Consider the following 144,179-nt stretch of genomic DNA (forward strand, 5'->3'; position numbering starts at 1 on the left):
TGTAATGCAAGAGAAAAAGTTCAGAACCTGGATGTAATGTTGCAGTATGAACTTGAATCAAAGCATCCTTGTTAGGATGATGATACCTTTTTTTTTTTCTGCTCTTGCCCATACCGTACCATCATAAAAAGAAAAGCTACAAAGAAATTCACCCCTCTTTTGCTGTCCTAGGAGCTAAGTTCATTCTGGCTCAACGTGTGCGTGGTCTCTGAAGCAGAATGTAAAATTTCCCGTGGTGTTACATTTTCCTCCACAAGAGGGAGATGTCCTTTGCTTGCTGAGCTCACGAAAAGGAGACCGAACATGATTTTGAGACATGTTCAGAGCAGCAGAATCAGAGCGGTGTGTGTATTCGTGCTCACAGCAACAGTCCTAAGAGGGACAGGCTTCGCTCCAGTGAAGAATGTCAGCCACACATTCTGAGTGATGCTGTATAACAGCCTGCTGCAAATTTAGATGAAGACAAGGTTAAAGTTCAAACATTCCCATCTCCTTATAGGGTGCTTTTGTGCTTGAATTAGAAGAAAGATTTTTTTCTAATACTATTTCCAGTATATAATACCATGTATAAATACCTAATTCAAAAGAATGATGAACACCGCTTTTGGAACTTCCACATTAAATATAATAAAGCTAATAATAGCTAATAAATTAACTCTTTTGTGGAAATGAAAAACATCGAGCTGTTTGAACATTAGAGCCATTATCTGACATCAGAGTTCCCCTTTTTCATTTTCTTTTTTTTTTTTTTTTCTCAAATAAAACCTGTGAAATCTCCTAGTCTCTCTACTGTTTGGTAGTAAAGACCTATTTAAAAAGACACTTCAGAAAATACAACACTTAGTTCAAATCAGTTGTCTGCAGACTTCTGCCAAAGTGATATCAGTACACAGTCAGCTAAGGCTTTTGTTCTACATATATAAATAAATATATATATATGATTTTTCCATATCATAGTTTGATAGATTTTGTTCCACCTACCTTCTAGAGTAATTCCGTAGCTCTACCCACTTAGTGGAATATCAAGCTATCCTTGCCTTTCACCTGAGCTGCTGACAAGTTTATCATATCCACCTGCTGCCAGTAGTTCTGTCATTACATTAAGGTGCTCTGAATTAGCTCCTGCCAGTAATGGTTACAAGAGTATACACAGAAGGGGCAAGAACTGCAAGCAGTTCCTAGCAAAAGGTAGCAAGTGGAGACGGATGTGGGTGGTTCATGTTCCTTTCTTCACTGTGCTTATTTTCCTCTAAGGCAGAGCAGCTGTATTAGCTGTAGTTTTGCTACAAATCTGGATGGTAGAGATGCCAACTGGCCTATTGACCTCACTCCGTATGTCTCAGCTATTCTTTCCCAGAAATGAGTAAGTAGTAGCAGACTTGACAGTCTTCCCACTTTCCATTCATGCCCTCGTTTGTCAGCTGCGTGGTTTCTGAACCCTGTTAGGTTGCTTGCTAGGCTTGGCTAACCGCATCGTAGCACTTGTGTTAGTTATGACAGAGTCATCTTACACCTTTCACTGCACAAACTTTGCCTCTTCCTTCTTCTGTGGGACCCACATTCAGGCATGGACTCACACTGATCTGAGGAGGAAGTTACTGGTGCTGCAACAATTCCAGCTGACCCAAAATATACATGGAAAATATCCTATAATTTACCTCATGGCTGAAGGTGAGAATGAATAGAGTAACAAGTCAAGAATTTGTTCTTGTTGCAGGTAAGAACCTGGACAACAAGCTTTCAGAGTGCAGAGTCTAACCAGCCTTAGATGTTGCTGTAAACCTTTTTCTGGCAGCTCAGGAGCAGCAGAGAATGAGAAGTAGGGAGATTAAATCTCTCTGGAGTTATAAGAATTAGAATATTAATTCTGTTCATCAGTCAGCAATTATTTTCCTCCACAATAAGATTCTACACCAAGAAAATCAACTGAGGACCTTGAACAAACAAGGCATAGGTTTATTCCCCCAACAGACAGGATGCTAGAAACCAGTTAAGACCAAACTGCCCAAGACAGCTTCAGGGAATCATAAGGAGAAACGTGACTGAGATTTATCCCCTCTCCTTTGTTAGGCAGACTTTTGCTCCTACAATTTATCAAGGCAACATAAGTAAACACTTTGACTTTGAATGCAGAAAACATTTACTTTTACAAATGGCTTCACAAGTAATCTAGCTGCTGCCTGTGGGACTAGTTGTGGAATAAATGGCTGCCAAAACAGGTTTAAACTGTGGGAATGTGGGACAAAGAAGAGGATCTAGGAAACAATTTATTTTGGCTTTACTTAGGGCATTTCAGAAGCTGACTACATGAAGTATCTGGTTTAGTAAGAAATATGCTGCCATACTGTTGGATGCAACCTGCAAAGAAACGCAGCACGGAGATTGTTAAAACTCACGCCAGCTTTACTGGAACTATTCCAGCCTTGTTCAGACAAACATACTCACAGTAACACTATTTTTAGCAGTGTTAAATGATTTTTATATATCAATATAGCAAGAATTAGTCTGACCATTTCACAATGGTTAAAAACTATTACAGTCAATGGAGATTTGTAATCAACATTTTTTAATTTTTTTTTAATGACCAGAAAAAAATGCATTTTTCCTAAGCCTTTCTCTTTTTATTATCTTTCTTTCCAATGGTCAGTAATGAAAGGAGTAAAAGCAGAAAATACTACGGAATGAAGAGTCAAGTTAGGATGTAACTAAAAACATGGAACAGTTTAAAGCTAGAAATAAACAGATTTTAATAATCACATTAATTATGAAAGTCAGAGAGGAAAGTCAGAGTGCAGCTGTGATCACCCTGCAGTTTCCAGGTCTGGCTAATGGCCACTTCTGGCCCTATCTTCTCATCACTGCCCTTCACCTCCTTCATTAAAGTCCTTCCAAATCTCACAATAGAAGCGCACAAAGAGCCAACAGTAAAGGAGCTGATGTGGAACCAGGGAAAAAATCAGCACTGGAGTGCAAGGACAATACCAACCTTTCTGCAGCAGCCATACTAGCAGAAAACATACAAAGATTTAAGGAAGTTGTAGTTTTTGTTTTTCATTTTTTCCCTTCATACACCAACGGTTTATTTATTTTTTTCAATTTCTTTTCTTTGTTATTTTTTCCTAATCTTTCTTTTTTACCTTTTCACTACCACAGTTAGACTCATTTGAGAGTTAATATACTTTACACAACTTTAAGGACAGCAATTTATTTTCATTGCCTCCTTCTTCCCCTCCTCCCCCTCACAATTGTTGTAATGACTTGCCCTAATTAAGTTTGAACAAATCCTTCATTATGTTCCTAGATTTTGTGTGGTGTGATCACTTAACCTGCAAATTATAATTGCAGGTTTGGTGTCCATGCAGACTGTTCATTATAATTGGTACCTACTAACTCCCTTTTAGTTTTTATTATAGCCTTACAATCAAGGAAGTTCAGACACTTCCATTTTAAGAATAAACAGGATACACTCTTAAAAGAAGAACCAAGTTTTCCTTCAAATTTCTTCTTCATATTGCTTTCATATGCTGTCTTTACCTTTTACACAGAGAACCTACTCAATTATAGCTGGGCGAGTGTGAAAAGTATTAGAACAGGGTCTGAAATCAAACCAGTACCTTTGAGCATATAAGAAATTGATCAAAAATCAAACCAATGTTTTTAGCGCCAAAATGTGTTATTCAAGCTGAAAATTTGACCAAGCATATTTTGAGGAGGCAGCTCCACCTCAGCACTTACAGCAGTAACTGTATTCCTCTGTGCTATAACATCTGACTTGTGGATGTTATAGGCCTCCTTGCAGTGATTTAACTTCCTTGCAGCTTTCCATATAATGAAGAGAGTGGTTTGAGACCTGAGCTAGTGAATCAGAAGGAACACCCCACAAGGCAGGGAAAAATCAAAAACAATTGATCTGACCTTCCCTGAGAAGGGAAGGATAAGGTGGGAGGTGAAAGAAGGCTCTAGAAAAGGCTCTAAAAGATACAAAATAGGCCCCAAAGGTTTGTGGGTTGTATTTAGCAAGGTGCATAAGACCTGGACATGTATGCAAGCTTCTTGCCCCTGCAAAGCACATTTACATGTGCCATTAGAAGCTGCCACTCCTTCTGCATAAATATCCTGTCACTGCGTAAAATTTCAAACACGAAAAATAAATCTAGTAATTTTCACATTGCTTAGAGCAAATTGGTGAGCAGTAGAGATTTTTATTATCATTTTCTGCAATTCACTCTGAACTCAGGTAAAAGGGTGGAAATGAAGTTACTGAGTTAGAAAATTGTTTGGAGCTGCGATATTTTTTAATTACCAGAACACCGCTGATGCTGGATAAAAATAGAACCACGTTCTCATCCTCTATAAATGGCAGAAGTTCATACAAATTGACACTGCTCTATTGCCACTTAATAGCCTGTATAACCTAGACACGAGGAAGTAATTTACAATATCTTTTACTTTTTATCTTTTGTTGCTTGTAGCATCTCTTGTGCATTTAGCTTTTCATTTCCAATAGCACCTAGAAACCTTCTGAAGGGTTTTAAAAGATTATTGAATTAGTTTCTGTACCTGTAGACCTTTATTGGTTATGTTAATTAAGCTTTAGTTGGTAGTCATTGTGCTCTGATTTAATTTCAATCTTTTTTTTCTTTATCATCAGACCTAGTCTGACAATTTTGCTCCGTATTCTCAGGCCCGAGAGGCGTTGGGAGAAAGAGAGACAGCAACTTGTAGGATCATAATCTTTGTGATTTCCTGCACAGGTAAGATGAAGGCAAGGTGAAAATTTAAGCTAGAACCATTAGTCACAGGCAAACCCTCTTAATAAAAATGCTTCAAAACAGATTTCAGCTGTGCCATCCTTTACAGTACAGCATGGAAGTTGCCCAGGAACTACAGAAGGAGATATATTTAGAGACTAGAGTAAAATAACTATTTAAGCAAAATCTGCTTTCAGATCTGCATAAACAACCGTCATGTGTGTATCATTAGCCAAATGGAACTGCATTTATGTGTAACTCCTTCCGGCTTCAAAAATTGAAGCATCACTGATATTTTTTTATAATAGAAACCGTGCATGGAGTCATTGAAAACAGGTAAAAAGGACTTCAATTAGACCCAAGGTGTTCATCTCCATGGCAGGATCAAACCTGCTCCTGACAGAGAACCTCATCTCCAAATCATCATGGAAGAGAGTCTGTCCTTCTCCTTAGCTATCAGGCAAAGAAAACTGACGTTTGCAATATTGTTGGATTTCGTTCACTAAAAGGACTCTACACTGCTTCCTTGCCCAGTGGTGAGGGGATTAGGAAGGACAGATGCAGCAGATGATTCCAGCAGTGGTGCTGGAATAAGTCTCTAGAACATTTCCACTTCTCTATGTGCTTTTCTGTCTGCACTATATTTACTTCTTACAGAAATTTGTATGAAATGCAGATTTGCCAGTGGAACTGAGTAGTGAAGGCCTCTGATAGCCCTCACCAACACATCTTTTCCACCAGCAGGCCTTCTTAGCTCTGAGCAGACTCCATTTGTTTGGGAGCTATTCCTGCACAGTTACTGAGGAAGGCAGCCAATTCTGATGGTAAAATAAATCTTGCTACCAGCACTAGCTTTGTCCTACAACCATTTTATACAGTGCATTCCCAGGCTGGCAGAGTTTTCTCAGTGCAGTTGTCACAGGAATATTCTGCAGCTCGTCCAGCAGAGTCTAGCAAAGCGGTGCTTTTCTCCTTCCCACATCGCCTTTTCTCTCCAGCTGTTCTCCTCCCTTGCTGTGGAGCTTGCAATGAAACTTATTTACCTGATTTTCCTGTGTCTTGCTCATTCCTCCTTGTTGCTGTCCTGATCGTGGCCAGCTATCACACAATTCTCCATCCTGCCATACTTCAGCCTTCCTCCTCCCTGTCTTCCATGTTACTATCTCCTATGTTAATAAACTCTCTGGGATCTGGAAATCTGTTCAGTGTTTGCACATCGTATTGCACTTGTGGTTACTAGTGATTGATGCAAAACTATTGTGTGTAACACTCACAGCCATCCTAAGCTATTTGTAAGTCCAAAAGTTCGCCATTTCCTTGTATATTGACAAACATTCAGCTAGAATGTGTCCTTGACTTGCTGTAACCTCGATTCCACACCATGGTACTAACAAATTGACCCAACTGAGTAATCTGTTTCCCACCAGTGAGTATGCTGCTTCAAAAATGTACAGAAACCCTGTTGCATCACAGAATATGTCTAGATACATTTGAAGCTGTAATCATACAGCTACTGCCAAGACTTTCACAATAGATAATGTGCAAAAACAATAAAAAATCAGATACTGGAGTGAGAGGTTTTCTGGAAAGTTTATTTCAGTTGTTGCCAGATCTTTGGAACAGAAAACTTTCAGCAGTTCTGTGGAGGAGCACTGGCACCAGCCCTGGCAGAGTGCTGCATATTCCCCTTGCAGCAAAGGGGGGTTCACTGCAGTTCAAGCTGGCAGACTGGAGAGAGATGGGCAGGGAAAGTCCAGCCACCAGGGGAGAAGATGACACTGGGCTAGAAAGGTCCCAGGATTGAACTACATGGCTCTTGATGGAAATTGAATGTGCTTACCCTCATCCAGGTGAGCACATTCAGAACGGATCTACACCCCAAATAGAACAATGCTACTTAAATTAATTAAAATAAATAAATAAATAAATAAATAAATAAATATAAGAAAAGTTAATGAAGCAAGACTTGTGCCAATAAATGGTAAAAAATAGCTAAAAGGCCTGATTCACACTCGTCTAGAATACTGCTTCCTTCAGGAAGAAGTAGGCTGTTAGGTCATGGAGTTCGGTTTACTGGTTGTATTGACACTGGCTTACTCAACTAATTAAAATCCTCATTAGTGATCTTCACTGAAAATCTGCTATTTTCAGGTCAGGTTTCTGCCAACGTTCATTTGTACAATTCTGGGTTTAAAGCACAGAGGCTCAGCAGCAGAAAATAGCTCTTCCCAGCTATCTCACCGTCTCCTGGTGTGTCCTTGACAAATGACTTACCTCTTTGACTTTCTTTGCCATGCTGTAATGCGCAGACAAGGACTTCCTACCTGTGAGACACACAAAATCTAATTTCCTGGTATCTGAAAAATAAGGTGATGGAGAAAACAGGATTAGTTTTATATATTCAGACATTGACATTAGTCTGAGCAGTCTGTGAGCATAAATAGGGCAACTGGTTAAGTAACCAGAAGAGTTTATGATGCAACAGATTTGAAGCTGTATGTGCACAAGCCATAAAAGCTCTCTGAAAGCCTGTGACTGGCATACCTAGCAGTAACACTGGTGTGTGCAATACAGACTTGCTTGATTAAGAAAGAAGTGTAGAGGACTTTCACATGGAGTTATATAGATCTGTACGTGAATGCTGCTAGAAGTCAAGCTCTGAGTCACCACTTTCCCCTAAAGCACACTGAACAAGTTTTCTTTGGCTTACTATGTCTCTACAGGTTTTACACCAGTGTTCTTTAGGTAATCAGTTCACAATACTGCGTTTCTGCAGTGCATGTTGGGATTTCTACTTTTAACGAGATTTTACCAAGCAATGGATGCTGAATTGGACTGTTAAGATTCACAGTGATTGAAATTGGTGAATCTCCATTAAATAAGCTGAATGTGCTTACTGAAAACAAAACAAAACAAAACAAAAAAGGTACATACATTAGCATTTAAGATGTTTGTCTCCTCCCCATTATATTATGAACAAAGTTCAAATTGGGTCTAAGAATGTTTGAAAATTTTCTTTCTGTAATGAAAACCTTACCTTGTTATCTTCTCACCAAGGATGTTTTGCAGTTTGTTTGCTCCAAATTCAACCCATACTTGAATATGTGTAGTCTACATCTGGAGACATGAAAAACCGTATAATGAAGAAACCTTCGCTTTTTTTAACCTTTTTTTTTGGAGAGGGGGGTAATTGCTATATGGCTATTTGTATGTCATCTCTTTAAACACTGTTGATTAATATTCCATTTTCTAATTAATTGTTATTACTAATTACCCCTTTTGTTAAAGGAAATACTAGTGTAACTCCCACTGAAATAAATAGCTTTTAGCTTTCGCTTTATTACAAAAGAATTGGACAGCACTCAGATAAGAATAAAACTATACATTCCATTACTGTTAAACATAGAACAAAAGCTCTTCTGTAAATTACAAATCCAAACACTTTATAGCACTATATGGGTCAACTGGAGGTTTTTGTTTGTTTGTTTGTTTGTTTAATACATGTATATCTCAGGTAGGAAATAATCACTCAAACGTATTCAGGAACACGATTTCTAGAGCCCAAAGGAAAATATAAATCAGGAAGAAGGAAAAAAAATCTTGTACAAGGTACAAGAACATGTACTTTGTCACTAAGCTAAATGATGCATTAAAAAAAAAATGGCAAAAGAACAAGATTATGATGTATTCGCCCAGTTAAATATTTGTATTTCTTTATATAATATTTCAACAGTCCTAAGTGGCAAAATTAAATGTAAGAAGCTGTATGGCAGCATTAAATATGCCAATATTCTCTTTTCTTTTCCCTACAATTTTCTACCTGTAAATCTCAGACAATAACCATCAATGCAGCTGCATCATCTGGAGCTGCGGAAGAGTTTGAACCCCTGACTGATGTACCTGCACCAGCTATTTTACTACGTCGGTGCAAGAAAAAGCCTCACCAGCGCAGCAGTGCTCTGGGGCCAGTGGCAATTGCATGTGACAGCTTGCTAGAGAAGATACTCCTGCACAGGCAGCCAAACTCTCAGCAGAAACAGCCCTGTGTTGTCCTGGGAAGGGCCATCGCAGAGCTTTTGGGCACAATGCTGGCAGACGGCCGGTGCAGGGCAGATGGACAAACCACAGCGGTTCTTCCCAGCAACTCCATGGGGCAGCTGCATGTCCCACGTGCTGAGCCCCATGTCCTCCAGAGAGCGCTGGGTGGGTTCAGGAGCTGTGTCCTGCATGGGATCTGGCTATGCCATATGGGAAATCCCACCTGGTCTGGGATATTTGGCAAGGCTGGCATCTGGCAATGCCTGCAGTGGGAGCCCAAGCCCTGAGCTCTGTTCTTTCAGAGGATAAAGAGGACCCTCAAAAGTCTCTGACACTGTTGGACTCTGTTGGGAGGGATTCTACAGCTATAAGCTCAGGGGCTGCTGATTTCCAGAGACTGTTTAGTCTTCCAAAAAGCATTATGAATTAGTGTCATGTTATATGCTGTATTAAATATACAGAATTATCTTTACAGATGGTTTACAAAAATGTATGTCTCAACTTGGAAAGAATGAAAAAACTCTGGACAGAGACAGATGGGAAATACAGAAAATGCTATGTGAAGCTTTGTGATGACACAAGCTGCGATTTCGGAAACAAACAAACAAACAAAAACCACCAAAAAATCTGCTCTGTATTTTGAAATCTGACTATAAAGCACATGTCGTAAGAGCTTTTATTCTTATATTAGTGTTCCCTAACTGCTGAGAATACTTGCACACTACAATACCATTGCTAAATTCCTCAGGCTCTTCTATATTTCTCACTTTAGTGTAGGATGGAGGAAAAAAAAAAAAAAAAAAAAAGGAAAGACATTTTGGAGAACATACTGCCCCTGTTCAAGATATGAAAATTCCAGAGCATGAGTTGATTTGGATGTGGCTAACTTCTGGTGAGAAGCAGAGAGTGATCCAGTTTCAAGGTCAGGAAGTATTACAGATTAAGAACTGCAACAATATCCCATGCTTCTTTACTATTACGATTCTCATATTATTTCCCTGTGAATAAGTTATTTCTTCATCTTCCCAAATCCATGGTCTGCCCTGTGACTTTGACCCTTTTTACCACTCTAAATTTTTAACCAATCTATCCTCAGAAAAAAGCGCTTCCCGAACTCAACCCCAAGCTGGAAGTTCTTGGGATCAGTAACCAGAGACTGCCAAGATCTTCTGTAGGACACAATGGGTTCGAGTTTCACTGTCATTTGCAAAAAAACTGATATCTCTTTTCTCTTGTGTTCCGTTATGGAATACTACAGCTTTGTAGAAGTTCTCTTATAAAATACAGTCATCCCCAAACATTGAAGAATTATGCCTCCAGTCAAGCCTCCAAAACCTGGACCTTAATTAGTGGCTTCAAAGGCTAAGATTTACAGTATTTTCCATTAGTTTTATTTTCCTGAGCCAATAGCTCATATTTGGAAGTTTTTTGCTTTTTTTTTTTTTTTCTTCAAACATTTTTATTTATCTAATATTCATAATAATATGTCTCTTAAAAAAAAAAAAAAAAAAAAAAAAAACACGACAATAAAATTTGAAGAAATGCAACAGTGCTTGCAGTATTCATAATTGTAAGGTTAACCATTCAATAATAACAGAAATGTTGAGCAATTCTACATTGGTGATCTCATTTTAAAGATAGACAAAATGAGAAAATAAAGTTAGTGGTTTTCAAAGTTATACCAGGAGTTACCACCCAGGGCAGAACTGGAGGGTTCATGACTTCCATTTTCCAGCCAGACCATTAAGCTGCAAGGGGAAGAATGAGCTGGGCAAGGAACGCTACACAATAAACGCAGTGCATGGAATTGGTGTGAAATATCCTATACAAAAATGGAGCATAACATGGAATTCAATATACAAAACAAGGAATGTGTAAGAGCTACAAAGGTGGGCTAGATGATCTCCAGAGATTCCTGCTGACATCAGTGATTCTGTGACTCTATGTGCACACACAGTTCTTCTATTCACTGCTGGCATGTGGATTGTTTGCAAAAACTACCAAAAAAAAATTGTTTTAGGGTTTCTTCTGTCATGCATTGACTGCTGTCAAGTCAAATCAACTAAATAATGTTCTCCATAATGTAATAAGCAACCTCAAAGGAGAGCAGGAAGAAGTTTTGAGATCACAAAAAACAAACAAAAAGTAACTATAGCATCACTTCAATAAATCTTCCATGGTTTAGTACTAGTATTTTTACAATTACTCAGTTTAATTCTGATGTTAAAAGCAACGCAAAGGTAAGCCACCCACCTTTACTATCTGTAAAATGAAACTCTAAAGACTTCCCTCTTTTGGATAATTTGATCCTGTAAGGGCAGGATACATATCTGGAGAATGAAAAATGAGAATTTAAGGAAAAAAATTTGGCTGAAACAGCAAGCAACATCATGGGACAGCTTAAGATAAACCAAAGATAATTGAGTTATAAATCATTATCCAAATCAACAATGAATTTATTGGAAAAAGCCAAAGTACTATGTACAATTCTCTGGTTATTTAGACACAGATTGGATTCCTTATGGTGAATAGGATAGTGTGGGCTGTTAACTTAAACGGTTCAGGCATTGTATTTCAACATTGACAGTAGTCACCAAGAATGTCCATAAGTAACAAGAAAAAACGTCAGATGTAGATGAGGTTAACCAATGTTAACAACAATCATACACTAATCATCGTGTTAGGATCATAACTAAACAGAAAGATTTAGGGAATAGGTTAAATGCAACAGGATTAGCAAATCCTCCCCCACAGAGTGATTCAATCCAGTTGCATAAATGTTGTTTTAACTGTAGTGCAATCAACATACTCAACGCATGATTACGCAGGCCTTACAAAAGCTAATGTTAGCATCATTTATTCTTTGTTCTCGCTGTTAGGGCCTGGTTTTTAAAAGGTAAGGACATATCCTTTTTGTTAGTATGTATTGATATATATAAGAAGAAAAACAAGACAAACTGTTGGGTACACGCAATGTTGAAAGAGTGTGGTGGGAGCAGAATATCATCAAACTCTTACGCATCCTTCTCACTTGCAATTCCATATACTGGAAATTACATGCAGACAATCACTGTAAGATTTATTAGATTGCAATCTGATTTTGAAATTCTGTTCGCCAGAACAACCCTTCTAAATACACAGGCCCCAACCTCACTTTCACATTATGAAAGGCAAGCTGCCTGTGGCCAAAACAAACTAAATGTATTTAGTCCCTTCCTGAGTACAAAATGTAACCAACATCTCTCCACTACCAGTACATTAAAAACCCCTTAACTCAGAACAATCACCAGCCCTTGATCCTATACCTGTACTTCTGGGGACATAAACATTTCATCAAATGTATCAAGCACTCTCAGCCACTCATGTGAAATAAAGCAACTACTGTGCACCAGAAAGAGCTAGCATTTACAAGCTGTAAAGTACAGATGCACACAGTTATCAAGGATGGAATTCTTCGAAGAAAATAGTCACTGCATTTTGTTTTGGGTGTCTTGGTCCTGCTCCTTAAGGAATACTACAACATTTCTTTCTAAAGAAAAAAAAAATGGGTGCTTTCACAAATCTGCTGGATAACAAACACTATGGACTCAGAGACAGAAATTTTGTTAGATTAAAATCTTCCTTCCCTTCCTGATGTATTTATTCCTCAGTCTCCTCTTCCTCTCTGTTTCTTCCTCCCTCTTTCTCTCAAAAACATCAGCTACTTTGTCTTTGAAATGGTCTGAGACACAGCTAATGTACTAGAAGACAATGATCTCAACCTGTACTTAGCTTTGAAGGCTGTTATTTCTGTTTCAGACGAGAGAAAGGACTCACATGCCAAAAAACTTGTTGAATTTTTCCTGTGATACAAGCTGATCTAATAAAAGATAATTCTTCCTCCACCAGAAAACTTTGTCTTGATTATGGTTTTAGCTGTCATAACAACAGCACCACCATCATTATTCTCCATGTGACACAGTCAATCAGTACATATTTTTTGTCTTTCTATAAGCGGTGCATAAATCTAAAATAAACCAAGAACTGTGGGCTTTTTTGCTTTAGATAAATGGCTCAGAGAGAGCAGGAGAGAGCACTCCAAATCGTACTCCAGCCAGCAGAGCCATAACTCAGACAGAAAATGGTAGAGGCAGTGAGTGGAGCAGGGGTGGGCGAATTGGTGGTTTCAAAAGACAAACAACTGTATTAAAAAATTAAATTCAGAACCAGGGTAAGGCAAGAGATATATTCAACCACTGGCACTAAAATGGCAAATAAACTCTTGAATTAAACTGGAATTACTTGTGAAAAAATTTTCAGTTAAATTGAATACCAAATTTAACCAGAGAGGATATACGGTTGAACACATTGTTGTCCAGGTTTCTTTTTACTTCTGCTTTCAAAGGTTGGCATCTGCCAGGAGTATCTTTATGAGGAGAAAACAGACAAGAAAGAAGACTAGTCTGTAACAAGAGAAGGAGATCATTTGCCAAACAAAGAAGGGGAGAACACAAGCATACTGTGAAAAAAGGACATGAGCAAAATAAGGCTGCCAAGAGAGGCTGCCTGTTGGGAGTGCTTGAATAAGTACACTGGGGGGGAAGGGAAAAGGAAGGAAATGAAAGGCATGCAAATATTTTGGCTAGAGGTACATGAATTAAAAAAAAAAAAAAAAGGAAAAGGTCTTAGAAACCCGATGTACATCAAAGTGATCTGGTGAAGGAGATGGAAGGAAATGCCTCGTGGCTTGGTCAGTGAGAGAGGTTTCTGGGGCAGCATTAGAACCTCCATCCAAGATCATACAGAAAATAATCAATAATAATAATAATAATAATAATAATAATAATAATAGCCTTACTAATTATGGATCAGGAACAGAAATATTTAAAAGTTTATTTTTAACCACTGTTTTCACATAATTTCTGTTATAAAATGTATAAATTTAATTTCACGTTTCAGCAGATCTTATAAACTTCAATTGCTTCTGGACCTGATGACTTTTTCACACATGCAGATTAGTTTCTTTTGTTAAATGCTTGATCTACTAAAGGTACAACAGACACTATCATGTCAAATTTCTTTCATTGATGTTTGCTAAAATACCTTTAATGAGTAATGGAGAACTGTTCCTCAAGTGTCTATTTCCTTGAATAAACTGCCTATTTAGAGAGGCATGTGGGGCCTATTTTAAGAGGTATGTGGGGGATGATCTTCACACATATTTTCAAACATCCATTTGAATCCATCAGGGTTTTATCCACACATTCATTCTTCACCCTTCTTTAAAGGACAGTCATAACAAGTAGACAACTGAATTCCCGCATAAATGCATAGCTGCTGTCACCTTCTGCATAGGTGTAGCTGTACTCAGCAGTGGAGAGAGAAGCAATTCATGGGCTTGTCAGTGGCATAAGGGAGGATTTGTCTAAAGGATCAAAAACACTTGTTTCAGTGCTACACTACAAAAAGGCAGGGAGCTTAAAACAAAAGCTTTTGAGATGTGCATTGCCTACTGTATTTGAAAGACTATTTCATTCTCTTTTTCAGGGTATTTAAGACATCAGCCCTGAGCTCCCCAACACAGTCTGAGTGGTCTTGAAAAAACAGAGAACTGGTCAGTAAGAAAGCTCACAATGTTTTTTGCATTAGTTTTCCTCCACAGAATAGTTCCCCTTAGTTTCCCTGTAGGGGTTACTTTTCTCTTCTTCAGGTACAGTAACCCTGTCATTAATCATGTTCCTCTTTACATAATACTTTGAACTGTAAGGAGCTCATTTTCATTTCCCATTTCTATTTCAAAGTTGTTTATAGTCTCCACCACACCCATGCTTGCTAAATCTCTAGCATCTCATTTATTGTTTCAGACTTTACGGTTCTCCTGAAAAAAAAACTACATTTAAAACATCCGATCCCGTGTTCTCTCCCAAATGGTTGCAAAGACCTACACACTGTTTATAAAAAAAAAAAAAAAAAAAAAAAAAAAAAAAAAAAAAGGAAAACAATAAAAACAATAATTTTAATGTTAACAAGGCCAGTTATACATCCCTGGGAGGGACAGAATCCTTAACTGGTTTGTTACCTGCCACAGGTCTAGGAGGGAACCAACTGGTGAATAATGGGACAATGTGGAGAGATGAGTTTTAGTGAAACCAATAGGAGTAGTACATCCAGTATTATCTTAGCTCAGAAATGGGGAGTTGGAAATGATTACAGTTCGCTGGCTTTTAGTTGAAAGGGATGTTCTTTTGGTTAGGATAGACTTAGACAGACGCCTCAAATCTTAAATATTTATAATTTAACCACCGCACTTTTCTTTCCCCTCTCCAATGTTCACACTGTCTACAAACAACTGGAATGCCTACCTCACCCAAAAAAACGTATACAGAGAGTTCCCCAGAATTTAACTTTGTGGATCTGAAACTTTGAACTACAGTTCTTTGTATAAAATTATGAACTTTAACCACAGTCTTGCCTCTTGTAGCCTCAATGGCTACTGAACCTATACTCTGTTCCCCCTTGGATAACCATCAGGAGAGGGCCTGTTGACCCCACCCCTCTGCACGTACAGCCATTCTTTCTGCACCTATTAGTAGCTCTCACATATTCTCACAGAGTACTGAGCTAACTGCACCAATGGGTTCGTGTAAACTACTCAGCATTTTCTCAAGAGGATCAAGAACTGCTAAAGTCATGAGCATGTTACAAGAAAAGCCTGATTTCTTAAAATAACACTGCTATTTCTTGCTTCGTTGCATATTTCCCTACTGATGCATATTTTGTGAATCACAGATTTCAGTCATTTATAAGTTACCTAAATAAGACCGGTTTTGAATGGTGCACTCTGTGAACATACATATCCAGAGGTCATTTACATGTCACTCTTAAAGCTGCACAATGGCATAAGAAAGCATGTACAAAACCATAGTCACCATGGAGTGTCCTCAGGGGTGCCGAAGCAAATAAGTGGCTCAGAGTAAAAAGAAGTCATTTGTGTGCTCCTGAAAACTCCATCCTAGATGTCTTCCCTATTAACAGAGAACAACCTGAGTGCTGTACATTTCTGAATCTTCCAAAGAAACTCAAGAAATGTCATCTTGAAACATTTTATGGTTCCTTAAACTTTAGAAAGCTAAAGCTTAAAAAATATCTATATTGCTTTTTTGCTTTTTTTTTTTTTTTAAATGCAGACATGCAGACTCCTACTTTAAACATCTATGGACTTGGTTTCAGTTTAGAAGGTGTCCTTTGGTAGCCCTTACTGGTGTCCCTTGGTAGAATGTGGTGGACAAAGTTACCACAGGCTTCAGCAGGTCCTCTACTGGACCAAGGAATCCAGCACCAAATCAGACAGGTAGAAGACATGACCTTGCTTTACCATATTTAAGAAAGCAGAGAAGTGAGAGCCACTTAAAAAAAAAAAAAAAAAAAAAAAAAGTATTTATTTTTAGCCAATGAATTGGCTAAAAGAGGGCACCAGATATGACCTCTAGAAAATTCAAACTTTTTTTTTTTTTTAAAAATTCCTGTTGGATTTTCTGCTTGTTTTTCATTCTCTGTTCATGTAATCATCTCAACAAATTATTTTGGTAACAGCTTTCCTTTTCAAGAATGAAGTGTCAGCTGAGTTCATTTGTAATCTGAAACATGCCCACTTAGCAACCAAACCTATAAAATAATGCATTAAAATTCCAAAATCTTGTACTCAAAATGACATCCAGAATGAACGAATCAAATCAACTCATTACAGTAGTGGAAAGTCTGCAAATGTAAAATTTCCATTCAAAACTATTTTGGTAAATTTTGTGTTAAAATTTATATAATTCTCAACAAAGATTTTATTATAGATGCTCTTAAAAAAGTAAGCTAACAAAATATCGATATTTTTGCTTTTTGGTATCTCAAAATTACATTCTTAATACTGAACATCCACAAGATGAACAGTCATTTAATACTTATAGAAATAAAATTAATTCATAATGTTATAATGTAATAAACTTTTACTGTGTAACATTTATTTTTATGACCATTTATATCTTTAAACTGTGATAAATAATCTAATTGGTTCAGGTCAGGCAACATGACAATTTATCTCTCCTTCATTAGCTAAGATCTGTTTATATACAAGCTCTCTTAAATGACATGCATTAAAACAATTAATGTACAAGATAATTTCTCCTTGCCCACTGCAATGCACTTATAATAACACAACTGTGCTGCTCTCTCTTATGTAACCAAGCCACAATAATGAGTTCCCTCTGGCTTTTGACAAAAAACAGATTAACATTTTTGCTTTTTTTGCAAGCAGAGGCTGTTCAGACTGTTGTGTCATAACATGGCACCTGATGACAGGAATGCTAAACCCGGTCTGAGACCTGGATGGAAACCTACTGCTGATACAATAAAGAGGGGGCCTGCAGTGGAATGTGGCCCCAATCTAAAAATTCATCATTTTTCTGTTTTATAATGAATTAGCAGTAATAATTGCAGAACAACCTTCTGTGTTACACCTTCTGCTACCTTAATTTTAATGAGTCTGTTGGTATCAACACAAATTTTACTGAAATAAGCCCAGTGGACTAAAAGCTGAAAACATTCGTACCCTAACAGCTTTAGCTATTGATATTTGTGCAGCTGCCATCTCATTCCTGCTTCTGGCCATGAGCAGATTGTGCAACGGTGCATCCATCAGTTAAATTATATTGCTTGTTTCAAATACAACTTATGATCAGGCTCTGTTGATGAATGCAGACAATTCATCGGTATCAGGTTCGTACCTGGCTGTGGGAAACTTTTTCATTACAGCAGTGTGGTGCTCCTGCAAGTAAGGTCTTCTGGAGGGCATTGCACAGACAGAGCACTTCACTTACATGGTTGCCCTGCTTTCAGACCAGACCAGACATAAAGTCTGGCCACCACAGACTATGAAGAGAGTAAAAATACACCAATTTCCAGCTGCTTGTCTGGATAGATAATTTTATTTTTCTGTAATGACAGAAGATGCCTTATGCCACACGCGTGCTTTCTTTCCAGGTATTTGGCAAAGCATTAAAATTGAGAATCAGTAAAGTAATATTACAGCAAATTCAACAAGAGCATCTCTTGCAAGCCTGATAAAGAGTAAGACTCAGAGGCTGCTCATACTGAGAATCCTTACAAAAATGAAGCTGCTTAGACCAACAAATCTGATCTGAACATAATTTTTATAGCACCCTTCAGTTCTACGCATAGAAGTGAAGTTCTGGCAGTATTTCTCACTTATCTTCAAGCAAAGGTGATTTTTATCACCTTAAGCACATATTTTGTATTGTATACACTTGCCATCTGATTTAATTAAGCAGATTAAGTTGTATCCTAATGATAATTGGTAGTTCTGTTATGAAACTGTAATTTACCACTCCATGTCTCAGCTGTATTTGCATATCAGATCTTCTACTGCCCTCTGCCCCCAGCTTGATACCTCTTCTCAGTGGATGATGTTTCAAGGAAACAATCAGACACCAAGTGTTTTTTACCAAACGAAGGTCTGGATTCAAGCTTTTAAAAAAATGTTTGCTTAACACCAGCTACTACCAACTGCAGATTTGGTGATTTAAGCTGGACTCAGCTGACTTGCATGAAACAACAAATTGACTGACTGGTAAGAAAGGCTTCTCACAGTGGCCTGCTCCCCAGCTGGCCAGCTTAGCAGCTCAGCTGGGGTCAAGGGTTGGCTTTGTTTCTTCAGAAGAAGGAGAGGGAAGGAAGAGGAGGAGTGTTTAGCAGTTCAGCACAAGCCTCCAAAGGGAAAACAAGGATTTGACAGACAGAGTGATCAGAGCAAGGCATAGCATGCTACTGTTATTTGTATGTTGTTACAGAGCTTACATCTGAACCTAATTTTAATAACAATGACTACATGTTGAAAACAAAAGTATATTGACTGACACTAGGGAGCTGAAGGACTTTCTTGTGTAACAAAACATACACAAAATACAGACGAGAGTGTATGTTCTGGAGCAGGACCTCCATTGCAAGCATGGTGCTTCAGTATGACCTGAGAAACTTGGAAATGAAATAGAAATCTCTGCTGCTTTAAAATAATCTATTAATTTTTGCAACTAGTATATTTTTTTTGGCTGAAGAGCCTAATGGAATGTATCATTTAGCAAGTATGGTAATTTGGTTTAAACAGCAAGTATCAGCAAGCATTGTCAATTTGACCAATATGTATTATTTTACTTTTTTCTTTCTCTACTAAACACCATTGTACTTATGAGGTGGGTGAGGACTTGTAGACCAGTCAGTTGAAAAGCCCTCTGATCACGAGACTATGAGATTTTCCAGTTATTTGAGTCATATTAATCACCACTCAGCTAATTAACAAATTTAAAACCCACTGGCAAATTTAAAAAAAAAAAAAAAAAAAATGTATCTCTATACAGAGAGAGATTGTTCTGTTTGGCTACAGTCTTGATAGTAATAAATAAAAGCATCTATTGTGTGAAAGCGGGGAAATGTCTCATCTGTAGAGATAGGGATTCGTTTTGGAATGACACAGTCGCAGCTTCTATTTTCTCGGTGTTTTGTGGGGTATGTTTGGTTTTCTGCTTATTGAGAGTGAAATCGAAGGTCAGAGGCTAAATGATGTCAAAATGCCATCTGATCATCTGATGTGACAAGGCAGCTGAGCTGTTCGGGGCTGAGTCCCAAACCCCAGGAATGGGTGGTGTATAAGGGAATATTTTTGGTGCACTTGCTGTTGCAGTCTGCAGCTCAGTTTTCAAAAATAAAATGACCAGTGAGGACATCTGTGAAAATATTGCCATATCCCTCTAAACAGGGAAATGCTGTTATTCTAGCACAAACAGATTGCCAAAGAAAAAGTGATTCAGGAGGTGTTGGCTTGATGCCTCATTGCCCCAAGCACTGTGATGGCTTTCATAGATGCTATGAAACATTTCACTTTGCCTTGGATTAGGACACTGGCAGTACGGGGCATGTGATCCCAGCCTCAGCAAAGCATTCTTTCTCTTTTCCTCATAGATTCGATGAATTTAGCCTGGGCATCTGCAGTACTATTTTTTTTTCCTCTCACATGATGGAAAGCTTTTAATCAGAACATTGCAGTGCTTACAATGCAAGCCAGTAACATGAGACCTACTGGTTTTCTCAAATCAAAAATAGAGAAAAAGGCCCCCTGAAAACTCTGAAGATCCTAAACACATGCAGCAGAGAATTCATATAGCTCAAAGAAAAAAAATAAGAGCCACATGCTCCAAAAAGAGATGTTCAGAAATTATTCTACAGGCAATCATACCAACTACTTTCTGGCATAATGCTATCCCAGTATCACAACTGAATACTTGTTAAAATAACTTCAGAACTGCTAGTCTGCAAATACCAGAAGTGCTATGAGCACAGCTCTCTGGCTTCCAGGGAGTGTGTATCAGGCACTGTGGACATAATAGAAAACCAAACTCTCAGCTCTTCAGTCTGTAAGCAATCCCAAGAAATTATGAAGTCAATAGATTTTATACATGGATGCCAGATATATAGATTATATCTCAGCAACTCCTGAGAGGAAGGTTATGGAAATATATTGTTTTTTTCTGTATGCAAACCTATGTTTTTTCCTCAAAAAGCTCTGTCATCATCTGCCACTATTTGTGACAAGACCATTCTGTCCTTGTGAACATAACCCATTGCCAACGTTGGTAATGCCACAGTAGAAGAGGCAACATTTTTGCTGGTGGATCTGCAAGGATTGTTTTTTAAACCTTGCAGGAAGAGTCTCATCAGAAATGGAGAGTCCTGTAGGTTTTCCTTGTAGCTGAAATGACGTGCACAATTACATTCTGCTAAGATAAAAGAAATAATTTCCTAACTTCACAAAGTTTTCTTATTCTCAACTGAAGTATTTCTAAATTGTATGTTAGATAAATCAGGATGAATAACAGCAAATAAAGGAAAGCACAAACAATAGTAAAAAGAATTTCTGCAGGAAAGAATTTAACAGAAAAATGTAATAAGTATTTAATAGAAGTGACCTGAACACAGCTTTTCACATGCTCACAGTCTAGGGGAAGAAGGGTCAGAGAAAGGGACTGGAGAGATGAGAAAAGGTTTAAAAGCAGAAAAGAGGGGGAGACAATACTTGACTTCTAAAATTAAAACAGTATCATAATTAGCTTCAAGAATTTAAACCAAAGTCTTGAACAGCTGAGAGTGAGTGGAAACTATTTATTTTTTAATAAAGAACATAGCTTAAGGGCAACAACAAATTAGATCAGATTAGATAAAGCACCTTTGAGGAAATAAATAAACAAATACCTATAATCAATCAACTAAACACAACAAAAAAGCTGCTTTTCATACTAAGAATTATCAAAATAAATAATTTTAATTGTAACTAGGGATTCAAGATCAGAAGAAAAAAAAATGAAACTAAAGAAAAAAAAAAGCTTATTTTTTTATTTTTTCCCTTCTCTAAGCCATGATTTATTTTACATCATATTTTAATTTACGAGCATGAGCTGTTCAGGAATCCACAATTGCTACAGTTGTAAACAAACAGCCTCTGTGCTCTTTATATTACAACGTGCTACAAGTCCTTTGCTCACTAAACCAATGCATGTGCTCCACAGAAAAGTGGCATGAGGCAACACTCAGTAAGAAAGATTTTTTCTTTTTTTAATTAAACCAGCTGATATAACTGCAGTAAGCAAACCAGCCATGGATCCAGCTCCATGGATGCACGTTCAGCCTAACTGAGTTCTGCAAGCAGCAGCTGGAAGTCATCCCTGAGTCCTGTCTCAGGTGGGCAACACCAGCTGCAGACCCTTGGACCTTCCTTACCCTGCCAGGCCAGTTCAAAATGAGCAAGCCTAAATCCTGCCTAAGAGTACCTAGAGTTTCAGAAAATTTCAAACAATCTCATCAGTTTCACCCGAATGCATGAAAGCAAACTTGAAATTTCTATATTGTATAGCTTTCCAAGGTGACGTTACCAATATTGACTAAAGCAATGTGCATTTCTGCCATTCCAGAAACAGTGTAGAAGCACCGGGGCTATATATTCATATCCTGCATCCCTGAGTAGTTCTGGTTTATATGTCCTGAAATGCTAAATACTTGCAATTGTTTTCTGTAATAAGCAAAGGCTAGTTGGCCAGCGTGTAGAACAGTTAAGCCTTTATTGTTACTAGACTTAACATTTTCAGCAAGGTTGAATAAAGCTATTATCAGCCTTTTGCCTGTTGTTTCAGTAATGTAACATGGGGCTTTTCAAGCAAATGCAGAGCCCTATACGTATTACTGAGCACTGATCCCCAAACAAAGTTGTACCAGAAAAACTAAGCCCCTTAAGAACAAGCCAAATTACAAGCCATGTCTGCTTTTGTGCCGATTACTCACGTTAACTTGTCCCAATAGATTTTCACACAATCCCAATGAGGAGCTGGATGATTTTATTTTCATCATGCATTCATCCAAATATATTATTTGAAGATGAAAATCAGTATGTCTGGTCACTAGCAAACTACATTTGACTACTGAGATAAATACAGTCTGGGGGATATGACAGCATCTGCTTTTATCTGGTACTGAACGCTGCTTATTCATTTAGAAAAGTATTATATATATGTCCTCATATTGTAGTATGCCCCAGGATTACAATCCAAATGAAGGTGTAGTGGTACTAGATGGTCTACAAAGGAAGAAGAAAACATGACCCCCTCCTTCAAAGCCTGCATAATTCAGTACTCAAGTGACAAGATGAAGGATGGAGTGATGAAGAGACTTCTGTAAGCACTGGGACAATACATAACATTTTATGTATTAACAATACATAAACCTTTTAGAAGCTTTATTATTAAATATCTATTACACTTGAATTCCCCATTTTTTTTCCAACAAAATGTTTCTTAGTTTTCCTTCAGACATAGCTGTTGAGGTGAAGCAAGCCTTACTGTTGGGTGGATTCATTTTGCCAGTTTTGATTTTTACATCTAATTTTACCCTCACTGTGTTACTCGTGCAGATTTAATGCAAAAATCATATAGTCCATTCAGGACAGGGTTTCTTATTTCTCTTCCACTTTTTTCAAAATGGTTTGCACTTCCATAGCTGAAGACTCTAAAGACAGAAAAACTACATAAATGAAAGCACAGATTTCAGTCATGAGTAGGAGGTGGCCAAATGTTTAATTTTGCTCTACAATCTGCCAACAAGAATCAAGATTTTCAGTGGTGAAACAGCTAATTTTGACAGACTGATGTCCTTATGTATTACTGACCTGAAAGTTTCTAAGGACCCGCTTTTTTTAAGCTTTCTGTCTGGGACTGATCACAGCTATTGCAGATGGCCTGGTGCCCTGGTCTGACTTCTGTTTCAAAAACATGTGAGCTGAGTGAACACTGTCTACTGAGTTTCCTTTGTCTTACTGATAATGTGGTTTAGGTGCATTCACCACTTCCCATGTCTGATATTGAATATGATAACAATATTGGGACAGGCAATTTGTTTGGTTTTAACAGGTTGTGTAATGCTGCTTTGAGATCTGAAGGATTTAGTGCAAATAAAAAAAAAAAAAAAAGATTAAAAATGCATCAGACATACTCGTGATTAAAAAAAAAAAAAAAAAAAAAGTAGGACTTCCCTGTGAGAAATTCTGATGGAACTTTATACTGTGTGCATCTAGGGAGGGAACCAGACTATATGGATCCAAATATTACTTTGTTACAGCTCCTTCTTTCTTGTGACAGCATGAAGAAAGTTGTGGCCCTGAGTAGTTCCCACCAAAAGATCCGTATTTACTCTCAAAATGTGTGCGTGAAGCCATAATACACTATGTCTTTTGTCTAAAGTGAGGTAAAGAGAAACAATTGTATTTGAATGCAGGAAATACAGCACGTCTTATACAAACTCCCATTCTATTTACAGTAACGAAACAACTGGAACAACAGCTTGTTCCACTGGAACAAGCTGCCCAGGGAGGTGGTGGAGTCACCATCCCTGGAAGTCTTCAAAAGACGTTTAGATGTAGAGCTTAGGGATATGGTTTAGTGGGGACTGTTAGTGTTAGGTTAGAGGTTGGACTCGATGATCTTGAGGTCTCTTCCAACCTAGAAATTCTGTGATTCTGTGATTCTGTGAACGAAAGAAGAATAATCACACACTCAGACAAATAATCCTTTACCCCACATGTAAGGAAGTCAAACAGAGTGAGAGAGAGAGCCAACGGGGTGAAAAAGAAAAAGAGAAAGGTAAACTGTACCTCAGTGGATTGTGGAATAATCCATTTATTCTTAGATAGGAAAACATATAGTCAGTACTTATTTATTTATGTGCTTTTAGCTACATGTTTTCTCAAATTGGTCCTTAAAAATGCCCATCTAGCACACTACATACTTTCTTTAGAAAAACAAACAAGCTACAAGTACAGCTATTACTGGCATCTGCTTCAAAAAATGTTGCCAAGTCACCTCTCAGGTCAGATCCCATTCTGTCTTTGAACACACGTAAAACTAAGTGCAAACTGCACACCATTCCTGTGGTGCAAGGCAGGACACAAAACAAAAGCCGGCATGACAAACAGAATTAAAAAAGTAATGTCCAGGAGTCTTATGGGAGGCCTGATAATAAACTTCGGACACAACAGAAACTCCTCTTGTCCTTCCTAAAGTTTCTGCAATACTTGTTCTTCGCTTTGATTTTTTTTTTACTGGATTTTGTCATTTTTAAAGCTCATACTTGCATAAATCACATGAACTCCCTTTTGGCTCTACCACCCATATATTCCACTGTTGCCTGGCCCTACCTTTAGTTTCACTATACAAACCCCAAAATTCTTGCGGTATTTTTTCTGTTACAGATATGAAGCAGTTAAGAGCTGTGACAATTAAAACAGTGTGACTTAATAGGGCACACTCATATACAACCGTAAAGTATGGTCAAAGTGTTGTTGCTAAGGGGGTGTAGCTATAATTGTATTGTCAGTGAGTACTGTGCTATTCTTAAATTTTAGAAATCTAACATTTAAAGGGATAAAACCTTTTGTATGGTTCTTTTTTTTGGGTTTTCTTTGATGCCAGAACGAAGGAAAGGCAGAAGGTTTGAAATAAATCTATGGCAGGTTTTAGGGAGGATGAAAAATGACTTCCGCTAATTTTCAGCAATTGCATTTCCCATTTGGTGACATAGCTGCAAGTCACTGAACAGAGTGAAAAAAAAAAATGCATTTGTCACTTTTAATTATTATCGGTTAGCTTCGGAAATGAGAGTGTCAGATTAAAAATAGAGACTGACATTATGATCATCTTGCAATGGAATCAAAAACGCACTGCCAGTCTCAGCTACACTAAAAGTGAGATTTACTGCCATGTAAGTGGTTATGAGGATTAGTGAAATGCTACATCAGCAGCCATTGTACTTCTCACCAAAATATTTTGATCATACAGTCTTTTTTTTTTTTTTTTCTTTTTCACATTCACACTGAATATGGTTTACAGAACAAGTCGAAAGGCCTAATCAGAACCAAGGCTCCAGGATGGTAGGAGCTGCCCAAACACACTGGCACGCATTGCTCTTGTAAGAATGCAGTCCGAAATAAAATGCTACAAATAGCTGTGGCAGATAACAGGAAAAACAGAAAAGAAAACCAACCATGACTCTGAGACCCTGTAAGTAATTACATTGCCCTGTTCAGTGACTGTAAATCTTATGCTTTCCTTTTCAACTAACTACCTTTGAGAGCTATTTCTGAATGCAAGATCTTTCAGGATTTGTCACCATTGTTTTGATGTTTCTCTCCCACTCTCCTTCACTTCCCGTTTGGGCAACACAAGAAAAGTGTGATTCAAAGAAAAGTGTGAAACGGCAAATGCATTAGGATGCTGATGACAGCTGCATTTGGAATAGATTAAAGGAGGAAGGAATACAGAAGTCACAGCAAAAAAAAATAGTTTGGAGGACTTTATGCTGCAGCCTATTGTAACTGAAGAATTTCAGCTGGGTTTTTGTCCTCATTTGAAAACCACTTGTAACTCCCTTTGTAATATCATCCAGATCCCTCTCAGTTTGATACATGTCAATGTTGACCAGTTTGCTTCTCTCACAATCTTTTCCTCGCCGTTGTAAAGCATAAGCACTACCCCAGGGATTTGCCACTGTTCCTGAGAGGTGCAACCTGACTTCCATAACAGGCAGGCTCAGGAGCAACTGGGAACAATCTGTTTCATAAAAGAAGAATGGAAAAACATTAAGTTCATGATGAATTCAACTGCAATTGTGATGTCTTTGCAAGCATGTTATTCTTTTTCCAACTCCCACCATGACAAACCTCAGTCCTCTACACAGTGTGCAGAGCTGACTCTGAGAAGGTGGCATGAAGCGTGCACAGGACACTGCCAGAAGCAAGCAGTACATTGTTGCCTTTATTGAAAATGCTCTTCACATCCTGGTGTCATGTCTAAGAGAAATTAAAGCAACACAATAGAGCTAGCCTGAAGTATTTAAGAAATTATGAGGAAGACCACAACTTACATGCAGCTGAAATTCATTTATATGTAAGGAGTTACATTTGACAGAGTTTTTGTGCATCAGATATATGATTGAATCGTATTTGTTTTCAGATTTTTTTTCAGGAAAGAGGATACAAAATAATTTGTCTCCAGGAGATAGGCTTTGATAAAACAACAAACACAGAGAAAGACCTAGTAGAACTGGTAGTAGAGAAGTTCTATTCTTTTAAAAAAAAAAAAAAAAAAAATTGATTTATAAATGAAAACCCATGTCCAAATTTTTATTTATTTATTTATTTATTTTTATAATAAAAGGTCTCAAGTAATAGGAAGCCTTTCCAATAAACAATTACAGAATTTCTTCCCTCAAAATGAATATGCATCTGGATAGATGATAGACAGGGACACATGATAGAAAGTAGCACTATTAGTTGTTGACGTTAATATTATCATTAAGCTTTGATGGGATTACAGAATAAGACTTTTGGGGAAAAAAAATAGAGAGAGAGAGAGAGAGAGAGAGAGAGATGAGAATTATTAAACTACTAGTTGTGTGAGGAATGTATATTTACTGGAATGCTGTCACAGGGTGGAAGCATGCTTGCACTTCATGCAGGCCAGGTACTGAGCAGTATCCTTCCCGGAGCCTACAGAGACCGGCAGGGCCTCACAGCAGGCACAGACATCACACCAGAATTACATCAGTGTGCTCTGGGAGGGTATTTTCCAATGCTGAGGGTCAAGTCTGTTAAATGTTCTGTTTTTTCATGGAGAATCCAGTTTTTACAGAATGGACATTCAGTATCACATTGCTCTTAGAGCAAAGTAAAACATACTGTGCACTATGACAGAGGTGAAGAGTAAATATCAAATATATATTCTCCATAATACCTATCTGAAGAACACTATTGCAAATGTATCAGTGGGATGATTACCACAAGAGAACTGCTTCACCTTGCTTCTGTGACCTAGAAGCGCCACAATTTTGGCATAGTTGCAAGCATATTTTAGAGATTGTTTGATAGCAAAATGATTAAAAGCAAGTCACTGGTCCAAGTTTTAAGTAACAGGAGTCCACAGTCACTTTCACTCTATTGTTTCTGAACCTGCTCATGCACTGCAGCATTTTGTATTTCAGATCAGCCACAGAATGTGTTTGAATAATTCATGTTTCTGTGCAGAATGTTTTGTCATTGCTATTTTTCCTTTTGTATTTATACAAAAATAACCTAAAATTGGAAGGGCAAATGTTCATCTGTGATCATAAACATTGAAATGACTCTTTTTTGTACTTACAAACAGAAAGCATACAGCAAGCATCTCATGCTTGTTACCAAAGATGATTAAAGTTACAGCTACATCTAGAAAAGACTCTGCTCTCTGACTGCTTGGACAGAAACAGTGTACTTGTATTAGTAGAATAATCCATATATTTAATATTTTCTATGAATGTTTTAGCCAGGTAGGCTTAATTTTATGTTAGAATTAATAAAAACATAGATTAAACATATCTAGGCACAACAACTCATATAATAAACACAGGGGACAAACAAAGCTGATAGTTGTAAGAACAAAGGTAGACTTGCATGAACTGGTAATTTATTACCAGATGCCACAGTATTCAACAAACTGACCATGTCTTTTGTAATCTAAAAATATAGCAATCTAAAATAACTTTCACATACTTTCAAAGTGAATTTTTTATAAATGTTTGTTACTTTTATACATGCAGATAGTGCTGAAGGATCCTTCACAGGTCACACTAGAGAACTGTAGAAGTACAAAAGGAAACAGAATTTCTAGATTAATTCTATTTCCAAAATACCATTGGCATATTTTATCTACAGTCTATTTATTATTATAATCAGAGAGGAGGCAGCAATTTTTCCCAGAAACAGAAAATTCTCTAAATATTCATATTCATTAAGGATTGTAGCTAATTAAATGCATGCATCCATTAAAGACGCAGCAAGACACAATTTTTACTTCCCAGGATACTTATTCATACTTGTATTACCTTACCATGGATAATTTGGTACACTAACACCAGAGCAGCTCACAAGCCCGTAGTGCAATACAACCTGTCTGAAAGGCTCACTTGTTCTACTGCTGAACCAGTTGCCTTAGGGCCTTAGGGATTAAATTGATCAAGTTTATGGAACAGGTCTAGAACATGCCATAACATCTGTCTTCACACGAATATGCCCCCCACACCGAAAAATTATTCTTGCAAACAAATCTACAGCAGTTTTGAATACACGCCTTTTGCCTTACTCGGGGTTATGTCACAAAGTTTGATACAGACCTTACAGGATACTTAATTCCACACATTGGTTTGAACCATCAACTTCTACAGTTCCCAGTCTGTAAGTTCTGGTCTGACCACTTCTCACGAATCTTTTAAGCACTGGATGATACCTGCTCCTTTCCATAATTCTTTTCTGGCATCTAGCCCCTTCCCAGTCCCACTCACTGGTAATTAAATCCCTGATATCTATTCTCCCTCCCAACAATATTATCTTTCAAACAGATGTTGTGAGGTGTACTTCTTGTGGCAAAACAATTAACTAAACCTTTGAATACTGAAAGATGACAAGGAACACCCATGCTTCTGCAACAACTGGTGCAGAGTCTGACTGTGGGTGATTTGGCAGTCTGGAGCAGACTGGTTCCTCTTCACCCTTCTGGGTACAACTGCAGCCAGCTGCCCCCATGAATTTTGGCCATGAGAACAAGGCAATAGCTGCCACTTGTTTCTGCACAGGAGACTGACAAAGCTGTAACATCTGTATTTGAAACATCTGGAGTTATCTTCACTTGCTTTCTCTGCATTTTTATTCATCCTTCTCTCTGGATACTTTTTTTTTTTTTTTCTAATTTAATAGTTTTTTTTTTTTTTTTTTTTTTTTTTTTTACAAGTATATAAGCAGGTTTCCATGCCAGTGTTCCTGTCTTAGGAAACTGGTGTCCCCAAACTCCCTAACAGTCAACCAGCTTGTAGAAGGTTCTGCAAGAATTCTTCCAGTTTATCCAAAGTCAAGTAGCAAAAACCCTAATTACCTCACTACCATCTAATGCCAACTAAGTAGCAAGTTGTCTTGCAAAATATGATCTTGATTGACTTTTTTCCAATAATACACAGCATAAAACATTATATGCTTGCAAGGAGGGTTGGATCTATGAGCTCTCATCCTAAATGCCTGGAAGACTGACATCACCAGCAGACTCCAGGTGGTTAATCTCTTCCACGTGCAGCATTTTCCAGAGATCATTTATGCCTGTATCTGTCTGTCATGTCATATCTTCCAGGCTTTCTCCATCTGTCAAGGCAGTCTGCTTTCAGTAATATTTTCTTCTGTGTGCTAATGATGTTATCACAGCTATGTCGTCTACCACTGGCTAAGAGTTTTGACCTTGCACCATCAGAACTCTTCTCATTTCCTGACAGCCCAGAACACTACGTTGACCCCCTTTGAGATATTCAGGCAAATTTCTCTCTGAAGAGAAAAAAGGCAGTTAGACACTCCCGTCAATTCATCTGTACTATTAAAAGAAATCTTTGGCATAGAACTTGCTGCATCTTTATTCTCCAAGCAAGTATTACTTTATTAGCACTTTGAAACTTCTGAAGAAAACCATTTAAAAGACCTATTCAACAGGAGACTAAAAGATCCCAGAAACACCCACTCCTTTAAGCTTGTTCCAGTGTCTTTTCTTTGTCTTTCTTGGCAAGAATCTCAATTTTTTGGCAGGATCTGTTGCATCTGAACAGAACTTCTTGATTGAGATTCCTCTCTCTTCATTATTTTTTTTTCCCTTGGAAAGGCAGAGGCTTGTTTTACTGCTAGTTTTCCTAGTTGCCATCTTGCTTAACAAGAGGAGAGCAAATAACCTCAAGCCTCCCTAATCTCTCTTTGTCCTTCTTCAGTACTTTAGGCGGAGTGCCACAGGCTTGCAGCAAACTTTGCTCATCTTGTAGTTTCACTACACTGTAGCTTACCGGGCCTTGCAGTTCATACATTTTTCAGTCATTTAATGTTACAAGGAACAAGTTTGTTATCGATGAGACAACTGGACTGGGTGAGTTCCAGCACTGAGATACTGCATTATTTATCAGGACAGAGAGTTGATCATACTCCTGTAGTGACATCTGAAGCTTTCCAGCTCTATTTGCTACCCAGGTTGAACTTTAATCTCATATTGCAGTGGGTGGAAGCACAGGAATCTTACCAACATATTGCAGGCATTTTCCTTGTTTCCCATGCCATGTTACAATGTGCTGGTTGCACGTTGCCTTCTGTGCATTTGTTGCCTTCTTCAATTACTCACTGATCATTCTGCATCTGCTGAAGAGGATGAAGACCTTTTGTTCCATGTCATATATCATGGCATGAGACACCAGTCCCCTGCTCTGATGCTTCCATCTTATGTGCCCACAGGATTTTTAGGAATTCTGCAGTGTCAAGCTGGTACTAAACATACTTAATTATCAATCAATTTGATCAAGAGGAAGATGATGGTAAAAATGTTGTTAAAAATAACTTTGTGATTAACAAAAAAGTGGTGTTCCACATATTTTCCAGTATCACTTAATATTTGGGAAAAGATCTTTTAAATTTGAGTTTAAAAATTATGCACAAATGTGCAGTTTTATTACCTACTGTAGTATAATGGGTGTTAGTGAAATATAGGAACTTTAAACTGGCTAATTGGTTACTATGATTTAAAATGTAAAGAACTGGAATATACCTAGCACCCAATACCTTACTGAATTTACTAACAGAAGTGAACAGAACAGTAAATGCAAATAAATCCCTTTAAAATGTGCTTACTGATTCTATATGGGTTGAAATGTTTGCTATGGCTTGATATGTTTTATTACCCTCTTTTTTGTTGTTTCCTTAGCGTTAAATCTCTTTTTACTATGACAAAGTTACATCTGAAAAAAAACATACTTTATCCTGATGCAATCATGGATTTGAAATAAATCCCCATAAAACAAACATAACCAAACAAACTAGCTAAGACATTTGCGAAAGCCAGACTAACATAGAATTTCAATGGAACATAACATTTTATTTCTAGAGAAGCATCTAATCAATTATAACTCCAGCAGTCTATGCAGAATACTATTCCCAGAGAAGCTCCATGAGTGTTTGTTTGTTGGGTTCTTAAAATACAATTTTTCCAAACTACCTCATTTGTATTAAAAACTGAAGGTCCAGCATAACATTTTCCATTTTAAATGTAAAAGGATGCTGGGGCATAGGAGTGGACACAGGTGTGGTTATTTTTCTCCTTCACTCAAGATTATGTCCACAAAGAGAATAGCATAAACTAGTAATAGTACTAATTCTACCAATAGCACTAATAATAGGTGAGGTTCTGTGTTATATTCTAGGGAACCAGACCTGCTGATGGGCAGAAATCAAAGAAGCTGTGACCAAAGGCTGTGCAGTACTTAAAGCTGAACACGTCCTTAATGTGGTGATTTTGAAGTCAATGTTATCTGACCCTGCTAGTGACATCTGAAAAACTTTCTCTTGGCCATAGCTAGTTTCCTGGATGCGTGAGGTTTCTTTTGCATATTTTCTGTAACTTGTTGCAAAAGAGGACACAATTTTCATAAAACCTTATGAATATTCAAGTAGAGAGAGTTATCTAGCTAACACACACACACACACAAATAGTCATTTCCTGATGACAATATTTTTTATGGAAGTCCCAATTTAAAAAAAGCAGCTTCAGGTTCATATTTCTGGTCTAAAGACTCATGACAGCTTCTGCCGGGTAAATGTGAAGAACAGTGTGTTTAACTGGATGTGTTTCGTGCTTTGTAAATAGTGATTTTATGTCAAGATTCTCTGTTTCCTCAGTGGGACAACACAGATACTGTGCTCTTTTGCCTCAAGTTTTTATAGTGCGTATATCTACCGAATCCAAAGCCATCCTTTCTAGTGGAAACTGGAACGATGCCACTAAACAGTAATGATTTGCTCACTATAGGCATAGCACTCTGTTGAACAAACAACCTGGAGATGAACTGGCCTGTCAGCTACCAACAGCCACTTCAGGAATGCTAACTCTACAGCCTTTTACAGTCTTGATATTATGGATTTAGGAGACAGATTCACATAAAATAACATTTCAAATTGTCAAGTTTAACCCTGCAAAAGGTTGTGATTGTTTTGCAAATAAACAGCGATGTTATAAGCATTCTTCCTTACTGCTTCTTAATATTTTACGAAAAACAGTGGAAGGCATGGTTGTCTTGAACAGCAGGCTGGCTGCAATGAGCAGAAGCGGAGAGACCTGGGCCGGAGTAAGATACCACTCAGGAGAACTTACCATGTGTTTAAATACCAGATGGGAGGGAATGAAGAGGCAGGCTCTTCACAAGTGGTGCTCAAGGACAGAACAAGTGGCAACGGGTTCAAATCAAAACATAGGAAATTCAACTTGCACGTAAGGAAGCACTTTCTCATTGTGACAGTGCTCAACACCCAAGCAGGTTGCCCAGAAAGGCTGTGGAGCCTCCACCCTTGGAGATATATTCAAAACCTGCCTGGACGTGGTACTGGGGTTTAGGAGGGCTTGGACTGGGGAGGTCGCACCGACTGCAGCAACTCTGACTAGGCAAACACTAAGCAAGCATACGCAGCTGCAAAACATTTATGATGATAAAATAAATTTTGAAGTAGATAACATAAAGTATATGAAGTACTTGTACATGGGTGGATGTTAGTGGCTGGGAAAGTTTGTAATCCAGTCAGCTTTCTGCTCTGTTAATTCCCCCATGTGCGTTTCACACGTGAAACCCGACTGTGCCACAAACAGACACGCAGGACGGGATGACAGGCTGGGTGATGGCTGTTGGCATTGCGGCGTCGGGTAATTCAGGAACAGCACAGCCCTTCCTCGCTGTATGTCCCCCACCTGCCACCGATTCAAAATCTGCGTGAAGACCACCAACACCTCATTTATTTATTTATTTATTATTTTTTAAAGTTTCCGAGCAGAACCACGGCAGCAGCTCTCCCTACGCACATGGCTGTCAGCACACACAGGCCTGCGGGCCCAGTCGCCGGGGTACGGGGCGCTCCTTCCCACCCCTCACGCGTCCCTCAGCCCGGGGCCCCGCGGCCGCCATTTCACGGCCCGAGGGCGGGCGGGCGCCCGGGGGGCTCCGGGCCGAGGACCGCCCGCAGGTGTGCCCCTGCCACCGGGCCGTGCCCCAGCCACCCCGGGCGGCCTGCGGGGAGGGCGGGCAAGGCGGCGGCGGAGGAGGAGGGGCGGCGGGCGGCGAGATGGGCTGGGGCAGGCAGCGGCCCGCGCCTTACTCCGGTACCGAGGGAACCGCTGCGGGCTCAGGGGCCCTGCTCGCGGTCTCTACCCGCCGCTGAGGCGCTGAGCGCCGCCTCCTCATCCTCCTCCTCCTCCTTCGGGGAGGCGCGGCGGGGCCGGCAGGAGGAAGCTGCGCCCTCCTCCCCTCCCTCCCTCCATCCATCCCTTCCCCTTCGTCCCTCCCGGTGCTGGCGGCGGCTCCTCCCTCGGCGTGCGAGCCGCAGCGGCCGGCGAGCGGGGCGGAGGGGCGGCGCGGCGCCGAGCGGGGCCCGCTGTGCTGGTGGTGGAGGTGGTGGCGGCGGCGGCAGCAGCAAGAGGAGGAGGAAGAAGAGGAGGAGGAGGAGCGGGAGCCGCGAACCGGCGCCTCCCCGCAGCCCCGCCGCTGGGCCCCGCCGGCGCCCCCCATGCCCGTGTGGTGCTGCCGCTGCTCCCTGGCCGGTCCCGTCAGGTGAGGGGCGACGGGGGGCGGGCGAGGGGCTGGGGGCGAGGGGCTGGGGGCTGCCCGCTCCCCGGGCGGCTTCTGGGGCCGGGGCTCGGCTCCTGCTTCGCTCCGGTGCTGGCGGTGCGCAGCGCTCTCCTCAGTCGTTTGATTAAAATAAAATTAAATAATAGCCCCGGAGGTGTTAGGTTGGCCCCGCGGAGCGTGAGCTTGGTGCCGAACCGTGGTTATTTTTATTTGTATTTTATTCCGTGACGGGTTTTCTGTGAGCCGCAGGATGCTCGGTGTGTGCGTTTGTTACTCCGAGTCCGCGGGGGGCTGGGGTCCGGCACGAGTGCCCCCTGAAAAGGGCTCCTCCGGCGCTGTGCCTTGCGGTAAAGTGTGGCAGCTGAAAAGCTAATTCGTTTTTCTTCCAAAGGGAGAAGAGTGTTTACATGTATACTATGCATTTTCTACTATTTATTTCTCCCCCGCATCAATTAAAGGTAATTAACTAAAAAGCAAAAATGACGACGAGGTGCAGAACCCCGGTAGCGCAGTTATTGCGGTTAGGTGGTGAGGCTCGACCAGGAGCTGAAGCGAGCTCTGGTGTTGGCACTGAGTCACCCCCGTGCCCTCTGGCATCTCTGCAGGACCAGAGGCAGTGATATCTTCACCAAATCCCCGCCACTGCAAAGCTGACTACTAGTTTTCATATTATAAAAACTTCTTGTACTTGCTGGCTTGCGCTGTTCAAGGCTCAGGGACCACAGACTCACGTCCTAACTCCGGGTCTGACCGGGTTTGGGTTATGATGTCCTTACAAAGGAAGGACACGCGCCTGACAGCAGTGCTTCATCTGCTGCTTCATAGGCACAATAGCTGAGGAACCGCGTGTTGTATGCAGGCATTTCTGTGCGAGGTTAGCTTCACTAAACCTGTCGGGTAGTTTGCAGCCAGCTTTCAAAGCTGCAGTGTTTTTATTGTTAGAGATTCTATAAAGCTGCACATGCATCCTGTAAGAGAGGTTTTGAAGTGTTTCTTTTGTGTTTCTAGCTTCCATCTAGCAGGGGAGGTATATAAAAATGGCACTAAAACATGCCTACTCTCTGTAAGCCTCTCTTTTGCAAGGCATAAAATAGCGTTACCTTAGATAACTTTGAGCAAAGGCTGGAAGATAATACAGGCTGCCTGTACCTATGTGTTAAAAAAAAAAAAAAAAAAAGAGATGAAAAAAGCAGTATGATAACTAAATGCCTTCTCTTTGCTTTCTTCTCACTTTAATCTAACTTGGACTTCGTGTTTTATGCATTTCTGTTATCATGAGAAGCTAATGTGTGATGGTAATTCAGTCAAATCACTAATTTGCAAACTTTTTTTCCTGTAGTGCAGGAAGTACAGATATAGAGTACTTGCCTTCAGAAATAAATACAACTTCAGAATAGCTTCCCCACTTTATAGGAACTGTAACCATCACAGAGCTGTATTCACTGTGTGCTGGTGCTGCTATTCCTTTATAGCTCTCTCTAGCTTTAGTTCCATTTTCCATTGAGGAAAGTCTTTTTGAAATACATAAGGGAACTTTCAGTGCTGTGGGAGTTTAGGCAGTACGTCACTTATGTGGCTGTGGGAGTTGGATTGATAGCTTCTGCTTTTTGGTCCCATGTAGAAAATAATTCCTGAAATTCCAAAATGGCTTTAATAAATGTAGATTCTTAGGAAATAAGTCAGAGTGCTTGTACTCAAGTTAATTCCTTTACATTTCTTATTAAAACTGTTTAGGCTTGTAGATTGCATTATTATTATTATTTTTAATCAAGGAGTCAAGTCTGTATTTTGAAGATTTAATAAAATAACTGCCAATAACAGATTATTTTTAATTTGCCTTTGCTTTTATAGTTAAGCAGATGAAGTGTGTGCTTCTTCAATGACCTGGAAAGAACTGAGAGAGAGCTACTAAATAAGCAGTAGATGATAAAAAACAAGTCTTCATAGTATAGAAACATGTTTAGAGTGAAGAACTATGAGAGGAACCCAAGTGCGTGTTGCATAAAGCTGACAAATCTTAAGAAAATGACGAGTGGTGAAAACAGTCTATCCTACAATAGCTGACCTGAATGGGGCATAGTAATTCCTTTTGTTAACTTCATGGTTAGATGATTCCTTTTGTTAAAGGATTTTCTTAGAGTGCTTAAAACACCATAGGCTGCATCTAGGGTTTGTAGGAATTTCAATTCTCTCCATTTTTGAATCTCTACCGACTCCGAGTAGCCTCACTTCTACCTTTCCAAACATTTGTTGATGGGAAGTTTTCTATGCTGCTCAGCAGGTAGGAAGGTGTGTGAATGCCTGCTGTTGTATCTCAGCTGCTCCTTCAGTCTTTGGCTGGCCTTACTGTTGTTAATTGGCTAGGCAGTGTATGCCTCCCCTTTTGATAAGGATAATGAGAAATGAGGTTTTCTGCGTGGTGGATCAAAATAATGCTTGTTGGTTATACTCTGGCTTTGTGCAAACCGAATTGGGAATCTGTGTCTCAGTGGAGCCATCTGTCCCTTTTGTTATCCTGCTGTAGACCTTCTAGGAGAAAATAGACTTTTATTTTAAATCTGCTGTTAGAAAAGCTGTGCTGAAGAGTAAAAAATTTTGTGGATTGGATGAAGCATATCTGTTTTAGTCTTGTTTTCATTAATTCTGTAGCTCTTCAAATAAAGTGTCAAAAGCAACTTTATTTTTGAAGAAATTGTTCCGACTACAACTGTTTCATTTTTAGTTTTCTTCCATCTGTCCTTGTTAATTAGAAATTACAGCAGCCCTGAAACTGAAGGACAGCTTTTGAATTCCTTCGTCCAGTATTTTGGTGACAGCCTTGGGAGGAAGATTAAAAGAATGCCTTTAATAGAAGAAACTGTTCTGCCTGGGGACTCTCTCCTTACTCTGCCTGTAGTAATAATAGGTAAGTTGTTTTGTTAACTCTTGAAATTGTGTCACTGCCATTGCCTTTATAAACCTGCTGCATGAAGTCATTTATCATAAAATAAATAATGCTTAATGTACTTACAGTGAAGAAGTTCATTAGAGAAATAAAGTTGTTATGATTAACAGTGACATCAAATTATATTAAAAGTCTTGCTACCGGAGTGTATTTTAATTCAGATGGTGACTTGGCAAAATGAGCTGTGTTATTTGGCAGCAGATACGTGAGTCTTAACAGAAGAACTGTTTTGATCCTAGCATTGATAATGTAGGGCTTGATTAACACGATACCATGTCTACATTGGGTTGCATGGTGACTGTTGATGTTGCAATGATAGAAACTTGTGGAGTCACACAAACAGTCAAAAGCATAATGTGAAATGTGTACTGTGTATTGGTTAAACGCTAACCTTGTTCGTTAGTTGTATTTTGCTGTTGCATCCATCACTGACATATGAAAGTTGTCCCATCTTTTCCAAAACGAATCTGTGTCAGCTCAACCAGTTAAGAGCAATGCACATTGTCTTGATTAAATAGCTAAAGGCTTGTACTTGTAAAATCTTGCTGAATGACAGCGCAGCAGAGTAGAGCAGGCTCCCTAGGTACGCAGCATAATTGAGACTGCCAGGGTGACTTGTATTGGGCCAAGGTTTTTCAGCAACAGCTGTTCGCCAGCTCCTTACTGCCATGACTCAATGAAAGGATAAAGAAAAGATCTGAAGTAAAAGAGGTTTTCAGTAATCTAGTTCAAAGCTGTTGGTACTGAAGCAAACCAACAGCTTGAATTGTACCTGCAAACAAGCAGAGATTCCAGAGAATAATGTTTCGACACAATGTGTTCACAGTAAATCTCTTCAGCTTTGAAAGGCTGGTGTTTGTACAGTGCCTGTTCTCAAAGCTCTCCATGACAGCTCAAAATAGTGCTCATGTAACGCATTTACGTGGATGTGACAGACGTGAATCACTAGCTGAGTTCTGCATCATAATTGAAGAGCAACAGTTTCCTGGCATTTCATCAACCTTAGTATAGGTTTGCCATATGGCTAATGACTCAGTTTTCACTGTTTAGTTTTGCAAATACAAGTTATGCAAATACCTGTGCTCAATACTTATTTTGCCTAGAACGCTTTCCTATGTGCTGGTACCAAACACAGCTGCCTTGACTATTTCTGCTTGAGGTGTGTGTCTGTAAAAAACACAAATACATTACCCAAATGGTGTTTCACAGATGCATTTGAGAAGTTTCTCAGGTTGATCTCCGTGGGCAGCCTGCTATCCCAAGTTTGGCTGTCTGAAGAAGCCTTAGAAGGGATCTAAACGGGTCTTAATATTGTAGTAGAACCACACAAAGAGTGGTGTATGTGTCCCTCATACATACGTGTATGCACACAAATGCAGTCTCTACTGGTTTAATCTTCTCTGTGCTATTCCTATGTAGCTGGAGTTAAACGTTCCTTATTTGAGCTTCCTAGTGCGATGTCCTTGTTGTGCTATTTCAGTAATTAGATGGAAAAAAGATGGCATGTGTAATAAATTAACCTCACCGTGGAACAAGGCTTCTATTGCCCTTTACCGTCTTTACCATCCTGTTTCTCCCCTGTATGATGACCAGTTTAAGATACAATTCTTAAACTTGTGCTCTGTAGTGCATTGTAGTTCTGTAAAGAGTACTAAGCTACTCTGATAATTATAAGTAGCTTCTGGCTTGTACTTCTTTTGCTCAAGAAATTGGGAAGAAACTGGTAAATTGTATTTGAATGACTTGAAATTCTAGAATTTGATGCTAGAGTGCTAACTCTAGAAGATATTCTGTGCTAAACTTTGTCATCTGCACTGGTTTTGATCATTACTGTGTAAACACAATATAGTCTTAATTTTTCATCTGAATGACAAGTCTATACAATTATGTTTGAAGTTGATTGTTTGCTTTTAATTTTGGTGTATAACAATAAATAGCAGCTTGAAGATCCCTGTGGTGGAAAACCACAGCTTTCCTTCTTTGCCTTATGGCTCTTACACTGCACAGGCACTTCCGCATCCATGTACTGGTGCATAAAATAGGTTGGTGTAAGAGCCTTTAAGGCACACTGCAGCCTCCCATAGTAGTGCAGGTTCTAGGCTCATGGAAAAACATCTTCACTGAACGCTGACTAGAAGAATCAGCCTTTGAGTTCACCTGTTAGTAAGCCTTCTTCTCATGGACAGGTGAAACATGGTTTGAGCAAACTGTTGGGGAATTTGAGGACTGAAAAATCAGAAAAGTGAAGAGACAGGCATTGAAGTGGGACTGGGAACAGAAGATGGAAACAACGTGCCCAGAGATAATGGGGAACAGGAGGCAAAGGGTGAACTCTAGAGATCAAGAGTTGGAATGACAGGAAATAAAAGCTAGCATCCTAACAATGAGTGCTATATAAAAGCATGAATAAATGGCTAACTTTAGCCTAGAATTTGAATAGCGTGTAGTAAATACCATGCATGCCACTCTAGATGGAAAACAAATGCAAAATACTGAATAGCGCCTCATTAGGAGAACACTGTGCTTTTCATTCAGTTAATGAGGAAGAGGAGCGATAGAAATACCAGTACAGAGTCGCTTGTGCTATTCTGCAGAACTTAAGTATTCTTTTATGACATAAGCTTTCCCTAGATTTTAATATTTGACCTTGCAACATGAACATTATTTCTATATTCACACGTTAAAATGTGATCCCCTGCTTTGTCTAATACTAGTCAAACAAATAGAAATATTTACCGTACAGTAACATTTTGGTTCCATCCATTTCACAGCTTTAATAACCATTTGAAAGTAGGTTAGCCTATTAAAATTACAATAATTCACATAAATGAATTGTAAAAAGCTATAAAATGAAGGGGATATAGAAAGCTTGAATTTATACTGTTGCTCTTAAATATACTGCTGAATATGGTTTTAAACGTTTCTTGTACTTTACTACATCTACTATGTTTTTACCTTATGCTGTATATATAATTTCTCATGCTGACTTGCACCATCTACAGCTTTCTGCTTTTTTCTTCCTTTTGTTTTATGGGTAGACCTAAAGAGTGCATACTCCAGGTTGTCTTTGTTTTGTGTCTTACGGTATATAGTGGAAGTGGGAACACAAAGTTGTAAGGCGGTAGCAATACTCAGGTATTACTGTGATTGACATGTAGAGCAGATCCCTTCTATCAGATCATTTTCACACCAGAACAGTGAATCTGATATACTGAATTACTAGATCACTTTATGTGCATTTTTTTCCATTGTGTAGAATGGTCATACATACACTTTTTTACCTGAAAAAGATTGTGGTTGGCTTATTTGAAGGAAATTCCTGTGTCAGGCTTTATTTTCCTGTGAGGATTATACGGTGCTTTGAATCAAATGGTATTGCATTATACTACTTTCATCGAATAAGCAGCAACAAGATTTCAGTACTTAGTAAAACTGTTAATAACCTAGAGTTTCTAAAACAGTTACTTCTTTCTTTACTAGGAAATGGACCTTCAGGAATTTGTCTTTCGTACCTGCTGTCTGGGTACAGGCCATATTTGTCTCCTGAAGCTGTACATCCAAACCCCATTCTACATACAAAACTAGAAGAAGCTCGACATCTTTCCATTGTTGATCAGGTAAGCTTTTGTTGCCATCTCTTCCAGATCTTTTCGTTCTACAAGCTAGATTATGAAACAGTAGTCTTTCTTTAATGATCCTATTTAAAATGCTTTTGCAGCTTACACAAGCAGTGCTGTGGATGAAAAAGGCCTAAACACTCTCATCCCACAAAGAATTAGATAACAATAAAGCTGTGTGGCCTCAAACAACTAGCTTCACTCATTGGCCTCTGCTTTTCTTACCTGTAAAATAAAGAGCAGTATATACCTTCTTCAGTGGCTCGTAACAAATTACACATAGGACGCTTCAGTTTAAAAACAGTACATTTTAAGAAGTGGGTATCCAAAAAAAAAAAAAAAATGTAGATTGCAGAAAAAAATTATACATAACCAGCCCAGCTAGATTATCATGTTTCTAAAGCATTAATAAGTTACTTTGTTCTTCTGTTGATTTAAATGACATTGATTCATAATCACTTGATCCAAGGCCGGTGTGTGTTTGTGGTGTTTTTGTGGTCCTTTAGGGATTTTTCCTTGTTTGTGGTGGTTTTTGGTTTTACAATCTGCCCTTTGTTGTGTTTTTATTACTTGCCAAAAGTGTCTAAAGCATCACTTGGTCAGTGAATAGCTGACCCAGGAATTCTTGCTTTCATGTCCTGGAACATTTGGTCACTATTGTTGAAGTACATTAGCAACATGTATTCTTTGGTCTTTAAATCAAAATATTCCCAAATAATACAGTTCTCATTAAGACTTTTTTTTTTGTACCATTAGGGACATGTAAACCAAACCCATTTTTCTTTTCTGAACAGTATGCATCCTTAACTGTTTGCGTTCACAACTTTACAACTGCTGCTGTTTGGTATTTGCTATACTTGTATACATCTGATTTTCCCATTCCATCTGAACAGTTAAATCTTCTCCTTTATTTTTCTCCCCATTTGTTTTCTGTATTATCATTTTCTACTCATCTCATCACACTGCTGATTGATTACTCACTGTGCAGTCAGCGAGTGTATTGCCCATGTGACTATAAATTTTTTGAAATATAAACACACGTCATGGGGAAGTTGAGGTTGGTTGACTTTGGTTTGGGGCTTTTTGGTTTTAGTGCTCTGCCATTTGCATGCAATGCAGTTTCAAGGTTTGTTTTCTGGCTGGAAAGTAGGTTGACTTAGCTTTTGGCTATAGGTGTTTCATATACTTCATCCTCCCTCACTCCCCTATATGTTCTCCCAGTTTTGGAAGCCAAACTTGTCTTTGTCAGCAAAAAGACATTTTTCTCTTCAGGTTTTTATTCTCTTTTTCAAACATTTGCCACTGCGTCACAGTGTTTCTAAATAGGAAAATGTGGCTGGCTAATAGATGCTGAAATATGAAAACATTTTAGAATGTTCTAGAAATAGTTCTCAAGATGAACTGCTTTGTAAAAACAAGTCTAATTCTAATTAATTTTTAAAATCAGTATTTCCAGTACTGCCATTATTTCAAAATAAAATAAACTTGCTGTTAGAACTACACGAGCAGTCAGAGGACCCTTTTCTGCTTGATCTTTAAAACGATGTTTTTAGGTTCCCTTTTTGCTTTGTCAAAATGAGACTCCTAGAAATACTAGCAATTCTCTGTTAAAAGCAGTCTGTTACCTATAAATATAAATGCTATTAAGTTACTCTGTTCTCTGAACATTTGTCCCAATTTTTCAAATAATGACCTGCCTTGGTATTACTGCACTACCACATAATTCTCAAATGGCAGAAATCTATAATATAAAAAGTTAGAGAAGAACTGAATCATGGTCGTTATTTCTAAAAACTTCTGATTTAATTTCTACGCTACATATTTCTACTTAAAATGCAACTTGAACTAATTGTGGTGTTCGTACATCAAATTCAATTTCTGTACATCAGAACAGCATGATAAACAGTGAAAGTTGTAACTCTTGTACTTCAGGATCTAGAGTACCTGTCTGAAGGCCTCGAAGGACGCTCTTCAAACCCAGTTGCTGTGCTTTTTGATACACTCCTGCATCCTGATGCTGACTTTGGGTATGACTACCCACCAGTTTTGCACTGGAAGCTAGAGCAACATAATTATATTCCTCATATAGTGCTTGGTAAAGGACCACCTGGTGGGGCTTGGCATGTGAGTAAATATTTTATATTACTGGATGGTAACTTGATAATTTTATGGTCTAGGAATTGTCTTGCTAAGGTTGTTTTAGATGGTAATGGCAATTTCATTTACCAAAGGTCAAGTATGTTAGAGATGAAACATTACCCTTAATTTTGGGAATCATCACCATGACTGCTGTCTTACGTTTTTTATTAGTTTAAATTTAATTATACTAAAGAGTATTCTCTGACTTTTTTCATACTGTTTTCAGCTGCTGTTATACAAAATCTTAAATCTTAATGTATTCATCCTGTTGCTTTTATGCTTTTCTCTTGTTTTGTGTTTTTATAAATAACTTGCTTTTATTTTCCCTTTCACTTGTTCTACTTTTACATAAAAGTATCCGTTTGAAATTTATCTTGTTTTTCTTCCTTAGTCCATGGAAGGCTCTATGCTAACAATCAGTTTTGGAGACTGGATGGAACTTCCCGGGCTCACCTTTAAGGAGTGGGCAGCTAGCAAGCGCAGGTAGAGATGCTGCATAATGTATTCGGGAAACATACAGTTGCTGTAAGATAGACAACACTATTTTAAGAACTGGAAAACATTCAAGCTGCATTGTTTACAGGAATGCTTCTTTTTTAGTTTATTTAATTGCCTGATGGCACTAGAAACGATACTGCTGTGTGCACTTGAAAGAAAATTGACAGTGGTTGGACAGAATAATGGCTTTGAGTGCATCAAAATCATACATACTAGCAATGTTGTGTTTTAACAACATTTCTCAAATAAGTGCTGTTACTGTAAGTAGCTTTAGGCATTTAAAATCTACAGAAGTATCACAAGTTCCTCTTTCACTGTGGATGTCACTTAAGTTGCTCTGCACGGTAGCTTTCTTGTAATTCAGGAAGTCAGTATTTTTCAGCTTTTGCTTTACAGACAAATCTGCAGCATCTAAAATGTTGCTATCAGTTGTATTGTTGAGAATAATTCATTACTTCTCAATATTATTTTATTGTAAATTCCTTGGAAAACATTTAAAAAAAAAATACTGTCTTGTATGATTCCATGGCCTTTGCTTCAAGGATACAATTAGTTCACAAATGCCTGTGTCAGTAGATGAACTGTGCATAGGCTCTTCATAAAATTTCAATTTTCCTGACTTAATTCTAATTAAAGGAAGCTGTTGTTTTGAATTGGGCATGTGTGTTTGAGCAGACTGTTACTCGTTTCAGGACAACACAGTAGAGAAACTGTACCTTTGTTCTTTAATCGCTTTCTTAGATAATGACAGTAGTCTTGCCTCCGTATGAACTGAAATCCCATAAGCTGCTTATTATCTGAAGCTAATTTGTTGATATTATAATTTTCAACAATACTAAAAAAAGAAATGCTGACCAGCTTTACTACAATTAAACAAGCATATTAAAAAACATAGATAATTAAAACTTGTAGTTGTGCAAAATGGTTTCCTTAAAACAGGTGTCACACTTGCATCCAACCTCTCTGAAAACCTGATGAGATATTTATTAGTGTATGTACTTTTAAATGTTCAGGTTACTGTTTTGTTAATCTGTTAGGGTAAGTAACCCAATCTCTTGTAAACATGCTTCAGAGTGTAATTCTGTGGCTACCCAATGTTCACTACTTTTGGCTTCTTAGAGCTTGCTTCTAAAGAAGCAGCAAAATTCATGCAGCTGTTCAAAACAATTATACTTTCAGCTTAAATTTGTTGTAAATACATCAATAAACATGAAAAACATAGATGTAATACCAGGATTCCAATGCAAGAATGTTTTTATTGGGCATTTGACTATCGTAATCCTATTCACGTGTGTATTAAGGTTCTGTGTGAGGCTTGCTTTTTTCATTTCTGTGGGACTTAATTCTGTGATACAGAACTACTTATTTTGATCCTTAACTGAACTTACCTGTACTAAAAGGAGAAGTCTTTTGAGTTGAGTAGTCTTCAATATACTTTAAAGTTAGCACCTACTTCAAGTAACTAAGTAATTTGTATGTTGTCATTGAGTACTGTTTAGCCAGTATTATATTGTTGGTGGTCATGATGTTAAACTGGCTTTGTAAAATGCTTCCACATAGGACTACTGTGATACAGGGTATTCATGCTTAATTTGCTCATCACCTTAGCACTTTACAATGAAAAGAGTTGATTATTTAAAAAAAAAAGAAACTTGTCTTGTATATCAGGAATCAAGACAGCGAATAAAACTAAGTTCAAATATATTGAACTCTGTAGTTAAACTGAACAGATTCAATCCTTTTACATCTGACTGTCAGGTATTATATCATATATGATGTTGAAACTACTGTTAAGGCGTTAATATTAACTGGAACCATTCAATTCTGTTTCAGAAATATAAAGAGTGACCGCGTAATGCCAGAAGAAATTGCTTGCTATTATAAACACTATGTTAAAGTCATGGGCCTCCAGAAGAATTTCAGAGACAATGTTTATATAACATCAGTATCCAGGCTTTATCGAGGAGAGGATGATGAAAATAGAAGTCAACTTAGTGAAGATATTTCAACGCAGCATTTGGAAATGGAAGATGGACAGAAATCACTGATCAAGCGAAACTGGGAAGTTAGAGGTTATCAGCGAGCGACGGATGGTTCTCATGTGCCCTTCTGCCTCTTTGCTGAGAATGTGGCTCTTGCCACTGGAAGCTTTGATTCTCCTGGCCGACTACAAGTTGAAGGAGAAGACTTCCCTTTTGTGCTTCATTCCATGTCTGACTTTGGGGCTGCTATCAGCAAAGGAAAGCTACGTGGGAAAGCAGACCCTGTATTAATTGTGGGTGCCGGACTTACAGCAGCTGATGCAGTACTGTGTGCCTACAACAACAACATCCCAGTAATTCACGTGTTTCGTAGAAGAGTTACTGATACAAGCCTGATTTTCAAACAGTTACCTAAAAAGCTTTACCCTGAATACCATAAGGTCTATCATATGATGTGTACTCAGTCACACACTGTGGACTCTAATCTGCATTCTGCTTACACTAGTTTCCCTGAACACAATGTACTTTCCTTCAAGCCTGAAATGAAATGTGTTCTTCAGAGTGCCTCTGGACTGAAGAAAATTCTGAAGTTTTCTGTAGCCTTAGTTCTGATAGGTTCTCACCCAAATCTTTTCTTTCTGAAGGACCAAGGACATAGCATAGGTCATCACTTAAATCAGCCCATCACATGCAAGGGGAATCCTATAGAGATTGATCCATATACTTATGAATGCACTAAAGAAGCAAACCTCTTTGCTTTAGGTCCTCTGGTTGGAGACAATTTTGTACGGTTTTTAAAAGGAGGTGCACTGGGCATTGCACGATGCTTGGCAATAAGACAAAAGAAGAAACATGAATTGATTGAAAGTGGGGATGGAGGAGGTGATGGGGTACCTTAAATAAGGCTTTAGAAACTTTCACATACGAAATTAGACGTAGTCTAACAAAGTACTGACAGCAAAAGTTGTTAGCAGTCATATTTCTGTATACAAGTAACCTGTACTTGTATTGTTTGGTAGAGGATGCTAATACCACTATACTTCCTTTTCAAAATACAAAAATGTGATCTGCTGTTACAACTGATCTCTACTCTACTGGAATTACTTCCAGAGAAACAGAAAATGAGACTAACTTCTATTGACCTGCCTGTCATCTCTTGCTCAGCTTGAAAGAGCAGACTTCCTCTGGGAAAAGCAATGCATGCCAGAGTGGGTTTATCTTGTAGTGTCAAACCTGACAAAATATTCTTATCCTGAAATTAAGATAATTTTTAAAAGCAGAAGACTCCTAGTACAAAGTGATTCTTGGTCCCAAAGCAGATTTGGAGCCTTCTGTTTGAAGTGAGGGTTTTATTTATTTGCCATAGTAACGCAGAAAGAATGAGCACTTAGTAAAATGGTTTTACTATACAAAGGATTTCTCTAAGCAGAGAAGTATTGGTCAACAGTTCCAAATTATTCAACTTGGAAATTGGCATAAAAGAACAGGCATTCCAGTTTAATCTTCAGTGCATGATTTGACGATTCATTCATGTTTTTTCACACTATGCCTAGATTTTGGTGAGTGCAGAAAGACTGACATGAGATGTTCCCCTTCAGTGATGTGTATGTTCTGAGAATACTCATCAACATAAACAATAAAGTACTGATGTAAGTGCTCTTATTACAGTGTCAATATAATGAATAGTGTACTACTGAAAAAGAAATCTAAGTACATGAGAAAGCTTTTCAATTTTTTGCCTTTTAGCTCAGGAAGACTGAATGGGATCACTTGAGTGATGAAGGTGGGTGGTAGTTATTAGTGTCTCCCATTTGGCCAAGTACTGGTTGTTTTTTCCTCCTAGATCAGCACATAACACAAACTATTTTGCTTTGCAGGTTTTTTTTTTTTTTTTTGAAATGTCATGGAAAAGGATTATACTTGCAGCCAGCTTAAAGAAAACAAACATAGTTCATATAAAATACTAGTTTGCTATATAATACAAAGGTTTAACATGTACCTACCTCTGAAGTTTTGCGTTTCTGCTCCATAATGTAAGGCCTGGATTTTTGTTTACCTAAACATGCTCCAGGGTTATTGGCTGTAGCAAGATAAGCAACAGCCAGTTAGAGAATTATCATCTAGAACTCTCAGTAGATTAATTGCTTGGTTTTGATTCATTACCACACACTTTAATTCAGGTCCATTGTGATCGAACAGATGGTACTACATCTAGTTTTTCATTTGGTTTTCATTTTCATTCTGTGTTGAAGAATATCTCATAGTTTAAGATACCGTATGTGCATGATTAAAATCTCCATGCTAGAACTTGAGCAGATTTTTAAAGGAAGTAAGTCCTAGGCTTAGACTTTGTGAAACTACTAGTGTTTGCTGGTATCCCAGCTTATTTTCCCCAAGTTGTAGATACCTATATGCAACAAATGCCTGCATTCTGTGCCAACTGAGTTACTGGGTTCTGTGACTACTGCTGGCTTTTATGTGTCTGAGTAAGGTAATCAGACTTGCACAGACTATAGTTGACAAAGCTGAGTATGCAAAGATTAAAATGACTTTTTTCAGTGGAGGGCAAAAGTCATTATGAAATGATTCTACTACTGATAAATCTTAGTTTAGAGCCAACTGAATTGCATAAATGCAAACGTAAGAAAGGCAGACTTTATTTTCTGCATTGCCTACAAGGTTGAATTTAACCATGCATTTTCAGTAGTTAAGATTTTCTTATACTGATTTAAGCTGGCTTTAATTATGCTAAATCTTAGGCTTATTTATAAATGAATTGAAATTCTATAATTAGCCTTCTTTAGCAGAAACTGTATGTATATATAAATCTATCTTAAACCTGTGATACCTAATCATTTTAACTGAGAATTGGTGTTGCAAGTGATAAATACTTGATTACAGAACTTTATGGCAATTAATATATTGGGAATACATCTGCACTGTGATTAAATTCCTTCAGTTTTTGTATAAATATAAATTTCTAAATACGACATACTGCAGCATGTTAGAGCATATCCCTTTGTCACCTGAAACAAAATGCCAACAAAACAAGGGAAGCAAAGAAGGAAGAGGTCCAAACAGCCAAATCCCTAGCCTCAGCTGCTGCAGCTGTTCATGGGCTGTGCTCATGGCAGCAACAAACAACGTGAGCGATTTTTGTCCAGCCCATTGTACAGGTAACTTTCCCAGCAGCATTATAATACCTTGAGCTTTAATTGCTTTCCTCTTTTTGTCAGTCTTCTCAGTACCTCTGAGATAAAATAGTAAGATATGTTAGCTGGGCAGAGCAATTTTCTCAGTGGTCGTGTTTATTAGTCTGCCAGTATAAAATCACTTTTGACTGAAGCTGTACTAAAAATCATCCTGTTTCTTCTAGAAATTGCTAGTTTTAAAGTTGCAGCTGGACTTTCTGACATTTGGGTTTCTGACTATCTGGGAGATGTTTCCATTGCTCTCCACTTAGGTATGGCTGTAAGAATAAGATGTAAAAAATAATTTAACTTGGTTAGGATAGCTTTACCTTAAGATAGTTTTACCTAAAGCATTATGATAATTACTCTATTTATTATGAATTAGATGTTGGCACTGGATAGCTCTTCTGGGGAAATGTGTCCTCTCAGATTTCAAAAAGAATGTGTATATATATATATACATATATATTTGAATTTCCTTTATGCTATAATAGTTCCCAACAGGGAAACTGTGTGCTTCCTTCAGCTCTTCTTTCAGTGAGAAAGATAAGCTTTCAAATACTGTGTGAATAAGAAGGATGCTTATTACTTCAGCGTTATTACTGATACACAGGAATAATGTAACTTTTAACAAAAAGAATTTTATTTGGATTTACAGAATTTATAAAGGTACGTTAACCATGCTGTGTATTTTGTAAAAGGTTAGTGGGAACATATCTTTTGTAGTTGACTTTGGTTCTTAATGCTGAATGCATCTCCTAACTAAATTATTAAGATTATTTTAATTAGTATCCAGCTGTGTTGGACTGGGGGCTAAGGCCTGTCATAGTTGATTTCCCTAACAATCCATCTAGGGTGTAGTTGTTTAACAATGGGCAGCTCCTCATGGAGGCACCTAACTGTGGTAAGAAATTGCACAGCTTTTGGCATCTGGTAGCTGATCGACTTGTGCTTAAAGCATTTTCCACAAAAGCATGGCTTCATTTTGCCCTGCTGAATCAGTGCAGGAGTCCTTTCTGCAAGCTGCCCACGGAGTGGTGACAGCAACGTCAGCCTGTTCTGGCTCTGAAGTAAATGCATGGCCTGGAGCTCGCAACCTTGGCTTGCCAAGAAAGAGCATAGGAGCCAGGTGCATAGGCTCCAGAAACAGAGCCTATACATTGAGTAAGGGACACCAAAGAGCATCCCACGGCCCTGGGTCCTCAGCACTGCAGTTGTCAGGGTACACCATGGCCTGTTGTGTAGGTGCCTCTTTAATGATTATTCTTATTGTGATGGTTGCCTAACGAAAAACATCAATTCTATAGAAGGAGATGGCTGTAGGTTTTTCATGCAGCTTGAGAATGGGGGAAAAAAGGGTAAAAGCCAGGAAACTGGAGTATTTAATTTCTTCCAGCTTTGAACAAGGCCCAGACTTTGAGGAAGGCCTGGCTTGCACAGCCCATGGAAGGGGAGGAAAGGAATTTACCTCATGAAAACCTGTTTTTAGGCAAGCTATTCTTGGGAGAGGAGAAAAAGGGTGTAAGATCTGCTAAATTCTAAGGAGTCCTCTCTAATAACAAGTAATAACCAGTGAGAAACCATCAGGAAAGCAGTCAGAACCCGATCAATATTAACTGAAAAACTATAGGTGCCAAAGCAAGCCCCTGTAGTACTCATAGACTCTTGGTCTCCTCCCATCCTCTTCTGTCTAGATATGCAAGCTGTGACATTGAGCTGGAGTTGTGCTGAACTTGTTAGTCTAACCTGGTGCCATATGTTTTAATGGGCTCCTAAGGGAGGTTGTGCTCAAGTGCAACATGTGGGAAGCCCTAAGCCTTGATCTGAAAGGTGATGTGCGAAGAGACGAGTCTTGGTTACTCTGATACAATGCCGTGTTTTCCATTTGTGAGAAACAAAGCTGGTATTTTCATGCAATAGTGGAGTCTTGGCTTTAAAGCTGCTAGATCACAGCTGCTTCTAAACTGCATGAGGTAGCACACATGTACCTTAAGGGCAGCTGATCACATATGGATAATAAAACCCAGCGATGATTTCATTTTGAAAAAGTTATGGAACAAAAAATGCTGAAAGATTTATACTATTAGGTTTTATTTTAAGTCATATTTTAGAACATTCTGGCTATGATGGTTTTTATCAGTGTTTTTTTTTGTTGTTGTTGTTTGTTTATTTTTGGGTGAGAGCAAGATGGGAGCACAGTAGTTCAACTGATAAAGTGTCTTTTGGATATCCACTTCTCCCTTTTCTTGCCTGACCCAAAAGAAAATACATGCTTTGTTTGAAATGACCATAATACGTTCTATTTAGTAGAAATAATCTTTTATTTTTATTTTTTTGACAGAAGACAAGGCTTTAGTGACAATTGGGGTGACAAATTTGAAGTTAGGGGCTGTGTTACGAATTCCTGTTTTTCTGAAAGACAACACTGTCTCTTGGGGAATATGGTGCACTTCTGGGCTGGTTCAGCTAATTCTCAAAGCTTGAGATGCACTAGGAAGTGTGGGACCACAGATCTGGTGTAAGGAACAAGGATTGGGATACAATATAATTTAGTAATTACAGTGAGTCTAAGCACTCTTCTAAAGATGGCTTTGTCTTTGCAGGCACTATGGAACATTTCAGCTCAAGCAGGCTTATTACCCTGAACTTGACTTCACGTTACACCCATCTGCATATTGGGTGACTTTCCAACAAAGATTATTTTGTGCTCATCGGGCATATTAAGCCCAACTCTTACAACCTGGTGACCATAGTAGAGAGGAGAAAAAAAAAGACTTCATATTCTTAGCTCTCCTATCATTTTGAATCAACTTGTTTTGGAGATCCACTATGGATCCATATCATAATTTCATCAAATTTGCATTTTTTCCTCTCTCTCCCCATTATGAGATCAGTAGCAATGTGCATACATCAGCCTGCGTTGTCTACAGTGGATGCTCCAAACTGAAATTCAGCTTTGTTCCTGGACACCCTCTGCAGACCTCTATGCCAGCATGAAGACAATGAAAACATAACACAAAAAAGTATAGAATCCCAGCATTTCATTATATGTATTTTTATTTTTTTAATGGATATATAAGGAAGTTGCCCACAATCTAAAGCTAGGGACAAGGAGATGATAGATTTGGTAGACTTCTGAGGGTTGCTCTGAGCAGAGGGAAGTGATTCACTTTTAATTCTAGGACCAGCTTCTATGTGAACACTGAGATGCCCTTTTCCAATAACTGATCCTGTTACCTTATATCTGCTTGGCAAAATTTGGAAAGTCAGTACTCCAACCTTGCCCATTGCTGTTGGTTCTGGTATTCTGGTTGTCGAATTGCAGTTCTAAATGCAGAGCTAACCTTTTATGTTCTCCCACCCTTGTTTTTTTGCTCACACATGATGTATCTGGAGCTTGAGGTACTAAGTAAACATTTCCATGCGTTGTGCCTCACTATTTCTGCTTTTGCTGAAGTATGTTTGGGTCATCCCCTTTTTCAGATGTTCAGCATAAACAACTTGTAGAGAATATCTGCTGTCAGCTTAAATATATTCTCCTTTTGAACTGTGAGCAAAACCTCTGCCTTGATTAGATGATAGAACCTGCCAGAGGCATGCATGTGAAGCTTGTTTTATCTTCATGTGTGAAAACTGATGACAGATGAAAGTCTAAAGGAATAATACAGGAAGAGTTTCAGCTGAAAGAAGGCAATTACCGGTCCAGAGAAGTGGGGAACTCTTGGGGGGAGGGAACTGTGGAGAGGCAAAGGCGTTCAGAGTGCTGTTGTGTTCAGAAAGGGGGAAGAGAAGTTCTTGTATGGATCTGGTGCTGTAGCTGATGCTTGAGGGAGATTACAATGGTCAAAACTGGGGCAGAAGGATGCGAGCAGAGTGCTGAAGCAAGTGGCAGGGCAAGTTGCTGGTTGGGGAGACTGGGAAATGGTTGGCAAAAATCAGATTTACCTCACTAGTATGTGGTCATGAAAGACTTGTACAAAGAGGAGTGAGAAATACAGTGGTCGGGCAGCTGATGCAGGTTTCGCCACGTTTGGATTAGGTTCGAAGACAGCAGCACAACCAGGGTGCAGTCAGAAGTAGCCAAACACTGGAGTGGCCAAATGTGGTTGTGGGTAGATTCAGGAACTTGAGTGGAGCAAGAGAAGGGGAAGTTGTATGGGAGGGAAAGTGATGGGGAAGAGACAGTTTAATCATCAAGCACAAAAAGCTTTCTTTCCAGAACGGATTGATGCTAGGAGATCTGGGTGGGGGTAGATCTTATAACTGATGTACCAGGTGAAGTTGGTGTAGAGGCTTCTACATGTGGAACATGGTGAAGGACTGGAGGTCAGCAGACAGGACACTGAAGCTGATGACAAATGCTTTTTTAGATTATAGGAATTAGTGCAATGACACAGGAGAGGCCAGCCCTGCCACCCACCCTGCTGCACCAGCCCTGAGAGAAGACTCTAGTTAAAGTGTACAATGAAAGCTGGGAGGATTCTCACGGGTGTGAGAGGTCAAAAATAGAGCATAATCTTCAGCAGTGAGAAGGAAAATACATTGGTAGTCCTGTAAAAGAAAAAAAAAAATACCATAGCTTCCCCAGCTGATGGGGGAAAGACAGGAAGTCAGCTGAAACTGATGCAAGCTAAAGCTGAGGATGGTGTTTCTGTACAGAAACAGCATCTGTCCTCTCTTCCAGTGGTGCATGAAGTAATACAACCTGCTTGAAACTGTTCAGCTAAGCTGATGGATGCAAGACTGTACTTTAAAAGCCTTGCTAATAAAAAGTATATTTAGTTTGTATATTGTGTGCATCTCCTTCCTATGAGCAGCATGAACAAAAATAATACATGGTACTAAAAAAAAAAAAGCAGTCCCCACACAGCCTCAATGTTTGTTACACAGAAATACAAGAAACAAGATCTGCAGATAAAGCTTCTGCTTAGATTTATTTTTAGATAAAGAACAGCCTTTTGTCAAAAAGATGTGGGTGTACTTGCACACTGTGGTTTGAAGTAGATTAGAGAAACCTTAGATGTCTGAGTTACTGAACTTTTGTTTTAATCTTCTAAAGAAAGTCAACACCATACAACTTCCTTAAGCAGTGCGGTGAGCTGACTGTTGAAACCACGGGGCACACAAATACAAAGCAGGCAGCAGCAACTCTGAACTGCAGACTACTCAGTAAATGTGTAGTGTTCAGAAGTCACTCTGTACATAGATGTCATGCAGGGAAATAAAGGAAATGTGTGCAAGGGAAGGACCTCTCCAAGGAGAGACCAGCAGCCACTAGGGAGCAGTAGCTTCTAATGTCAAGGGAAGAAATGAGGAATAGTCCCATGACTGCCTTCCCAGTACAAAAGCAGTTTCACAGCTGTCTGTGAAAGACTGAAAGAAACTGGATGTTGGAAATGTTGGCACAAAAGGAGACATTTCAAGATTTATGAAGACCCAGGTGCTCATGAAGTCATAGAATGGCTGGGGTTGGAAGGAACCTCAAAGACCACCTAGTTCCACCCTCCCTGCCATGGGCAGGGATGCCACCCCCTAGTTCACCAGATGATGTCTGAGTCTGGTGGTCTTCTGTCACTAAATAACTGAAAATGAATATAAAAACTGCTGATTCATCTCTCTGGGGAATTGGATTTGAAGAGTATAATGTATGAGTGGTCACAGGTATGCCCCGGGGTGGCTTGAACTCCAGCAGAATACAGTGCAAATTGCAAAGGTCTTAGTTTTTACAGGGTCATGTACATCATATGTTTCAAGCATTTCTCAGATGAAATGTTCTGCCTTTTTTTTTTAAAAAAAAAAAAAAGATGTAAATAATCATTCTGAAGGATCTTCTCCGTTGATATTCTGCTGAGCTCTTTGCTTGAGTTGAGTAACAACTATCAAAAATGTTATTCTCAGCAGTCTGCAATGGCTGTCTGTCGGAGCAGTGGGTTTTCACAGGAAAACACAGAGGTTCTGATGGTACAAAAACTCACCCTGAAAGTACAGCAAACAGCAGTAAGTACAGCTCCAGTCCTCCAGGAACTACCTCAACAGCTGAAGAACAGTCTTTATAAAGGTGGTGGGTGGACAGGAATTGACCCTATGGTGATAAACATCACAATACCAAAACCCCCTCATTGCTGAATCCAGAATTTGTTTACCTTTGTGATTTGTGTACCATTTTGGACATCCCTGACTAAGCAGCAAGACTGTCAAGAAAAGCCTGATGAAAGACTTTTTCTGAGGACAAAGTATTTTTTGTCTGGTACCATGTAAGCGGGTTGACTTCACGATAATTGCTGTCGACATGCAGAGATTTCAAGATTCTGTTCCTCAAATTGACACGACATAGTGGCTTCAAATAGCCCAGCTCACCTCGTCAAGATGGGATAATTAACATAATTTCCCATAGCAACGTCATTCAATTGGCTTCTCTGCCACTCCTAGATCTGGATTTTACAAGTTTTTATTCTTTTGTTTGCAGAGTAAACTTCTCCCCCTGCCAGAGAACCAGTTTAAAGAAGGGGAGAAGAGCTCATCCAATCCTAAACATCAGGGAAAAGTCTCTACAGAGTCTTGAAAAAAATGTCTTGATTAGTCAAGAAAATAAAACAATTAAGGAGTTATGACCAAGTTCATGGCAATGGTGGCCATGGCCATTGGATGTAAATGAACAGGACCTTGCATTTATCAGTTAGTCCTGGGTGGACATCCAATTCCCTGAACCACGAAGTTTAACTGTGTTTTTCTCTTTGGACTCCTGGAACCCACCAAATCCAGTCTGTCCCCCTCTCAATTCAGACTCAATGCAAATGAACACAAGTTACAGTGTTATGAGATGACATTATATCTAAACTTACACTTCAGGAGCACAGAAGGCTGCTTTTCATGTAATACTAAAGGAAAAGTACACAAACTCTCACAAGTTGATGACTGTCATCATGTAGCTTTTAGACTTTCGTAACACAAATTGTTCCTCAATAGCCATTTTCAAACACAGCTCTATCCTTATTTGCAAAGGAAAGGAAATAAGCAGAAACTATACTTGCCTCTCTCCTTTCTCTAAAGGAAATACACTGCTTGTTGCTATTGCAAAATTTTTCTGCGTTTTTAAGACCATTTCTAGTCTAGCTGTAGGCTGTTCAAACAAATATTGATGACTGACAATGGGACAAAACCCACTGAGTTTTAAAAACAAATATTTGTTCCAGTATCTGCCATCACATAGAATTGGTGGTTAGCTAGAAATAAATTTGTTACCAACTTCAAAAACGGGAAGAAGTTGGAGCTTATTAACATTAAATATTTATTGTCTATTCAGGCACAAATTCAAAGCTCAGTGTAGCTTATTAATGTCTTGTTTACGAAGTCTTCAAAAACTTCATAAAGTCCTCAAGAAAAAAGTCACTATATACAAAAATCTATTTAATTAACAATGCCTGTCTAAAAAGAAAAAAGCCTGGTGCTCGCTTCCTTTTTTTTTTTCTCCCCGTAATAGTACTGACAAGAAACAGCCTGAAATGAAATCCTAAATAGATATGATATTTTACTGAGCACTGCTCTAAAGCAATTTTCAAGACTTTAACACGTGCTATCCATAAGCACCAAGCAATGAAAGAAACTTCTCTTTTTCTTTAATAAAAGCAAGATATACAAACAAGTCTTACTGTAACAAGGAACTTGAATCGCCATTTGCAACTATGTATTACACGCTGTCATCAGCAAACATTTACAGAATAGGACAGTAAATTTTGCTAGAGAATCACTGTAACTTCAAGTGACAATTTATCTTCTCCTTTTCACGCTAGGATCATATCTGCAACAGAAAAGAAAATTCATCACAAATTACTATGGCTCCATGATATTCAAACATAAGCATGCTATGCAACTGATTTTATTATATACTTATAACAAGGGATTGGACAGCATTCATCAGTCCTTTCCCAGACTGCACCTCTGAGAACTACAGTTGATAAAATTTGACTGGATGATGCAGAAGTTAGTACCTGTGCATGAACTAAAGAACCTTTACCAAAATAAGCCTTCACCGCCTTGCTAGCTACTTTAAACCTACTTCATGCATAAGAAAGCTTCTCCAAGCCTGTAATGTCTCAATGTAAGGTCCACTCGTCACCCTGCCTCCTCCACCCAAAAAAATAGGGGGGCACAGGGGCAAAGGGTACTGTATGTATACAACATTTGGCCACAACTCATTCACAGAAAACCTTTCTGTTGCCTCCTACTCCCACAAAGTAATTCCTTGCTTTATCTTCCCTTTCATACAGATTTGGATTGGTTTTTAGTTATTAATAACTATTTTTTAATCCAGAAAGTAGATATCAACATTACAGCAATACGCTTACAGTTTGCCTCTGCTTCATACTGTCATCCCTTGGCTTTCTCTCTCTCCATTTGTGCTTCATCTTCCCTAAATCCTATGTCACTTCTTTGAAATTCTGATGCGCTTTGTATTCATGCATGAATAACTTACGGACACAGCTGAATGATCAGGCAGTTTTACTTCCACTAAATCTGATCTCATTCATCGCTTTTTTTTTTTGCTTAGGCAGGAAAATGTCCCAACTTGCGAGCCAAATTACATCACTACATAACTACAAAGGTATTAGAACTTGCTGTCATGCAGCTCAGACTTCTGGCAAAAACGAAGTGGGTGATTTTTGAAAGCAATGCTTCATTATTTATTAACTGTTTGTTGAAAAGGACAAGCTGTTAAAGCAGTAAGGTTCTCTGAGTGGTTTGTACACACGTTGATACACAGTATGATGTCTCTTTGATTTGGACTAAAACATGCTTCTTTACCATATGCATTTTTCTACTGTAATACACAATTTTTAGTGTTTGTCAAATTCATGGCAGGTCAGAAGTCACAGAGTAGTTGCTGGTTTCTTTACATAAAAACAAAGAAAATAATGAAACCTTTGCTAACCAAAATGCCATAATCCTTATGCTTGGTCTCACAGCATTTCTTTGATTTTATTGCTATAGCATTGTTACAAATCTGAGAAAGTAAAAAAAACATACAGTGCCTGTGGCCTGAAACATAAAGAGGGCTACAAGGATTCCACTACTGCAAGCATATGTACAAAGAAACAAAATACCTTGTTGGGAATAGGGAATGAAGGGCTGTTACCAAGCATTATCCATTTATTTGCAGTCTTAACAGAGAGTATGATAGCTCCTTCCCTTCCTCCTCCATCTCTGTATGTACTGAATTAGCAGTACTTGAAGGTACAGCTTTTCTTTCCAACTCATCTTTACCTTGGAGCATGACTGCTTCTAATTTCATCTTCAAATGCAATTTTCATGGGAAATTGCAGCTGCTAACATTAGCATCACATCAAGTAGTTTTAGTCAGGATTAAGGACAGAATTAGAAGTAGGTTATGATCTGCTGAACGTTAAACTATGTGTTTTAATATTTTTGACTATGGAAACTTCTGTACGTACGAATACCCTAAATAAATCGGAGCTGAGGTCAGAATTTTTCTATGCACGAATGCATGTGAATTATTTAAGTTTCCGCTGCTGTGTTTTGAAAGTCTGGAATTAATCAAGATATTTTGGACCACTTAATCTTCTAGCAGAGCAATCAAGCTGCACCGTAACTTTTTATAAATATCTTCATAATTGTTATGCATTTAAAAGTTGCATTGCAGACTTAAATCTGGATAAAGCGGCAAACTTGGCCTAGAAATTCTCTTCTTTTTATTGAAAGTAGTTAAAAAACATTGAAACAGGATTATGGTTGGAAGTAACTGGACAAGAAATCAACTGAATAAGATGGTTTTCCCTGCTCTTTCAAAAGAGAGATGACAGAAAGTGGTAAGACAACTGAAATAAGAGTTAATAAAACTACTGAAACACTTTAGAGGCAAATGTAATGAAATATGACAAAAATCATAGAAAACATGGCCTTTAATTTTTAAATTGCATGAGTCGCTACCTCAAAGATCAAAAAAGAAAGTCCTGCCAATCACTGTTTCACAGAACTAGCATTCTGTTGCTTTAGCTCCCTCAACACCAGGATATGCAAGTGCCATGGCCAGTATGAAAGAGGTTGCAAACTCCAGAACTTTTCCTTAGGAATTCAGATGACTGACTTCAATGTAACATCAAACCACTCCCTCGTGCTAGCAAACCCTAATGGCCTGACCCTGGAAATCTCTTCCAGCCTTTGTGAACAAACTGGCTTACGCATGAGACAGGAAAGAGCAACATTTCTGTTTGAGAATGTTCTTATTAAAAAACTTATAGCAGGTCTGAACAAAACTGGAAGCTTAAGGCATAAAAAAAATCCTTATGAAAGTCACATTGGGTACATTCCAGACATGGAAATACATGAAATCTTGATAATAATACTCTAAAAAGTAGTCTTTTGCAAAACTGGTATTTGTCTAAAAAAGATGTGATGCAAAATAAATACCTTTTGTAAATATGAACATAAAACTCTTACCTAAAGAGATCATCAGCAAGTGATTCTTCTCTTGCACGTCGATTCTGTTCCTGACAAAATAAGATTTTTCAGTATTTGATGTTAGGGATGAAGGTAATGAACAGTGTGGAAGAACAACATATTCCTTCACTAATAAAATTTTTCCCTAAAACGTAAGTTTTCTCCAAATACTTGGAATCAATGTATGTTCCTGTTGGATAATGTATTTCACTGGTCAACTTTGGCTACTTGGCTACTTCTCCTAATGGATTAGTATTTTCATATATTATTATTCTCCTAATTATTGTTCTATGAAGAAAGGCTGAGAGAGCTGGGGCTGCTCAGCCTAAAGAAGAGAAGACTCTAGGATGACCTTATTGCAGCATTTCAGTAATTAAAGGGGGCTTATTAAGAAGATGGAGAGCAGCTCTTTGCACAGTCTGCTAATGACAGGACAAGGGGGAATATTTTTAAACTAAAAGAGGGGGGTTTTATATTAAAGGTTAGGAGGACATTCTTCACTCAGAGGGTGCTGAGCCATTCTATGATCAGTTTGTACAAGTTTTAAGTTTTTTGTCAAGAGTTTTGTTTGTTTGTGTGTAAGTATTATATAAATAGTGAAAATTTTGTATGATTACTGGTGTATAGAAGAGATTTTAACTGGCATTACCTACACTCAGGGACAAAAAAGGAGTTAGTTAAAAAATGTTGACAAAACCACATCAGGCTGTGGAAACAAAATACAGCTCATCAGCAAATATTTTTAATGAAAATACTGGAAAAGTGCAATGGAACTGCTACAATAAAATATAAAACTTTTACATAAGAAGGGGAAGGTTTTCATAATAGAAAAAGGCATAAAAATTCTCTCCCAGTATACCACAAGAGAATTTTACTCAAGTATTTTCTGTTCTGCCCAAGAGAACAGAATATCAACTGCACTGTGTAACGATTTGAAAAGGGGTTATATATAAGTTCTTCCTACCTGTGTCACATTTGTAAAAGTCACAAGTTTTCATAATGCTTATTTTGATTATTAAAAACAAAAGAAGATCACTCTCTTTAAGGTTACTGATTTTGCTTTAAATCATTATTACTGATTATTTGATTTTGAAATGTAAACTGAATTCAAATAATCAGGAAAAAAAGAGAGCCTTATCACTGACCTCTGGCTTTCAGTAACTTTTCTAATGCATGTGTTCCTATAAGCATGCGCAATAGCTAATTGGAAGAGGTTTTATTTCAAAACTAAAATTCTGAATTATTTCAGAAATGACCACAGGTTGTTATATTTGTTATGTAAGGTTTGGTATTGGTCTTCTTGGAAAAAAAAGTCCTTACCTCCAATTCTTCTCTTAACCAGTCTTCTAGCTCTGAACTCTTTCTAGCATGGTGAGCAACCAAATCTGATCCTCCAATAATGTACGGAAGTTGTCCTGCCCCTGGATAAGTGACCTATTAGACAATACATTCTTACAGTTAAAATACAAGACAAGCACAATGCAAGAAAAAGGTCTTTTTAAAATAATTCATATATCAGGGATGAAAGTCAGTCTTTCTTTGAATAACAATTATCAGATGATATTTAAATTAGACTGAAGTGAAAAAAAGTATTTATAGAAAGCTATTAAGTCCCTCCTTTTACCAAAGAAATAAAAAAAAGGTGAGGAGTTTTATATGCTAAATAAATGCAACAGTACATTAAATGAAGTTTGAAAATGTTACAAACTGATCTTTACTGATAGATTCTATTTTACTTCAAAATGCATGAACATCTATTACAGAAAGGTGGAAAAGAACATTTTAAATTTGAGGTAGGATTCTACCTAAAATGACTGCACACTCCCAGAAAGCTGGAAGTTGCATTATCTGACTAATGTTCTCTATGTTATACTGAAATGCACTTCTAGTGATCTTATACCACATATATGTTTTTGTTTGTTTGTTTTTTAATGTGAGTTGAAGTGGTACATTTACACTGAACACTTATGGATTTTCTTAAATTATCCTCAGGACCCAAGCAAGCTATAATCTCACTTTTTTAAGATAATAATTTTAGTTTCATTTTGAAATCCAAATTTTATTACATAAAATTCAAGATCCAGAATCAGCATATGATCTTTATAGATCTTTGGAGCGGTTGAAATACGAGTTTTTGGAAGCATAATGTGAAGTTACACTTTTACTGAGATTAAAATAGGCATCACTAATGACATATTCCAACCAGCAGCTTGGAATAAGAGACTACAAGTATCTAAAGAATCTGGTATGAGGTAAGCCTTTCTCAGCCTGCTGTACTTTGGTCAGTTAGAAAAATATTTGCAAACAACACAGCAAAATATTGGAATTGTCTCTTTCTCTAGTTACTATTAATGTAGAAATATATTATGAAATATATTAAAAAAATACTAAGGAAATACTTTGAAATATTTTAAACAGTGCCATCTTGTGACCATTTGAAATACATACCTTTTTGAACTTTTTGAAATTTTTCTGTCCCCTGCAACTGGTATTGCCAATAAGCTGACTGTTCTGTCTTGGATGGCTGACAACCAAAGATCTAAACTCAGTCAACAGAAGCCTGCTAGGAAGACTGCTGGAGTCGTCTTCAATTTTGTTGTGGTCCTTCTGAGGGAAGAAAAAGGATGGAGCACTTCAAGTAACAGGCGTATAAACAGGCATAGAGGACACCTAATGGTGTAAACTTCAGAGAAAGAAATCATAGTGAGCGCAGCTGAGGGCCAGATTAACTATCTTCAGGGACAGCTCCCACCCTGACAAAGTACCACTATTTTATACTGAAGTGCAAACTAGAAGTGTCTTAATCTGAGCTGACCCTGCACTCTGGTACACCTGCATAGTGCTCCCTCTTGGTTTGTATTGTTTATGCAGTGTTTGTTCGTGCAAAGAACATTTATCCTGTTCCTTTCGAACTGGCTACACTCTCCTTCCCCTATTCAGAAGCATTCCATTTCAGTTTCATTTAGCCTTGTCTCCTTCTCTCTGCCTCTCTGCCATTCCCAGCTATTCTCTCCTCCTTCCTTAATCCATCATCCCTTAGCCATCTCACCTGTAACTAAGAGTTAGTATGATATTTACTATTAATCGGTGTATGTTACATCTATTTTCCCCATAGTCCGTCTTTTCCATTCTACGTGTAATCTCCTTACAGCAGCTGAAGAGATTGCACTCTTATCCGGTCTTAAGTACTTATCTAACAAAAACATCAGCACTGGTATTAGCCACACTGCAGAGTTAATACAATTACATTAGGTTTCTGCAGTCTCAGTCACCTTAAGTGTCCATACAAGATAGCTTTACACAAACACGTAGCTGAACTACAGTTCTGTCTTTATACAGTCAAGAAGCTGGACTGCACTACTGAAATTTACACGTGATTATTTTAAGGAGATCTATTTTTACATTTTCTTTACCCCGAAATATGATTTGCAAATATTACGTCCTTAAAAGCAAAATTTTGGTGCACTTTCTTAATGATTCTCAAGGTGTTCAAACTTCCAATTGGTTTCTTACCAAGACTAGAGGAGATTCTTGCTTGATCTCACTTTTCTTTTCTAGAGTTAGAACTGATCCAAGTTCATCTTCTCTCTGTTGATTAAAGATTGAAATTCAATGAAAATTATGATGGCAACTACATAAAATCACTTTCTGCTCTTTCCTGTGGAATAAGGATTTTTCAGATCAATACAAATACAGAGACAGAAAATAAACTGACTGCACTATACATAAAATTTAAAATACTGTCTTGCAAACTCCAGTTACTCAATTATGCATTTTACTCTTACAGCATTTAAACACTGCCTATACTGTATACGAATTAGCTGGACAGTAAGCTTTAATAGAAGTATTTTTAAATAAAAGAAAAACAAGTTTTTTCTCTCTTATTCCCTTTTGTGTTCTTGATTTTTTTTTACTAGTTACTTTGCTAGGGTTCTCAATATTGTTGTCCTCTACAAATCTGTATTTTTTTTTTCTCAATAAAGTAGCTACTGTTAACTCAAAATCCATTGTTTTCTTAAAAAATTGCCTTAGTCTCACAAACAGAGAAATAATCAAGAAAACTCATTACAAGCTACTCTATGACTGAAGTATGCATCTGCTCCTTTCCTCTTTAGTCTCTGTCTAGTCTAACTGGTTTCTGCTCTTTACGGCAGAATAAGCATGTTCAAAATCAATATAAATATTTAGACAGGAAAGAAAATGATCTGCAACATATGTTTAAAATTAACATGTTTTTTAGATTAAAGTTACTGTTTGCAGGGTACATCAATTTACAAACTGGTAAATGAATATGAAATCAGAATATTTAAGCTATGATAAAGCTGTATAAATCTAAAGCCAAAAATTTTGAAGCTTCAGGAATTGAAGTTTGGCATCTGGTTACAGCGTATTAGTATATGCAAAATTTTGCTTCCTAGCTCTTGGCTTTTTTTCAAGTGGTATGTTTTCAAGACTTCTGAACAACTCTCTAAAGTGGATGCTTCACTAGATAGCAATGTTAGCTAATAAAGTTACAGTGTCTGCCCAACAAAGTCAAACTTAGAGATTGCATATAAAAGAATATATTAAAAAAAATCCTCTCAGAAATAGTATTTTACTAAGAAAGAATTCCTTCACCAACAAGACCTACCACCACACACATGTATGTTTGACCAAGAACTATCAGTTTAACCCTGTGTTAGCTCTAATCAAATAAACCAATGTACTGAAATAAAGGCTATGATTATTTAAAAATTAAAGTTCTTTACTGATCTTGGAGGTTTCTGAATATTAAAAACAAACAAACAAAAAAAACACAGTTTAAAAAATAAAAAGCCCTCTTCTTTCACAATAGGTACAAGTGTTTCACATCCTGATGATTTTCTTCCATTTGGACAAGAAACTTTTTATTTTAGTTTAATATTAGGAATTTAATTTTTCACCAAAGTCCTTTTTTAATTCTAAGTGAAATTCAGCCCATCCATACAGGACCAGACATTCTGTCTATGCAGTTTAATGGTACTATTTATTTATCTTTGAATGGACATTAGTGATTTGAATTGCCTCATATACAAACTTTGAAGATCTTCCACATGACATATCTAGATTCTGACTTGAAAGATCTTGAACACTACTCTGGGTATTCAATGGAAGAGGTCACCCTAAGGTTTCTTTAGGAAATTCATTACATAAATGTAATTGAATATTATTTTAGCATATATATATATGAGCATTTCAATGACACAACAACGTACAATATTAGAAGTTATTCTTGGACCATGGTGAAATTCTGCTGTCCTACTTGCACTATTTCAAAAATAAAGAGAAGAAAAATGTCAGAATAGAGGCAGTTTTCAATTCACAAAGAAACAATGCTGTGAAAGAACAAAAAACACAAACAAAAAAACCCACAAACATTTAAATAGGTGTAACACTGCAATGTATGAGCAACTTTCTTCATTCTTAAAGAAGCTACTGCATCCCTCAAATACATTTGTGAACTTCGAGACCACACACCTAAGAAGAACATAACTTACCAACGTTTCATTGTCCTCTTTTTGCTTTGCATTTACTTCTTCAATCCTGCTTCCTTTGGCTTCCAGACATCTTTTTTTTCGTATATTGCCTTGAGATTCCTGGTCTTGATTTGCCGTTTGCTTTTTCCAGTCTAGGTCTCTGCTTTCAAACACAATTTCTAGTGTCTCTGTATTTTCAGGTAGATCATCTAACTCCTTTCTTTTCTTTGGTGCAGGATTTTCACTACGAGTAATTTTAGTGTCAGTTTTATCACTTCCTAGTTCGTTACTTTCCTTTGTAAGCTGGATGTTATTTTCCTTTTGATGCAGTTCCTCACTGTTCCACACCGATGAAGCTGTGGATTCAACGCACTTGGAAACAGGCGATGACCTTTCCTCCAGTTTTGCTAGTTTGGGTACAGATGTTTCTCCTCCTTCTTCGTCTCTTTCTCTTAACCATAAAGTAATTACAAAATGAAGAAATTACAAAAACATCTTTGAATATGATTAGCTGCATCAGCAATACAACAGCTTCCTGGGGTTTCAACGACAGCATTGTGAAATTTGGATGTAAATACCCTTGAGAAATGGCTTTCTCTTTTCAGAAGCTGATATAAAAATTACCTTTTTATTAGCTTCCTTTTGAATAACATGTACATCGATGGAGCTAAAAAAAATTTCCAGAAACAGCATTATCTTAAGAATAAGGGACATAATGTCAAGAACATTTCAACGTACCTCTTCCTGGCTACTTGGAAGTAATTTGTAATCGAGTTAGACTGCTGACATGGAGTGGACTCTCTAGGTTTACTGACTTCTGAAATTTTAGATGGAGAGGGTGGATGACTTTTTTGACTAAACGCAGATGTTCTATTCACTCTAGATATCAGTGTTCCTGCATTCACATTGCCACTTGTGCTAGGGTTCTCCTTCACAGGGGGTACATCCTGGAAAGCTACTTCTTCTCTTCTGTTCGTCTTGGAAGTCTTCTCTATCTCCATACTATAGCCGAGAGAAAAAAAATATTAGGTGAACACACAAGAAATTACCAAGGAGATACACTGTTGTAGAATATCACTTTTAAAAAGCTGACCTGTACTTAAACGTATTTATAAGCAATGTAGGTGTGCTAACAACCGAAACTGTAAAATCTGCCACAATAAATATGTTATCATAACCATGAAATGGCTTAAAAACTTGAATCCAGTTAAGACCGTCAATCAGATATGCAAAAACTACATTTGTATCTAAAAAGAGTCACAGGTCCTGTGACATATTGCTATCTACCACTAAGCAGAAATTAGATTACTGCAGACATCCGACAGCAATTTGTTAAGCGCAGTTTCAAATCCTGTATTTCTTTGTCCATTGCAATGATGCAGTTCCTCTGCCACAAGAGTACTTTATTTGTAACTAGTAGCTTTGAAACTATTTCCATGCATACTTTACCGTGGCTGCTCTTCTATTTCTGTATCAGCTACATATAATGTACTGGTATCTGCAGCAGTTGGCATTATGGTTTCATCCACAGCCAAACTCTGAGAAATGGCTGGCCCTATTCCTGATACAGCAGTACTTCTAGTTAGAGCTGCAAGATCAACATAAGAGAAGAATTAAAAGGTTAGTAACCAGTCTGCTTCTCTATGCATGTATTATCACACTACCACCACTAGTAATTGATTGGGTGAGATTTTTGTAAAATGGTATTAATGCAATTAATAGTAATTTAAAATACTATTATGTAATAGTATTTTTAAAATAGTATTTTATTATTTTATAATAGTATTACTATTAATAATAATAATTTAAAAACAAAACAAAACATAACCACCAAACAAAAAACAACCTGAAGGAACCAGGCTCTAAATGACCAAATTCTGGGATTGTTTTAGTTAAACATCCTGCTGAATTAAGTTATGGAATTTTGCTTAAATAAAAATGAAGCACCATGGGAAGTTACTTATTAATATGGTCATAATGTAATTTATGGATCGTGTAATACATATGCAAAACTGTCAGAGCACAAGATCCACGATCCGTTTGCATTTAGTGTTTTATCATGACCTGTTAAGTTGGGGTCATTATACTACAGATTACCCCTAATAATACAAAACCATCGTTATAAAAAAAATCTTAGAATAAATGCCTCCTATGGCCAAAGTCTCACAATCCCTATAGTGAGGACACTGCCTTACATATAGTTTGCTGCTCTGTCTAGTCACTTTATTAATGTCACTTTATTGTCACTTTATTTATTAAAGCACAGCATTAATGCTCTACAGAACAGAAAGAACATACACAAATCTCTACTGTTTGCCTTTTCACTTCTCTTTGTCTTACAGATCATCTTCTCTAAGTCAAAGGCTACTAAGGCTATTTTAACATATAAGTCTCATAGAATCTATGACAGCATTATCCTTTCAGACAACCCATTCTTTATACATTCATTTATTCATTTTTTTTTCTTTCCACTGTAACCTACAGAGGAACAACCAACCTACAGAGACACCCACGTCTCCTTGAGCTACCGCATCTGACATGATCTTACATGATTACTGCAACTTATATGTGCAAGATAACAGTATCTCGCTATTTATTTTTGAGACAAGATTGGAGGAAAAAGTCTTGCTTACAATCCCTTTGATTTGCAACACATACATGGAAGTTTTTGATAATCTCCAAACACCAGGACTGATTCCCTCTTGACAAATAAATTGCAAACGTAACTATCTTAAAAGACTGATGTACTATCTTTCAATGTAAATTAATAAGTCAATTTAATTTTTATCTAATTGAGTTATTCTGACAGGAAAACAAGAGTCAGCATTCATAATTTATTCAGCTGTCTACAGGGTTAATATCTTTAAATTTAACCTGAGAGTCTATCTTTATTGCTGTTATATTAGCAAATACAAGTTACATTTCAAGACAAATCATGGAATGTCCAACACCAAACTATTACTTTAGCATATGTGGCAATGCTGTCTCATTGGTTACTTTATGATTAAGTTTGATTTTGAAGTGGTAGTGTGTGGGGAGAGTTTCCCTAAGGCAAATTCTTTTGTGTGCAAAGAAAGCAAGCCTTTACTTGATTAAGTTGGTTCTTATTCTCTCCAGTTTTTAAAGTTCATCTATTATCTATGAAAAGACCAGGGTAGTCTTTTCATACAAGATAGAATAGGTTGGAATTCAGAACTACTATACAGATATTGATTTAGCAGCCACTAAAACCGTGAACTTCAAGACTGTTTATAAACTCATTTCCTTTAAACTGAGTCTGTTTTTTACACTAACTTTAGATCTGTTACTCTTTTATTACATTTATATGTCAGTTTTCAATGCAGTTTACTGGAAAACGTTTAAAAAATTACCTTTTCAAACCTGCATACAATTTTCAGCGTCATTCTATTTAAAAACAAACAAAAAAACCAGCCTCTTTATTGTTGTTAAGTTATTACTACCCTTCTTCCAATTACCTTTGTTACCAGGCTGGTTTTTAGGGTTGCAGAATGTTTCTGTAGATCTGAAGATAACTGCCAATCCGATTTCTGCTTCGGGAATAGCCCTGAGATCATTACTGTTAACACAAAAATAAAACCAACACAAATAGTTTGAAGAAAAAACAAGAAAGAGAGTAAGAAAGTCTTTCAATACAGTTTCAAAGATGAAGAGGCAAATGAGCAGAGATATGTCAAGGTACAAAAAAATTCAGTCCACATTACTATTTTCCACGATATGGCAAATCAACATAACTATCCATTATCATAGACATGTCCAGTACATACACACCTCCATGTTTCCCACTTCCGTAGCCCCTGCCTAGTTCCAGTAACTTCCGTAGCCCCTGTCTAGTTTCAGTAAGGAGGCTAAGCCATCTCCCCACCTGATCACTGGGAATTTAACTGACTGTGGTGTACCTCTAGTGTATATGAATGGAAAAGTGACTTCAAAGACTTAAGTCGCTCCTTTTACAGGAGATATCAGCACACACACCTCTGCTGTACTGCAGCCATGAAAGGAACAGGAATGCCATTGTTTTCTTTGTTTAGCAATGGAATTCGTGGGGACTAGGCTTAACTAGTAGGTTAAGGGTCGGGATTGTGTTTTTTTACAATGCTATAATGACCAGTGTAATACAGAACACAAGCTGCTTTTCACAAACATTATATGCAAGTAGTTAGACAGCAATGAGACGTATGATCTCAAAGTGCTATTTCACATTTTCCTTGAAATAAGTATGATTTAAAAAAAAAAAGATTATCTATCCTGTTTTTAAAATATTAACTCATTTTAAATAGAAGAAAGAGCTCTTACTTTCTGTAACTTCAAATCAATTCAGTAACAATGAGTTAAAGAAAGAACCCTTCCAAAAACCTCAAATCCTCAGAGCCGCCAAGTGCTCTATTTCCTATTTCAAGAAATTTTACTGTGCTGTTTACTTAAAACAATTAAGAAAATGTCCTCATCCTAAACATCCTACTGCTTCAGTATGTATGCAAATATCATGACTAAATCAGTGCAGAAATCCTGAAATTACCCTACCACTGTACAAGACAACAATGTTTCACCTTTGCAAGACATTCAGAATGGAATCAGTCCAGTTTCTCATGGACTCGGATCCTAGGATCTGGGAGTTTGTCAACCCCACATCAACAACACAAACTTCAGGAGAAACCAGTGAAGAAATTTCTTTTCTTCCCTCCGCCATCAATTTTGCTTCACCTCCTCCAAGAATGACAGCTGGACCCAGTTTCTTGTACTAAGAAAAAAATGAAAATAAAAATATCTTAAAATAAGTAGGTTAGCATACTTCTAAATACAAGCACAATACTTTTCATTCATAGATTAATGCAGAAGTGATGGGTTCTGTTTCTACCCCTGTATTTCATCTTGCTTAGGCTGCTGTCTTGTAAAATGGTAAATCTATTGAAATCTTTCTCTCCTGATGAACCGAGAATGAGTCTGAATTCAGAGAGGACAGAATACGTGCTTAGCTGCCTCTGTAACACCTTTGCAGGGTAAAACTCAATTACCTGCTTTGCAGTTAGAAATACAAAAGTTTTTCCAAAGAATATTCTTTTCCTTTCTTGATGCTCTGATAAATCCAGGTTTTCAGTACCAATGGAAGGCTCATCAATTGGAGGATAAAAGCTGCAAGAACAGATTAAAGTTACAAAATTTAGAGTTACGTATCAGTACTGATCGATAGTCCTTCCTACTGTAAGGACAAGCTCTGAGTTAAAACACCACACTGCTTTGTTTCTGTTTAAACTATTTATATAAATATTTCTTCAAGAGACAAGAGGAAAAAGAACCTTTCACTTCCCAGTATCTAAGCTTAGACCATGACTTTCTACCACAGTAACTTAAAGAACAACACTTCTAGGAGTTGTTTTTAGTCAGCCTAAAAACATTCCTATTTAACTTTAAAATAGGAATATTTTAAACATCCACTCTCCAGACCTCTACACTCTCCACTAACTACGCTGACAAACAAGACTGCAATCTCATTACCTTAACAGGGGACTTCATACTAAAACAGACCTCTTGCTTGCTCTATCCTTCACACTGGGACAGCCACCCCAGTTCCCTTGTATTGGATCAAGGAATTGCACTCTGCTATACTAGATGACAGCCTACTAATCTGACAGAAAGCAAGTACACTTTTCTTGGTGGTGGCACTGAGAACTGAACTGATTCACTCTGCAGCTTCTCAAACTTTTTTGTCTGAAAATAACCAGAAGTCCTGTTGGGGAACAGATTAGGTAGAAGTAAAACCCTAATCTTAAATTCTAATTTTTGTGTCCTGTGATCTCAGCTTCAGTTAACAGCAGCATGGACACATGAGAAGAAGCCTCTAAAACAACCATTTTACTGGTAAGTTCACAACAGTGTTTATCAACTCTTGGAGCCACACATTCACTCCTGCAGCAGACCTGACAGGTGAAGGCATGTGCTGGAAAGGCAGTGAGAAAAAAGATGCTGAAATGCCAAAAACTGGTTTAACAACCCAAGAAATTACATATATATATGTATTCATACATACAGATGTAGTTTGTTTGTTTTTTTTTCCCTTACTTATGCAGAGATTAGCAGGTTCTAAGCACAAAACGAACTCCACAAAATGCTGTTATATTAAAGTTCCTGTAAAAATTTATGCATTTATTATATAAGTAATTTCCCCATCTGTAAACATAAAAACACTCTCCTTGGATACTGACAGTATTCACATAGGTAAAGCTGAACACAAGAATAAGCCCATGTCCAAGTATGTAATTCAATGATGATAGGCTAGAGTGTACTAAAATAATTACAGTCAATTCTAAACCATCTTTGTTCTTTCGTGTTCTTCCCGATCATTTCCTAAAGCTTGATGGACACAACTGACTAACATGAAATTCAGGTTCCAAAAAAATATTTGACAAACGTCAGTGACTGTTCAAGTTTTGTTTACAGAAATATTGTTCAATTACTTCATTTGAAGGTGAAATAGATAAGATAAATTCCACTGATGTGAAGAAACAGGGCACCTCAGATTTTAGTTACCAGGCCAGAGGGCTTCAGATACTGAGTCCCAAAAAGATAGTTATTAACCTGGCGTAATACAGGCGAAAGTCATCTTTAAAAATCAAAGAATTAGTAAAAAGGGAGAAAGAGCAGTTCCATTACTTCATATTATTTCATATAGGGCTGTACTTATGCAGTCATCAGTGAACTCTTCAGGCATTTTTTTCCTTCCACAGGTTATCAGAGATTACCAGAAGACTGGGGTAATAGTGTTATAATAATAAAACAATAAAAGGCCTCAAATAAGAAGCCACACTGATAATGTGAACTGCAGGTTTGCAATTCTGTGAAGTCTTGATATAAACCAAAAAGAGTTTTAATGTTTCTGAACTTTACAATTTCCCCAACACTAGGATTTTGGGGGGCGATCAATTCTACAGTAATAATCAATGTTCAATTGTCACTCTGCATCACCACACTAATATGCCTTTCATATTTTAGATCCAAACTTACTGCCCCAAGTTGTTCAGTGTCACGTGGATGTACCAGCTCTAGTTACGCTGCATGATGCAGATATTCCCTATGAAAGTTCAAAGCATTTTTAGAAAACTGAATACAAACAGCTGCTACGTAAATTTTGAGTATTTTGAGTATCTTCCCACAAGCTACATCTTAAAAGATCACCTATTTAAAATATTGTAATTATTTTAAATATAGATCTCACCAGCTGCCTCATTTAGCTTGACACAGAACTCTCTCTTTGAAAGCTAAATAAGGGATACTTTGCTAGCATCGATGACATTTAGTGAGCTCAACTCCTCCAGGGGTCTTAACAGTTAACAAAAACATTAAAAAAAGGGAAACGTATTCATTAGATTCTATTTTACAGAGCATTTAACAGCTCAATTTTACTGTCATTTCTCTATTAAAAAACTGGACAAAATGCACCCTGGTGCCAAGAGCCCCAACCACTATTTGGTACTCTAACAGACAGTAACAGCAGCCTTACAGTATGGTGACATTACATCAAGCAAATTTCAGACTGCACATCCAATTGCTTCCTTTCTATGGCTTCTACTATCTGTACTGTTTAGATCTGCCAAAAAATCTCGTTCAATATTCCTGACAGGCTTCTCAACAATTTCTGTTTAGTTTTCTCCCATGCTTGTAGAACAATGTAGAAGTATAAATAGATGGAAAAGTTGTAATTCATGAAGTTTTCCCCCTTTCTTTTGTAGCTGAAGACCACTTCATGTCACTCTAAGATGACCTACTTGATCTATTCCATAAACCTTTGCAAATGTAAAATGGTATCTTGAAACTCAAGAGTTTGCTCCAGGTGGGCACCTGCATTGTTCTAACATTGGAACGGGCTACCCAGGGAGGTGGTAGAGTCCCCATCCTTAAAGCTATTTAAGGGACAAGTGAACATGGCACTGAGGGACACAGTTTAGTGATACAACTTGGCAGGTCAGGTTGGTGGTTGGATTTGACAATCTTGAATGTCTTTTCCAACCTAAATGTTTCTATGAATAAACTCAAAAACTAACCATGTACTGGGAAAATACATTTTCATAATGAAGTGAGGTTGATATTGTTTATACAAATCTAATTTTCTTCATTTTAATATATCAACTCCCAAAAGAGTTTTGATATTGCATCAAACACATCATCATAAAGATTGCTATACCAACCTCTGAAAACAAGTTCCTATCTAGAGCTAGTAACATCTCTAAATGTATTATCAATTTCAAGAGCTCATTTTATAGCTCTAGGGATGAGAGCAAGAAAATTGCCAGAAGATTAAAATGTGTTTCACGTTAGGCATTCTTCCACAAATAAACTTAATGTAAGTCATGTATTCTGCCAAGTCTGAACACAGATGTGCAGTTGTGTGATAATCTAGCTTCCATAAATTTAATTCTGTGACATTTCAAACACGATACTTACCTTTCAGGAGTTGGCAACTGTTGCCTGGACTGAACAGCTTTGATTAATTCCTCAAAAAACGCTGGTTTTATAATTGGTCGTCCACAAATCAAGGCACATATAGTCTGAAAAGAAAGGAAAACATGTATTTAACATATGGAAAAAATACAGCTAGAATATGGTCCAACTGACTTGAGCTTTGTAATATTTTAGATGTGGAAAACATCACACAACTACAACTGTACTTGATTTTACTATGGAAAAAAGGATAGTTTTACTTCTAACAGCACAGTTTTTAGTTGCTATCCTGACCAAAGTTAGGAAAATGTGTAAGGTAGCTGATGAAAATCAATGAGTCTTCAAAAGAAGAACTAAAGCTCCAGTACACAAAGCAATGACACTGTGTTTTTGCCACTGAAAAGGCTTGTGCAAGCCTCGAAAAATAATGCTTAAAAATCACAGACTGGCTAAATAAGCATTAATATTCAGTTTGTACAATTATATTGAATATAGTCACGTGGAAGTTAAAAAGGCTACAAATTCTTCCTAAATAAAGTGTCCTTCTACTAACCTATCTGAAAGTTAACACAAAAACTGAAAAAGAAGACACTGACAAGGAAGATGAAAGCTAATAAAAATTCCTTCCTTCACTTAAAAATGCAAAACGCCAGCAGAAATGAACGAACAGCATACATAAAAATTTTACACTAGGCAAATACTTAGAATGGTAATTAAAAGAGTAAAATCTAAGCAAATACTGACTAGACAGATTTGTTTTACACAACTAGAACTATGTTACCTTTAGTGCTTCTATTAACCTGGATATGAAGTTCCATAGTTGAAAAGTAAATGGTTGTGCAGGCTCTCACCAAAAGAAAGTGATTTTTTGTTTTTTAACCATCCCAGTATTTCTCAGCAGCCTCAACTAGGCTGATGCTAGTTTAGGTTAGCTCTGATCCAAATTACAGTGTGGATGCATGAAAGGCACAACTAGAACAGGAGAGGGAGCTGGAGGATAGTGGGAGGAGACTCAACACTAACATTTACTCAGGGATTGTGGAACTGAACCATAGAGAAACTTAACAGGGTAGTATATGAGAGAACTAGCAAAAACAATAACAACAAAAACACAAAACAAACAACCATGCATACAAAAGAAACAACCTACCAAACAAAAAAGCCATCTTTTTTAACAATGGATTGGCTTTTCCACAAACATTATGGCAACACTACAAGGGAAAAAACAAACAAACAAAAGAACATTTTTCAAATACAACTTTTTCCCCCTTTCCATTTTTATTTCATTTTAAAATGGTATTTTGGCTTTTAAACTGAGAATAAAAGCTTCTCTATCAAAGCTTTCACCAAGGCTACCACAACTTATCTATCCATCCTTTTCCCACTCACTCCTTTATCTGAACAACTTTTTCAACTTTTTTCATTTTCTCTCCCTCCAACATGTATCTTTCAAAATTTGGAAAAGGAAGAGTTTACAGAGAAGAGAAGGAAGACTTTACAGAGAAAAAAATTATCTAGATAAAGCCAAACAAAGCTTCGCAATGATCTTGACCACATCTAGAATTTAATTCACATTCATAGAAAAATTGCAAAGCAGTTCCATCAATATGCAAAAGCTCAACATACCTTAACAGTAACTTTTACTGATGCCATTACAAGATGAGTACACTCTTTCGTCCATTCATTCACTACAAGACCTCCCAGGAGCCGGATGGCTTGATTTAACTCCATTTTTTGAGCAGCGTCTAAACATGAGGAGCAGACAACCAAAGACTCATACTCCACTCTGCAAAGAGCAAATCAAAGAGAATTGCTTTGGTAACTTTGGTAAAGCACTCTGACAAACAGAGCTGTCTTAACAATCACGTTTGTCTCACAGAGAACACTCAAAAACTAAAAAATAAATGACCCTGTCAGTCCTTATATAGATCAAAGACTGCTTTAAAATTCCCAGAAAAAAAAAACAAAAAACAAACATATATACTAGCTTTCACTCAGAAAAATTAACAACATTTTGATTTCATGTTTGAAATGTTTCTAAGGACTTTTTGGTCTCAAGAATGAGCACAGACATCAATTAGAACCTGTTTCAAAAACACTTCAAGGTTTAAAATTGGGAAATACTAGAAGAAATTCAGTATGGGCTTTCAAATGCAAAATGTATGCTCAACAGAACAGTCCATGAACAGATTGGTATTTAAAAGACACAAGCTTTGTAGAATTCAAGAAATTTACATAACCGTTCTACTACAAAATTCACAATGCATCTGGTCCTATGACATAAATATAACTGACAAGTGGTGCAAGAACTATCTAAAATATCCAGAATAATTTATTGTAACAAGTGGTGGAGGCTGTTTTTATTGGCTATTTGTCTGTTTTTAATGCCAAGTAATATCAGTAGCAGTGACAAAATTAAGAGTTAAGTTTAAGGAACAAAGCCAACGTCTGGTTACTTTAATGTTGGTTTTAGTGGTCATTCGAATTGGTTCTATCCACTTGTCACTTCACCTAAAGGAGCACTTTATATGCTCACACAGATAGCACTGGCTACAACATTAAATTTGAAAAAAATGAGCAAGTTGTGTTCCCTAAGGAGAAGCACACATGTATATCACAGCAACGAGCATTCAATGGCTAGTGCTTCACAAAGCTCTCTCAGTTCTATTCTCATTACATTACTAACAGCTAACAAGGGCTTATCTGAACTGTGTCGCTCCTTTAAATTTTCCTGCCTCCTGTAGAACCATTAAGCTTTTAGAATTTTCTCAACTAAAATTTTGTTCTTTACTTAAGAAAGCCTGAAAGTACTTGCTGTACATGACACATCTTCTAAATGCCAATGCTAAACTATATATAGTTTTAATTCCTTAACTTATAATAATGAATCGTTATTATAAAAATACATATTCAATAAGGGTTTCAGAGCAGGTTGTGGAACACAAATATTATTCATCTCTTTTGCTTTCTAAAACCTTTTTAAACATTTAACATCAATTACATTTTTTTTATTGTACTATTGCTTGCCAAGTTCTATGATGTGCTAAAATACTCTTTTTAAAAGCTGCATTTTTTTTTACTTAGTATTTTATAATCAGTCTAAGTACTTCTTCTTACCTAAACTTGCTGTTAAAGACTCCAAAATTGACCCTGTCACCAGACTGCAAAAGCCTTGAAGATCCATTCATGTTTGATCCATTAACAAACGTACCATACTTGGAAGTATCTCTTATAGTTAATGTAGGGACTGGGACAGACTGGCTCTGAAAAGAAACATAAATAAGCCTTGACAGGTTATCAGAAACAGGTTATATAACAAAAATTCCATCTGATTGTCTTCAAATTTCTGTCCACAGAAATTGCAACATGTAAATGATAGTAAAATGCTGCCTGCTAATTCTCCTTGGAACATTTTTATTCTCCACAGTCCCCTAATTAATGATGTGGAGTAAAACATGGACTCCAGAACCAAGCCTGCAATAATAAAACTGCAGCACTTTCCAGACCCATGACTTCTTTCTCTAAAGCTTGTCTATGCAATGAAATTTAATCACATAAAATAATCCCAGTAGGAAAATTAATAAAAGTTCCCAATCTATTTTCACTCTAGGGTAAAAGGGAATGCCCAGATAGGAGCCTGCAACAGAAGTATTATGCCACCAAATCTCTCAACAGACAAGTACCCCAGAAAAAAATATAAATAAATAAATAAATAATCAAGACGAAGGAAAGAAGGAGATCAATGGTTCTGCTCCAGCTGTATTGTCATGGTAAACTGAGCTGTCAACACAGTGTATTTTTAATACAGTAAAATGCTGGCAACTCACCTGGGTCGTTTCAGGATGACTCACTGTCAGAACCGCATGACTTCGACTGATGGATTGATCATCCTGAATTAAAATTGCACAGTTTCTGCGTCCAACAACATAATCTGTACCAACTAACAGCCGATATGGCTCCCCTGAAAATAAAAAAAGAGACACAAAAAAAAAGCTTACAAAAAACTCCAAGGCACCCAAAATACTTAAGAATAATTCAGAAATTTCTAACCCTTAAACTTGTCATACATCATTTAATAGGCTGATGAGAATCACACATGTAGTTTATGGACAACATCTGTTTCTTCCTCTCCCCTTTGCTACATCCATTATAAAAGGATACATTTCATGAAACACAAAGCAGTTACAGAAGTGGTGGCACACTTTATCAAGGACAATATGTTTTTACTAATATGTTACTTCTTTTCACTTGCTTTACTGCCTCATAAAAGAAGTACACAATACACAAATCTTGCAGGCACAGAACTTATTTACTAACTCATTATCAGAATAAAATGCCTCCCTAACAAATGCTGGAAGATCTGCAAAGTAAACCAAATTGATATTTAGCATGTTCTGTCTCTGACTTATGCTTTGGTCATTCTTGGTATTTGTGAGCTAGATCACACAGCTGCCTAACAGTGCATGGCTTGGCTGCATCCAAAAGGTGTAGGTCACCTACTAGCCTGTGGTGTACAAGCAGCTTTTATTCATGAAAATGAATAAATTAGAAACTAAACGCTACTTATCAACTGTGGACAAATAACTTTCAAAATACAAACAGTGTAGAACCGATCACCCTGATTACAAAGCCAATACTAGCATTTTGACTTGCTCCAGAGTGTTCTAGGCAGTAAGAGATCAAACCCTGTTCAATGGGATTACATGCCGCGGCCACCAAGAAGTAAATCAAACATCCTGAAAGCACTCCTAAAGAATCAGGAAATAACGAGCAGATGCAGTGGTGCCACGAGTGCTTTATGAAAAAAAAAAAAAAGAGAAAGCATCAGGCAGAGCCCCCGGGTCTGCCTTCAGCCCCTCAGCTCGGCTCCCCGGGTGCCGCAGGGCCGCCTCGCTTCAGGGGCAGGAGCACACCGGGGGCCACCCGGCGGGCACAAAGCAGCTGCCCAACCCCACCACAGCGCCCGGCCCTACCCCAAGGAACCGCAGCGGGCCTGCAGGGCTGAAGCGCAGAAGGAAGCCCCGCTGGGCACCGCAGCGGAGGCCCAAGGAGCGGCTCCCGGGGCTCCGAAGGGAACGCCCGGCTCCAGGCCCGCCCGGGACCCCTCGGGCTGCGGGGAGGAAGGGCGGGGGCGGGGGGGCTGCAGCCGCCGTGCCCTCACCTGCTCCCGAGGCGGGCACCAGCTTCCACATCCCGGCGGGGGGCTGCTCCTCGGTGAGGGGCTGGGAAGAAACCGGGACCGGGACCGGGACCGGGACCGCCGCCCGCCGGCGGGCGGGGAGAGCGCCCTGCGATGGCGGCGGTAGCCGGCAGGCGCAGCCCGGCCCGGCGCGCAGGCGTGGCGCTGAGGGGAGGCTCCGCAGCCCGGCCCCGCCGTGGAGGGTTCACGGATCCCGGCTCCTGCCCCTCAGGAAGCCGAGGCTGGGACCGGCTGCCCCTGTTGGGCTGGAGAGGGGCGGCCGGGCCCGGGGCAGGGTGGAGGTGGGCGGCCGGGTGCGGGCGGTGAGGCCCGGGAGGAGCCCTGGGCGCCATGAGGGCCGCCGGCCCCCCTCCTGCCCTGCTGAAACGCGTTGGTGTGCCTAGCAGCGTCGTGTTTGGGAAGGGAAACGGTGAAATAAAGAAATACAGCTCTTAACTGAAACCTCAGCAACCTGTACAGTTAAAAAAAATTAAAGCTTACCAGTTTTAAGTAACAAAAAAATCCTGGACTCATGGGAATTTTAAGTCCATTCAGCACGTCAGCACTGCACTGCAGATGGTTTGCAACGTCCTTAAACTTTTTATTATTATAATAATTATTATTATTATTTTATCTACAGGGAACAGACAACAGGTACGGAGAAGCGGTGTGAGCTGTAGTTCAGAATACCCGTTTCTCATGCTGTGGAGCTCAAAAGGAGCAGGGTGCCAAATCCCCAATGCCCACGGTTATATTGGCCCTTGAAGATAAAATTTCTTCGTACTGGGTAATCAGCTTACTCCTCTGGTTATGAGTATTGATAATAATTATTTGTCATTCATCTTTGCAAAACAGCAAAAGCCATTGGGTGGGTGCACATAGGTAGCAAGTTTTAGCATCAGGAAACTGATGGAGTTGAGATGGGAGAACTTGGGACAACATTTTTCTAATAGGAAGAGATTAAAACATAAATATGTGATGTTACTTTTGTGGAATCTTAATGTGTTTAATCTCCACGTGTAATTAAGCATTCTTTGTCCTTAAATGTTCACTTAGATACCTTTTTAGATTTTCTCTCCTACATTTCTTCTGAGATAAATGACCACAGTCTTCCTAATCTCTTTTTATGCAAGTTTTCTTCATCTTTGTTGGTCATTTTTTCAGTCACTCATAATTTTACAATTTCAGTTTCACTAGAGTGACCAGAAATTTATAGTGTATCCTAAATTGTACTATATCTCAGCTCTATATAACTACTTAAATGTTCTCTGTATAGTTCATTATCATTATTCTGTGTCTTATTTATCCTATTGGCTTGACTTCTGTGATCACAATCTTATGTGACAAATTGTCATCATAAGAAACTGAATGAATCCTGTAAACCATATTATAATGTTTATACTTTCCATTTCCCTGCTTTTATCCAATTTCATTTTATTTTCTGCTATTGTGTCTTCCTATTTATTCATATTTACCTTCTAGATTTCTTGAGTTCCTTGCTGTCTCTCTGATCGTGATTGATCTAAGTAACCTCTAATATTTTTTGGTTCTCTACTTGTTCCTTTTTTCAGATCATAAATAAATGATTCATCAGGGTTCCAAACTTAGTTTCCTCAGTAACTATAAGTGCAGAAAGAGGCATTTCAGATACCATATAGGCTACAGGCTTAATCAAATATAATTCATAAAATAGTGCCATAGTTTACCAAGCCCTGCGAAACAGTATCTAAATAAAATATTGAGGTGATCTACCACTAATTATTTACCCTTTACAGAAATGTAGATATGAACCATGCCCATGTCTTAAAGATGCCATTTTTCTCCATGATGATAGTTATCTCTGGCTTATGACTTTTTCTTAACAGCTTTTGGTTTCAAAAGTTTCTTACAGTATTTTTAAACTTTATCATGAGGTGCTAAGTATGTATTTAAGGTAGTTGGAGTGGCAGAAAGAGCATAGACATGCAAGTTTACAATGAGGACTCAAGTTTCTGCTGAGGACTACATTCTCACAGTTGGCCAAAACCTTGAAAGCCTAAATTATGATTGCTATACATCTATCCATTACTTCTTAGACATTTAGATAAACTATTACTGAGACAGTTATCTTTGCACTGAGCTAGTGCTTTCAGCACTTTCAGATCATACTTTTCTAGGTATTACTGATTTTAATGATTTTTTTCTCCTCACAGATTAATATACTTTACATGTGTCTAGGTTTACAGTCTTAGAGTTTCTCAGGTTACTCCACAAGATTAAAAAACAAAACAAAACAAAACAAACAAACAAAAAAAAAACAAATGGATATTTTGGCCTTGTAGTCCTCCAGATTTGCTTTAAACCAGAGACCGGATGCTTGAATATTTCAGATAATCTATTCTTAAACTCTTCCTTCTCTTCCTAAGCTTATAAAGACGTATCTCCCAAACCAAAGTAAGATTTATAAAATGGAATAATAATTTATTAGACCAATTGACCAATTTAATTTTCTCATAAAATTCACTTAGATTTTAGATCATGAGACATGCAGGTGCTAATGTGTTTTCTTAAATGCCTGCTTTCTGTCTTACCCAAGCTGTTCAAAAGGGTTGGTATCAGTCATTCATTACCTTTCCAATTGGCCAGTCTATGTGTTCTACACAAATAAATCAAATGTTATCTCAGAATAATCCCCTATAGATTATCTGGGTTTAATGTTCGTAAACTGTTCAGGCCTTTTCTGGATTCCATTGTCAGTGGTGAATTTGAAATAAGAAGGAGAGGGATTTCAATCATCCCCTTGTACCTTGCTTCAGGTCTTGTGTGGGATGGAGCATCAGTGCTGCTACTGTTGTGTCAGGGAGGGCTTTGTGAACGTGCTTAGCCCGATCCCACCCCAAAGCAAACCATGTGGTATCAGACCCATTTGAGAATCCCAACTAACAGACTGTTTCCCCGCAGTGCTTTTGGTATTTCTTAAATAAAGAATGCTTGTTCCCCAAAAGCACCTTGCAAGAACTGGCAAGACTGCCTGAGAGGAGCTGTGCTGATGGTAGAGGGCACATAGACTTCTTTCAGTGGAGCCCATGAGACAGTCTTTCTTGACTTAAAATAAAACTTTTTATTATTTTAGCGTCCTTCAAATAGCGTGCACTGAGGAATTATTTCAGAAACAAAACCCTGTGAAACACAGAGACTGAGAAGCGCCGCTGCAGCTCGGGCTCCTGAGGCGAAGGCAGCAGCCAAGCAAGGAGCCGGCGCCCGGCGGGGTCGACCTCCTGAGGCTGCTGGGGCTCCGATTTTGCTTCCCAGCCACAGCCTCGCCTCTTCCCCGACAGCACCGGCCCCGCAGAGCCCTGCCCGGGAGCCGCGGTGCGGCCGCCCCGCCTGGGGCCGCGGAGCAGGCGCCCCGCCCAGCGCCCGCCCCCGAGGCTCGACAAAATGGCGGCGGTGGCCGCGCTGCTGTGGCGGAGCGGTGCCCGCGGCGGCGCCTCGGTCTCCTTGTCCGGCGGCAGGCGGGTAAGGCGCTCCCCGCTCCCGGGGAGCTCGTAGGGGTGCTCCGCCAGCCATCTCACCCGCTCTGCCAGGGCTCCTCGTGCGGTGTCAGAGCCACCCGCAGTCGTGGGGAGCCGTCTTGCAGTGCCGGAGCGGTGTCGAGGGGCTGATGGTGGCTGGGGGAAGACCCCAAAGGGTCGGGACGCCCCCGTTTCTCCTCAGTGCTCCGCGGAGCCCCTTTGTGCCCCGTTTTCCTTCAGGCGGGGCGGCAGGGGCTGGAAGTGTCAGTAGCGCCCTTTGGTCCCGTTGGCAGAGTCGCGGGGTGTAATTTGTCTGAAGTGTGGATGTTGCTGTCTAAATAGTGACGGCTGCTTCTGTGTGGGTGTTGTTAAGGTTTGCTGAGGGCCTTTTCCAGCGAGCTGTGCCCGGGCAGAGTGCTTCCTACCACTGACTGCCTCCGGGAGGACCTTCTGTAGTAGTTTCATGACTTACTTCCGACCCCCGGGTGAGGGGATTTGTTTGTTTGTTCTCCTCTTCACTTCTTTGTTTTTACTCTCTTTCCTGTTGTATTTATGCTTCTCTTTACACCCGAGATTTAATTTAACACCTAGACCTTAAATGCTGGCAAGATTAAATTGAATGACTCCTGCCAAGGAAGCCCCTTGTGAAACTGCTCCTGAGGAGACTGCTGAATCATACCAACCTCACTGGCTAGTTGATGCTGTTAATTTATTAATCTTGGTCTTAAAGCCCATACTGTGACCTGCTTCCTCATCCTCCTTCAGCAGGAGGAGAGTTGCTTGCACGGTTTCTGTAGTGAACTGAAGGTTTTCAGAGCCCTCTGTCCCTACATATCCCAACAGAGATGAGCTGAACAGGGAGCTCTGAAGTCCTCAGAGAGAATCCTCACCCACCCTTTTCCTGGAGCCTTGGGAGTATTGTGGTATTCAGTGAAAATGTGCAAATCTGTTTTTTGTTGGGATAATTATAAAACATATTGGGATAATAATAAAACATAAATAAATCACGGTATTACAGACATTTGGTGGCAGATCTATCAGTAGAACTATATTTCAGAAAAATGCAGTATCGTTTGTTTTTTCTATATGAGTTGTTTGTATTGCTTAAAACCGTTTTTGGATTTTTGCATGTGTGTGTGAGAAGCCATTGCACATTAGCTGAGGAGTCCATGTTCTAGAAATAATCACCAAAATATGTGTTTAATATAAGTACTGTGGGACTTGCTGCATTGCTTTACTTTCACAATAAATCCAGCTTTAGTTTGACCTTTACTTTCTTGTTTTTTATTCTACAGAGTGCTCACAACTCTTCCTCAGCCTTAGTTTTTGTTTAATCATTTGCTTGGAACATGAGCTCCATTAAATTGGCAGTATGTTCCATGATTCTTCTGTTTTCCCCCGTGTTACTCATACATAAGTGTATTGTCATGTAAAAAGACTTGCATGCATGCTTTCTCAGGCTAACTTTAAGATCTGTGAAACTTGCATCCCTGTATGTTAGCTATGGCATGTACGGATTATTCAACAATCACTAAAAATACTATCAATTATTTTCAGAGTTAGAAATTTGAATTAGTAATTAGAACAATAACTAGTAATATTTGTACTATTTTAAAATAACCTTTCTTCTTCATGGCAACAGGAAAGATGTTGAACAATTTTTTGCTTTTGTTCACAACACCATATAAAAGTAAACATGTAGTTTTCCTAAAATTGTACTAGATTTTTTTTTTTTTGTAGTGAAATAGACACTTCAAGGAGTCAAGTATAAGTTAGTATTGGAGAAAATAAACAGAGCGTGTGGTCTTGCATTCTTTTTTTATAGTGGGGGGAAAAAAAAAAATGGTCTAATCTTGTCTTTCTTAGAAATGTTTCCAGCTCCAGATTGAGGTAACTTCTGTATTCTAAATAATTTGGGACATTCTGCATTTTTACTGTAATGCTGCTGTGCTGAAGTATTTAATTCAGTAGTTATTTTAGGGCTGGATTCCATCTGATGCTGGAATAACCCAACATTTCACAGATTGCAAGATGACATTAGTTTGTTTAGCAGCTCCAGAAATTACTGGGACAGGTCTCGTGGAGTTTGATTCTACCTAATTCAAGCCAGTTAAGGGTAATGTTTCATTGTGGTAAACGATCAAAGTCATGGCACTGCTAGTGAAGCTTTTGAATCCATAAATATATAGATAAATAATTTCAAAATCACATGTATTTATTAGGGCTAAACTCCTAGTTTAAAGTACATTTTATATATGAATCTGAACCTCAAATCCTGCTGTAAATGTATAATTTGTTTGTAAAGGATTTCCACATACCTTAGTAAAAGTGACAGCCATAAAAATAACTAATACACAGAATAATAAAAACCACTATTAAAATATTTTTTCAATAGTTCTTTAATTGGAATGGAATGTCTAAAAATAGCTCAGATACTTTCCTGGTTTACTGTTTGTATTACACTAAAACACCTCCATGCAAACGCAATTTAATCATTCTTACATTCAGTTTGTAATGATAGGAAGGTAGTTATGGTTGTTATCTTCATTGTCAGAAAAAAATCTAATCTTGAGTAACAGCCTTGTATATGAAAATAAGAAAAACTTTTTCTTCCAGTTTTTCAGCCGTGGGCCAAATGTGTTACTTCAAGACAGCAGTGCACCACAGGCTGCATTCTTTTCACCTCTTCAAAAAGTGATGTTGCCACCGAATACCTTTCAAGGGAAAGTAGCCTTTGTAACCGGTGGAGGTACTGGGATTGGCAAAGGCATGACAACAGCCTTGTCCAGTTTGGGTGCCAAGTGTGTTATAGCAAGCCGGTAAATATTAACAAACACATTTTAGAGCTTTCATTTAGTATTGAATGTTGAGTGGATTTGTTTTGTTTTCTTCTTCATAAAGTAAACAGAGTAAATTTTTCCAGTTTATTTCAGTACCCTTGTAATTATAATGTCATATTATAAATACCCCAAATCTGATGTTTAGTTGGAGCTGCAGCATAACCAGCAGTAGAAAGAAATAAGCTAAACTCAGAAAAATTCTGCATGAAACGTGGCAGCAAAATAAACCAGAATATGACATAAATTCCACTAAAGCGTGAAAGAGAATATAAAATAGAATGACATTAGTGGGCATCTTGTATTATTGTGGGTGTTCTTCAGATGGATTTTGATTGCAATGAAGAATTACAATCATTCATCTTAATTCTTAGCAAAGATAGTCCTTCTACAGTTCCTTAAGCATTAGAATAAAGATAAGAAAAACAATCTCACTTTTAATCAAAATAAGTGTGACATTCTTCTAAGTAGTGATTCAGATATTAGTTTTAAATCTGAATGCCTAAGTACCTTCTAAAATACTAATAGAGTAATAGCTAAAGCTAAGTTTATTATGATTGAGTACTCAGAATAGAAGCATTTTGCTAGTTTACTACACTTGATTAGTTTAATGTTAGTCTCCTACTTTAGTCACTTCTGAGTTACTTTAAATAGTAATAACCAGAAATTACTTAGATCTAGCTTTCAGAAAGGTAGTAACTGAATATAACTTTTATTTTGGAGTTATTTTAATGAAAATCAGTACGTGTGTGCATGCATTAATCTTTTCAGAGCAAATACAAGCTAAAATTTAAAATATTATTTAATGATATTTTTATTAAATAATCTGAACTGTAATTGCATTTAATTGAAATTCAATGTCATTACTTATTTCTAGGAAGCTCGATGTTTTGAAAGGAACAGCAGAGGAAATTTCTTCTAAATCAGGGAATAAGGTAAATTTTACAGAATAGTGAATGTTATACGTTAAATGGTTTGTAGGGATTTTATGGATTTATATGCTTCTTTTTTCCATTATTGCACAGGTCTATGCTATCCAGTGTGATGTGAGAGATCCAGTTTCTGTTAAGAATGCTGTTGCTGAACTAATTCAAGTGGCAGGTCATCCTGATGTAAGTATTTTAGTGAAAGGAAAGATCTGCAGTCTTCATTATTGAAAATGTATGAAGGATATGCATATGTGTGAAGGATTTTAATGTGATAAAAAGTTAATGAAATCTAAAGAGACTAGACAAAAAGTGGCAGAACTTCAAGATAAAGCTAACATTGACAGTTAAACTGGCTATACCTTTTGCATAGTTGTTAAAATACTCTAGTTGTACTTGGTTTAAAGACTAACAGTTTATTTGTAAGCAGTGGAATAGTTTCAATAGGATTGTTTTAGTTAAGTGAACAGAATGCTGCTCATAAATCCTTCTGAAAAGATGATTTACCTGTACGGGTATTTAGTAACACCTGTTGGTTATTAACAGTGTCTCACAAATTAAATGCAGAAATAGTCCTAAACAAGTCCTTGCTTGACTTACTAAAATACACAAAGAAGGTTCCAACTTAAAAAATCCATTCTGCTGAAATAAAGAAAAAATCTTCAGTCTAGGTAAACATCTTTTAATAGTTGATACAAAACACAGAGCATTAAAATCGCTGGAATCTAAACAATGCTAGGTAGTAAATCCTGATTTGGTTGTGGTCAGAACAAGTCAGATTGTGCTAGCTGTTTAGAAAGTGTGACGAGGATGTTAACATCAACGTAAAGGATATTCAGTGAGATTTAAAATGGTTTTCTGTAGATTTAAAACTGTCATCTGTTTACTATAGACATTTTGCTTTCAGCAATAGCTTCATATAAAAATGAAGGAGAACCTGATGAATTTTAAATGTGTGAATAAGAAGTGGAGAAAGTATTTCTCATTGCTGTATGCTATATCAGTGATATAAATCAGCTCACTGTCCTGATATGTAGACGTATTGTCCTGGATGTAGTTTTGACTGCTAGTTACTGCAGTTTCTGGCCAAACCATATTATTATCTCTAGGTTTTAAGTGTGTGTATAGAGGGAGGAGACTTCTTGCTCTTTTTTACATTTTTATTATATTAATAATTTTATGAATAAATATACCATGTTTTTTTTACCAAGCATTTCCTGTCCAAACATTCCTGTTTCACTTTTTTGCTTTTAAGAGAGACTCCATACTGAATTGAATGTATAGTTCTTTAGTTTTCTTCTCTTTAGTGACAGGACAGGTATGTCTATGAATACTAGGAGTATGGGTATCTGGGACAAACGTTTCCATTAGGACACAGTGGAGACAGTAGAGAAGGTACATCCACTATATTTTCAGCTCTTCACTACTGGACTAGTAATATAGAGCAGTTTGGATACACAGCTATTTTTTAGTAAATTCTTTTTCTTTCTGTTTCAGGTTGTGATAAACAATGCAGCAGGGAACTTTATTTCCCCTTCTGAACGACTCTCTGCTAATGCATGGAAAACTATAACAGATATCGTGCTTAATGGTACTGCTTTTGTAACTCTGGAAATTGGAAAGGAGCTCATAAAAGCCCAAAAAGGTACCTAATTTAAGATAAATGATAAATAAGCCTTGTAACATAATGTTACTTGCTTTCCTTGTGTTACAATGTAAGGCTACATAAGGCTACTTATGTATCATAGCCACTATTTTAACACTATGTCTTTTCTAGAAAGTTCTTATTGATTAAAGCTGTACTTTAAAATCATGGAGTAGGACTGGTTAGAAATTATTTTATTGTAGATTGCAGAGTTTGTACTAATTGTAAAACACTTGTAAAAATGGAAAAAAAAAATAAGGCTTTGTTTAAAGCATGTTACTTTTTTCTATTGGGTCTATATATATATCTTGGTTTCATTAAGCAACTGGATATGTGATGCTTATTTAAGTGAACATCAAGTCAAAGTAACACTTCATGTTTTCCTTCTTGACTTGTTAATATATAAATAACCAAAATTCACAGGTGTAGGATTTGACTAATAGCTCTAGCTATATTGATGAAATTAGAACAAAATACCCATTAGTAACTACTGGGCTAGGGCAGCTTCTAAAAAGGCACTGTAAGAGCTTGGGCCTTCACTCTAGTCAGTGATTTTATGTATATATGTTGATAATCAGTAGAAGCCTGAAGGTTTAGATTAAGCTTTAGAGCCTAATCAACACCCGTTTCTACTTATGTGGAAGAACTCTAACATTCATGGAAAAGGGGAACTGAAATAAAAAGGACTTCCAAGATTATATCTTCCTAAAATCTTCTTACAGCCCAGAGCCATATGGTTCCCTGACACTTGAGCTACAAATTTCTGTGCTGTCGAGGGTGCTTTTTACCTTACGTTCAGCATTTGATCTTTGTGTGTATTTTTTTTTAATGTTTTTGCAACTTCTAGGAGCAGCATTCCTGGCTATTACAACAATTTATGCAGAGAGTGGTTCAGGATTCGTGTTACCGAGTGCCTCTGCCAAAGCTGGTGTAGAAGCAATGAGCAAGTGAGTAATAGCGCAAAATGTTTGTTCTGCTTTTCATTTCTTCGCAATAGGATAAATGTAAAGACCGAGCTAAGCTAGTTGGTATAGTTAATATAGTCCACCCATGCCATTATATCATCAGAGAACCTTCCAGCCTCCAGTATCCTAGCAAGAAATAGCATGCTGACGGTTTCTTACAGAAAGAAATGTTAACTGCTTGTTACTGTGATAATTTTTATCAGGGCAAAAAAGTGAAAGCTGAGAGCACACATGTGTAGAAACAAATGTATTTATCAGGAATTTCCCTGCTTTCATCTGTGCTCTCTTCAGTAAACTTTAAAAGTTCTTATTACTTTGGAGTGGAATAAAATCAGCCAAAACCCGCTTGCTGTGGTTAGAAGGGGAGAATAACAACGGAGTCAACATTGCTTTGGATGAAGTATTTTTATTTACAAAGACTGTAGAAGAGACTGGATTCCCAAGTGCATCAGATGCTGGAAGATAAATTATGCTTTTAAAAAGTCATAAGTCACTTGCTGCTCTATGATTGGCATTCACACTGGGGTGCGTGTTTTTCTCGGAATGTTTCTTCTTCCATCCCCTTTAGCCACTCTCCACTAGCTGTTCAGTTTTTTCTTTCTTGGGGTTGGTTGGTTATTACATAAACTTGCTTTTGGTGCATTGGGAAAGGTGTTCCCAGCTGCATACTTTTGCTCTCTGCCTTGCATTGCTGTGGCACTTAACCAGAACATTAAGCCTAATAAGTTTGCTACTTCACCGGAAAGCAAAACTATAAAAAGGGTGACTTTTTTTTTTCCCGTGGGTTTGTGAGCTGAATAAACCTCTCAGAGAACCAGAAGAGTATTGCAACCAATGCAAGAAAGTTAAAATGCAGAGTTGTTATGAGGAAGTGGAGCTACATCTTTTGGCGGCGACAAATTCTAAAATTTCAAATCCAGAGTTTCAATAATGAGATTCTTTTGCATTTTTTTTCTTTGCTGGCTCTCATAGGCAAACCATCACTTAAAACCAGTTGTCTGAGGAAAAGTTCAAGGTCTGTAGTACCTTCACCTTTCCTTTGCCCTTTGTCTGGGTGGAGTCTACTTTTGCTAGTTTCATAAATATTTTTTTTTTCCTATCACCATCTTAAATCAAGATCTGCAATTAAAATTCAGAACAATGTGTTGTATCCAAGTTACTTGGCAAAGAAAAATACTTCTGTCATTGTTAGCTATGGGACAGTCCTTGGTAGAAAATACTTCCTCCTCTGCATTTCAGCAGAAGGAACATAATAGTTTGGCAGCTGTTTAGTAAGTGGAATTCCATATCAAGAAACTTATGAAGACGTAAGTGATAGTTTTAATTTCTGTTCTGTAGAGCCGAATGGAACTTAAACATATTTTTCCAAGATGTGACACAGATTCTTCATTCAGAAGATGAACTATCTGAAGTACTACTTATGTAGAGAAAATGCATAAAACAAATATTACTGGTCCCATTTTAAAATTTAAGGTCTATTTCATGGTATTCCAAAACATGTGAGAGCTACATTGAAAACGCTGGAGGTATTTATATTTACTCAATGGTCATAACTACCAGAGAAAGTCTAACAGCTGTTTGTCAAGGAATTGATGTGCCAAAATCACCTGTACTTGGAGGGAGAGAGAGAATCCCTCCTTACTGTTGTTTTATCTATGATGCATATGTTAAATCAGTATTCCTCTGTTTGTGAATGTGATTTTTTTTCTTTAAACTTATAAATGATTTTGTTAAGAACAACAAAAGCAGGAAAAATCCTTAAGTGGAAATACCTGCTTCAGGACTTAATTTTTAGTATTTACACATTTGATTCAGTTCTGAATATATATATGTGTGTGTGTATATACACACACAAATATATGCACTGAGTAGCATTATTAAAGTAATGTTTAAAATATTGATGCATTTTGTTAATGAATTTTTAGGTCTCTTGCGGCCGAGTGGGGTAAATATGGCATGAGATTCAATGTGATTCAACCAGGTCCAATAAAAACAAAGGTACATAGCATGAAGTGAAACACAACCTTGAATGTGCTTTGCAGTAGAGACTTACCTTTAAGATAGTCTAACCCCTTCTATAAATGTTAAGTTAGGGTATAATTTCCTTGGAAGTCCAAGACTGCTGGAATATTGAACACATTACAAATGTATTATTAATAAGTAATGTAGAATTTCTTGAACTTAAGAAACTTGCTTTTGCCCCTTCCACTATGCTAATATAAAAAACTTTGCTTAGTGTTTTGAAGGAGGGGTATACCAACATATTGTAATGTTCTTTTTTAGATACGGATTTGAAGAATGTACATGCATAATGTGTCAAGTGAAGTGAGTTCTTGGCAGAGTACAACTGTCTTTTTCTGTCTGAACTCCTAATTCTTACACAAAGCATCTCAATTCTGAAATTTCAGAGTCTCTTTTAGGTGTATGAGAACAGAATCTCACTAGTTTTGTTGAAAAGCACAAAACTAGAAACAGAAAAATAAGTCAGCAAGAAAATGTGAAGCTTTGGTAAGAGTGAAAAGGAGGATTGAAGGGTTTGAAGGAAGTAATCCAGACCAGCTGGAACAGGAAGAAAAAAGGAAGCAGTGCTGCAAGAGAAGAGAGAAGAATCCCTTTCACATAGAGTCCAAATATTACAGTTATGAGTTCTAACAGCTAATAATGGTATTATGGCTATATATAAAATGTTCCACAGTTGGTTTTACTGTTGTTTTGGGGGGCGGGGCAGAAAGTTTCTTTTCTTTCTTTTTTATTTTGCCAGTCTTAGATGCTACACTGTACAACTTAGTTTTACCTTTTTGACTGTAAAGTTAGATAAGTAACAGTATCAGCAGAGTTGTAAGAATGTTAAAACGACATGACAGCTCTGAGAGTTTTCATGACTGAAAACTCTCCTGGTTTTGTACCAAGTGGATTTTTAGTCAAGAATATTAAAAAACAAACCACCATGTGATGATATTTATTCTTTGTTTCCAGCCTCTGGTAGTCTATGGCCCAGAGAGTTTGATACAGCTGGTATCTTTTCAGATTGTAGGCAACTTGATGGATTTTTTCCTTCCATTAGTTTGTCGTGTTCCCTTTTGAATCTATATAAACTATTAGCATGTGCTATATCATGTGGCAAGATCACTTTAATTTTTAGATTTCAAAATTTTTGGCAAGATAACTACTTTAAATGTCAGTATGCTACTTCCTGTTTTTTTATTTTTAATTTAAATTAATAGCATATCTCCCACTTGAGATACTGTATTTTCTTAGTAAAGTATTATGTTTGTCCAACTTCAAATGTCTCTGAAAACAAAACCGCAGATTTCTATTACTTAAACCAGCATATTGCAAAATCAAGGCTTTCCCCCTTAAGGGTTACACCTGTGTCTTCAGAAAACGCTTCTGGATGTCAATGTAGGAAAAGGAAGAAGCGTACAAGTGGAATGCTATTAAGCTTATAAACTGGCATTTAAAAACATGCCTATAGAAAATGTAAATGGCGTGAGTAGAGCCATGATTACAGAAATTACAGTGTGCTTTAACTCTCATAACTTCAGTAACTTAAGATAAATGTTACTAATGCGTTTCTGACTTTTGCCTGAGGAATTTGTTTCCTTTTGGAGGAGCCAGGAAGAACAAAAAACTCTATTTCCTATTGAATTCTAAGCTATTCAAATATTAAAACTTAGAGTGAATTAGTTTAGTTCTAGTCATTGAAACAATTTGACTGAACCTTTTTTTCATGCTCTGTGCCATGTAAAATTTATTTCTGTTGCTTTTGCTGCTGCTCATTTCCCCTCCTTCCTCTCCCATGTCTATGCAGCATTTTTGAGTCATGTTTATTTCCTCAAGTCTATATCAAGGGTGTTTGTGAAAACCACCCCCCCCTTTTTTTTGTGGGTAGATGGTGGGTGACCATACCAAACGAATGTTTAATTCCAGCTTACCACCCTCAGTAGATGCATATTAGTAAAACAGTGATAAATTATGTTTTGTTTCCTATATTCTTGTTTTTGATTTGTTGATTGTGTAGACGTTTTGCTCACAATTGTTAAGTTCCTTATTAAATTTTCCATAGAGTCAGATTTCTGTCTGGTTTTAATTTCTCATGTAGTTAAAACATTTCTTTTCATATGTTTCTCTTAAATTTCAGGGTGCTTTTAGCCGCCTTGACCCAACAGGTGCATTTGAGAAGAAAATGATTGGGAGGATTCCCTGTGGCCGTCTGGGAACTGTAGAAGAAATAGCAAATCTTGCTGCCTATATCTGCAGTGACTATGCAAGCTGGGTTAATGGAGCAGTAAGTTACAGTCGATCTTGTTCATAAAATCAACATGCTGATGGTCTGAGTTTTGCTGATGGTTTTTAAAATGTTGATTACAGTATAGTATTTCAGAAATTAAATGAAGTTATTACTTTGAAACTCTACAATCATTATTAACCTTTTAATTGTATTGTATGATGGTTAGTGCCTTTAAAGAAGAACATTAAAAAAATATTGAATTACATTATTTTGAGTATGGATTTTAGTTTTCGGTCTGAATCAATAAAAATGACTTTCACAGTTCAGAACAAGGAAATACTACAGGAAAACCACTTATTAAATATACTGTTTATGCTTTCCCTAGGTTATTAGAATGGATGGTGGAGAATATGTTTCTATGGCAGGAGAATTCAATGAGTTGAAAAAGGTACTAAATTTCTTCCCCGCTATTTTATGTTCATATACTTGGATGTGTAATTATATGGAATTCCAATAAAATGCTCTCTTCTCTTTTAGGTTACCAAAGAGCAGTGGGATATGATGGAAGCAATGATTAGGAAAACAAAAGGCTCTTAATATACCTAACTGTATGGTGGTGAATTCTGGAAATGAACCACTACTTTTTCATGAATATATAGAAATAACCAAATGAGAAATAGCCTTAAAAATATTTTGTATGCTGATTTCAATAAAATATTTAGAAATTGTTGTGTTTTGAATATAGCGTGTTTTTTTTCCCATCTGATTTTTTTCAATCAGTTATCAGTACTGAACCAACAGTTCATTAAAATGTTATTGTTCTACAGTTAGTGTCTTATGTAGACATGCCATGATCTACATTTTTAAAGAATATTTCAGAGGATTCTTTGGTTTCTCGTGTCTATGGAAGTATTTCTTCATATTGTAGCTCCAGTAGGATTTAAAAACCATTGCACTTGAGTATAATTGTTAATCTGAAGAAAAACATATCAAGTCTACTGCTTGCACTTCAGTCATGAGCCCTAAAACTGCACATAACAAAATGTCAAGTCATTATAAGTACTACATACAGCAAGATGGAATGTAGCTGATATGGTTATATAAAATATTTTTAAAATATATAACAATCTTGGTCTTGGCTTTTTGACATTTTCAGTCAGTTAATTATTTTATGCCAAACTTTAAAAATGACATTCAAGGGATAGTAATGCCTTCCTAAGTAGCTCTGTGTGAATAAAGTAATGTTCTTGAAAATGAAATATTACCAGCAAATGATTTTTAGTTTGCGTCAGATAAGGGAAGTCCCTAGGTTTCATTTGAATTCAGAGTGGTACTGGAGAATCTGTAAGATGGCATTACTTCTGAACCCAGTCAGTTCACCCATCGCAAATAACATGGGTCAAACTCGTTATAAGATGCTGATTATAAAAATGTTACACTTTCCATATTTTTGTATTAGGGGATTGCCTGATGTTAGCACTGCATGCCCTATCCCACCCCCTTTAAACAATTGGTAGAATTCTTTAAATAAGAGGTGCTTAATTTATTATTATTATTTATTAACTTCCAAGCCATCCACATGTACAAGGATAGATAGACGCAGAGCTGTATGAAACATATACAGTGATTTAAAAATCAGGAATATAGAAGTAACTCAAAGACACCTTCCTTCAAGTGCTGGTAGCTATTTTGTTGCTTTACCCCTACTTTAGGCCATGTTAACTAACAATCCGCCAGCCTCTGGCTTTAGGATCTTTTGAATGCCTTAATGCAAAGATGAAACAAGTTAACATGTTTTACTGAAAGGGTGAACTGTGCAGGCTTGGTGGAATAATAATACAGTTTCCATGTACCAGGTTTCTTCTGAGCGATGGTTCTGTGGGGGATTGAATATTGTCTGTGCCACAGATAATAAAAAAAAAAAAAAGTGTTGATGATAGCAGCTTTCAAGATGTATCTTAAACATACAGCTTTGTGTTCAAAGTGTCTTGGGTTTTGCCAGGTCTACTGCTGAGATAAATATCTTACATGATATTCATGTCTATCTTCTAAAAGTAACTTTTATAAATTTGGGAAGCTATATGATAATGCTGTTCTACGCTTGTCATCCCTTGCAGATGCTTAAAATTTCTCTTCGTATGGGACACAATGTGTATAAGGCTTTGACACCTTAAAAATTGAAAACATTTTTGAAACTTTCTAAGGTACCTTTGTGAGCTTTGTGAGCTGTGGTATGATGGAGTGTTTCTTTACGATAATAGAGTATCCTCTGGAGATGGGCTGTTGATAATGTAAATTCCCACTGGTTTCTTACATCCACAGCTATGAAGAAGTCTTAATGTAGGAGGGTTTGTTACATGGTTAAAAACATGGTTAAAATACTGGAGTGAGATTCAAGATAACCATGTTCAGTCTCCAACACTGCAATACGTTTGCATGACCTTAAGTTATTTCTGTTGTATCTGAACAGCACAGTGGGTACCCTTTCCAGCTTTCCTTTAAGACCCAGTCATCTGAAGCAGGGAGACTAGCATGTTACTTTTAGATTATAAAATATAGGTCTTGGGTGAAACGGGGGGAAAGATCGAGAAAGTAAGTCCTATGAGGTGCCCAACCCATAAACATGCTCTGCAGTTGTATGTTGTGCATTCCTCTCTGTCTGACATAAAAAGTGTAGCTATCACAGCCAGTTTATTCAAAACAGCAAAAATGGCAGGAGATGGTATCCATGTTCTACACACTGCATTATGCTGATTTATTTCCTTTGGGAGCATTGCATTTCTGACCCTACTTCAGATTGCCAGGTGGTAAAAGGGGATATGAAAAAAAGTATTGTTCAGCTTAATAATTTCATGAAGTTGGAGGTGCAAGAAGGTCAGTGAAACAGTCAGAGAAAGTGATGGTGTACATTGGAGATCACAAAAGGAGTCAGTGGGGTTGCATCGTATGTTTTCAACTGAGAAGTACATCTTGACTGCTACATTAAACTTTGAAATTCCACTTTTTATTTCAGTTGTTGGTTTACTTGGAATCTCTGTTACATTTACTTACAGTAATTCTGTACTCTAAAAGTGGTGTTGTGTTACAGCAGAGGTTTATAAACAAGTAATGAAAATCATTTTAGGTTGCTAATGAAAAGAGATAAATTGTACTACATCTAGGTAATGATACAAGAACTGCTGTCAATCTCTAGTTTGGAATTCCCTCCTCTTGAATAACTCAATTACTGTTGAAAATATTTCTCTTATTTTATGACTTTGAGCATCTGCTTTACAAGCAGAAGCGTATGCTATTTGAGGGAGTTATGGGTTCCTATGTGTCCAAATGGTCTTCCAAGTTCATTGGCACATGAGCTGCTTATTTATCTCTACTTCTTTAAGTCCAGTTACCTTCAATGTTTTTATAAATGATCTGGACACGGGACTCAAACACATACTAAGTGAGTTTGCAGATGATAATAAATCAGGAGGAGCTGTTGACTCCCTCGAGGGTGGAGAGGCCTTGCAGAGAGATCTTGAGAAATTAGAGGGCTGGACAATCACCAGCCATGGGAAACTTAACAAGATCTAGTGCCAGATTCTGTATCTGGGATGGGACAACCTTGGCTGGGGAGCAGCCCTGTGAAAAGGGATCTGGGGGTGCTGGTTGACAGCAAGCTGAATTGGAGTCACTGCTGTGCCCTGGCAGCCAGGATGGCCGACCCTACCCTGTGGTGCCTCAGGCTCAGCACCGCCAGCTGGTCAAGGGAAGGGATTGTCCTGCTCTGCTCTGAGCTGTGAGGCCTGACCTCAGGTACTGTGTGCAGTTTGGGGTGCCACAATATCAGAAGGATATAAAACTGTTAGAGAGTGTTCAAAGGAGGGCTACAGAGATGGTGAAGGGACTAGAGGCAAGATACATGAGGAGTGGCTGAGGTCCCTTGGTTTGTTCAGCCCAGAGCAGAGCAGGCTGAGGGGAGGCCTCATGGCGGCCTGCAGCTCCCTCACGAGGGGAGCGGAGGGGCAGGCGCTGAGCTCTGCTCTCTGGGGACAGTGACAGGACCCGAGGGAACGGCATGGAGCTGGGACAGGGGAGGGGCAGGCTGGGGGTTAGGGAAAGGCTCTGCACCCAGAGGGTGGTCGGGCACCAGGAAAGGCTCCCCAGGGAAGTGTGCACGGCACCAAGGCTGCTGGACTACCAGAAGCATTTGGACAGTGCTCTCAGATATTTGGTCTGATTTTTGGGTGGTCCTGTGTAGAGCCAGGACTTGATGTGGGTCCCTTCCAACTCTGGATACCCAATAATTTGTGTTTTTTTTTTTTTTTTTTTTTTTTTTCATATGCTGATAACCCATAAAAAGGCTGAATTGCAAGGAAATTTGTAACTTTATTTAATTCCATGGAGCATCTTTGTGTCGTAGGCACTAAACTTGGAACCCCACTTTAGACTAGGTAAAAAAAAAATAATAAAAAAAAATCAATCTATATGTGATAATTTAAACCACAGTAAAATAAAATGATCTTTGGGATTTTGGTGCATTGGCCTGCTTTTAATTGGTGCAGAACAACTTCAGTTGATTTCAGAGGGATTTGGAGGTGCTCAGCACTACGAAAATCAGGCCACATATATTTTAGGTTCCTGAATATGGATTCTGAGCCTCTCTGTAGACACAGCAAGTAGGTGTGGATTGCAGTACACCTCAACAACCAGTGATTGCAGCTGATGATTATGATGGGAGTATGAATGCACAAGGTGCCAAATTGAAATTAATCAGTAGATTTTTTTTCTAATGTTGTCTAATGAAATAAATACTTAATCCTAGTGTAAGCAGCGTTCTAGCAGCAATGTATGCATGTTTTGTGAGATGTTCATTTTACATAAAGCACTACTGGCTCTCAGTGCTCTGATCTGTACTTGACGTGTACAGTATGGAGTATTTTAATTTCAACCTTTCATTTGTCCCTAAATATCTGTCAGAAGAAAGAAGCTTGTAGTCTTCCCTATCACTGCCTCCTTTATTTTCCTAATCCTTGTTCTACCTGAACGCTGACAGTTCTAAGATCTCTGCCCAGGAACACTGAAGAGATTTGAAAACCTGGACTTTTTACAGAAGTTTTGACTTAACCATATTTGCTATAGATTAGCTTTGCACTGCTATAGTAGACACCTTTGCTAGAATGGTGTTGTTAAAATCACTGTCTTTTGATCCAAGTATATATAAGAAATAACTGCAAGAAGCATTCCCTCTACAGGTAGCTGAGAACTGCTGTATGGAGAGAGCTGATTGCCAAGAGTGGCTGGAACAAGATGACTTCAGACTTCAAAACAAGTCTTTGACAGGTAACTATGCTTATGCTCAGAAGACAGATCCCAGTTTCTGTGATGACTTCTTGTCCAAACACTTTAAGTGCTTTATCTGCCACTGTGGTGATATTAACAAACAGTCACATTACATCATATTTTTACATACTTTTTTTTTTTTTTTTTAACACTGTTAAAATAAGGCAAAATCCAGGGTTTCAGCTGCACAGGATGAACAATATCAATCATTTATTGTGCTGATAGGCAGATAATCTATTCATTGTTCCTTCAGTTAACATACACAGTTGTATTTCACATTGCATAGAGACAACAAGCAGGTGAGAAGTTAAATCACTGTGCGTGAAGTGGGAGTAAAGCCGTAAGAATGATCTAGCTTAAATTCACTTCCATTTTTGAGCCTTTCTTCAGTGAAGATCTATCCTGCACCATGTACTCTTTAACTTTCCAAAGCTGAGAGAGCCTGGGGCTACCAGGCCATTCCTGAAACAGGCATTTAGTCGCCTGAGTTCACCTGAGGTCACGGATTAATTTCAGTGGGAGTTCAGTGCCAGAATAATCTTGAAGGATCTGAGCCTCATTGTTAGAGACATGTTTCAAATAAAATGCATTTCCTTCTGCTTGTTAGGTAAGACACAGAGATGCCATTTGAGAAGTTATATATAGCTAATCTTCTAACCTGGAATTGCTTTTGAAACAGCTTTAAATGGAGGCAACATAGATTTATTGGCTTTAACACACAGCCCAATTTCCTTCTTATACAAGAAGATACTTGGAGTGATGACCTGGATGTTCATGGAGTTGTGCTGGCATAAAACTGGTGTAAAGTAAAAGAAGAGCTAGTCCAAAAAACAAACAAACAAAAATGTGGTGGGCGGGTGGGGGGGGAGACAGAAGAAGAGCTGTTTCTATATAGTTCTCACTTAAAAAAAAAAAATAAAAATATCTCTAGACTAATAAAAAGCAGACCTTAACATGTAAACCAAATTACTAAATTGGTATAAAATATTTACTAGATCTTTTGTTTATTTTAGTGTTAAATTTTAATACTATTATTACAGATTAGTAATCCAATGTAATCTAAGGAGGCACAATTTTTCAAAATAGTTGTTTTGTCCTTTACATGGTACAGAAAAAAGAATTCATGAGATAGACATGATAGACGTACTAGACAACAACAGTCTTAGGATATTAAATTTAATTACAGATTACACAGAATATGATGTAAAAACAGCAATTTACTAGAATAATTATAACCTGCAAAATGTGAAAATAGTTTAGAAAATGGATTGTCATATTCTCTGACACAGCAATAGTCATGAAAGGTACACTTATATGTTAATCTGTGTATTAACTATGCTACCTGTCATTTAGCCAGGATTCCAAAACAGATTAAAGGCATTTGTTTCTGAAGTGCCTATGTTTAAATTCAGTAAAGTTAAACAGCTAAATTGAGAACACTGTATTTTTGTCAACTACTGCAAGGAGATAAATGCTTCACCTATATGCTATCACTTCATTATGAGAAGAGTAATCCAAAAACTGCAGAGAGCACAGACCTGTAAGCGGGTAGTCTGACAACTGAAAATATTCCTTGATGCCTTGGTAACTTTTGGACATCACACACGCTAAATTCTCTTTTCTATTTCAGACATAAATAATGTTTTGTCTGAATTGTATCATACAAAAAAAAATAGTTGTAATTGGGAGAGAGACCTTTATGTTATGTGGATCAACAAGGAAAAATGTTGCAAGTGTCAAAGGATATGATGACCACAAAATGTCAGCAGGTATATATATATATTTTTTCCAGCTGTGTTTATGAAAGCCAAAAAAAAAAAAAAAAAAAAGCCAACATATTTTAGTTTCTTTTGAATATACAGACTGGCCCAAACATAGACATTCTCTTTATCAATCTTATTGTTACAAAAACTGTACATTACAAACAGTATAGAAACAAACTCAAAGGAATGTGCCACACATCCTGGCTAATTTTCTATATGCAGTTTAAAAATACAGCCTACTCCCTTATAGTGCACAGTTATTGTGTAGATAGAGTACATCACTAGTTAAGTGGACATGAGAGAAGAGTTCTAATTTTCCTCAGCGCAGAGAATGAGAGCCAGTTCTGCTCGGTACAGCTTTCCTCCATCAGACAAGGCCATGATGCTTTTCTTGTATGTCGCAAGGTTGTTAATGTCTAATTCCTATTTAAAGAACAGATAATGCTTTATAATCCTGTTTAGTTGTCAGCATGAACAAGTTTGCTGCCAATAGCAGAAAATAAGGTGGAAAAAAAAAAAAAAGGGTGTTCTCAGCCTGTCCAACAGTAACACATTGAAAATGTTGTTATATATTTGTACATGATCCATGTTATAGGCATATGTTAGATTGCTGATAGCTGATGTCTCAGAAACAAGCTTTTGATAGTGTTGCTGTGTAATCGCAACTCCCTTAGTTAAGGCTTTACACTGCTATGACTTCTGCCAAGATTTTTAGTTGTGCTTTGACTTCAGGAATTATGACTTAGAAGTTCTATATTTATCTTAATTGTGTGGATTAAAGTGTCCTTAAAATCCAAATTAAATCTAATCTCTAAGGGGAAAAAAAGCCCTCTAGGATTACCTTTTTGTTCTTTTCACAGAGATCCTTCAGCAGTGCATCAAGTTCATTCTCATCTATGTATCCGTTCCCATCCTGAAAAATAATATTAAAGAGAATTTTGAGCATTTATTTTTTCTCTCGAAGTTACAGCTAGTTTTCAACAACTTCAGAAAAGAAGTGCCCTCAATCTAATAAATTACTAAGAAGGTTTTTTGAGGACTTACTTGATCATACATCTCAAAGGCTTTATTGAACTCTTTTGCACACATTTTGACACCCTAAACACCAAGAGGAAAAAAAGATCATTAATGAACCTATTATGTGTGATGGTAACAATGTAACCTTAAGATGATAAATATTCATACCTGAAATTTAATAAGAAAATTTTCCTGTACTGGGAGTAGCCTTTGGATACAAAGAACAAAACAAATTCAGCATATTTACATCAATTAGTATGGTATTTTTTATGAAAAGAGACAGAAAGCATACCTGGCCAGTTCAGTAAGCTCCAGCTTTCCATCATTGTTTGCATCAAACATCCTGAGCTGAAAGAATATATATTTTTACATTACTAATCACAATTAATCACCATGATAAAGAAAATGCTTCTTTGGAAAACAATTTAACTGAAATTTCTGCTTAGCTTAAAACTGAAATGATGGCTCCAGCTTTCAAACTGTCACATTTACAGCGTAATACATTTATTTAAAGTGCTGAAGAAGTAATTTATAGTAATTAATTCTACTGCAAAAGCCTGGTAAGAAATGAGATGAACAATTCTGATTAACCTACTCTAAGACAGGTCTTAACCTGCCTACAGTGATGATTGTCCCATGTGAGAAACGTGCATGTGATTATTTATAAGGGAGAGAAGTGTTGACATGATAACATTTTACTTTTGGCTTCATATCTAACAATAGCATCATTATTCTCTATTCATTAAAGTGGAACAACATTCAGGTAAAGTTCAATAGAATTCGAGGCATTCACTTCCTTAGGAAATAATAGATGTTTTATTCAATTGGCTGCTAGGTCTAAATATGTAAGTAAAAATCACATTCTGTTTCTGTGATATCTTTTAAGAAAAGCCTAAAGAGGTGCTCTAGACAACCAAGACATTTTTTTGATAGTATTAAAATGGGAGATTAAATATCTCCAAGTAATTATAACTAATTTATAAGAATAAATATATTGATGTAATTTGACAAAATAAGTGAACACTATTTCTAATCATTTTTAATCATCCTACTGTATTAAAGTGCTTTCCATTCAGCCCTTGAAAGGATTGAGGGGCACAAACAGCACACATGGAAGTACCTAGAGATATTAATGCTGCGTAGGATTAATTTTTATGTCTCTGCCGATTTTTATGTCTATATAGTTCCATTTTTCTATCTTCAAATATTATTTTGCCTTTGCTGTATAAAAGAGTCACAAAAGCAGCAAACTGTACAAAGCATTTTTAGGCATTGTACTGAAAACACCACCACCCACACTCCATCCCACTTTCAATCACAGTAATTTTAGATGTAATTTTTAGAGAAGAGGAAAAGTGGAGTCTTTCATTGAGGTAAGTGTACATCCTTTTAAATACAGAAACAATTCCATTGAAAAAAATACCCAATTTCACTTTGGTAATTCACCAAAAAATGGCAATGGAGACCGGAAAAGGTGCTGATTCTATAAACAATCTATGTAACACCCTGGCTCCTTTTAACACCTGCTTTCCTTGTATAGAAGCATCTGCCTTATACGCATTCCACATGAAAGGAGATTTACATTTGGAGGAGGTACGCAGTAGGAGCTGTAAAGTCAACATATTTTGATGGGTTGTTAAGTGTCATGCTGTGCCTGCCTGCAGCTGCTCCGTGCTGTATGTTTTCCATCAGTCTTCTCTTCTAGTTTCTGGGGAGATTATGGGAGAGTTGATTTTATAATTTCTTTATTGTTACTTTGCTGCTAATTCTTCGTCAATGTGTCTCTCTGCAGAGACCAAAACTGAGAGGACACTTTAAGATGAAGGTCCAAAACCTCCCTAAACAAACAGGATGCATGTGTTGCCTTCACCAGGGAATAATTGTAGGTAAATGGCTTGTATTGGTACAACAAACAAGCAGATTTCTGTCAGAAAAGACACAAGTTTTGATCAATCAATCTTAGGCTTTGGGCCAGTTTGAGGGCTTGTGTGTTTACCTAACATGTTTTTGATTGCTAGTAATATTTTAGGATGAATCCAAACTGGGAAAACACAAACACAGCGTTATACATTTCCTGAAGACAAGAATTATGATTTATTTTTTTTTTCTCTTTGAAACGTCCATTCAGAAGCCATAGTGGTCTCTACCATGCAGCACCATAGTGGTGACATGGAAAGAATGCCCCAAGAACAAGCTGATTTAAGGCCAGAAAAGTGACAGTTTTGTTCTAGTGTTTATCTAAAGCATTAATTTCTTCTTTTGTAATTACATGAAGGAAACAAAAAGAGTGAGGTGCTTGTAAATCTGTTAAGAAACCACCGTGCACGGATTGCTGTTAGAACAAGAGACAGACACTACAGCACAGCTAGAAAGGAAAATATAAGAGAAAGCCTCAAATTAATTTGATCTAAGCATAACAACATAATTAATCTTATGACAGGCAAAATTTTTCTCCTGTGAACTCTGAAGACTTTAGTTTTACACCTGATGGCATGGGAAAGCAATTATTTGCATTATGCTATGACTTGATCTGATATTATATAAACACCAAGAAGATTCAGAATTCCTGAGCATTTTACTGAACTCTACACATCAGAATACTGTGGCTGGAGGAGTACTTGTAGAGCTTGATGCCATGATTCGTGCCTGTGTTGCAGTGACACATCTGGCCTCATTAGGACCTGGTGGGGCTCCAAATCATTTGGAACCTTCCAGTGGCTGAAGATAAACACAATTCGGATTAAACCAATCTTGATGAAATATGCCTGTAAATAATCTTACCATTATTTCTGTGTATTCTGTTAGCTTTGAGTCTTCAATCTGCTTATTTGCTTTCTGTAACAAATCTTTCAAGAAGCTCTGTTAAAATAAATAGAGAGCAATATGTGAATTTTTAATGCTGTATAAAATGCTTGTCTTGTTAATTTCAGGTTAAGGTAATGGGAAATACTATTTTACTCCCACTTTAATATTTACTGCTGAGGTTCAAAATAAGTACGAAAAGAAGCATTAATTAACAGTTAGGTCCATAACAATTTCGTTTGATCAGTTCCAGTATACTGCAGTTTTATTTGGAAAAAGTGACTCATAAAACATTATACATTGTATGCTGTTTGTTGTATTGTGAAATTGGAAAAAATAGTTTGGCTGTCTAATCAGCTTTATCAGTAAATTAAACTAATTAACCTTGAAACTGCTCGGAAAATTTGGATGTCTAATTACTTCTTGCAATGTAGGAATGATTTTACTGAAAAGATCAATGATTAATCAAGTTTTCTCCTTGCCTATGGCAGCACCTGATGCTAGAAATGAACATGTAAATCTATATTCCTCCTTCCTACCTTATCCTTTAAATGTGTGCAGCCAGATTGATCAGATTTATTATTTTTTAGAACAAAAACCTGACATGGTATCCCATGACTTTTTAACCAGGCATTTTAAACACCAGACATTTTCACTTTAAAAAATAAGATCATTTCTCTCTATGCAGTGGTTTGAACTGCTGTACTAGTAACATTAAAAAGAAGGATATCACTTTATTTGCCAAGGTTATTACAAGATCTGAAATGTCCGTATGTCTGTCAGTGCTCAATGAAGTACTAATTACTATCATTAGTTGGAGTGCCATTATCTCTGTGGAAGTTTGGGTCACATTTCAAGATAGAAAATAGGGTAATTCATAAGAAAATCAATTTGAATATATGTGTATTCATCCCTGAATTTGAATGCAGCCATGTTAATAGCCATATTACTTATTAGTATAGCTCTTTCAGTCTGGCCCCCTCTGTGCTGAAAGGCCTTCCCATTAGGTTCTACACAAAGACTATGATTGAAATGTTGTAAATGGACTTTATGGAGAAATGTTTAATCTTTTGTGCGTTGACAGAAAATAGGACTGGGAAAGATGTTGAAAGGCTATCCAGTCCATCTCCATGTCTCAAGGCAGGATCATTGATATCTGAATGTCCAGCATCATTGTCTGATCTGAGCTATTCTCAAACCATTCCAAAATACAGGCAGCGATGGGGGGTCTGCCCGCTTCATTCCACTGCCATGATTGTTGCTGAAAAGTTTTGCTCATTTCCAGCTTAAATTTCTCTTAGGAAGTTATAGGTGGGTGTACTCCTTACATAGCAAATACTTAACATGTTTGGGCTTGTAAAAAAATGTCTACCATTCCTAAAAATACAACTGGACATTTATGTCTTCCTTTCAGAGTTTTACAATGCTCTGTTTCTCTGAGCCAAACAAAATCTCACAGCACGAGAGAGTGGGACCATTAAGACCAGTTACAATTTCTTAATTCTTCATCTGGTTCTCAATCAGCCCTGTCTTTTCAAGTCTAATTGAAATTATAGCAGTGGTAACAGTTCTTAAGGAACCGTCTAACAGCTGGAGAGCTCTCGGGTGCTGTGTGCCTGGCCTCCTCCTGCTCCTAACAGCTTCAGACACACAAACCTGCTGCAAGCAGGCAGCCAAAGAATGGTCTGAGGGCTACCTCAAGGAGGGATCCTTGGCAAACGTCATACAGGTACTAAACTCAAAGAGGAAGGAAAAAGGAACAAACTAAATTTTATCTTTTGGAGTCCTGTTCTTAAGAGAAGAGCTGTAAGGATTTCAGGTGGTTTGACCTCCTGGTTAATAGAAGTTTATGTAGCTCTTCTTTAGAATACCACATAAGGGCAAGATATTCCAGGTAAGATGGATGAACACTCCTAGATCTTTCTCTTGCTATGAATTGTTTTGACTCCTCTGAATTTAAGCTACAGCAATTGAACTGTAGAAAATGGCCTCTTTCTGCTCAGACTCTGCCATAAGTGAGCATCTCTCCTATGAGGAGACACTGAGAGTGCTGGGACTGTTCAGCCTGGAGAAGAGAAGGCTCCGGGGGGATCTTACCAATGTCTATTAATATCTGAAGGGAAGGTGCAATTAGGACAGAGCTATGATCTTTGCAGTGGTGCTGAGGACAAGAGGCAATGGGCACAAACTGGAACACAGGAGGTTCCCTCTGAACATCTTTTTGCACATACTAAAATTGATTCCAAATTTCCACCAAGTTATCTAAGCAGGGCAGCACAAGTCTAGCTGTGTTAGCCTAACAGTATTACAGTGGAAACTGTATGGATTACGTGATACTCGAGAGAGCCTACTATGCCCAGTAGCATAGCGATTAGTGGTCATAATGCCCTTAGGAGAAAAAGAAAAACCACATAGCTAACCCTCCACCCTAAAAAACAAACAAACCAACCAAAACAAACAAACAAAAAGAACAACATAGCTTTCACAGGCCTATCTGGTTTCCCTTGGCAGAAATCACCTTTCTTACTTCTAAACTAGAGTACCTGCTATTCTCAGTCACTTGAGACAGACATCGATCCAAATTAAACTATGTTTTTAGAAACGTTTATCAGATTAGAGTTGCACTTAAAATAATTCACTGGTGATACAAACATCAGCTAATCATATTGCCTTTCAGTCGTGTCTGAAATGCAAATACATACACCAGCGGGTGTCTGAAGAAAAAGATCCCGTGCCTGTAATCCAATGCCTGCTCTCATTTTGTGCACACTCATAGGTATCAGCTTACCTTAAGTTCCTCAGAATCAATGAAGCCACTGTGGTCACTGTCATATTTTCTCCATGTCTGCAATCAGAACACAGATGATTTGATGATGTATTTATGGCAATCAGGTCTTGGGTGATTTTACAAAAGGAAACTTTTCACACTGTACCTGCATGAAGTCTTCACTTGACTTTAGCTGCTGGCACCTGAAGAACAACAGGAAATTCTCCTCCGTCGGTAGTATCTGAGCAAGCTGTAACAGATTTTTAAAAAGATTAAATTTTGATTGTTAGCCCAGCCGAGCCTAAGAGTATGAAAGCTTCAAAAGAAGCAAGAAATTTTTCATGATCCCACTGCCCCATTGTGGCCCCACTGGAAGCTTCATCCTATTAGCCAAAATGTTTGGAAAATGCATCTGGCTTTGCCATATTCATCCAGGTCAAACAGAAGTGAGGTCTGAGAGAAGACAGTGAAATAGTTTACTGAAGGGTCAGCTAGGGGAAGAGGGAAAAAAATTACCTATGCAAAGTCAGAATCTGGTGAAAACCTTGGAATCAACATGAAGGAAGCATGGATGAGTGTGGAGGACCATGAATAAGAAAGTGAGGAAGAAAGACTACTGACAGGTACTGAGTAAGAGAAGAAGGAGATGGGAACACTGACATGAAGAACGTGTAAGGAAAGCAGAAAAATAAATGGAAAAAAAAAAAAAAACAGGAGGGAAAAAGAAAGTGGGTAGGGTAAGGAGATGGCAACTGGCGATCATTTGTCAGGCAGAGATGTGTTCAAGAAGAGCTATAAATACCATAAGGGAATCAAAAAGGGCTTTTAGCCCTGCAAAATCAGGGGTGGTTCTTCCAATGCCTATGCTCTACAAAAGGCTTTTTTAAAATCAGACATTATTGTACTGATTTTTGAAAATGTTCATTTACTATAACTCAATTTTGGCAAGTGACAAATGTAGAAGATGGAGAGTATGCTATATAATTTCATGTAAAATCATGATTTGTTTTTAACAAAAGCCTAATATTTTTTTTCTGTGCTCAAAATGTATGAAATATGTTTTGATTAGAGAAAACTTTTTACTTGAAGAATAGAGCAGCTGTGCTTACTAGGAAGAGAAAATGGAGAAAGCAGGATTTCTTCGCTGCATTCTTTTATGAAAAATGACATCTGCAGACTTCCTGTAGCCCCATCTTAAAATTTGTATTCAAATTTTTTGTTTCTGTGCATTCATTTCACATCCTAAAATCCCTTGTTCTGCTATTGCCTTCTTCCGTACTATTGTCTAATTGCTTGATTTTTTTATTTGATTCTCGTTGCACTGTAGGTGACTTCAGCTCTCTCTCTCACTCTATAGGCACAAGGTGATGGAAACGGATCTCTAGTTTCTCTAAAATTATCTGTGCAAGAAATGAGTGATATGCGTTAAGTGCTGGTGCAACTGAAAACATGCGTCAGAGTACTCTCCTTACAGAAATGGAGCCGTTGATTACAGACTGCCAAGCACATCACCGCGTTCTGAGTGCTTTTGCTAAATGGCTGAAAACCAAACCTAATCAACTTAAACAATGTGTTTTTTGTCAGCAGCCTTTGAAATCTACCCCATTATAAATGGCATATACATAAATGGGTAAGTGCACATTTGTATATACGCAACAGCTAAATGCGTGCAACTTCGTACTGATTTATGGAAACTTTTCTTTATTTCTCCCATGGGAGGGGGCTTTGACTTTTGGAGTAAATCTGCATTGCCACTGAACAGTAAACATTGGATAGAAGGACTGATTATAAAAAAAAGTTGAGGGAAGGGACTGATTATGACAATGAAAAAGAGTCTACATGTGTGGAAACTGGAAGTCCTAGTTAGGGGGACAGCTATAGCTAAATCTGGTGAATTTTGCAAGGGTGCTAAATGCAAAACAAGAACTTTCCAAAGCATCATTAGCAGCTTACTAGCAGTACCTAACTGGATATGAGGCACAGAATATATTACCTGTGGAAGAAAATTATTTTAAACTATACCTCCTGCCCTTTGGAGGTGTCACACAGAGAAAAGCACAGGCTTTTGCATTACAAAGACGTAGTAGCTCAGTATTCAATATTAGCTCAGACTTCTGCCAAAAATAAGTCTTTTCTGTTTTCCTTCTTTCAAACCCTTTAGCATCATATGAACAATATAGCTTAGGAAAAGTCCAGTTGTCCTAGCATCAAATAGCATTAAATTGCTTTTCATTGAAACCTGTGCAGTAGTAAGGGATAGGGAATTTCCCATTCCCTGCTATGGAAAGGAAAGATGGGAACCCGATGCTGTTTCTCATGAAGACTTCTTCGTGAGGATGGGCATGCTGGGACACTGTGAGTGTGTTTCAGTAAGAGTGCAGACTGCCACAAGTTCTCATGCATGGCAGCAGAGGCAGTTTTGGGGGTGCTTCTGTACACTCTGCTGCTTTTATGGAGAACATCAGCTATTTCTTTATCAAAAGTAATAGTTATAATACTCAGCTACAAGCTGATGTAGATCCTTATAGGATACATAGCAGAAAAAATATTCTCAGATATCAAAACAATAACAGAGCTATTATCTAGAAGTCATTCTCTAAATAAATTTTGTTGATCATTAAGATACCTTTCATATAACTCAGTGAATTTGCTTCTCAAAATCTTATAATATAAAAATTCCACCATTTTTATGGTGGAAGTGTCAAGTAATGTCAACGTGGAATTACTGCAGTCCTGAGTTTCAAACCCCCAGGTTCCACCTTCACCTTTTAGTGCAAGCATTGGCCTGAATGAGTACAAAAGGTGAACGAAAGGTCTCTTACAAAATGGCAAGGTAGTGGACAGGTCAGGCTCTGCACTTAGCCTGTAGGCACTGGATAAAAAGTAGTGGGCTAAGTACAGTGTGCTTCCAAAGACAGAATTGACGCTTAATCTGAGCACAAAGCTGAAAATCCACTCCTTCCTCTGTGAAGCCACCCAGGCCTCCTCTATATCTTAGCCCAACAAACCCCTCCTTGAACATTCATTATCTGCTAGAACATTTTCCTTCAGTTGCTGGGGTATTCATTATGATGACTGGAAGGCTGAATGCATTTATGTAATTTTTTTTAAACAGCATTCATATACTTTTTTCAGAAGAAGTGTTTGCTTTACAATGCAAATGGGAGCAATCTGAAATTAGTGGACGTTTTTATTTACAAGGAAGGAGAATCAAGTCCAAATAGCAACTTTAGCACCATACTGCACGTACAACATAGTCTGAGTCCCATCAGCATTTTCCAAATCAAGCTTCTTGCTGATGTCAGTGAAAAAAAATATAGCCTTTGGGTTAGGAAGCTGCTATATTAAGGGAAAAAGTCCCTTCAGTCACTGAACTGAGAGCTGTCAATATTCAGTGGCTTCAGTGGATGCTGAACATGGCTGGCAGTTCACTGGAGGTGGTAAGCACCTTACAGTATTAGGCCTTGTGGGATTTGATCACCTTTACCCATTAAGTCAATAGTACAATCAGAAATAGAACTTGAAAGGCAAAACTCTTGGTTATCTTCCCTAAGCAAAGAACCACAGTCTTTTGCACAGTCTCTACACATTCTTCTAGCATGTAATGTTTATATTACATATATTCAAAAACACTAAATTAAACAGGATTATTCAACAGCAAATGAATAAGCATTTGTTAGTGCAAACAATTTGTTAGTACAAATTAACACACATTCTTTTCAGATGCAAAAGTACTTGATCAATGCTAATATTGTCAAAAGATGCAATTTTAAAATAGATTATAGCTGTAAGTGAAAGAAACTTTTCATATTTCCATAGTTTAGTCATAAATAGATACGCATTTAAACAAGTATTTGCAATTCAGACACATGACAGAGGACAAAAGATATCCTGAAGTGATCTATTATATCAGCAGTGATACATCCTATTGACTTTTACAGATTCTATTCAGTTCTCTATTTTAAAAATAGCTACTGACCCAGAGTTGGTCACTGTAGAAATTTTGCAGACCTGGCTTGTATCTAGCTGTTTCTTAATTAGCTCTCTAGGTCAAATTTCTTATTATCAGAAAATATAAAAAATAAAAAAAATAATAAAAAAGCATTTAATAATAGCATTTAATAATAAAGCCTCAGTCTCAGAGCACTCCGTGTGACATAAATGAGTTGTAGGTTTAGGCTTGACATAGTGACTTCTTAAGCTGTAACCCAACAAATTCTCCTTTTTGATTTGCAGCACTGGACAATGAAAGCAAGAGGAAATGCAATGGTTCCCTACTTCCTAGATAGTTGTCTAAATTACATGTACACAGTTGTTGAGAGCCTGTAAGTGTAGAACAGTTTGGCTGACTGCGTATCTGTTCTCTTTAGAAAGTGGGAGGAAGAAACGGGAATTTTTTCCCTAAAATTTTGTTAAAGTTCAAGAAAGGTCTGGATCACAACTACTGTTAAAAATTTGATTAAATTTAACATGATTAACGTGCTATTTTACTATATATGTGTGTTTTAGAATAAGCTACATATAGCGACTGCCTAGTTACATTCACTTGTGTGTTGCCCTAATTATAGGAGTGGTGACAGAGCATTAGTTCAGTATCATACGTAGAAATAAATCATATTTACTTTTCGCAATTTCCATTTCTAAAATGGAGCTGTTAGCTGCTTCACAGGAAATCTAAATTGCTGTTGATGCTTATTTGTACTGAATAAAGCATGCAAAGCTAAATGAAGTTTACTGAAATTATCTGGAGAAGGGTAAGGAGCACTTTACTTTTTGGTAAAGAAAAAAAGTCATTAGTGAAAAAAATGCTAAGGATTCTAAGACAGAGAAAGAATTTTCTGTGTTACTAAAAATCCAAACTATTTACATAATATGTTCATATTGTTCTGTGATAAATGTATTTTCTACAAGTAAACATGTTAGTAATTTGTTATAAAGTAATTATCTTACCTCAACTATTCCTATTTTTCCATCAGTAGCTTTCCCATATTGGTCCACAAAAGCTTTCATTTCAGGTGTTAAATCCTGTGAAGTTATAATGAGAGAATCATCATTTATAAAATACAGAGAAACATATACAAACTACTTGGAGCATTCTATTAGTCACCAAATAATTTACTACATTTAACAAAGTATTTGCACTTACTGTATTACTCTTATATCACACTTATTCACACTTATTACTCAAGTTGTTATAAAATTGAGTAAATTTTTTATGATGAATAATGTCACTGTGATAAATTTTACTTCCCAGAGGATTATATTATAGTCAACGAGAACAATTGGCATCTAAATATTTGGATCTAAATACTCCTATTTTAGTTTACAGAATGAAAAAAGAAGACGTGTTGGAAGATGTGTATAACAGCTCTGTTGTTTAAGGGGATAACAGTGAAGTTCATGGGTAATTATTAGTAAATTTTCCATATTTTCATTTTTAAATGACAAACTTCAAGGCAGTGCAACATCCTTCAAAATAAGGAACATTTCAGTATAATACATCTGAACACCAATATAGTCTTTGTACATCCTTGAGTTGATTTTACCTGAACAATGGATGCTATTTTAGCCCTTAAAAAAACTCACAAGGCTATCACATTTTTCACTGCGTAGTATTTAGTTATCATAAAAACAGTATCCAAATGTCACTGCTGTTATGTAGAGAAGCAGGTCTGAGAGGGAGAAAGCTTAGAGCAGTACCTTAAGTCTGACAGAATAAAGCCAGCATAGCTGTTTATTATATAAATTATGTCTCTTGATATACATTTGTACTCGGAGATTGTCTTCTGCCTAGGCTACGGCAAAGGTGCCAGCCTCAGGGTGAGTATCTAAATACTTGTACTTACACTTCAACTGGACATGCTTTGCTTTTCTATAAGCTGGCATCAACCTTCAATACTGATTAAACTTCTAGTTTTCTTTACGTTTTCTATTGGTCTAAGCTAGTTAAGCCATGCAGCAAGAATCAGGACTACAGCTGTGTTAGAATAATTGACAATTCTGCAGTTATAGATGAAGATACAGCAGCCTTTAGATTAAAGTTTTAGTTGCTCTAATAGATCTGATTACATAGGACCTAAGTGATTCTCTCACTGGAGACACAGGAATCTCAACTGTAAAAACTCAGTTGTAGTTTGTCCCAAATTTCAACTACAAAAGCTACCTAAAATGTCAGTTCTTTATAGCTGATACAATCATGGCCTAGTATCCTATTTATGTCAAAGTCATCCATGGCAGGTTAGTAATTTGCCGTGGCTTTAATTAGAGATGTCGTTATTAATACAATGCAGTTCAATGTCACCTCTCATCTACTGATCCCAAAGTGGGCACGTTTGCTTAGCAGTTGGAATGGAGAATTTAGACACCTGGATTTTAATTAGTCCTGGTTAAATATTTTGCTAATCCTTCTCGTAGCACTTCTGCAGTGCCAGACAGTGTCCAGCTGTTGAAGGAGGCACAGTTGCTTACAGGCTAAACAAAACAAGATGCTCGTCCTCTTGTATGTTCTCCAGAAAGGTTTTTTTCACCCACTTTGTGTTCACTTCAGTTACTCTTCAGCTCGTTGACAAATTTTTCAAGTCATGTTATTCAAATGAATGTTTTCAGTCAAAAAAACTTGCTTAAATTTAACCAAGTCCAGTCCTAATCTTGATACAGATGCAGTGCGCAATGCTTGAAATTAAGAAACTTGTTCTTCACACCTTCATCTGCCCTCTTAAAACTTAAGAGACACTTATCGAACCAAGTGGAACTTGGAGCTTTTTTGGAATGATTTTAAAAATGTAAGGACAGATGGCACTACAGAAACACTTACACGACTGCATTCATAAACACCTATTAAATCGCATATTTCTCTGGAGAAATAATGTCATCATCTGCATTTGCAGAGAAAGTAAGTAACAGATCTGGAAAAACTTGTCTAAGATACTGATTGCCTCTCTATTGACCTCTTTGTCAAAACACCCTAAAGTTTCTTCTGGCAATGGGCACACCTAAGTAGAGAACATAAGGCATAAAAAGTGGGGCACAGCAAATGGAAGCTATGCATTTATAGTTATACAGCTTTTATCTTTAAAAAGAGGCAGTTCTTTCAAAGTGTCTGAAAGTATGTCAGATCAATTCACTGTCTACCACAGTGAAAACACATAGTGTGACCAAAGGAAAGCCCAAGCCCTGACACTTCTGAGTGCACATGCACCCTCTGGAGCAAAGGCAGTTCCAGTCATGGGGCTAACATCAGTCGGGTTGCATGCTACTGCTCCGTCTGAGAAAAAGCAACCGTGAAAGTACAGGCTTACCGAGTGGATTAATAAAAGGATTAGAATTAGAACATAATTAGAACAGCTCTGTAGTTGGGAAGAATATTGGGAAATGTTAAACCATCCTATTCAATGACAGAATCAATGTGATTCTTTAATGCATATGGCATGACTGATGTAAAATCCAGCTATGAAGAATGCATAATTGAATATTTCAAAAATAGTGAGCAGGAGAGTGACCTGAAATGCAGAAGTTAATGATGACAAAGAAGCTTTGGGGTGTTAAAAGAAGGACAGCCAAGGAAATGACATATAACCTACACTAGTTTCTCAATGTGTCCCTTCTGGCAAAAGGAAAGAAATTCGAAGCTACTGAATTAGTATCCCATGAGACAAGACACGAACTAATGAGATGCTTGTTTGGCAAATGAGCCTTCAAATCCAAGAATCATCTTAGATTGAAACCCAAGATGACATATATCCATAATCTAGAAAAAGACTTCAGCATCCAATGTAACATCTACCAAAAGGAGAGCCAATGAACCAAGTACCAAATATGACGTTTCTACAGATAAATATGATTGCTCTTTTCAAAAGAAAGTTCCAAAAACAGAACTGATTCAGAGAAATGGCAAAGAAAAACTTAATTAAACATCTGAGCATTTAAAAAAAAAAAAGTGAGATACAGGCAGAGGTTATGCAAAAGACAGCATAAATGTAACGTAGCAGATAAGAATAATCCTGATAGGCTTTTCTGTGTTACTTTGAGCAGGCTTTTTTTTTTTTTTTTTTTTTTTAAGAGAAGGTGCACACTTCCTTGGAGCCAGAAAAGAATCTGATTTTGAAACAATTGATATCTTCCCCTGAAGCTTCTAATTCATTTTTTTTTAACTTCTGAAAATTGTATAAAGTTTTCTACTGAGAATACTATTGATACTAAATATATACAGGCTTCAGTATCTCCTTTCTAATGGAAATACTTAAGTTTCCTGCACTCTATTATGAAAGAGAGATTTGTTCTGCTGAACTACCTGAAAGATATTGAAGTTGTGTTTAACCTTCTCTGTGAAAAAAAAATACTCAAAAATACAATTTTTTCTTTCTAAAAGAAGCCACATTCATTTACTATTTTTGTGAAGTTCTTTGAAATTTTAGTTTAAAGTTATTAACACTCATGAAAATGAGTGTCTACACCAATGGCTGTAAGAAGAATTAACTGATACCAAGACTGCAGTAACATTAGAGGCATTGCTGGGAGACAGATTTTCAGATCCGTGAAGTTTACACTCATACAATTACTAAAAGATAAAAATTTCCACAGAATAAACTGAGGCATACTTTTTTTTTTTTCCAGTCACTTCTAAAATATATAACAACTTTAAAGCAAAGTTAATTACCGAAAAGCTATTGCTCGATTTGGAGGTATACTTATGTGAAGTAATAACCTATTTCATCCATGCAGACATGTCATTCAGTTAGATTAAAATTTTACTGTTACTTCAGAAGTATTTCTGCATAGATTGACTACAATAAATTTGATATATTTATACATATATGAAATTGATACTAATTATTTCAAAGGTAAATAACTTGTTAAAAAGCTTTACTTCTATTTTAATTCAGATCTTTATACGGAATCATTTATTTCTCTCCTCTCTCCCCCCACCCCTTCTTTTTCCCAAGAGGGTATAGTTTGGAGGAAATTTACGACCAATACATTAATAACTCATGCGCAGAATTGTCAAAAACTTTGCTGCACCTGTGAGTAATTTAAACTATGAGGATTCGATACTCATATTCTTGGTGTACAACTCTGGTGAAGGGCACGAAGTGGTTGGCAGTCATCTGCAGATCTATTTACTGACCAGCAAGGGGCAGAAATGCATTTCAGCCCATGCTGCCCATTAAGCACGAAATTAAAGCAGAGTCCAACTAACTTGAAGTGCTTGCTCGTTTTTCTTTTCTCTCTCCATCTCTTTTTTAAGTATCAGTACATAACTGGCTCGGGTTGTGATGGGATAAAGTCCCATCCATGACAAAAGGGCAATGTCCATGCATTTGCTGACCCTTTTAAAGCCCTTTTAGACGTATCAGCTTGTAGCCTGGTGAGATGTGAATGGGACCTGCTCTCCAGATGGATGGACCCTGCCCTCTCCAAACCAGACGATGTATTTCATGTTAAACCTGCAGATTTCTAACTGCCCTATTTCCCTCTGCCTGCTGAGGCTCCTGCATGCACCGTGTGATGGCCACAGGACCGGGGAGGAATCGGGGCACCGGAGTTTGCTCAAGAAAACTCTTCTTTCCCGGAGGAGATGGAAAAATGGGGGCGAAACGTTAACCTACCAAGCCTGCCTTCTTCCTCGCCTGCTGCAGCTCCTGGATGAAGTTTTGTAGCTCCTTCCCATCCATGTACCCATTGCCTACAACAAAAAGAGTTACGCTTGCGGCCACCGCTCCCTCCAAACTCTCTCCTCTCTCCAGCGCCGGCAGAGACTCCTCGGCCCGAGGGCTGCCTCCGGGGGGCTCCCGGCACACCTCGCCCGACCCCAACCCCAACCCCGACCCCAAAGCTGCTGGGGACGGCGGTGGCGGAGCGGGGATCTCTCTTCTCCCCCCGCCTTCTCCCCCCCAAGAGTCTGTGTCCCCCTCCCCTCTCGCAGCCCCCCTTCCAGCCTCCCCCCTGCCGCCCCGGGGAAGGGACGAGAGTCACCGTCGGAGTCGTAGTGGTGCCAGATCTCGAAGAACTGGGCGGCCGAGATCTCCACGCCCTGCAGGTGGCTCTCCGCCGTCATGATGATGGAGGGGGGCGCGGAGGGGGGCGCGGAGGGGGCGCGGAAGGGGGGCGCGGAGGGGGCGCTGTCCGCGGTGCTGACTCTTCCCGCGGCCGGCGCGACGGCGACAGCGACGGCGACAGCGGCGACAGCGGCGGCTCCGACGGCTCCTCCCGCCGCCGCCCCGCCGAGGGCTATTTATTGGGGCCGCCCCGGCCGGCCACTCCTCCCGGCGCTGCCCTGCCCGCCCTGCGTGCGAAGGGGGGGCCGGGGTCTCCCCCCGGAGGGTGCCGCCCTCCCCTCGGCGTGGGGAGGGAGGGTTGGGGGCCGGCGGGTCCCCCCAAGTTATTTTGGGGTCCTGATGCTGAAGTGGTGGTCGTGGATCTGCCGGCTGAGCCGTCGGGTTCCCGGCTGGGGAAGGGTGCTGGGTGTCAGCTCTGCGGGATGGTCCCGTGCGAGGTGCTGGGGTCACCCCATTTGTGAGTGATCCGTCCCCAAACTGTGTCTGCAGGTAGCTCGGCATGGGCTTCATCTCTGCAGTGGGGCAGCCCTATAAACTGAGGTTTCTCGGGGTATTGAGATATCCATATCGAGACAGCACAGCAACGGGGTCAGTAAACTTAAATATATGGCCCTAGCGGGTAACTTCATGCCAACAGCACACTATGAAACACCACCCTAGTAAGGTCACTCTTTTGCAGTGCACGGGGGTGAGGGACACTGCCACTTCTGACTGGCCTAGAGTTTTTTTCTTTAGGTAGACCATCTTCCAAGATTTGCCCTCCTATAATTGTAGATTGGTGGGAGGGAGCAGAGCAGCTTGCCAAAGATCTTCCTTCTGTCGCAGGGTGAAATGGAGTTGTACCCGTACTAATTATCAGGTCCTCATTAGGATGGCTGCGTGACCTCGGTACTCTGAAGCTCAGAAACTGCCTTTCTGCAATGTTCCTCACGTGCTGCATTGAGTTAGCAGGGTGTGATGGCCAAGGTGATCGGCTGCCAGAGCATTGCCAAATACAGAAGGTAATGTAGTAAGGATGGGGGATGAGAACAGCTGGGAAACCTGGGAATCTCCATGTGTGAAGTGATTAACATGAGCAATGGTAGGACAGTAGCAGGTTAAGATAGAGTGTGAGGACAAAACCCAGCAGGATGAGAGGTGGATGTCCTGACATGTCCTGAGAGGGATTTCAGTAGATTGGGTGGCTGAAATCTTGTATGCATTATGGAACAAGATGTGGGCATAGCAATTAAGTAATCATGAGACCTTATACTTGATTCCCTTCATCTTTCCATTCTCCTGTTTCTCCACCTGTTACGTGCAGCTTTTGCTCCTTCTGCTGCTGCTGTATGGCTGCGAGTTCTTCAAGGGGAAACTTCACGTTGATCTATGCTTTGTGAGATGATGAACAAAACAAAAGCTGAGATGAAAGGCACAAGAATCTAATCTTTAATCTCTTCAGTTCAAATATTTGTATTAGCAAAAAATGTTTGTGACAATTTTACATTCACAAATACCATTACGCGCTTTCAAAATCACTAATTTACAATATTTCCTTGCAATCAAGCTTTGAGTTTTGCCATGTGAAAAAAACAAAAACAAAAACATGGCTAGGTCAATTTCCCATCTAGGCACCCTCTTTCAGGCACGGCTTTCTCAGAGTAGTAGACTTCAGTTGGGAGCCAGATCCTGACACTTCTGTACTGTACCTCTGTGACTTGTCTTGAAAATAAAAGTCTCATGCTAACGCATTTCCATAAAGTAACAATGACGACAAGAGAACAGAGCACTCATGAGGCTTTGTTTTTTAACTAGGAGCAGGTACCTGGCAGGGCCCTGGCCACGACAAGCGGAAGTGCAGTGAATCGAGCCCGCGCCTATCCTTTGTGCTTGGAAAGACAACAGGGTGCTAGTGACGCAAGGACACTGGAAGGAGACAAAGGTGGAATTGGCATTTCCATCATTTTTACACAGAAGACAACTGTGCCAATGAGGCAACCTCTTGTATTTGCCAAGCGTATTGAATTACTCACTTCAGTGCAGAATTTCAGCTTCCAGCAGCATGCACAAATGGAAACTGAGTGCTGAACCTGTTTTAACAGTCCTCTGACTTGCATCTTATGTTGGTTTGCTCCTTGCTGTGCACCATTTTCAAATGGCACCTCAAATCTTGTCCTTGTTACTTATCCCTGACCCAGAAACCTGTAGCTGAATGGTGGGGAAGAATTCAGTGTTGTTTGGGGCCAGCCCGACGTGGCTCATCTGACTGCTCAGACTTTTAAATGAAAAGGAGCTGTAATATTTACATTTTCAAAAGTTCTCAGAATAAAATATTTTGCATAGGTCACATGTGGCCAGGAGGGTTTGGAAAAAGTCTTGCAGGGACTTAGAAAATACATTGTTGCTCCTCACCAGGGACATGTATAATCATGTGCAGGTAGGATACTTGGACGCACTGACCTCTCATTATGCTAACATCTACAAAATCAGTATTGTCTGCAGAGCCTTTATGTATCTTTCAGCATTCTTTGTAAAACAATATGTTGAGGTGAATGAGTTCATCTGTTCTTGCCGCTGCACTTGAAGTGATCCTGCGCAGACATAAAAGTAGCAGACATTTCCGTGCAAAAATAAGCACTTATGTAACTAACTGCACACCATATTTTCATGATTAATGAATTACCAAGCCACCATTCATATTTAATCCTACTGGACTCTGCTTCTTATGCAAAACTAAATCAGAAACTGGTCATTTCAATTCCAAGAAGCTATTAATTTCCATTGAAAGAGAAAGCACTGTAAAAGATCTAAAAATGCAGATATATACAGGATGTGATCCATAACCCAATGAAGTCCATGCAAATTCTTTCAGAGACTCTAGAGGGCTTTATACAAGGATGGAGTTCTTCATGTTTTCAAAAATTATATGTATGGTGATGTGCATATATACACATCGATTAATGAATTACTTCACTAAGAAGCATAAGCCCTGTCTTTCATTTTATCCAGAGCTACTTGAAGTTCTCCTTACAAAAAATGAGCCAGATCCATATCTGGCAGAAGTCAAAAAAACTACAGTGAAGCCAGCTGGAAACTTGACCCAGAATCCAAGTGACTATCATTTTCTTTGAAAGCATTTGTTGTTCATAGCTCTTCTACAAATGCTTTTCATTAATATTTTTTTTTGTATGTGGGTTTTCTGAGACTTTCCAGTTATGACTACCAACCTTCTGTCTTCAGTCTCTGAAGAGCATTTAAGTGTAATATCCCAAGGGTCCTTCAAGGTTTGTGAAAATCAAATATACCAATTATAACAGCAAATAAAAGCAAGAAATAATAAGGTAAGAAATTTTCATCAAAATAAATAAATAAATAAATACACACAACTGAAAAAAAAAAAAAAGTAAATAAATCAGCATGACTTGAAACATCGCAAACTTGAATTCTGATGAGCAGATAGTACAAGAGAGACCCAAATGGAAGTACTTTCAAATGAGAATATCTTACATGAGTAACACAAATTCTTTGCAGGGACTGCAGAAATTGTTTACTCAGTAATTCTCAGTTCATGGTCAGAAGATAATTCACAGGCATGATGAATCTTTGTGTACCCTCACTTCTGAAAGGCCAAATTCACGTGGTTTTGAGAGAGCATGGACTGGACTTCCAGTCTCGTGTCTGGGCTTCCCTTATCAACATCTTCTTTCCCACACAACAGTTAGTGATGATTAGCAATGCGGACTGTGCACTTAGTCACATGGTCTAAACTTTTGGGTAGACCTGTGCGGTGCCAGGAGTTGGACTTGATGATCCTTATGGGTCCCTTCCAACTCGGGATATTCTATGATTCTATGATTATTGACCTTTGGCTGTTACTGCTAGCTGCACTCCTGCCCTCCTGTAGAGAACTGTCAAATGTCATAAGCATTTAGAAACAAGTGATTCCCTAGATTTTAAGGATAACATTGTTGTGATTGTATAGTATGGAGAAAGTCTCTCTTACACTCACATGCATTAAACATCTGAGAAACATCATGAATGTGTGAATAAGGTTTTAACCAAATTTTTAAACTGCGGTAACTCTGAATACAGAGTAGGCTTGCCCTTAATCCTGAGCCCTACCATATATTAAGTACTTTAAAGCCCATAGATACAGCCTTTCACATGAAAAAAATAATATAGATGTTAATCTAATATAGGTGTTAATACTGAACAAGGCCAAATGATTGTATCTGCACAGAGTCCTCCTAATGTTAGTCTTAATGGTGACAGATGCAGAAATAGGTAAGGGCTAGTGCTTTGTAAAGTAATCCTGGGACACATTGGGAAGACTTTTTCTCAGGTAAATCTTTGATCCAGATATGCAAATAACATCCCCAAGCTTGCTTGGGACACATAAACCAGGCAGAAGCACTGGAACAGTCGTGGTACCCATTTTGGGCTGTGGCAGAATTTGCCAAGTACTACCGGGCTGTAGAAGGCAGCTTCAGGTTGTGTGTAACCATGAGCACACGTGACTTCTTTTCAAAATATTTAGATGATACTACAGAACAGTGTATTGCTTACTTCTTCTTTATCTACGTTTCATTCAGTGTCTGTACACTTTAAAATGAAAAGGAAAATGCAGCATTGAAGTGCACACTCCATCTTAAGCTGCCCTTGGTTTATATAACCGTTATGGCAAACCACTATTTGCACAGTAAATATATTATGTAAATAGCCTCTTGTGTTTTTCAAAATCAACATTATATTGAAACATATTTTTCATGCATCAGACAGAATTGTCCGAGTAATTTTAAGAATGTGAAGCATATTTTAATATAAACTGCAAAATGTTGAACCACCAGATTACAAAACATCCCTAGCTTTAACTTCCTGACAGGTGAGGCCAGGGCCTAATTCATCCCTTTTTAACCTACTTTACACCCCAAAAGTCTCATATGTAGCTTTCCAAGGAGCAGCGTGCTGATGAAAAGGCAATGCTCAATAACAGGTTCCTCAGAATTCCATCACCCAAAGGCCATGCAACCATGCTCTGCTACCCTGTGAAATCCTTGGAGCCATCAGAGCATTTATTTCTTAATTTTTCAGCTCCCTTCCTTCAAGGACCACATGGATGTCCAGCACAGACCTCTCAGCCTGGCACCTCCTGCCAGCCCAGCAGCTCCCAGGGGCAGGGAGAATGAGAGCCTGCAGCTCCTGGCATCAGGAAATGGTTTCTTTGTTTGAATGAATCAATGCATTAGCTTTACAAACTCACAAAAGTGTCACTAGGAAAAGACCCTTGGATGGATGGGATTGGCTTGATGTTCTGCAACACTACAGAAGAACCAGGAAACCAAGGCAATCCTTCAAAACAAAAGTGAAACTGTGCAGCAAACAGCATTCTTGTATCAAGACCCATCATTTCCAAGATGATGTTTTTAGTTCTATTCTAAACAGTGTTTTTAGTTCTATTCTGCAGTAAAGTACCTGCCTAACTGTGAGATTTAGAAGAGCCTCAGGGATGACCTAACTCTACCTGGAGGAAGCAGCTCCTCTCTCCCATCTGCCACGATCTTGTGATGTCTCCACACTGGTGGACTGTGAGGCTGTGTGAAGTTACATTTCCAACCAAACCTATCCCTGGCATAAAGAGACCTCCAGCTGCTGCCTCTAGCTCTCTGCACTGCATACATTGAGTGGAGAAAGGTCCGAGCTCACCAGACTAGGTGCTTCCTCTGAGAATCTGACCTAATGTTTATTAAAATCAGTGTTTGTCCTTTTCTTGATTTCCAGTGAGTTTCAGCAGGATTTTTAGTGGCTTATGTTGCTATATGCCAGACTGTGTTTTTATTATCTTTTTACTGTTTGGATAATGTGTACTTGCATATAATCCTAAGCACATGTGGTACAGTTTAATAGGCTAGAAAGCAGTAAACTGAAATCTTTGTGCTACTAATAGTTTTGGTGGCTGGTTGCTGGAGCTTTCAGAGACACACCTTGTGAGATGTTTTACCAATAGACTGCTAGAAATTTAGGCACCTAATTTAGGAGGCTTGTCTCTATGGAGGATTTTGCTGCTCCTTTTGAGTATTTAGGACACCCTGGAGTACTCAGACTGCTTCTAGCATCATGTATGCTTTGGCTGAGCATCAGCTCTGCAATGGGAGGAGAGCTGGGTGCATGTCACTGGCTCTTGTTCCCAGAGTACTCAGTTTCTGAGTACTGTTTTTTTGGGGGAAATAAACTTGAGCTGACAGCTGAAGGGAAACTGCAGAGTATGACCACAGGTACCACAGTTGGGGTGAGTGGGGAACCAGGGCTGTGACATGCACCCTCTATGTAAGACGTGATGGGATCCAGATGAAATGTGTTCTGGGTCAGTCCCCTGTGGACAGAATGGGATCAAAATGCTTCCCTCCCAATGCTGTATGTCTCCTTAACTAAAGTTAGTGGTCGTTAAGAAGAGCACAAATCAGGAGAAACACAACCTGTGTCCTAGAGCAGTTATGCTGGATAAAAGCATACAGTTAATTTGTAACTAGGAAATGCAGTGTTCTTCAGAAAGGTTAAATTAAAAATTATAAACTGGAGGTTTTTCTTGCTTGTGCTCACAGCACAGTTCTATCCTCACCAATCTGAGTGCTGTAAGGGCCTACCACAACATAGTGGTTTCTTGAAAAAATAATTCCTTTTAGCAAAGTTATGGAATGTGGAGGTGTTCAATAGGTAGCCTCAACCTTTTGCAAATAATGGAAAAACTTGTGTTATCTCATTCCAAATTCTTTTATTACAGTTATAGGTCAACCCATGCAACTTCAAAGTCATAAAATTACATGGCGAGAGTCTCAAAGTGCAATATGGAAAAAACAATAAGTAAAGCAAACAATATTATAAGGTGAGCAAGTTCATCTCTCAACTCTGGTGAACTCAAAACTAGCTCAGCAAAAATGACGTAAGTGCCACTCTAATAAAGATCTCAGTCACTGCCTGCTGCTGCACAGCAATGTGAGTTCTGGATATTGGCAGAAATCTATGTGATCCAGCCTCGAGCTGGAAGGCTGCAGAAGCAGGCATGTAACTGTATTTACTTTTTCTCTGCAAACCGCCAGCAACTGTGGTTTATCTGGTGTGGCCCATTCTTACACACATTCCTCTCACTGAAAATCAATAGCTGCTAAACTTGAAAACTTGCATATCAAAGGGAAAATAGCTCTTCTATATGCTATTCATCTCCCTAATGATGTGAGCTCTTTACATAGATTGATACATTCTTCATTTTCTATTTTTGCTTGTCTTATTTCACCAGCTTCTTTTCCCCCAGATTAAAAAAAAAAAAAAAGAAAAAAAAAGTTTGATTTTATCAACATTACATTGGAAGGCAGACTTGCTAACTACATATTTTCCATCTCTCTGATCTATATAAAAAAGTTTAATGTTCTTTAAAAATGTAAATAATTTACTTTGTAGATGAGTTCAAGAGCAGAAAAGGGAAATCTAGTAAGGAATCTCTTTATTAATTCTCCAAGGCATATCATTTTTGAAGAGAATTGACAGCTACTTCTAAGTAGCTCCTGGAAATGATTTCAGCATCTGATAAGCACAGTGGCTTCTTGGAAGCTTGTAAATGATACATTAAAAAGCATTTATTTTGCTTTATTTGAAATTTTGTTCCAGGTTACCTGCCTCCTCTAGGGTTCAAGATTAGAAGCTTCCCTTCCAACAATTCATAACATAAACACTTATCAAAACTGTCCAAGGCTTGCAGGAAAAATATGATGATCAGGTTCAATTGAAGATCTGGACCCTTTTCTGAGCAAAGATCAGGGCCTGTCTGCGTGATCATGGAAAGAAGTGACATTTACAACAGCCAGAGAATGGAAAATGTTAGTAAGTCAAAGCAAACAGAAGCTAAACATTACGCTTTCACAACACAACAGTGCAGTGTGTCCAACTTGTTATCAGTTTACAACTTTATCCTCAAAACCCTCTTTCTGAACTGACAAAGTTCTTTGTTACTCCTTTACTGAGCTATACCTGGGCTGTAAGGCTGTTCCCACAGTGCCTCCTGCGACATCGGTGCTGAGGGAACTCGCAGAAATTTAAAAGCTGCTTTATCCTACCTACTGCAATACACCTGACTGTGCTATTGCTCAGCAGTGAATTATTATTATTATTATTATTATTATTATTGTTATTGTTATTATTATTATTATTATTTTCACTATGGTTCCATTTTCTGGGGGGTTCTTTCTTTTAGGGACTAGAAGTGTCTACAAACGGGGCTGCCAGTTTGGCCAGATGGAAGCAATGGTTCCAAGTGGAAGCAATGTAAATCAGGAAAAGCCCATCCTATACTTAAATAGCTATAAACTAAGCAAGGTAATGAAATGTAATGGTACATGTTGCAGACATACTGATTCATCAGGTTTAGCATTCAGCCACACAGGAAAAATGTGTCGTGAAAACAAGAAGTGACCATTTTCCTGCCATGGCACGAACTTTCTCACCTTTTTTTTCCCCTCGGTCTCACCTAATTGCAGCACAAGACTGACCTCAGCTCCGTGTTTCTAGTCCCACGTCTGTTTTTGAGAGAAGCACAGGGACACTCCAAAAAGCTTGTTGTCTTCCACAGTCCCACAAGCAGGATTTTTGCATGGGTTTTCCTTGTCATCTGTCATTAGCTGCAGTTGGGCTCTTCACCTGGAGCATGGAAATCCCACATCTTCAGGTGGCTGGGCTGGCTGCCGTGTGCTAGTTTGTCTGCAGGGAGCCTATCCCAGAGGTCCCCACAATTTTTCAGCAATGCCTTGCTGGCTAAGCCAGTTGCTCAGTGTCAGAAGGTCTGTTTTGAAATGTCTATCCCTCTGCTTCGCATCACATCCCTGCTCTTCCCACAACCTGGAGGAGGATAAGGAAGAGCTTGGCTCCATGCCACAGAAAAGCATGGAGGACAAAACTGGCTGATAAAAGCTGTCCCCTCAAAATCAGGTCCCCTGCATCCTGAAGCAAAATGCAAATCTCTGGCCATGATGTGCAGAGGAAAATCTCTCAGAAAGCTAAAAGAACTGAATAAACCAGCTGAGAAACAGCAAAACATGAGCTTAATGCCAGCTGTGGTGTGCAGTCTGACAGAGCCTGTGTGGGACCTGAGGGAGGCCCTGAGAAGAGAGTAACCTTCTTCCTCCTCCTGTCTGGGTGTGACCTCCTCCAGCCACATATGAGAAGACAAGCTCCTGTTTTGGTGTAGCCAGAGCTCTGGTAACTGCTCTTGAAATCATCCTGCAGATCCAAGGACGTATGTGCCAGGAGAGAAACCTTGTGCTGGCACTGCTGCTAGCCCAGCTCTACTCGAGTGCTGCAGCCACCCTAAGGAGCTAATGCTCCTCTAACTAAAATCCTGTTCTATGGGTACCCCACGTACTTTAGAGCAGACTCATCCTGCTTGTTCATTCAAAGTCACACTGTTCTCTGTTCTAGAAATAACCTCTGTGGCTTTTGGGCTGCCTCTTGCCCTCTTCTCTGTGGTGTTGTTGAGGGTATACATAAGTGTAAGAGTTAGAAGTATTTTGCATGGCTGCTGTTAAGGTTTTAGAATACCTGGGGTCTTTATCTTTGACAAAAAGTTTGGTAAATTCATTGAACTTTTCCAGCAGTTTTCTAGGGACTGACAACAATCATTTCCACTGTACAATACATTTTCCATTGACAAGCCATTTTCAGAAAGTTGGATTAATCTTTATAATTAATGTTTCAAGTAACCTGAAAATATATTGTTGAATATTACAATCCACATTTCTTCCCTGGATGCTGGAGTGTGGCTTCTTTTAATCCAGAATGGCAGTGAACATCGATATGTGTATGTCTGCCTTGTTGGTGCTTTGCATATTGATATAAAAGCTGTAGTACAAAGAACTTCTCCAGTTTCTTACACAGGACTCATATTCTTCCCTTTTGCTGTGCAAAAATCTTCAAGGTCACCTGTACCTAAAACTGATGTACAAAGCAGATACAATTCAAGAAAGTGGGAGGAGGCTTTGATTTCACAGGATGGCATAGTGGGCAGGAGGGATTCTGTAGGCGACAAAGTCAGCGGAAGCTTTCTGAATGGTAGCTTCAGGGGGAGATCACCAGTACTGATGATTCATTAAAGGCAGTAGGGCAGAAGCACACAGCGACAGCGTGCTCCTAAAATGTTGGCAGCCAGAAAGTATCTGGGACTTGTTTGTGGAAGATGTGCCCCAATAAATCCCACCTGTGGTGATCCCTGTGGGGAAGATAACTCCAAGGGGGTTAAGTTCAAGCGGGTTTTTGCATTTACCTTTGTGCAAGGCATAGGGAAGAACTGCTTCAGTCTGGGAAGGGTCTGCAGACAGTCTTGAATGTTTTATGAAGGTCTCTAAATCTTGAGAAAGGGCCTTTTTCATGAGTTATTATAGTTGTAATGTACCCAGGCCCATAGCTCTTGGGAAGTTATTCGTCCTTCTCCTGTCAAATGATCACAAAGTATGCATACTTTGCCAGTGTGGAGAATGGAAAACATACCTTTGGGAGGCAGAATGATGGATTCATTAGATCAAACTGCTCTGTGTTCTGTCTTTCACACTCATGGGCAGCCCATCCCACCCAGTGTGTGTGGAAACCTATAGCCGTGGCCATTGCGTCCTGTGCTGGAGAGGAGTGGGCTCAACTGCTGGTGGCAGGAGCTGAAAGGACCAAGTAATGTTCACATCCTCCCACCACAGAGAGCAGGGGTGCTGCTCAGAAGATATCTTATATCATGAGAAAAACCTGAGTATCAAACTTAACTTTTAAAAGTTTGTTTAAAGAAGAAAGGGTCCCAAACATGTTTATATAGGAAGGAAACACCTTAAGGCTTCTTCTGGATGAGCTAAATTTTCTGCCCAAATTCCATCAAACTAAAAACTTCATTTCTTTGTTGTTTGAAACTTCCTAGAGAGGAAAAGTTTTAGGCTTTGGAGTTCTGATGCTGTGATACAGAAATCTTTGAAGGTCTCTTGCAATTGAGTGAGTTTATTAATAATGTAAGCTAAATGAAAGCCCAATGTGATCTTTTTGTGCTTTGAACCAAAGTTTTTAACAAATGCTAAAAACAACTTAAAATGTATCATTGTGCAGCTCGGATTTTTAAATGCTGTGGGTCTTTCTTTCAGCCAAGAGCAGGAAAGTCTGGCAAAAGTATAATATGTATTGTTTTGTCAGATTGGCTGATACACTCCAATTTAGAGATTTATATCAGGCTCTGAAGTCTATATCTAGGCATCTATGAACACACTGTATGACTTTACAGAACTCAAGTGCACACAAATCCTATTAAAGCAATGGAAGCTGCAGATATTCACTGTCGTTTCATGAAGGCTTTTTCCTTCAGGCAGAAAATATTATCATCACTTTTAGGGCCTTTTATATCATGGACTGTAGCTTCAAGCTGGGAGTAGGTGAACTTTTTCTAAATCTTATAAGTGGAGTAAACCAATTTTTTGATTGGGGCTATAGCTAACTTATGATTTCAGCTTCAAGGGCCATTAAAACACACAGATTTCTGGGCCCAAAGGGTCTTCAAATGTAGGTGTTTGATGTTCCATTTAATGCCACTGAGCTCATAATATTAGTTTGGGAAGTCTAAAAGTTTCCTTTCTCTACAATTCAATGCAGGCTACATAATCATCAAGACACTGTATTAAATTAGGGTCAAGTCTCCCCAGCACCAAAACAGAGGAGATGAAGTGAACAGTCAAAGATAAAACTAGTCAGGTCAGACATAGTTAACTTGACTTACTGGTGAAGATCTATTTTAAACTTAAGATTAACAAGTTCATGTTGCTGCAGGCATCACACTATCAGACTGGTTAACACCAGTTGCTCTCCCGGACATGCTCTCCAGATTAACCAGCCATGAAGTAACAGCACCTAAATATAGGTTTCTATTTTTGTTAGCAGGTGTTATCCTTACCAGGTAAAATTTCTCATTCCTTCCCTTGGTACTTACAAGGTTTTCATAACGTCAGTTGCTTTAAAGCAGAGATAAAGCAGTTGGGAGTGGTCACCTGTAAGTATTTTACACTGGTAAATAAAGGTATTTGAAACTGTGAAAGGGAATTTGGATGTAATTGTTTTAGTGCTTTTACTTGACAATTCTGAAGTCTTTCTAGTCTTTAAGTATATGGCGTTTGTAAAAATGTGGTTAAGTTGTTCATGCAATGCTATCAGCCATCAGAGAGTACTAGTCAAGGAGATACACCTCTGCTTTAGTCACAGTTATCACTTCTCCTGTTCTCTTTTTTCATCCCCTTTTGGACCCAGGTCCTTTTCTAAACAAACAGTTGTGTATGATTCAGAATATTCTGGTTTTGGAAGAAGACCCCAATTATTTTTTGTTTATGAAATTAGAAAAGCCAACAACAACAACAATAAATGTGTCAGTTTCAGTAGTTGTTATAAAACAAGAAAATCAGTTACTCCCTGATTTTTCTACTCAAGGTTTCAATTGGGAGGAGGGTAAGGGGAGAGGTTCTTTAAGTTTTCAGCTGGAAAATCCCTTGTTTGACCAGCTCCTGCAGCCTTGCCTCGGTAAAGCACCTTCTTGCCAATATCAGGTCGCCATGCCCAAGAAACCTCACACCTCTGGAAGGAGTCCCAAATACTTAACACTCCCCCAGCTTGGCAGTGTATCACCCACACAAAGCAGCCCTAACACCAACTGAACTGTCTGCCAGATCATCCTCAATGCAGGGAGGTCCAGGGATTGAGCAAAATGAGTTTTACAGCTGGTAACACCTCTGTGTGGTGGCCAACAAGGTGGCTGCGTTAGGTGAGCAAACAGCTCTCAGTAATCAAGAAATCCTTCAGCAGTTCTAGTGGCTGCTAGGGGAAATAGAGGAGGCTGGGGAAATGGTGAACCCCCAGGTCAGGGGAACACAGAAGCCACTTAGTGCCCTCTCATTATAGTGACAAGCAGCTCTGGGAGTTCTCTGATTTAAAGCTATGCATTTGTGTTAATATCTTGAAATCTAAAATTGTCTATTACATTGTAGTCTGCAATTGATGTCACATTTGTGACTACCTCACTTGTGAATTAGTTGGCCGGTTTCATGCTCCCTCTTATTTTAAATCAGTGTGGATGTGGGAAGGAAGCATCATATCTACAGAACAAAGATTTTAATCTGGTAAAAGGAGGAAGTTCAGGAAGAGAAATATGCGGGAATCTTTTCTGTTTTAACCACTGATATTTGTAATTTCCTGGCATTTACAGATTCAAGACCTGTAGGGATCAATATTCAAGATTTTGGAACCTGTGGTAAATTAAACTTTTAAAGCAGTACATGTACCCCATTTCCCACCAACAGCATGCTTCTGTATTTGTATGCAAGCAAAGCTTAGAAAGACACAAATGTGTTATGAATGTATCAATACAGATGTTACCTATACAATGAGTCTGACTTGAAAGGAAAGAATCTTGCCTTCTCTAAGGAGTTTTGAGTAAGACCTGAAACACATTCAAATGGCAGGAGGTGGTGTGCAGATTTGACCCAGTGTTTCCAAATGTACCTCTTAAGGCCATCCAAGACACTATTTATACTTAGTACACTTGGATAATTTGAAATGGAGGAAAGGATTAGTCAGTTTTCTATGATACATGACACAAATTTCATTATTTACATGGTATATAAAAATAGTTCCAGTACAGTTGCTTACCAGAGTTGAATTAAGTTGTTGTTTTATAGGCAAGCTGGCTGCTGGAACTCTGTATTTGGTGAAGGACATGAGAGCTCTTCTCCTGCTGGTTCTGCTCATAACCCCATTACCAGGCTGGCAGGGTGATGACCATTTATGCCATAGATGTGGCAGCTGGAGGATCTCATTATCCACTGGAATCTCTTGTCTTTTATTTCTTCTGCATGACCAATGAATCTAAAGGCCTGGAAGTCACTTGGGTCCGTGACTCATGTTTGGAAATTAGATTATAAATAACACAGGTAAATTTTTCAAAGAGTATTTTCCTATTTTAATGTGTAATTCAGGACTAAATATCCAAAGATGAGAAGTGATGCTTTTCTTGATGTCTAGCGTGGACCATAATGAGATGATCAAGCTGAGGCACAGAGAAGCCCTGGCCTGAGGCCCCTTCTCCAAGGCCATCAGGGTTCCTGCTGATTGCCAGATCTGAGACCACAGAGCTACTTGTCTCAGTCTGAGGAAAGCTGTTCCCACAGCCCTAAATGCCACTGTTGCTTATTTCTTTTTCCCTCAAATCTCTTTCTCTTTAGGGAGGGGTCTGCTGAGCTGGGGAGAGGAGCACAGTTCCCAGAAAAAAAGAAAAAGAAAAAGAATTTCTTACTTCAGAATGTCTTACTTCAGAATTTCTACCTCTCTGTGCTTCAACAAAAAGTTGAGTGAGCAGGTTTGCCTTCTATTTTCTGCCTGTGTATTCAGTTGCAGGGGTGATGGATTTACCAGCAGGCAGTGGGATACCTCAGGAAAAGGCTTTCCTGGGTCCTTCTGTTACAAATTTTTCAGATTGCCTAGTGCAGATGCATATTTCTGGGGAGAGAAAGAAAGAGCATAGTTACAGTGACTGGGCACTGACCTGAATGAGTGGAGAGAAACAGAGAAAAGAGACCTGCTTGCCTGTCCCTGCTCCATTGCTGCTCAGGTAGTAATGGGAGGCAGAAATGAAACACGGGTGTCCCCTTCCCTGGTGAGCATCTAAAGAGTAATGCTTATCTTCCGGGCAATTAATATTTAATCTTCCGACATAAAATGAGCAGCTCCAACAGGAAAAATTGCAAGTGGCCTTTCTTCCTCTTCACCTCAGAGAATATGTGATAGCCTGAAAGTGAGAGCTTTCCTGCCCTGGAAAGAGAGGCACCCTCAGTCCTCATGGGCATAGCAGCAGAGCATCATCCCAGCTCCCACACCCCATCAAATACTTCACACAAGCTTTTACGTAAAGACTGGGGTGAAGGAGCTTCCCTTTTCCTGGAACCAGGTGACTGACATTGTGCCTTGAAAAATTGTACAAATTTTTGCTTACTGAATTTTGTGTCTGCCCCATTCTTAAGTCTCTTCTATATTGTAAAAAGAGCCACATATATTCTAAGGTGAAATGCCTTGGAGTGCTCCACTACTGTACTGTATAGACTTTCTTTAGGGGCTGTGTTGTAAAGCCCTTGGAACCTGGATGCTCCCCACCAGTCAAAGCACTTTGAAAAATTCCACTTGGGTTGTAAGAACCTAATGTCCCTGACTGTCTGTTGGCTCATAATTCTGGAAGAAAAGGTAAATAAATGGCAAAAAATGGTTATGGGAGCACCTAAATAAATTTTCAGAATAATGCAGAAGTGCTGGAGTCATTACTGAAAACAGAACTTCGTAAATTTGAAGCCTGATATTACTAGCACTTACAATGTCAGGATATTTACTGATGCAATGGATAGGTTTTTTGAGGTCTGTGTTGATGACTGTTTTTAAGTAAAGAACTATCCCATCTTGAGATTAAGAATTGTATACTTACAGAATGAAAAACTTAGAAATCTACTGTCTCAAAGTATTTTGCTGCCCAAGTAGAAGACTGGTAAGTCACACAGTTTACTTTTATGGACAATAAAGTAAAGCCTGTTCTCAGGTGCAATACTCTTAAGTGGCTGCCAATTGCTAACGTGAGACTTTAGACTGATTTTATCCTTCTGACGTTCAATGGAACAAATATCCCGTAGTTTGCAGATAAGGATCACTCCAGGATCAGTTTCAGTTTGACACAGTTGTTTCAAAATTCACCTTGGGTATATATTTTCCCTTCTAGTTTATCTAAAAAACTAATCTGCCAGGCTAATGAATTAAAGGGGTCAAAGGAATCAATGGTCCTTATTTGCATTCATTCAAATGAATACACCTGTTTTATGGAATAAGGAATTACAGCTCTGGTATTCCTTAGATACTTCATACAGAATGAACATAATTCAATAAAAATATTCTGGTTTTCTTGTTATAAATTAACATACACTGAATAGAAGTATTTTTATGATTAAAAAGATTTATCATGTGAAAGTGATCTCTGGACTAGTAAAATGGTGCTATTGAAAGGAGGGATGATTGAATAGCTGAGGTCTTGCTGTTCGTCTTCGAAGGTCTGGGCTCAATTCTCGCTGAAGTGACTCTCTGAATGACTCTGGGAGATCTACAGAGCCCTGGTGCTTCAGTTTCCCACTCATTAATTTTCTTTCTACAGTAGTCTGGTGAAAATGAATACCTTAGGAGCTAAGGATGTCAGATCTTTCAGTTGTGCAATATGGTAAGAATAGAAGATCAATACAAAAGAAAAAAGGTCGAGCTCTTTTAAATGGGTTAAAGAAATGTAGTGGGAAAACTGGAAGGGCTGACCAGGCTTTTTTGTGAAAGTCCATCTTGTTTTTCCATGACGTGTTAAGCTAGCTCTGGCTTTAATACAGCAGGCTACAAGAAACCTGATTTAAAAGTGCATTGGGCTGTGTTCAAAACCATGAAATCCCTAATCATTCTTAAGACCAGTGGAAAAATGCACTACACTGGAAATTAATTTGTGCATTTAAGGTAATGGAGTAGTCTGACTGACTGTAGGCTACAGAGTCAAAAGTCTCTCACCTATTCCTGTAATATTCACTGAGAAGAAAATGCTCTGACCTCAAGTCCCACTCCTGGTGAAACACACCTGCTTTTAATTGTAAGAGCAAGGGGTGTCAGCTGGCAAGATTTTATTAGTGTCAGAGAGATGACTCAGGTGGGAACAAAAAGCTTTAGAGCAAGTTGCTTTTACGCATAAGTGATGGACTTGCCGGTGCTGTATAGAGAAACCTGAATTCTTCCTGCTGCTGCTACCAGAGAAGCCAAGCAACCTGCATTAGCCAATATAGAGTGCAGCATTAACATGGCCATGCTAAAGCAAAATGGCTTCATTTGCTGTCATTACTAAACATAAAACCATTTGGGCAATTCCTTGACAGTTATAAATTCCTTGACAGTTTACCAGGAGTACAGGCCTCCTCAGGTTGTCTGTAGTAGTTTTCTATTGAATATTACTCGATTTAAACCTCATATACAGTGGCACTCAGATGTCTTCTCCTGCAGATAGGCACCACCAGCCACCAGTCAGAGATGGTGTCAGTCCCATTTCCGTGCAAAAATGCGTTTGTTGCAGGAAGGAGACACTTTATTTATTGATTTATTTATTTTTTCGTCCCACAAAGCAGCCCATGTGTTTATACACTGGGCCCTCTCATGCTCAGAGAGAACAAAAGCAGGTGTTAATGTAGATCTCTGCATCTCAGAGAGCTGCAGATGCTGAAAGGGGGAACAGATGCCCCATCAGAGCTGTTTTCTGACCTGCTCAGGAAAGAAACAAACTCAGAGCAGGATTCAGGAGTGACATTTTGCAGCACCAGGGCAGTGTTCATCTGTGCACAGTGTAACACGTGGAGGCAACAGAAGATTGTGTAGTACAACACCTGTTTCTGAATACCCCCCTTCATTTCTCCATGGACCTTGGCGTTTGCCTGTACAGGAAAAGATTTTGAGTGAAGAGTCACAAATAGGGAGAATTTTAAGACATCCTTTCCAGTGATCTTCTGTTTTGCTGACTGAGATAGCTCTCCCCTGGAGTACCTGTTTTTGTACATCTCTTTCAGAAATGCTGCACTATTGTCATCCAGGTTCCCTCCCCAGGGCCATGGATCAGAAGATTGGATGGCAGCTGCCCTCGTGTATCTAACCCCCTGTCAATATTAATAACAATAGTCCAGAACTGAGGGTTTTCATATCTTATCTGCCTCTAGAGAAAGAAACAAATATTTAATTGATATAACAGCAAGGCAGGCAGAAGTGTTTTGCTGAGCTCCAAGTGTTTCCTGTTGGCTTTCTCCTTGCATCATGCCTTTAAATTTCTTCATTCTTAATTGGTGAAGATTTAAGGACAAGGCTCCTCAAGCTCTTTTTATCTCTATAACAAGACGTGGTTTTAACAGGAGTCATTTTGGGGGTGCTGGAGAAGGAAGAGGGAACATTGGACTCTGGGGACACATTTCCATAGGGTAATGCTATCGAGCTACTTGATTTGTGCACATCATTGTGCCTCGGGATGAAAGCTGGGGAGGTATTTGGAGAACTACCTACTCACTCAGGCTATTTGATTGAAGTTTGCCATTATCTGCATGTGCACACAAAGTACTCATTTGTGTTTATAACTGCTCTGCACAGATTTTTGGCAGATGTTGTGTTGTTACTCTGAAATATGGCTCTTCGTTCTCCTTAATGAGCAAGAGCTGTTAATACCATGCTGTGTTTCTCAGTCTTTTTGCTGGTCAGCACTCACTGTCCTCTTTGCTCCAGCAAAATGGAAGCAGATATAGCAGGCCACTGCACCTCCATTTATCTGATTTTGCACAGTGCCAAAATGAGAAGATTTCTTGGTGGAAGAACCCCCTTCTCTTAATCAATTATTAACTGCTAGGTCACCCCAGTCAATCTTTGCTCAGCAGCCGAGTGAAACTTGTGAACAGGTTTTTGAGAAGAACAGGCTTAGCTGAAACCGGGCAAAAGGAAAAACGTTCTTTGCAATGCTACTAAAAAATTAAGCAGGTGGCAAACTGTGGAGAAAATGAGAATGTGAGAATATATATTTATAGAAGTGCTATACTTGTCCTAAGTATCATAAAGCTTTTCAGAAACCTAGAAATACATACACTGCACAGGCACTCTTTTATTTTGCCCTTAGAAACAATAAGTGAATGAAAGAGGCCTTCTTGTGACAATACATGGCAGCACTGCAGTGAAGAATACTCTTCTCTGGCTAATGTAGGAGGTTATATTAGCCAAATATGACTACCTAGTACCAGCCTAGTGCAGTATTGTTACTAGTGTGGTTATTTTTATAGTGAATGATATATAGCACCCATAGCTATTGTATGTAGTCAAAACACTGATGATATATTCATCACCACAATGTTCTTTAAAATAGAGGAGTGCACAGATGCCATCCACAAAGAATTCCCTTGTTAATTCTTTTTTATCCTGGGAATGAATTCAAAGCAGCTCAATTGCAGCTTCTTTCCTCTTAGTGAAATCTGGTAAAAAGAAAAATGTCTTTGGGTTAGTAGTGAAACCAGCTAGATGTTCTGACAAAGGTCACCAAAAGATGTGTGTCACTTCAGAAAGCAGGGTCAAAATTTTGGATTTGCAATGACATTGGATGCTAAGTGAACATTATCTGGTTTAAGGTTCATAACAGTAAGTGTCCCACCTGACCAGCTGGAAAAAGTAATTCGCAGAAGTGCTCTGTGGAACAGCTGATATACGTTCCTGGGTGACACAGCATACAGCCCTGGTCACTTTTTAACAGCCACTTTTTATGGCTCTACAATGTGACAGCTTTCTCAGAAGAAACCTTTTGGGACTTCAGATTTTCAGACCTAAATGTATATGCTGCAGAATTTAAATGGGAACTTGATGTAAACAAATACCAAACATTTGTTGGAGGTAATTAAATGTTCTCAGAACACTAGATTCTCAAAAATACAGCTGTGTATAATTGTTATAGTTGTCTTCAAAAAAGAATTTACTATACAGTCACCAAGGTGTACTGTTAATGAGCAGCAAATTAATCAAAACATTCTTCTGATAATCTGCTTGTCTTCAACTTACATAAGCATCACTTTCTGCAAAGAATTTGCTAATGAGATTCCTGCCACACTAGAAGTTATTCAACAGAGAAAAATGAGATGCACAGAGGGAACTGTGAGAGGATGTATTGCTTCTAATTCATTAGAGTTGTTCAAATACAGTCCTGTTCTGAGTCCACTCTGAAGCTGTCTCCTCCATACATAACAAATCTGTTTTAAATAATTTTATCTACCTTAGTGCTTTATTTTGGTTCAGAAGTATGTTTTGAAACAAATATCCCTGTTCACATTTATTGTCCACTGGTACCATTGTGGAGTATTTTTTGAACACATGAATTGGATTCCCTTCAGATGAAATAAAAGTGGAAAACCTTCTCTAGTAGCATAGCTGCTGTACTCCAGTCACAAGCAGGTTTTCAGTCTGTGGGACTGGAATAAAGCTGCTCTGAAGGAAAAGATAGATTGGCCCCTGCCACTCCACAGCCTGGTATGTGTGCTTTGTGGATGCCAGGTTCTCAGACTTTAATTCTGTAGATCTTTTCCCAGAGAGCTTGTGGATGCCCCATCTGTGGAAGTGTTCAAGACCAGGTTAGATGAGGCCCTGGGCAACCTGATCTTGTGGGTGGTGTCCCCGCCCATGGCAGGGGGGTTGGCACTAGATGATCTTTGATGTCCCTTCCAACCCAAGCCATTCTATGATTCTATAATCTGGACCTACTGATCTGTGCTAACTAGGTAACGCAGACATAGGCTGCATGATCAGGGTCATATCTACTGAAATGAATGATAATGTGTTGTCTCTCTTTGGTGAACCAAGATAGCAAAGTTGCTGTTCATTCTTATATGTCACTTAACACATTTCCTTCTTCTAAGTCAGTCATATTCCAGTCCTTTTATGTGTTTCATCAACAGGCTTTTTTAACAGAATGAAAAAGTTAACATTTGGCAATCCAACTGAAGTCAAAAAGGTTACAAAAGCATCACTGAAGACTACCTGAAATGCCATGAGGTTCTTGCACAGCAAGACCTTTGCTGCCTTATTAATGCTGGTGACATGCAAATAGGAATAACATATTTAGCCTTAATCCTATGCTGAGTTCTTCAGACCACAGCATGTGTGCATTATGTGTGCATATCCAGACAGCTCAGGTGGATACCGGCAGTACTACTTTCAGAGAGAAATGGACTTGACACACATAAAAGGTCTAAGAGAAAAGAGTAGGGGTGGGTATGATGATACAATTAATGGTCCAAGATACTGAATGCAGGATTCATAATAATAAAAGAACAAGATTATTCTGTTACTGAGTTCTGTAATTATTTTCTGTATCAGTCCCTAATGTCAAACCTTTTGTATACCAAAGTTGACAAAAATTTTTCAGTTGGCATCAGGACAAAGCTGAGGCCCATTGGAAATGCACAGGTCCTCTAAGGTGAGTATGCTGTTGTGTCCATAAACTCTAATGTGCTCATTATTGCCTTTGTGGAAATAATCTATAACTGTAACTGTATGTTACATTTGTATATATCTGTATGTCTGTATATAACTGAAAGTAAAATCAGTACAGACTTCAGTGGTAGTAGTACCGTAAGCATTTAGTAGAAAAATCCTAAGTCTGTGTATGTCTTTGCAAGGAAAATTCTTCAGACTTTGTCTAAGTTGGGTTCTGGTTAATACCACTTTGTAGTACATGTAGTACCTCCTTAGGAAATAGCCTGGGTTTTTAAACTGCAGATGAAGCTAAAACAAGTGTCTCTTTTCAAGTTAATTTCACTTCTAAGCCATCTCAGTAATGCTAATAATGAATTTCTGTCTCTACGTATATGATATTTCTGAGATGTCTATCACCAGGGTATCTAAATGTCATTATAAATTTAATGAACAGCTGCTGCCCATTAAAAGTAAGTGTAACTTCTATTGCTTAAATTAAACTAGTTTAAAGTAAAATGAGCATTTAGGTTAGGCAGGTGTTGCTGCTATTTATATCCAAAAGTCAAATTTCTCTTAGACTGAGGGTTAGTTTCAAAATTATACTTTTTCTGCCACTGTTAGTTTGCCACAAAATGCTTCATAAATTGGCATCCAAGCTGCAGAGACAGTAAAAGTCTACATCAGTTCTGGTTATCTCTAAAAAGTGTGTATTCATACCAGAAGATTGAATGGTCTTCTCATGTGGGCAACTTCCAACATTTGCCTTCTATATTGTCAATTGATACTACTACGCTGAGGTTAATTGGGCCATTAAATCGTGTTCTGCCACTCTATCTTTCCTTAAAGGACTTAACAAGATTGCCTGCTGAAATTCTTATTATCCCTGTAACAAATTTTTGTTTTACTGCTGCTGGTCTAAGAGCCAAGGAAAAGGATTGGATCAGCTCCACAGTAGAATCAATTAGCATCTTTGATGTTTTTTTTGAATACTCAATTATCAGAAATCACAGGGGAGTCCAGAAACAAACTTGGCCAGGGTAAATACACCAGGACAATTGTAACCTCTCTGCCAGGTAATTAATAGTAGCAAAAAGGGCCTGGTTCAATACATTTAGGGCTGCTCTTCACAAGTGACTGAGCAAGGTCCAGCCTGCAGTGCCCTGTGCAGGCAGATCACCCCCTCTGCTAGCTCCCTCTAATTGTAGGAAATCTGTTTATTAAGGCATAGAAAATGGCCATAATTGGAGGGAGCTAGAGAAGCATATCACACATGCACAAATATTGATAGCATCTGCAAGTCAAGAGGAAATGATATTGTAAATAACCCATTAGCATCCTTCCTATTCACTGCTGAGTATCTCACATCACACCATTTTAGACATCCACACCACCCTCTCCTCAGCTTAGCTTTGCAAAGAGCAGCTCTGTGAAGGTCTCTTTGCTTGTCCTGGGTCCTGAGGGAGCTTTTCTGATCCGGCTGTGAGCAGCTGCTCTCAGTGATTCAGCTGTATGGAGATACTGAGAAGACAGGTCTTTATCCTAGACATGACTGAGCCCACAGACCCCTTTGGCCTTATGACAACTTCCCGAATGTTGCTGGAGGACGTGTTAGACTGTGCCCATTCCCATTCCCAGGGAGGTGCCTGATGCCAACTTCTGGGGCTGATCCTGGCTGGAGGGGCCTTGGGATTCCCCACAGGGTGCCCCCAGCCTTCTGGAAGCCTTGTGAAAGACCTTGATTTAACTGCATGTCTGTGAACTTTTCCAGCATGTTTTTAATGCAAAATTATCAGAACCCATAGAAGACTGGGCACATCTTGCTGAGCAGATCTACAAAAAACATCCTCTGAAATTTGAATGAAGACAGGTGTCTACATTTTCCATCATCTACCTGTAATTGTTGGAGCCTACATGCATTTTGACCGAAACCTGGTATAAGACAGTCAGCAGATGTCACATGGAAGAAAGATCTCTTTCAGGTCCCGACTGGCTGATGTTATCCCAGAGGACAGCAGATTCAGAACAGCTGTTCTCCGTGGTTTCTCAAAGGAGCAGATGCACATCGAGTTCACCATCTTATTCAGATAGGGAGATGTAATTCTGCCTTCTAACAGCACTGCCACCTCACTCCATTTTCCCCCTGCTCTGGGTATCAGGCTATCACTGGCCTCATTAAGATACTTACTCCTTTCTGCTGAGCCTCTTTACATTTGACCTAATATTTGCCAGTTTTATTTGAGCATGAATAAATTATATATATATATATATATATTTATTTATTTATTTATCAGGCTTGTGAATTGTTCCTTGTGAGTTGCTTGTACATCATGCTCCTCTAATTTCTCAGTCTACTGGGAAACTGTCTTTCTCTCCTTATGGACTTTAGAGTTGGCATGTACTGCATCACGAAGGAGAGGCAATGGCTCTATGAGATAGTGCTTGACATCTGACCAAGGGATAATAGAGCAGGTACAGATCTCAGTCAAGAGTGAGATACAAAAAACAGGCAAGAAGGCTTTAGTACACTTCAGACTTTATATCTGCTATTGTGTTAATCACTATCTCACAGATTATAATTTTAATTGCAAGTAATTTGGTTAACAGCTGGGTTTGATTCATCTTTTACATGTAACTTCAAATGAATAAGGGAAATGATACAATGATCTGTGACAGCAGTCAAGCACCAGCAGTCTGTGTATTTTAACCCCAGGCCTTATCAGGCACCAGAGGACTAGAAACAGAAGTTGTTTAATTTACCACATCCAAACATCCATCTGCGATGTGAGAAAAAAATCCAAATCTCTTGCACTTCCCAAAGCCATGAAAATACATGACTGTCCTAGGGTAAAAACTTATTGCTGATGAATGATGAGACACTTCAGTACAAGACCGAGCCATGCTGAGGGGAGCCTTGAGGCACTGTTGTATGACCTGGAACTTGGGACTTGGAGGTTTTACCTAAGTTTGTGGAAGCTGAGGGACTTACCCCAAAGTCCTTAGCACTCTTTAAAAAGGCCTTGAGAAATACAGAAGTCCTTAAGTCAAATTTCCTCATTTGATGGCTTATATTGCATAAATAGGCCTTTATAGGGTCTGTGCTCTGAGCAAAAGGCTCTGAAGACCATCTTTATGCTCCTTCAGCTGTCTGAGTTCTGAATATGAAGACCCTGAGCTTTATTCCAGATGCCACGTGCAGCAGGAGTGACTTTTTAAATCTTTATATATATACAGTGCACACATATACAATACACTACAGTTCATTGGTCACCCCGCAAAAAGTTTTGCTTCAATGGAAGCAAATATATGACTACTTAGTCATGCAGGTATATATCCTCTCCAGCCACTGAACTCATTGTCAGCATGACCTTGGCAGCAGTAATGAAACATCAAAGTGGCAGATCTCAGTGCCAAGTGCAAGAATGTAAAAAAAAAAAAAAAAAAGACTTGATACAAATTATAAACAGCTCTATTCACTCCCTTTCCTATAAAAGTACTTTCATGCTCCCAACTGTCATCTCATTTATTAATGGATCAGAGAGGAGCAAACTTCTGTACAGAATCACCTCTTCCATGAGGAACAGTTTGAAAAACTACTTATTGGAAACAACTAACACAATGGAGAGAAGAACTTTTTTTTTTTTTTTTTTTTTTTTTGCAACAGAAATGTCCTTAGCTTTTCTTAATTATAAGGAATTGTTATTAATAAAATGTTAGTCAAAGAATCCTGTTTAGTATTGCAACCTTGAGGTGTTTCAAATACACATTAGGCACTTCAGAGCATTGAACACATTTTACCACCTCTGAATGTAATTGATTTTGTTTAGCTCCAGAAAGTTTTGAAAAATGTCATGGTGATTTTTTCCCATCACAGCAGCTGCACTGGTGTGAAACGTTAATCAAATTCTGCATGATTTTTAATTAATGGTCTGCAGTCTCTAGAAGTGTTGTGCAATGGGAGTGATTTCAGTTTGCACTCTACTATTGTATTCATCCTCCTTCAAGAAAACATACACAGTCAAAGTCAGGAATTAGACTCCTAAACTTTAAAAACAGAACGACTACTATAGTTATGTCAGGTGATCTGCAAAACCCTCAGTCACTGAAGTGATGCTCAGATATTCACATCTCAAGTTCAATCCTTTGTGCATCCCATTTAAGAAAAGTTAAAAAATACAGGGAATTTAACAAGCTCAGGACCTCAGCCCCCGAAAGTAGGAGAGGGACAGTAAAAATCAAGTAGAATGAAAGCAGTTATAACAGCAGTATTTAACTTAAAAAAAAAAAGTGATCCCGTGAATTGTGAGCACATACAAATTGCTTCTTGCTGAACACATGAGGAACTGGACAAGCCTCTGTAAAAGATATCATGTTTTATCTTGGATGGGAATTGCTGCAATTAGGTAGTTTGCTCTTTACCTTGGAAGCATAAAGTGTCTGGACAGTAGTGTTAGAACCAGTCATATTCTCAATTCCCTGCTGCACAGTCAGCAGGAATAATTTTTTCCATTCTCCTTTACGAGTCTTTGGAGCCATAAACACCTCCCCAGCTTTCCGTCCAGAGCTCTGTAAGAACAGTGACTGGATAAGCAGCGAGTCCATTAGCAGTCTGGTTACAGAGCAGGAGCTGGAGCAAGTGAACTCCTCCAGGAAACTAAACACATCTGCCTTGTTGCTGGTGCAGCTCTCTAACAAGGACTGACAGCAATTTCTTTTTGTCAACACCACATCCAAAATTTGAGGGACGTGAGAGAAGGGAGGAGATCAGACAAGCAGAATCCATCTATGCTTTTTCTCCCCCTTGAAACATATAGATTAAAATATAGCATATATTAAACCCTCTGTCCCTAAATAAGTGGTTAATAGCCAGTTCTGGTTAGAAATATTTAAAATTGATGTAAAATGATGCTTGGATTTTAACTTGTGTGAGATGTCCATTTCCACGTGGATGAAGATTGACATTTAATTCTCCATGACCATAGCTGGCCCAAAAGCTGACAGCCCCAGTTAGGGCCCAGAGCTGTAACCAAGCCTCTTAGCTCAGGGATGGCTCTTTCCACATAAGGGTTGATGGGAACTGGCAGGTCTGCCTACACAGGGAGCTTATCCTGATGATAACTTTTGAAGGCTAAGCACAAGATGTTGGTCTCCTCTACCACTTTTTATGACTGTTAAATTCACTTAAAAATATGAGCAGTGCCTTGAAGAATTGGGTGACTAGCATCTTCAGCTCTGCAAAATTTTCTGTTGCCTGGCTGTGGGATGACATGATGAGCTGTCATCTACGTGACAAGATTATAGAAACTGATTTTTATAGGTCAGTAACAGCCATGAGACCCGCACAGATGTGTGGTAGGAGGGAGCAGTGTGTGTTTTTTTATTAAACCTCTGGCAAAGTGTTGAGCTCGTGATCTGAAACACCCACTTTTCATATTGACAGTGTAAATCTGACGTGGCCCATTTCTGTGGGAACATGAGGAGGGAAATGCACACCTTCACTGTGTGCAGCTGGCTTCCTCACAAGTACCACCTTTCTTCCTTCATTCATACATTCATGCACACCTTATGGTGACATGGAAAAGAATTTCTCAGCATTGGACATGGAGGGACGAAGTAAGTATTCCTTCTGTTGTGGTGGACAGATACGGTTGAAAAATCTTCAAATCTAGCTGATTAAAATCACATTGCTTCTCCTCACAGTCTTTTGCAAGAGAGATATAAGAAAGCAGGAAAAACTTCACCATGAGAGGGAGAATTCCCAATTCCATAGCTGGAAAAGTGACACACTCGGGCCACATCCTCTCCATGGCCCTCTGGGCTTCAATTCGTCCATCAGCCAGCAGCTCACAGGGCTTCCTGGGGTGTCTCCACTGTCAAGCAGTGTCACAGAATGCCTATGGAAACTAAAATGTGATCATTTACTAAGCTAACGTGCTAAACCTTTTCCCCAGGATAACTGGCACTTTTCCAAATAATTCCCAAGAATACTGGGGATTAGTGCAGGCTAGGGACAATCGTTAATACACAGTTTGTTCTAGAGGTTTAGTGAGTTTAATGGCATGGTCACAGGCTGTTTAGTGCTGGAGAAAATGTATAACATTAGTATAAATGTAGTTGTCTGGAGAGCAAGGCATCCCTCAGTCTCTCTTAGAGGATGGGTGGTTAAGCTCTAAATAATGTATATTCTGCTCCTGGTGCAGTAAGCTGGGTTGCTATTGTTAAAAAAAATATAGTGTCTTATCACTTGGAATAGTTTTGTGGAGGACATTATGAGTGGTAAACTCAGCTGGCCAGAGGGTATATACATGTGAGACCTGAGGACTGTAAACCTGAGCATGAGTGGACGGTGGAAGAATTACTTCACGGAGGAAAAAAGGCAAAGGTTGATACCAGAGGGGTAAGCAGGAGGACAGAAAGAGGATGAAGGCTCAGGGACATCTGGCTTTGCTGAAGCAGCAAGCATGTTGTGACCTCTTTGTTTTCCATTACTTCATTTTCCACGAGGTCACATTAACCCATCTGTTGGGTCACTTGTGTGACCTATAGAGACTGAGGAGAGTGTGGAAAGAACTGCCCTCCTCTTGAGGAGGTTTCCACACTGTTGTTAGCACAGGCACACTGTGATCCTGGGCTGGTCTTCTTCATGCTAACTGTGAGGAGTTAGGAAACACAGCCAGACACTTGCTTGGAGACTTCTTTTCTTCTCATGGAAAGACCACTTCCCTTTGTTCATTTTCTGAAACACCAAGCTTAAAAATAAATAAATAAATAAATAAATTAAAAAAATCCTAGTGTGGGATAGTGGAGCAAGACAGAAGAGAAATCTCTGTAGTGTGAAGTTCTCCCAGATGAGAGGGTGAACAACAAACTTAGCATAATGCACCCTGGGTTTCAGAAAGCTGCTACATTGTAATATGTTAAAGAAATAAATTGGCATCTCATCTAGACCTTTTGTACTGTTGTTTCCTCAATACCAAAACTCTTTCTGAAGATTTAGAAAGTTAGCATGGTATTGCAAAAGTCTCATCTGCCCGAATGTTCAGAATACAAACAGTGTTGAAGATAAGGATGGGCTTTGGATTGGCAGGGTTGTGTCAACAAATGAAATGTGTCTAGAAGCAGAGAGCATGAATTTATGCACATGATCAATGTAACTAGATCTGTACTCCTCACTACTCAGCATCGTCTTTCCAGCAAGGCTCTCATGATAACAGGATGACTGGTTTAAATGTAGTATCAATGGCAGAGAAAAACAAAACAAAACAAAA

The 144,179-nt window shown here is 38.4% G+C and overlaps 4 protein-coding genes across 7 annotated transcripts; 2 read left to right on the top strand and 2 right to left on the bottom strand.

Moving 5' to 3' along the window:
- The first annotated feature begins 33,569 nt into the window (after positions 1-33,569).
- On the top strand, positions 33,570-53,235 carry OSGIN2 (oxidative stress induced growth inhibitor family member 2). Of its 2 annotated transcripts, XR_011093100.1 has the most exons (7): positions 33,570-34,058; positions 36,827-36,981; positions 40,501-40,637; positions 42,570-42,761; positions 43,168-43,259; positions 45,108-46,905; positions 47,003-53,235. XR_011093100.1 is itself a non-coding variant. In XM_068672233.1 (6 exons), the coding sequence occupies exons 1-6, from the start codon at positions 34,015-34,017 to the stop codon at positions 46,153-46,155; spliced, it is 1,668 nt and encodes a 555-aa protein (XP_068528334.1). In that variant the 5' UTR covers positions 33,570-34,014; the 3' UTR covers positions 46,156-46,918. The 2 variants fall into 2 exon arrangements, 1 of the variants encoding a protein (XP_068528334.1); XM_068672233.1 differs by lacking the exon at positions 47,003-53,235 and having other exon boundaries at positions 45,108-46,918.
- NBN (nibrin) lies at positions 50,617-78,359 on the bottom strand. 2 transcript variants are annotated; one of them, XR_011093099.1, is made up of 17 exons: positions 78,013-78,359; positions 76,679-76,812; positions 75,969-76,114; positions 74,478-74,637; positions 72,855-72,958; positions 69,431-69,548; positions 68,966-69,156; positions 67,874-67,974; positions 65,847-65,985; positions 65,136-65,399; positions 64,419-64,848; positions 62,416-62,490; positions 61,351-61,509; positions 60,223-60,336; positions 58,903-58,952; positions 56,097-56,245; positions 50,617-54,423 (listed from the first exon to the last, which is right to left on the bottom strand). XR_011093099.1 is itself a non-coding variant. In XM_068672232.1 (16 exons), the coding sequence occupies exons 1-16, from the start codon at positions 78,041-78,043 to the stop codon at positions 56,215-56,217; spliced, it is 2,247 nt and encodes a 748-aa protein (XP_068528333.1). In that variant the 5' UTR covers positions 78,044-78,359; the 3' UTR covers positions 56,047-56,214. The 2 variants fall into 2 exon arrangements, 1 of the variants encoding a protein (XP_068528333.1); XM_068672232.1 differs by lacking the exon at positions 50,617-54,423 and having other exon boundaries at positions 56,047-56,245.
- Positions 78,360-81,366: 3,007 nt separating this feature from the next.
- DECR1 (2,4-dienoyl-CoA reductase 1) lies at positions 81,367-92,857 on the top strand. 2 transcript variants are annotated; one of them, XM_068672234.1, is made up of 10 exons: positions 81,367-81,528; positions 84,141-84,343; positions 85,239-85,296; positions 85,387-85,473; positions 86,785-86,932; positions 87,780-87,879; positions 89,823-89,895; positions 92,039-92,185; positions 92,514-92,576; positions 92,666-92,857. In XM_068672234.1, the coding sequence occupies exons 1-10, from the start codon at positions 81,451-81,453 to the stop codon at positions 92,723-92,725; spliced, it is 1,017 nt and encodes a 338-aa protein (XP_068528335.1). In that variant the 5' UTR covers positions 81,367-81,450; the 3' UTR covers positions 92,726-92,857. The 2 variants fall into 2 exon arrangements, with proteins under 2 accessions (XP_068528335.1, XP_068528336.1); XM_068672235.1 differs by lacking the exon at positions 81,367-81,528 and adding an exon at positions 81,988-82,009.
- Positions 92,858-97,624: 4,767 nt separating this feature from the next.
- CALB1 (calbindin 1) lies at positions 97,625-116,020 on the bottom strand. Its single transcript, XM_068672236.1, has 11 exons — positions 115,769-116,020; positions 115,402-115,478; positions 110,747-110,821; positions 105,963-106,046; positions 105,818-105,874; positions 103,009-103,086; positions 100,520-100,575; positions 100,396-100,435; positions 100,255-100,308; positions 100,052-100,123; positions 97,625-99,633 (listed from the first exon to the last, which is right to left on the bottom strand). Exons 1-11 carry the CDS (start codon positions 115,848-115,850, stop codon positions 99,520-99,522), a joined length of 789 nt encoding a protein of 262 aa, XP_068528337.1. The 5' UTR covers positions 115,851-116,020; the 3' UTR covers positions 97,625-99,519.
- Positions 116,021-144,179: the final 28,159 nt, after the last annotated feature.

Source organism: Anas acuta, chromosome 2 (assembly GCF_963932015.1).
Source record: "Anas acuta chromosome 2, bAnaAcu1.1, whole genome shotgun sequence".
Classification (NCBI taxonomy): domain Eukaryota; kingdom Metazoa; phylum Chordata; class Aves; order Anseriformes; family Anatidae; genus Anas; species Anas acuta.

Bases quoted from the DNA above. Each gene is read 5' to 3' on its own strand.
- OSGIN2 (XM_068672233.1), top strand. From the start codon at position 34,015: ATGCCCGTGTGGTGCTGCCGCTGCTCCCTGGCCGGTCCCGTCAG. The intron at 42,762-43,167 runs GTGAGTAAATAT...TTTCTTCCTTAG, and splicing joins CACCTGGTGGGGCTTGGCAT to TCCATGGAAGGCTCTATGCT. The intron at 43,260-45,107 runs GTAGAGATGCTG...ATTCTGTTTCAG, and splicing joins TGGGCAGCTAGCAAGCGCAG to AAATATAAAGAGTGACCGCG.
- NBN (XM_068672232.1), bottom strand. From the start codon at position 78,043: ATGTGGAAGCTGGTGCCCGCCTCGGGAGCAG. The intron at 69,157-69,430 runs GTAATTGAGTTT...TTTTTTTCTTAG, and splicing joins TATTTCTAACTGCAAAGCAG to TACAAGAAACTGGGTCCAGC. The intron at 64,849-65,135 runs GTACGTTGAAAT...TTTATGGTTAAG, and splicing joins TTCCAAGTAGCCAGGAAGAG to AGAAAGAGACGAAGAAGGAG.
- DECR1 (XM_068672234.1), top strand. From the start codon at position 81,451: ATGGCGGCGGTGGCCGCGCTGCTGTGGCGGAGCGGTGCCCGCGGCGGC. The intron at 81,529-84,140 runs GTAAGGCGCTCC...TTTTTCTTCCAG, and splicing joins CCTTGTCCGGCGGCAGGCGG to TTTTTCAGCCGTGGGCCAAA. The intron at 92,577-92,665 runs GTACTAAATTTC...CTTCTCTTTTAG, and splicing joins AATTCAATGAGTTGAAAAAG to GTTACCAAAGAGCAGTGGGA.
- CALB1 (XM_068672236.1), bottom strand. From the start codon at position 115,850: ATGACGGCGGAGAGCCACCTGCAGGGCGTGGAGATCTCGGCCGCCCAG. The intron at 110,822-115,401 runs GTAGGTTAACGT...ATAACTTCACAG, and splicing joins CGAGGAAGAAGGCAGGCTTG to GATTTAACACCTGAAATGAA. The intron at 100,576-103,008 runs GTAAGATTATTT...ATATTCTTTCAG, and splicing joins CAGAATACACAGAAATAATG to CTCAGGATGTTTGATGCAAA.